The sequence below is a fragment of the Magallana gigas genome, chromosome 8, assembly GCF_963853765.1.
Source record: "Magallana gigas chromosome 8, xbMagGiga1.1, whole genome shotgun sequence".
In the NCBI taxonomy this organism is placed as follows: Eukaryota; Metazoa; Mollusca; class Bivalvia; order Ostreida; family Ostreidae; genus Magallana; species Magallana gigas.
This window is the reverse complement of record NC_088860.1, coordinates 29,561,177-29,705,355: the sequence shown is the minus strand read 5'-3', so window position 1 is coordinate 29,705,355 and position 144,179 is coordinate 29,561,177. Positions and strand designations below refer to the sequence as shown.

General features: G+C 33.7%; 9 protein-coding genes and 1 non-coding gene across 22 annotated transcripts in view; 4 read left to right on the top strand and 6 right to left on the bottom strand.

The window, feature by feature from the left end:
- LOC105336002 (Fanconi anemia group I protein) overlaps nt 1-11,154 on the bottom strand; it is a 20,119-nt gene extending 8,965 nt beyond the window's left edge. The window contains exons 1-20 of one of the 3 annotated variants that reach the window (XM_066068263.1): nt 11,084-11,154; nt 10,749-10,849; nt 10,079-10,154; nt 9,598-9,725; nt 8,150-8,235; nt 7,854-7,979; nt 7,436-7,601; nt 7,162-7,250; nt 5,482-5,614; nt 5,288-5,377; nt 5,013-5,149; nt 4,621-4,792; nt 4,377-4,464; nt 3,780-3,981; nt 3,564-3,678; nt 3,155-3,181; nt 1,778-1,900; nt 1,602-1,670; nt 1,406-1,507; nt 461-643 (exon numbers count right to left, since the gene is read on the bottom strand). In XM_066068263.1, coding sequence (XP_065924335.1) covers nt 461-643; nt 1,406-1,507; nt 1,602-1,670; nt 1,778-1,900; nt 3,155-3,181; nt 3,564-3,678; nt 3,780-3,981; nt 4,377-4,464; nt 4,621-4,792; nt 5,013-5,149; nt 5,288-5,377; nt 5,482-5,614; nt 7,162-7,250; nt 7,436-7,601; nt 7,854-7,979; nt 8,150-8,235; nt 9,598-9,725; nt 10,079-10,154; nt 10,749-10,829 — 2,193 coding nt within the window. In that variant the 5' untranslated portion in view covers nt 10,830-10,849; nt 11,084-11,154. The remainder of the gene's footprint in view (nt 1-460; nt 644-1,405; nt 1,508-1,601; nt 1,671-1,777; nt 1,901-3,154; nt 3,182-3,563; nt 3,679-3,779; nt 3,982-4,376; nt 4,465-4,620; nt 4,793-5,012; nt 5,150-5,287; nt 5,378-5,481; nt 5,615-7,161; nt 7,251-7,435; nt 7,602-7,853; nt 7,980-8,149; nt 8,236-9,597; nt 9,726-10,078; nt 10,155-10,748; nt 10,850-11,083) is intronic. The other 2 variants (XM_066068264.1, XM_011440161.4) reach the window with 2 other exon arrangements.
- Nucleotides 11,155-11,192: 38 nt separating this feature from the next.
- Nucleotides 11,193-21,374, top strand: LOC105336003 (lipid droplet-regulating VLDL assembly factor AUP1). The gene is made up of 12 exons (XM_034474566.2): nt 11,193-11,336; nt 11,770-11,904; nt 12,360-12,510; nt 14,834-14,945; nt 15,068-15,137; nt 15,673-15,706; nt 16,372-16,413; nt 16,551-16,624; nt 16,993-17,171; nt 17,878-18,012; nt 18,422-18,546; nt 19,794-21,374. Exons 1-12 carry the CDS (start codon nt 11,311-11,313, stop codon nt 19,926-19,928), a joined length of 1,218 nt encoding a protein of 405 aa, XP_034330457.2. The 5' UTR covers nt 11,193-11,310; the 3' UTR covers nt 19,929-21,374.
- Nucleotides 21,375-25,549: 4,175 nt separating this feature from the next.
- On the top strand, nt 25,550-43,026 carry LOC105337435 (uncharacterized). 2 transcript variants are annotated; one of them, XM_011442150.4, is made up of 19 exons: nt 25,550-25,669; nt 26,398-26,502; nt 26,765-26,863; nt 27,478-27,543; nt 27,652-27,857; nt 28,389-29,663; nt 29,826-29,919; nt 30,063-30,229; nt 30,334-30,502; nt 33,761-34,204; nt 34,451-34,671; nt 35,248-35,289; nt 35,392-35,462; nt 36,941-37,115; nt 37,741-37,970; nt 38,347-38,463; nt 38,774-38,919; nt 39,019-39,162; nt 42,265-43,026. In XM_011442150.4, exons 2-19 carry the CDS (start codon nt 26,415-26,417, stop codon nt 42,474-42,476), a joined length of 3,966 nt encoding a protein of 1,321 aa, XP_011440452.3. In that variant the 5' UTR covers nt 25,550-25,669; nt 26,398-26,414; the 3' UTR covers nt 42,477-43,026. The 2 variants fall into 2 exon arrangements, with proteins under 2 accessions (XP_011440452.3, XP_011440453.3); XM_011442151.4 differs by lacking the exon at nt 25,550-25,669 and adding an exon at nt 25,772-25,886.
- Nucleotides 43,027-46,047: 3,021 nt separating this feature from the next.
- On the bottom strand, nt 46,048-52,643 carry LOC105337434 (uncharacterized). The gene is made up of 7 exons (XM_034474568.2): nt 52,487-52,643; nt 49,742-49,885; nt 49,475-49,578; nt 48,611-48,722; nt 47,340-47,505; nt 46,873-47,070; nt 46,048-46,430 (listed from the first exon to the last, which is right to left on the bottom strand). The coding sequence occupies exons 1-7, from the start codon at nt 52,496-52,498 to the stop codon at nt 46,192-46,194; spliced, it is 975 nt and encodes a 324-aa protein (XP_034330459.2). The 5' UTR covers nt 52,499-52,643; the 3' UTR covers nt 46,048-46,191.
- LOC105337433 (calpain-5) lies at nt 52,641-61,139 on the top strand. The gene is made up of 13 exons (XM_034474567.2): nt 52,641-52,796; nt 54,907-55,085; nt 55,329-55,460; nt 55,632-55,840; nt 55,978-56,170; nt 56,616-56,812; nt 57,149-57,226; nt 57,395-57,575; nt 57,749-57,862; nt 58,498-58,700; nt 58,803-58,939; nt 59,090-59,226; nt 60,338-61,139. The coding sequence occupies exons 2-13, from the start codon at nt 54,915-54,917 to the stop codon at nt 60,515-60,517; spliced, it is 1,932 nt and encodes a 643-aa protein (XP_034330458.2). The 5' UTR covers nt 52,641-52,796; nt 54,907-54,914; the 3' UTR covers nt 60,518-61,139.
- A 1,078-nt stretch (nt 61,140-62,217) lies between these two features.
- Nucleotides 62,218-70,929, bottom strand: LOC105337432 (uncharacterized). The gene is made up of 10 exons (XM_034474569.2): nt 70,924-70,929; nt 69,829-70,039; nt 68,919-69,013; nt 66,567-66,639; nt 66,346-66,476; nt 66,002-66,065; nt 64,861-64,958; nt 63,133-63,237; nt 62,807-62,953; nt 62,218-62,396 (listed from the first exon to the last, which is right to left on the bottom strand). Exons 1-10 carry the CDS (start codon nt 70,927-70,929, stop codon nt 62,361-62,363), a joined length of 966 nt encoding a protein of 321 aa, XP_034330460.2. The 3' UTR covers nt 62,218-62,360.
- A 6,894-nt stretch (nt 70,930-77,823) lies between these two features.
- LOC105337429 (sperm microtubule associated protein 2-like) lies at nt 77,824-96,873 on the top strand. Of its 10 annotated transcripts, none has more exons than XM_011442140.4 (9): nt 77,853-77,971; nt 78,988-79,026; nt 81,136-81,166; nt 85,395-85,493; nt 86,287-86,415; nt 88,488-88,622; nt 89,929-89,970; nt 95,544-95,799; nt 95,977-96,873. In XM_011442140.4, exons 1-9 carry the CDS (start codon nt 77,947-77,949, stop codon nt 96,265-96,267), a joined length of 1,047 nt encoding a protein of 348 aa, XP_011440442.1. In that variant the 5' UTR covers nt 77,853-77,946; the 3' UTR covers nt 96,268-96,873. The 10 variants fall into 10 exon arrangements, with proteins under 10 accessions (XP_011440445.1, XP_019926654.1, XP_011440442.1 ...); XM_034474570.2 differs by having other exon boundaries at nt 77,854-77,971; nt 85,395-85,457; XM_011442143.4 differs by lacking the exon at nt 78,988-79,026 and having other exon boundaries at nt 77,824-77,971.
- An 804-nt stretch (nt 96,874-97,677) lies between these two features.
- Nucleotides 97,678-111,690, bottom strand: LOC105337428 (nucleolar protein 16). Its single transcript, XM_011442137.4, has 5 exons — nt 111,534-111,690; nt 109,280-109,388; nt 107,887-107,968; nt 102,116-102,222; nt 97,678-97,952 (listed from the first exon to the last, which is right to left on the bottom strand). Exons 1-5 carry the CDS (start codon nt 111,632-111,634, stop codon nt 97,821-97,823), a joined length of 531 nt encoding a protein of 176 aa, XP_011440439.3. The 5' UTR covers nt 111,635-111,690; the 3' UTR covers nt 97,678-97,820.
- Nucleotides 111,691-116,091: 4,401 nt separating this feature from the next.
- On the bottom strand, nt 116,092-119,605 carry LOC117690385 (uncharacterized). The gene is made up of 2 exons (XR_010708761.1): nt 119,386-119,605; nt 116,092-116,432 (listed from the first exon to the last, which is right to left on the bottom strand). It is a non-coding gene; the product is annotated as an uncharacterized protein (transcript).
- Nucleotides 119,606-123,706: 4,101 nt separating this feature from the next.
- Nucleotides 123,707-139,393, bottom strand: LOC105337815 (5'-nucleotidase domain-containing protein 3). Its single transcript, XM_034474574.2, has 16 exons — nt 139,178-139,393; nt 138,845-139,023; nt 138,177-138,251; nt 136,360-136,415; nt 136,173-136,263; nt 134,688-134,756; nt 133,245-133,301; nt 132,875-132,935; nt 130,160-130,262; nt 129,899-130,000; nt 129,243-129,327; nt 127,605-127,691; nt 127,360-127,413; nt 125,839-125,925; nt 125,020-125,084; nt 123,707-124,654 (listed from the first exon to the last, which is right to left on the bottom strand). Exons 1-16 carry the CDS (start codon nt 139,344-139,346, stop codon nt 124,459-124,461), a joined length of 1,536 nt encoding a protein of 511 aa, XP_034330465.2. The 5' UTR covers nt 139,347-139,393; the 3' UTR covers nt 123,707-124,458.
- Between the last annotated feature and the right edge of the window lie 4,786 nt (nt 139,394-144,179).

Genomic DNA, 144,179 nt, shown 5'->3' with positions numbered 1-144,179 from the left:
CCCTATCCCCAGGGATCATGATTGAGACAAACTTGAATCTACATTACCGGAGGAAGGTTCCACACAAGTCAACTTTTCTAGCCAAGATTTTTTCTATATATTCCTATTTAAAGAGAAGATTTTTTTCTATTTATTCCTTATGTCCCCACCTACCCCTCCCATTGTGGCCACACCCAATCCCTTCAGCTTCCACACAAATAACAGATTTTCTGGCCAAATTGTTTTTGAGAAGAACACTTTAAAAATACAAATTTTCAATAATTCTAAATAATCTCTCATTAAAGAGGGTGTGGCCCTTCATTTGAACTAACTTTAATCCCCTACACCCAATAATGCTTTGTGCCAAGTTTTATTGAAATCGGCCCAGTAGTTTTGGAGAAGAAGTTAAAAACATGAAAGGGTTACTATAACGACAACAGACAACTACAGGTGAGCTTAAAACAATGCACAGGAAACTGACCAGTTCAAAGTCTTCCATCTCGGACTTGATCATCCTGGTGACAAGGGAGTCCATCATCTCTTCCAGCTCCTGCTGAGTCTGGTTGGAGTCTTCCATCACCGTGTCATCGTGGTCCAGATTCTGTTGTCGACGGATGTCACTGACCTTTACCAAACAGAGCTGTATACAGCAGATCAGGTGGGCCTAAAACAGGACAGATCAACCAAGTCTTGCAGTACCCAGTACTGTGTGTGTAATGTAAACTTATGTTCAATTAAAAAAAACAACTGCTCTGAATATATTATTAATACATACACTAAAATTCACTTTTAGTAAAACAACAAATCTTTTAAAACATATGTCATTCAACTGGGTGTATACTACACAGAAGAAATAAATTTGTTTTAATGCAACACTGGTTCATACGTTTCTGTAGGATGGTCTCCCTGAGCAGTGTAAAACATGTCATCTGTTGTTATAACAATATCGTGTGTCACTCAACAGGGTTTCTGATAGATAAATCTGTTCTCCCTGAGTTGTATTATACACATCACCTATTATTATACTTTATATATAAATACTGATATCTGATTGGTTTAGACGCAGATAGTAATCCGTTCTATTACCCTCAGCGTTAGCAACACACTTGGCAACGGGTAACACAACGAATTGTTACATGCGCGTACGGTTCACCGTAGAATTCAGTTCATTTCTATATAAAAGCAGTAAAATTTTCATTAAAAATACGACATTCAGTATTATCTTACATGCGCGTAAATTATGTGCGTACAGTTCACCGTAGAATTCAGTTCATTTCTATATAGAGCAGTAAAATTTTCATTAAAAATAAGACATTTGACAATGGTTCTCTCAGGGTGTCAATTTCAACAGTTACCTTCCCAAACAGGCACTATATATATATTGTTATAGCTATATGTACATGTATGTCGATGCTGTATCACTCACCAGGGGTTCTGATAGATATATCTGGTCTCCCTGGGCTGTGATACACAGCTCTAACTTGACTGGGGGGTTCACATCCTCCGCAGGCTCATAGTACTTCTTTAGCTGATCAAATAGTAAATCACATACTGTTAAAACATGGATGTTTGAATTAGATGTATCTCTGAAATCAAGGGCATGAATTTCTTTCATACAGTACCTGACACAGTAGAATCTCAAGGACAGAGCCCATTATCTGTGTGTTCTTACATAAGGCTTCATAAATTCCCTACAGAAAAGAATGTGCAAGGGCTATATCTTTTTTGCGTACCAACCAATGTAAATGCAGATCAATTCAAATGTTCATTCATCTTCTGTTATTTCTCTTACATGTACCTGATAAAACATAAGTCTAACGTCAGCTTGCTGAGTCAAGACTCTTCGAAGGTTTCCCATAATTTCTAAACACAGAGCCTCATTGCTGGCAGGGTTGTAGCGGGCATGAACATCAACTTGAACCTATAGAGTAAAACTCTGACAACTTAATACATGCAAAAGTATACTTCTGATACATATGTACCTAAAGTTCAACCCTGCTTTGTAATAGAACTTTTAAGGCATTAAGCAAGTACCATGATATTAGAATTTTTTCGCGTTACGAAGTAAAGCGAAAAATAATTGTCCTGACGACATGTAAACAATTACGAAAGTGTGGGGTTACTAAGTTTACCTTGTTATGGAGTATTTAGCCAATGAAATTTCAGTATTGAGTGTACGTGTTCGAATTGATTCATGGGTTGTCAGTAAGGTTCACTTTCTAGCGCACGCCGTCCCGAGCAAGTCGTGTTTTTTGTTTTGTTTTTTTTTTAACTATATATATATATATATATATATATACATAGGTGTATTTTATATTTCCTATTTCTATAAATTATTCAAAGAGTGAGGTTCCGCCACTCGCATGTTTGCTGACTCCGCATTTGGCCGCGGATACACAGGTTTCCATAGTATTTTCAAAACATCTGGTTGTTTTTTATCTATGGTTTTTCCTGGGCGGCGGAGGAGGCTTAAATCATGTTATACCAAAGTGTTATGGATGCACATATTGTAATTTTTTGTTACTCAATATTAATGCCTTGTCCAATGGATTGTTTATGTGTTTGAAAAATAAACCTGGCGTCAGCCTGCTCGGTGCGCTGCAATGCAATTAAAGGGTGTTTTTATTATGTGTAGATATGAAATGAAGTGTGGACGAAACATTCCTCATCAAACCCTTTCACCATATTGCATAATGGCACTGGATTCACGTTTTGTACATTGTCTGCAGATTTCAATTATCATATACATGTACTTCATCATTTAACACATCAAATGTTTGAACAGAAAAAATAAACTGATACAAATTGTTCCTGTATTGTAGCATGCATAAATGAACAACAAAGCATGCGTCATTGAAACAAAATTAAGCAAAATTAATGTTTTCTATTAGTGAAAAGGAATGTAATTGTATCCTAAAACTCTGCAAGTACAGCTACAAAATACCTGGAATTAAATAAATGTATCAGATCATGCTTAAAATAATATTTGGGAGAAGATACTGTTCTTCTATAACTATTGTAAACAGATATGGAACTAGAAGACATGCATCTATCAAGTAGTAATTGGAAAAAAACGAAACTAAAATGCATTCTTCAACTATGTTGCTGTACATATATCAGTATCTACTTAAACTGTTGCTAAAATTCAAAATGGCATGAGCTGCATTTGACCAACCTCAGAGAGTTTTCTGATTTTCTCCATCTGATGGATCATGAATGACAGAAAAATGAGTGCAAAATCAAATACCTTCAGTGAAAACAAAATACCGTATATCCGGTAATTTTCGTGATGATCTAATTTTCGCTTTCTTCGCGACCTGTTTTAGATTGCAATTTATTGAATACGGAGAAATTATATCCTGTAACATTTTCTATAAGAAACTTTTTAAATTGCAAAAAATGACAGACGCAAATTAAAAATGTTTCAGATTTTCCCCATTTATTGCAAATTTTGTGACACATGAAAAGAAACGGACATACGGTACAAAATGAATTAATTATATTCTTTGAAATGGACATGAAAGTGTAATCGTAAAGGTATGTAAAATCTGGTACCCTAGCACAGGTAGAAGAAAAAGACTTACCTGGCTGGAGGAGAAAGGTTGGCTGGCTTGGCTTGAAGGCAGTCCACCAAGTATTCGGAAATTTTTCAAAATCATTAAAAACCCAAAGACTCCTATCTTTCTGGAATCCAACTGCCTGAGAATTATAAAAAAACAAGTTAAAGTAATTTTTCTTACATGAACCAAGATTGAATCATGTTTTTTAAAAATGGTTTATATTTAGAAATTGCATAATACCTTGAGAACATGGCTTTCCTGAGGACCAGAATGAGAGAGTCTCTCAGAGACATGCTGAGCTTCAGTAGGGGGTGAATGGCCCTCAGTAACCCCTCCGCCGCCGCGGGCGTGAGGAGAGCTAGGTAATCAAACATCTCCCGCACTTTGGTGGACGATTCAAGCAGTCTCTGAGGGGCTGCCATTACTGTGCTAGATAGGAGCTCTGTAAGAAAACATCTTTACAATAGAATCTAACTGACTGAATTACTTATCTGCTAGGACATGTAACTCTTCTCAATTAAAAAAAAATGGCTGTATATTAAGCCAATAAACTTGATGTCTATCCAATTACACAGAAGTATTCATGTACTGGAATATAACCTGTTTTTGCACCCATGTTTTTTCTGCCTTTCTACATTTGCTAACAGTTTCGCCCCTTATTGAATTCGCAAACACAGTTTATAACGGTTACTCTTTCTAATTAACATGGTTTTTTAAAAACTATTTTGAATTTGCTCAGTCTTTAAATAGCCTGCTGACTATGACAACTGACAAAGGGGCTAAAATAAAATGAGGGCAAATATTTTTCTGTATACACTATGTGTATATCAACAGTACCTAGATAATGACTGACTGGTGCAGTTGCTTTGGTTACAACTCTGTTGAAAATCTGCTCCAGAATTTCAGCTTTCACCATATCATGAGCCTATGTAATAGATATCATAGTCAAGGTCAGTACAGAGGCGTGGCTGGGACTTCATGCTCTCTTTGACTTATCTAAGAGCTCAAAGTTCAAATGAATGTATTATGCATTGACTGATGCTAAAACATAAGAACCACCAACACCCAAGAGCATCCTCACTTTGAATGTGTGGAGGAGGATCTTGCTCCCGAGCTGACAGGCTTCGTGGGAAGGACCGGTCTGAATGCTCCCCGTCTCTATTCGCCCAAAGGCTCCTTTAGGACCATAGGCGTCCATTAATCCAAACCCAAGCTGAACCAAGCCTTGTACCACATGGTCCCAACCATGTTTACTGAAACAATCAAACAGCCATGGTTTACAATATGACAAAACTATGATAGCGTTTTCTATCATTCTTCTGAATATTTGAAAATTAAAGTACATTGTACTGAAGAAGCTTATCTTTGTGAATCATCATTAGTAAAAAAGAGAAGGCATATGATTGAGATCATAATCATTATGGTGTGCATCGTTCTTAAATCTTGTTGATCTTAAGTATCTTAGGTATCTACCTGTTCTGTATTGTAGAGAGAACGTAGTCCTGTACATGACAGATATCAGGAACGACCTCCCGCACCCAGTTAGACTGTCTCTGTTTGTCACTGTCCTTGAAGCTTTTCATAATAGTTGCTTTCAACAAATCAAATATCTGGAGAAAAAAGCAAATCATATATGGAATAACAAAGTAACTTTACACACAGTTTGTTGAAGTTTATTTGTTGATATAAATAAGAGTTAAATTTGAAACATGATGGCCCAGAATTTTCCATGTTGACCAATCTCTTACCTGGCCTTCGAACCTGTGGATCCTGGAGAGTGAGAGGGACAGAGCCAGAACAAAGGGGGCCAGAACCTTGGAGGTGTCCAGCTGGTTACCCTAAATACACAATTAACTTTCTGAATGTTATATGTACATAGAGTGAAATTTTGGTAAATACATGTACATGCATATCGTGAGCAGCCGAGACCGTTGTTGCCAACCTTGAGAAACTTGATGAACTCTCTGCCTAGTTCCTGATCCATACTAATGGCAAAATTAATGTGTAGTATAATGGTGCCCTCGGTTTGTCTCAGGGTCTCAATGCTAGCATTATCTCCCTCCAGTAGGTCTTCACTAAAAATAATGCAGTGAAAAGTCTGATAATAACATTATTTTCCATTAGTTGTTAAACCTTGTTTATTTAAGATGGTCTGCTAAATAAAATAAACTAAACTGAATTTTTTTTGTGGTTATGTAATAAACCATATCAGGGGTGTGCAATTACCATCGCCCGACGCCCGGGGCTACCGATTTTAGAGGTCGGGCTAGCAAAAACATTAACTGTGGTAGCCCATTGGGCTAGTACATGTAAATCATAACCAGAGTTGGCAAAATATGCCGGTAAATTTGCAGTGTCCTAGTAGGAAAAGTGTATCGTCATTGTTATCACAGAGGCATAATATCTGCTCCTTTTAAGTCATGATAGCCTAAAAATTTCTTAAGCATTTTTTTCTCGTGCTACATTCTTCTGAGAAAAAACACTCTGCTGTAAGTTTCACACTTTGAAGTTTTACCGACAGTGTTGACCTGACCAGTGGCTAGACGAGATAGTCACGCCTCACTGCACATGGCTTCCGTAGTTACCTGTGCAGCTGTTTCAAGTGACATCACTGTAAAATGATTCCTTTTCCTTTAATATGTATTCATTGGCTTTTTTTAATATAATTTTTTTTTACAGAGAGAGAGTTAGAGAGAGAAAGAGAGAGAGAGAGAGAGAGAGATGCATTACAGAGATATTATAAATTTCTGCACTAACTATTCTCATGAACACATTTTAAAGTGACCTGCTTGGTGAATTAAAAAAAAATCATATTTTGCATATTATTATTTGTGCATTTTCCATTATTTTTAATTAAAATTTACCATTACGTAATTAATTGCATAGTTGTATTTTGTACCTGGAAATTAAACAGGATAAAATGTATGCACACATAGATAGTTGCAGTGATTTTATAGAGTCTGTTCACATTCACAATGTTATGTTTGGGTTTTATTATATAAACGGTACCCAAACCAATTTTGTAACTAAAATGTGAGAGATCAATGAAGTTGAATATTTTTGAACTAGTCTACCACAGAAAACATGCAAGTAATAAATATTTCGTATATTAATAATTATATACTAGTATCATACAGGAGAAAACATTATGTACATAAAATTTAGGGTTTTTTATAAAATGAAATGTCGACATGTCCGAAATAGTCTGGCTAGTAACTTTGAATCTTGGGCTAGTGACTTTGGTACTCCCACTAGCCCCTGGGCTAGTGGCCAAATTTTGTAATTGCACACCCCTGCATATGTGACAGGTGGTAAAAAGTCGTCTCAACCGGGACTAAAACCCAGGGCCTCTGGTGTACCATGCCAGCTCTCATCACTTATATATTGCGGCCAGATATATTGTCCGAAGGTCAGACACGTTAACCTGGTTTTCATAAGTTTTCATTGGTTTAATCTGGATGTTATCTGTTGTCAAACTGTCCTGTACATATGTAAAAATAAGTTTAAAAAATTAAAAATACACCATCTCCATCACCATCACCATCTCATCACCAATGTACCATCTCCTGCATAAGGGTCTATGACTTACAGAAAAATTAACATGTACCGGTATTAGTCATACCTGAATTCATTTGGATCATGGTCTTTATGTCTAGCATCTTGCTCTATGAAATATTTTGTGACACCATCGATCACCAGTTTTTTGTGACCCTGCAATTGATAGCAACATAAAAGTAAAGAACTCTTGACTCGCAGGTACCTGTATATACATGTATGTTCCTATGGTAAAACAGTTCCAGTATTGTATTTCTTCACAAAAAAGAGAAACATTCAGTCATCTGATTATTTACAAAATAAAAATACAATTGTTAAAACAACAAGTCACAATTCCTGACCTTTGTGGACAGAAGTAGGAGTTGATACACTAGGGAGGGCAGGTCTGTCAGTTCCAAATCTTTCATCATCCTTATGATCTTCTCCAGAACAAATCGAAGTTCTTCATTGGTTAGAGCAATGTCCTTAAACATCCCAGCTAAGTGCAAAACACTTTGGGAATTCCATCTACAAAACATAAAAAAATAACAAGATTAAGTTGTCTACATGTATTAGCAATGGGCTCTATATCTAAAATACTATAGCTCATTTAGGGTTACCATTTGCTCAAATTGGAAGGTATATTTTAAAACCAAGCTTGAAGAAATTCGAAAATATGGAATTTTTTTATTTCACCATTCAAGAGAGCAAATGAAGGAAACTTATCTTTATATATTCTCTTTAATTTTCAACTAATATTGAAATTAAATTTGTACATACTTGCAAGAGCAGAGGCTATTGATGACATGACTTTTGTACTTCTCTCCATTTAAACTACTCTCGCCATATGATACTGTTTCCTCCAAGGCTATGACCGACAGGATCTTGGGCAACAGAGCTAGACCCCTTGTAAAAATACAACAGTATACAACAAATAAATCAAATCAGAAGAGTTGGTAAAAAGAAGAAGTCTGGAAAAGGTTTTGAACACAAGACAGTAGTTCAACAGAATACAACACTTCTAATATCAATGTGCAAGAAAGAAGGAATAAAAAAATTCTTTGCGGAATAATTACTTTCCACACTGAATGGATCCACTTTTAACCATGTCTATAAACAAGGAACAGATTTCTGCCAGGGCACTGTTTTGAAGCAAGTCTGTCTGCAAAAGAAAGAAAGACATTTTTATCTAAAAGCTAAAATAAAGTTTGTGTGAAGATGATATTTCATGTACAGTCAATCCTCTGATCAGCTTTTCACAAAAATTACAAATATTGAATAAAATCTTAAAATATACGTGTGTAAAGTATATAAAGGATAATACTGTAAAAGTGATCTTAATTCTGATATCTTTTAAAAAGTTTTTCAAAATAAATTAAGGAGGCTAGATGGTCAAACAATTACCCATCAGAATTGAATTAAAGTTTCAAGCATGATATTTAGCACCATATAAACTATTACTTAAACAAGAGGCCCATGGGCCACATTGCTCACCTGAGAAACAATAGGTATGATAAAATCAACTTAATGGAGTCATAATACAAACTATCTGGACAATGTACAATAATACATAATACATACTTTGTATCTGCGCTACCTGAGGATGTTTTCAAACAAGTTTCAGCTTTCCTGGCTGATTAGTTTCTGAGAAGAAGATTTTTAAAGATTTACTCTATATATTCCTATGTAAAAGTTCGACCCCCCATTGTGGCCCCACCATACACCCGGGGGCCATGATTTTCACAACTTTGTATCTACACTACCTGAGAATGCTTTCACACAAGTTTCAACTTTCCTGGCTGATAAGTTTCTAAGAAGAAGATTTTTTAATTTTTTTTAAAGATTTACTCTATATATTCCTATGTAAAACTTCGATCACCCATTGTGGCCCAACCCTTCCCCCGGGGGCCATGATTTTCACAACTTTTAATCTACACTACCTGAGGATGCTTCCACACAATTTTCAGCTTTCCTGGTTTTATGGTTCATGAGAAGAAGATTTTTGAAAATTTCTCGAAAATTTTCATAAATTCATAATTATCTCCCTTTGCAAAAAGGGCGTGGTCCCTAATTTTCACAACTTTGAATCCCCTTAGGCTAAGGATGCTTTGTGATAAGTTTGGTTGAAATTTGCCCAGTGGTTCTTGAGAAGATGTTGAAAATATGAAAAGTTTACAGACAGACGGACAGACAGACAGACAGACAGACGGACAGACAGACGGACGACAGACAAAATGTGATCAGAATAGCTCACTTGAGCTTTCAGCTCAGGTGAGCTAAAAAGAAAAAAATCCAAATATTTCAGCTTTAAAATTTGTATACTTTCCTACATCGATATACAAAGCTCTTGGTCTGTATGAAATAAATACAGTTCTTAAATTGACCACGACCACCCAGTCCACTAAACAAGACTGTATCAATGCAATTCAAAGACTATATAATTATATCATTAGCAGTTTTGCTGCCTTAAAGAAATTGATAAGCCTCTTTAACAGTCTCCAACAAGTTGTATACTTTTCAATACCTCAAGAAGCAGCATCCCTGTGAGATTAGAAGCTAGTTTACTTGACAGCTCATTTTTTTCCAGGATCTCTATGCATCTCTTATACAGTGCAGTGCAGATCTTTCTCTTTTCTGAAGCACTTGCTGCAGCTGAAATAAGAAGAAAAACAAACATTTAAAATAATTTCTTTGTCCATGAAACCTCTGAACTTTTCATAACTGCAATACAAATGTTCTCACAATGCTTTGAGAAAACATTGCATGAAAATTGAAACCTTCGGTTCAGGTTAACTAAAGAAGAAAAAAAAGTTGTGTGGTGCTCAAAACAATTTATTACTAATTTAATGAACTTTTTAATGAGACTACTAGGAAAGCTAACGCTTTGGGATGCTGTCAAGAAAAATGTAAAGCTTGGTATAGCTTTAACTCCCTATCGTAAGCATTTATCATTTTCTAGCTCCAGCAACAATCCTTTTAATTTGCCATTTTGATAAATTACCAACCTTGCAATACGGTCCTTAAAGCAGTAACAGCATCTCCTTTTTCTTTGCATAATCTTTTCTGTGTAACATCAATAATCTGGAAAAATCATAACATGCTGAGTTTGTGTTTAGATCACAAAACTGAGATCTTTTTTAAATTTAATCAGGGACGTATATATACTTACAGGAATGGCAACTTCTACATTCGCCATGTTTACCTCCCAAAATATCACCCAATTAAGCCTTGAAAAGTTTTTAGAACTCTGTTCAATCCCAGTAAATTATATTGTTTTCAATTAGATAATTACCTCAATCAAGTTAATAGGGATTGCTTTTGGATGAATTTTTATTCATATTGTATATTGTAAAATAATTTCGATATAAAGAAAACATTGATTTTCACACAATCTCAGAAATGGGGCAAAAAAAACGGGTCTGTGGGTTTTGATTAAAATCTATGTCTATAATTATGATCAGATCATCTATCAAGGATACAAAGTACAAAAAACAGTTCTAGAATAATCTTGTGATGGTACCGGTAATTTAAAGGTTTTTTAAATTGACCTACGGAATCACAGACATGAGATCTCGCTGAGACTTGCAATAGTAGTCTATTCCATTAGTAATATAAGACATAGTCAGCTGATAGTATCATAATATACTAGTATATACTATATCATGTCAGACATACCTCTTCATCTTTTATGCTGGAAAGCAATTCAGCAACCTTGCTCACATTCCCATCCTCTGCCTCGTCAATCAGACTTTCCATTTTTACTTTGTATATTAAGACTAAAATAAATTATTTAAGCTTGTTCAACAATCCGGCATCGGGCTGGGCAATCTAATCATTTATCGTCATCATTATAAACAAAATAACATCATGCTACACTGTATTTTACAGAATGTTGTCTCAGATTTGAGATTGTATCCATACAAGACTAGGCTGTAAAATATATTTTTTTAAATCATAAAAGAATTCTTTTATTTTCATCTGAGTTAATTTGACACTGCAAGCAAAAATACCTTTTTAATATAATTATGAATATGTAACTGTCTTCATGTTCTTGTCAAAAAAGGCGCGCTTAAAACCGGATATTAAAAGCAGGACAGAAAAGTAGAAACCAATATTACGATTCGGAACTTCTCCCATCATGCACGTTAAAGAAAGATGTCTGCCCCCACGAAGATGTAGAGAAGTGTCACAGCATTCCTTGGTTTTATTGTTTTTCTGAATTTATTTATGAGTTGAAATGGAATCTTTATTCAACGTTAACAGGTACTGCAACTGAAAAGCTCTAGTTTAGACTGATACACATGTTTGTTCGCAAATTTTACAACACCAGAATATAGAACTGACAACAGTTAGCACACAGGAACCTAACTTTTTATCAATAAGTCGCTCAGCGAGCCAAGTATCGAAAATTTCTATCTCCTTTATTGATATACAATTTCTTTCTTTTTTTCTATATATAGAGGAGGTAGAACTTTTCAATGTTTGGCTTATTGAGAAACTTATTGATAAAAATTCAGATGCTTGTGGTTACCCAAAATTACCTTCTATAACGTTAAATATTTTTGGGGAAACTATAACTATATTATATACATGTATATTTAACTTTTATGAGCATTGCTGATTGTTATATATTCGAATAGAACACGGAGAAGTCTGTTTGGTTTCAATAAGTTTATTTTTTTTTTTTGGTCAACAGAATTCCTGACAGCAGAACAAAGTTGATGACAGCTTTGTATTTTCCATTTGGCTTAGCACTGGTCATCATTAGACTCTTCATTACACTCCACGCTCTACTGGTTACATGTTTATTGCCAAAATGTGCTGCAACAAGGTAAAGTAGAACTGAGATCGATGACCCAGTTGATGGGTCATCTCAGCAGAGATTTCACTCGGCTTGATATTTAGACTTAAGCTATCACCAAATCTCAGGACAGTAGTTTCAGATTTACGTCTGAAAATTATGCTTTGTTTTTGCAACTCAAACATACTTCTAATTGTTACTATTTAATGTCCATTCTAATGATTTACTTGTTTTAATATATGATTAGAAAACTGAAGCATGCAAGACACACACAAATATGGCAGTTTAGCCTCTGACAACAGACAACTGAAGTGTGAACAGAATTTTCACTAAAACATTAAAATACTCCTCTAATCCTTTTCTGCAGAGGAAAACATGCATACTCAGAAGTTAAAAGAATTGTTTATTTTATTACCAAGTGATAGTCTGATAGAATCTCACAGTGTAGATCAACACAGATGTGAGGTACATTTATTTTTTTTCAGCTTCATTTTAAAAACAATATTTGGAGTTATTGGAATCCAAGTTATCATTCAAGAAGATGGAAGAAAAGACAAAGATGCCAAAGTGATTGTGTCCAACCATGTGTCAAATTTAGATCACATGATCATTGATTTCATCATTGCAAACATTACAGTAAGTCTAGGTTTGATTTGTACATTTGTTTAATTTAAAATAACATTTATGTCAAAATTGAAATTATGATGGCTAGCCTTTGGATGAGAAACCCTCAAAACTGCAGTGAAGACTAAATTAACCCTTTAGTTTTTAAAATTACTGTAAGGTTATGAAATTTCAATATGATTGAGTTAAGTATAATACAGTAAAACACACTTATAAGGAAGTCCCAGGGACGGCCAATTTAACTTCGTTATAAGCGTAATTCGTTATATCCGTCAAGTTTACAACATGAAATAGACACTTGGGGAATGAAATTCACTTCGCTGTAAGCGTCAATTCATTATATGCGTGTTCGCTATAACTGTGTTTTACTGTATATACCTTACAGAAACGAATTCCATTGTACTGTATGAAAGATTGATGACCTTTTTGTAACCATTTGTGTCTCACCATGGTAAACTAGATGATCTTCATTAGATGACAGGAACTTCAGTGATGATTCCTTACTCAGTTGACCCAGTTTTTCATGGTGATGTGGGACTGTGGTCTGTGGGGGCTCCATCAGGGGTGGAGCCAGTGTAATGGTTCCCCCTGTGTGGAGCCACATTCAGATCTATGTTCCACATGAAAAACTGGAGGGATGATTACGCTTATAGTTTTCAATCTGAGTTGTTCCTTGTCCAGTATATTTAAGCATTAAATGCTTATTTTTGGATTTCATCAGTCCTAAAACACATCAAGGCGGCGCAGACAAATTGAATACCACGCGTTAGCACGGTTTAATTTGCTTGCACCGCCTTGGTGTGTTATAGGACAATGACATCCAAAAATAAGCATTCATTGCTTTTATTTATATTCATATTGATGTTAATTTGTATGAAGTATTTGTGTATCGTCGCTTTAAGCCTTTATATATATATGCTCAGGGTCAGAAACATGAAATTTATAAGAACAGCCATATTAAGTAAACATATTATTAACATTTGTAACATAAGGGGGAAAATACACTGAATTTTAATATAAAAATATGAATTAATGTTAAAAAACAAATGCTCTAAATCTGATGAGGGTTTCATTGTAGATCTACTAGAGTATGATATGGGCTTTTCAAGATAGTAAACATCTCAATACAACAGTGTTTTTAAATTATGCTTTGAATTATAGTGAAGTACAGTACATAGAAGCTTTAAATAGGTGATAACTCCAGAAAAGTTTCTACATATGTTTTGACTGATGATTGTCCAATCAGATCATAGAAGGCGGAGTTGAGACATTACCGCTAAGACTTGAATGAGAGAGCGAGAAAGAATAAATGTAACATTAATAATTATAATAGGTAATACAGATGATCATTATAATTACCTGTAGTTACATCTTGTATAAAGTGACAAATAAATTGAGGTATATGATACTATATCATATCTTATATTGATGTTACATGTACATTGAAGTGTTTGGAAATATCTTGGCAGTTGACAATGGTGTCTATACATGTACATGTATTTATGCATATTGTGATGAAGTAATGTCAAAACATCCAAGATTAATATTACTACCCGGTAGTATTATTTTTCAAAAACTACCCAGAGAAACTTTGAAGTACAATCTAGTATTAATATTTTAATCAAAGTATGCCAAATTTTCCCAGAATTAAACTTGGGTTGTAATTTTGCAAGTAGAAACCTTGGTACAGGATATGGCTTACTGTATATAAAAACTTTTTTAATTGTAACTCGTTGTGAATCACTATCTGTAAAAAAGTTCTTGCATTCTTATATGTTGTATACCTATTTAAAAAGTAGTTGGAGAATACAGAGTAATATCATGAAAACTTCAGTGATGATTCCTTTCTCAGTTGACCCAGTTTTTCATGGTGATGTGGGACTGTGGTCTGTGGAGGCTCCATCAGGGGTGGAGCCAGTGTAATGGTTCCCCCTGTGTGGAGCCACATTCAGATCTGTGTTCCACATGAAAAACTGGAGGGATGATTATGCTTATAGTTTTCAATCTGAGTTGTTTTCTGTGCTTATAAAAATTTTAGTATTTTAATGCATCATAAACTGAAATTTTAGATGAGTTCAAAGTTTTTATGAAAGAGGTACAATGTGCAATTAAAACACTGATATATATTACATGTAGTATTGCACGGCTGACAACATATTATACATTTGTTTCTTTAAATACTGAAAGTTTATTCTTACTGATATTTTAAACATACTACCGGTACTTGTATGAGGTAGTAAGTAAGGGATATATTAAAGGTCAAGTTTTTAAATGCTCTTGTAATTTTTTATGTTTTGTAGTATCACTAATGAATTTCTCATTTTTCTGCCCCTAGCCCGACATTGTAGGCCTCTCCTCTTTTATGCAATGGTTGACTGGCTTCAAAGACTTTGGTTCTTCCAAAGGTGCTGATGTGTTGGAGGATAATATCAGAAAATTTGTCGGAGGTAAAAACCAATCTGAAAACTTAACTATAGATTTAAATTCATGTATCAAAAATCTGAATGAGCTGAATCATAATTTGAGGGTTTTTTTCCCTGTTAATACTTTCATTGACATGTAATTTCAGAGTCAAAGTTTCCAGTGCTTCTCCACCCAGAAAAGGCGACAACTAATGGAGCAGGGCTTCTGAAGTTTATGTATGTACCAGTACATCTACGCCTATTTACTTTTTTCATCCAATTATCTGCCATTTTTTATTTATAAACTTGATTCCATACAGTTTATCTAAACAGCTTTGACATATGTTACACTCATCTTTTTCACTGTATAAATTAATTTAATAATTATGATTATCACTGAAGCATATTTCTGTTCTCTTTCATTTATGATTTAATGGTTTTTAGGTCACCTGAATCAAAGCTTTCCAATCACCTGTTGTCTGTTGTCCATCTGTCTGTAAACTATTCATATTTTTTAGTTTTTCTCTAGCACAACTGGGCAACATTTAACCAAACTTAGTATAAAGAATATGATGTCCCCAAAAAGTAGGCTTCTTTCTATGTATTCTTTAATGTATGGTCAAATCATCGAGAGTTTTACAATATTTTTAAAAGACTTCATACTAAAACAGTACGAAATAGAATGATACAAATACTTTTGTTCAGGTGAGCGATGTGGCCCATGGGCCTCTTTGTTTTATTCTGAATGATATTTTGATATATACTTTTTCAGGTCATTTCCTTTTAGTCTTGGAAAAGTTCAACCAGTAAGTGATTTTGACCTTGATCAATTTAGGACATTTTCATAAGATATTTTTTTAGAAATTCAGAATGAAGAACAATAGACATATACTGTGGAATTATTTTTATTTTTGGGGGTCAATGATCGTGGATAATTTTCCTGGTTCGTGAGAACATAATTTTATTGGTAGCAAGTTCTTTTTTTTTGTAAAACAATTGAATATGTATACGTTCATGGAGATGTAAATTTGTGTACAAGGGAAAACCACTAAAGCCATGAACATTGACCCCCCCCCCCCCCCCCCAGGAACAATGATGATTCCACAGTATTCTGTTACAACAGTAACATTAGCCAGTAGAAATCAGTTGATGATTAAACTCATGATACAATACACTGTCAGAGTGTCTGACAAGAATTTTTATTCAATCATTATATTGGGGAGATTTTTATATGGTGTGTAATGTGAGGTATTAGCACTTGGTCTTTGTTAGGATCAGTAAAGTTAACTAATGTAGGTCTCAGTATCAATATTTGTCTATTAAATTCTTTTTCCAAAACACTGAACAAATATTGATGACTGTTCAATAACCTTGCAGTGGTCTTACAGATTAGCAATGTTACAAAAATACAACGGTGAAGTCATTCCTGTAGAAATTCTACACTCTATGTACATGCTTTTCCTTTTTCCAGGTAGCATTACAAGCAACTCGGTGGCCGATGACAATGGCTGTGGTAAGTAGTTGAGCACATATATGAGCCAGTCAGTTATAACTGTCTTTAGATTTAAGACGTTTTTATGTTGCATTGGACACGTAAATTGAAATGGAGTATTCATATTTAATGGCTCTTTTGTTTCTATTTGGTTGCAGACCACTCTCACCAGCAATATCTATCAGGACTTCCTCTGGAGTCTATTTGTACCATACACAATTTACAAAGTCAAGTGAGTCACATTTTGTTGCCTTAAAAGATGGAAATATCAGTTATTAAGGCATGAATAAATAACAAGACCCAATATCTATGAACTGCAGTGCACGAATATCTGTTAAATTTCCAAGGTTAACAACTTGAATATGTTATGGATTTGATATTTGTGTTTTCCTTTGATCTCTAGTTCAATTTTTTTAGAGAGTATTCAATTAAAAAAATCTTCCTGGTAAAATATGATAATACAAGTATTCTATGTAAACCTCTATCTTATACTGTTAAATGTAAACTATGATAAATCAATCTGTGGTAGATGGATGCCGCTTGGAAATAAAGAAAACTATACATAAGATTAGACTGAATGAATTTTAATAACTTTTGCAGATTGCTACCAGAGGAAGAATGTAGAGAAGGAGAGAGTGTGGAGGAGTTTGCTGAGCGGGTCAGGAAGAACATAGCTGACTCTCTGGGTGTCCCCCTGACTGAGTTCACCTGGTCCGATAAGCAGGAGCTTGTAAAGAGACTGGAGGAGGAGGAGAAAGCTCGGAGACAGGAAGAGCAGAGTGAGTACTAGTAATGCCATGCATGTATCAGAGCTGGACCTGTTGATTAGTACAAATACATTGGGCAGGGCTAATATGGCCATACTGTGGAATCATTATATTTCGTGGGAGCTCAATTTAACATCCTCAACGAATTAATAAATTAGGGCTTTAAAGTCATATTCCTCTTGTATGTATATGACAATACACGAAATCACGTCTCCACGAACCTGTAAAATTGAAGCAGTCCACGAAAATTTGCCCCCACGAATTTTAATGATTCTACAGTATATTGAAATTGTATTTAATCTTACAAAATCCTCTTCTCTACTTTCACTACAGGGGGAGATAAACTGTATTCATGGTTATAATGTCCACAAAGCCCTCGACCAAAATTGTGACCACTGAGTTTACAATTTTTGGCTCTTGGAGCTAGGCCATGGATAGACCCCCCCTTTTTTTCATGGTTTGATGTTTGCAAACATCAAACAATAAAAGTGAGAGTAACTGTAGGAGTCTCAGATTAGGGTTAAGACTACAAAATGAAGCTTAAAATGCAAACAAGAGACCAGTCCATCTACAGTCTATGGTACTTGGGCGACTGCCAAGGCCTGTGGGCATCTTCTTTTTTCTTTAACCATTTTTGAAAATACATGTACACATGACAAGATATTTAAATATGAATTTAACAATATGTAAGATTTCTATTGTTTCTAATTGCTTTTAGGAAAAGCAATGCAAAAGTCAACAGGATCCCTTCCTTCAAACAGAAGTGTCTCTGACCCAGAGTTACAGAGGATGGTTCAACAGGTGCAGGACGTCCTACCGGACATACCTGCTCCTGCCATCCTGAAGGATCTAGGTAGGTCGGCTCTAGCCAAAAAAACTATGTATTACCGGTAGATAATAAATTTGCCTGTAATTGAGTATGATTAAAGAATGCATGTTTCATCCATATTTAAAAAGTAAATAAATATTGACCAGAAAAGAAATAATCCGGACCAACAGCATATTTACAAAGTTTGGATTTAATGATAAATTGAGATGTTCCTTTTTTTACACACAACATGACAGCCAAGTGAAATGAATTAAAATCTTTTAAAGAACAAAATGTAAATGTTTTGTTCCATACTAGCTATAGAATAGTAAATGTTATAAAGAAATGAAGTAAAGTTTCATCTTTATAAACAACACATAATTGCCATTTCTGCATGAATGCAAAGTATTTCACTGTGAAGTTGTGAACTATAACCTGTATTTTGATTTGACAGAGAAAACGCGAGAAGTGGACCAGACCATCACAAACATACTGGAGGGTAAAGTCTTATCTGAAACGACTGAACAATCCAAGAACAATTTGATGGACATCAGAAAGAAAATAAACTTAGATATAGCAGTAAGTACTATCTGCATCAATATTATGTCATGTGACATATATTCAGTCTGATTATTTTATGACATGAAATGAAAACCATCCTTGGCATCGTTGGTTTGTTTTTATGTTTGTCAATTTATCCAACTTAAAGTATCATTCTATCATTGGATATATTCTGTTACCCCATTCCATCATTCTGTCATCATTAACTTTCTGTTCATTATCTCGGCAACAGTTCCACACATTCAGGCCAATTTTTGATGTATGGATTTGTCATAGAAATATGCAGGTCAAGCTTGAATTTGGTCCAGGCCAGATGATATTTTGACAGAGTTATCCCCCTTGAACTTAGAAAAAAAAATTGAAATTTTCAGTTTCTGCACTGTAACTTGAGAGATATGTATAAATTTGAAATTGCATATCGAGTGTTTTACCAAACAAGATCAAATTTGGTCCTGGTTCAATGATTATTGAAAATGGCCCCATGAACTTAGAAAAAAAGATTATCTTTGCAAAGAAATGTAAAACTAAATACAACATTTGAAATTTTGGCCGCATACAGAGGAATTTGTGACATTATGACTTATCTAGTTCTATAAGTTTGCCCCTTTTGAATTTAAATTTTGGACATTTGAATATTAAGCAGATCGTTAGTCTCATCTAAAACCACTCAACAGAGTCTTACGAAAGTCAATAGATATTTAAGTCATATCTTGATGATTTGTTTACTGTGTATAAGGAAGCTCTGATCCAGCTTGTATTTTACCTTTGAAGTTTGTCCTCTCCTTTTCTTGTCACTCTAAATGTTGTAACCCATGCCATGGGTTTATTGAAATTGAAAGTAAGTTTTCAATTTATTTCTCAATAATTACTTATTGGATAAAATTCAATTATAGCTTACGAACATCAACTCACAGGTGATGAAATACTAAAGGTGTAAGCAATTACTATAGGGTAGGCATAATAAGTATAGATAGTTGATTTTAGAATACACTGATTTTGCCCAATGAAAGGAAAATAACGGAGGAACTGAGATGCATCTGATGAATTTGAAATATTTACTGAAACACTTCAGAATTGCTTTCGATAAAAACGCTGTGTATAAACTAAAATATTTAAACAGCAATGCTATCGATGTCATAAAAAAGAAATAAAAAATGAGTTTATTCTCTGTTTGATTTGATTTAGAAAAACTTTAGAAATGTTCCTTTGTGTTACATGTATCGGTACCATGGACATTGTTTAAATCTGGTGCAATTTCATTTCAGCCATCACAACAGAAGTATGGTGATACCACATTCCACAGAGTTGCTTCAAATCGTATGCTTTCTCTGGAAGAACGTAAACAAATAATGCTGGAAACTGCTAGGCAGCGATATAAGGAAAAGCATGGTCTTGTTTAGCAACGCGAGAGTAGATTAGATATTTAAAAAATTCACAAATCTCTGTTTCCTTTTTCTGAATCTTGTTTATTCTTGGATAAAATATCATGGTTGACATTCTTAACTGGATTAAAAACCTTATTTTCTCTCTCCGTCCACAAAAGGAATTTCTTTTTCAGATCTCTCATGTCAACCTATGGTTAAAGAGTTACTGTTTATTTCAGATACATGTATGTAGACTTAATTTCAAGATGTTGAAGATAAAGATGGTTAAGTTAATTGTGTTCACATAATGTCTAGGTCAAATATTATTTTTATACATGTAGTTACAAATGTTAACAAGTCAATGTAACAATTCTGTATTATTGACATGTAGGTTTCTTAACTAGCACACATAGTTATTTTATACATTTTCTTAATGTTATGGTTTCATTACAATGTAATGGGAGTTATCTTGCATAGGAAATATTAGGGGCTGCAATATTTACTGGCTAAATATAATCTTAATCTCTAGTCATTTTCTTAGGCTTTAAACAAAACAGGACAATTTCATCTAAATTTATTTACCTGTTATTCTATGAAAAGGATTCATATCTTGGGGCAAAATATTATTGTTATATCCAGGTGTAAATACTTTTTGTATAACAAATGGTTCCATTTTTATTTCATGCAGTTGCTATGGAAATATGTATTTGAATTTTATGAATAATTTTGTGTGTATTTCATGTTCCTTGAGATACCGGTATGTAATATTGTGAGTAAGTATGGTTGATGAGGATAGAACATACATACGTGTGCTAAAATGTATGTACATGCAATAGGGATGAATGATGTTGATGTAGTTAATGTATGAATGAGGTGCACTCTCTCTGTTTTAGCATGCAATATGGTGGGATTTATTTTTGTATGAACCTGCCATCAACTTCCTGTTTATCCGTAACAAATTTTCACATGAGAGCATATGTACCGGTACACATGTATTCACACCAGAGTGGGGGTATTACTTGTGAGAATTGGCCTACAGACTTTTTGTTTGGTGGTTTTTTGTTTGTTTGTTTTTTTTTTGGTGGTTTTTTTTTTTTTTTTTTTTGGGGGGGGGGGGTCCATAGAAATGCCAAAATACCAATAAGAATGTATAATTTTCGAATACTTGCTCAGTGTGTATGATTTTTGTTCATTAGTTTTAATTTTGTTTTTTCGATATAGGGGAATTATTTTGGAAATTAAAGTAAGTGTGTGATGTTATTTATTTACAGTGAAAAGGTGTTTCACAGACAGATTTTATATACGGTACATGTACCTGTTTGTAACGAACAGTTTTATATACATGTACCTGTTTGTAAAGATCCCAAATCAGTCACATTGTGAGTAATTAGCAATGCTGATTTTTAACATAGTTTGTACATGTATATGGGTCTTCCTGATTCATGTATTTTGATTGATACAATAAATATATCTTCTCTGGAACGGTGTTAACTTTGTTTTGATAGTATAATGTACATTTAGTTTACCTCATCTAACTAATCTTCCATTTAAAAAAAAAAAAAACACTTATTTACTTTATATTTATACCAAGTTTAATTTATTTTTTGCAAATAACTTATCAATACATTTGTTCTTAATGATGTGAAAAACAAGTAGAACAAAAGTTGAGTCTAAAGAAATCATCACAGAGAACTGTCTTGCTCAAATACCCCAGACATGAAACAAACTAGTTAGAACAATGAGGTCAGCAGATGATAACAGTAAGTGCTAATACAATATTTTTAGGCAGACGCAATCTTTTGGGGCATTCCAAATAAAAAAGTGTTGCCTGTTTCTCAGGAGTTAAAGTATCATTATGCAATGTTCAAAACATCAGCATATTAAGTATGGCATACTAGATTCACAAAAATGAGCTAAACACAGTTTCCAAGCGAATACTGTAGGTTTATCAGTTGTAAACTAAAATATGAGTATTGTTATTTAACATTTATTTACTTAAGCAATGAATGCTTATTTTGGGATGTCGTCGGTCCTATAACACCAGGCCGTGCAGACAGATTGAATACCGCGTGTTAGCGCCGTGTGATAATTTGTAAAAAATGTAAATTTATATAGACAGATAAGCACTCGTAACTATAGTTTACAACCATTAAATATGGTTTTACACATGGAATCGCTAACTATTTTTTACAGTTTGTAAACTTTAGTTTATGGTTGTAAATTAAGTCAACATTAACTATAGTTTATGAATCGTTTACTATAGTTAACAGTGGATAAAGGATCTATTGTGAATAACAATTGAATTGACATTCGAATTGAGTTCGAACATTATCATCATTCACCGTACATTTAACTGAACTCTTTTCCGTATTAACAGCTGCATCCTTTGTATTAAGGGACTTACCTGATGCCGGGGTGACAAGTGGACGGATTTCAAACTCTAACTGACCCACCCTCATTTTTTCTAATCTATAATCATTTTTGGCACAAAATGTCACCAATGCACCCATTCTTTGCAAAGAACCAGGATGCCCCTCAAAATTTATTCCTTTGAACAAAATGCCCCTCTTAATTAATTTATTCCTTTGAACAAAGCCTATCAAAAAATCTTAGATTTTATATGGGCAGCTAGGTTGGTCCTGAAGGATATTTAAGCCCAAAACCATGCAAACATACACCATTTTACTAAGAAAATGCTGTTTTCGCCAACTTTGAAGATTAATAATAAAATTGCAAGAGCAGTATGATAGGTTCAAAATCAAATTCGAAAAATTTAGAAATAGGTACGACAGAAAATATTTAAAAACTTATATTTTTAAAGGTGATATTTTTTTTTTGGGGGGGGGGGGTCCATCACTCCTATAGGTCAATTCAATTGTTATTCGCAAAAGATCTTTGAACCAATGGTTAAAGCTGTTAATCTTTATTTCACATCTTTAAACCAAAGTCAGTTTTCGGTTCGTAACTACTGTTATATATTCATTGAAAATGTGTACATTCAATTCAAATATTCAAACGCCCCAAATAAGTAGACCCACTGATGCAGGCACGTATAATGTAGCATCGTTTTCAAAAGTGTGTGATGTGGGCGCAAATAAACCCCGATTTTTATCAGAACCTCAATATATCCTAATTTGACAACAACCTAAAAAGAATGAACATAAACATGATTTGCGCATTCACCACCATCATGGTGAAACATGCAACACCACAATCCTAACCAATGGCATTGTCGTACTCATTTATTTATAGTCGGTTTTACAACTCTAAACATTCTTTGAAAATGAATGGAGTTTTCTACACGAGCCCCCCCCCCCCCCCCCAAAAAAAAAATTGTCAAAATAAAGTTAAATCATACTGAAAATGTATAAACTGCGAGTCTTACTTATCAACTTCTTGGAAACTCGTGGTATTTCTCTACAGTATACTAATTTCAATGAAGAAGTATGAAGAAAATCACTGGGTTCAAAGGTGTAACGTACATAGAAAGCCCAATTTAGTTACGCTTTCCTTGGGTTCTAATGTGACCAGGGACCCCATATAAGGAATCTCTAAATGTTTGGAGATTTAAGACCTGCAGAAATCCCATTTAAAAAAAAACTCTGCCTTGCAGAAATATAATTAAACACTTCTTTTTATTTTTATGTGGGTTCATTTCATAAAGGGTCGTACGTCCAGACTTAGCGCTGCGCCTGTGTAAATACGGGACTAGTTCGAATCTTTACGTCCGACTAAAGTTAGGCCAAAATTTTACGTCCACTCATAAGTAGGCGTAAGTAAGCATATATATTATGAAACGACGATTGTATTTTATCATTAATGAGATTAAAGTTACATGTATTGTCACATTCAGATACTGAGAAAGAACTATTTATACTTTTAATTCTGGAATTTGATTGCCACGGGAGTTTCTCCCGAATAAATGTGCAGGAGAGAGAGAGAGAGAAGATACCATAATCATAATTTATATAAAAAACGTGCCCTATAATTTTAATTTTATGTGTTGCATTTTATAAACTTACATTATATTTGTTCTAAACCATTTTTTTCTTTCTATAACATTTACCATGAACAAGTTTACATCACATTTAGTAATAACTTTACCTTTTAAACATCTATCATTAAAATTGCTTCCCGAGAAAATAGCTAATATTTTTTTGTAATTTATATATATGAACAGCATTTTTTTTATAACCTACGATGTATGTACCTGTAGATGCATTAATATTGAATGCAAATAATACTGAAAATCGAAGCCGATTAAACTCACTGATACTAATGCACAATCGTAAACTTAATTTGTGATTTTCTTTTTAAAGTGAAGATATGTTATTGATACATGATTTTTAAATACAAAAATGATGACACATTAGAGTTTAGACAAGTTTGTAATTCAAAGTGCTTTGATAAATATAAATTATTATTTCTAAATACTGGATACAGAACGTGTAACTTATCATAATACATGTACATGTATAAAAGTTATAAAATATCATATATTTTGGACTACCTAATAACTTAAAATGATATATTGATAATTCTATTGCGCACATTACACAAGTCATGTACTTCAACCAAAATAATGCCGAGTAAGCCCGCTTTCAATCAAACATTATTCATGTATTATACGGATAATTCATTGAAGATTTCCATGTGTTTATGACACTAAATAATACTCCTTGCGCTGGTATTCCAGAAAATCATATACACTTCCCCATTTTTCGGTTTCCGTTTAATGTTTTATCTATTTGTATAATTTAATTTTGATATTACTGGTATGTGTTTTTTTCGGTAAATTGTTGAAGGAAAAGGAATATTATTTAAAAAATTTAACCTTTGTGGGAAACAAGAGTTTATCAAATCTTAAATATTCTAAAGAAAAATTATTACAATTACTAGTTCCTCTATAATTGATCATATTTTCACATGTTAGATACACATATACATTACATAATAGAGCCCCTGGATTCTAGAGATTTTGTAGAGTAAAATTGTAGTTTTCATATTTACACTCTTGTAGTATTTCTTCTCGTGATTGTATATACTTAAAAGTAATAAAATTACTCATAATTTCAAAGTCTTGTAGTTCAAGTAGATTTAAGAAACCAATCAAAACCATATGCCTTGAAGAAATGTTTCCTTTTAATTTTTTTTTACATAAACAGTTTAAAAAATCTAGTTGAATGGGAAGATGTTAATGAAGTTAAAAAAAAGATAACGATGCCAGCTTGTATCATAATAAACATGGAAGAGTCGTTAAAAACCCAAGCTAGTACATGTATAACCAATTACACTTGTATGGTCACAATAGAACCTAAGGAGAGCGTGACTAAAATGGTCTTTCTATGTATACGTTAGACCATTAAACCTTAAAGTTTCTTCATACTACTCCATTAAAATTAGTCTAATGTAGAGAAACCCCATGAGTTTCCAAAAAGTTGACTTGCAGTTTATACATTTTCTTTGCCAGAATTAAGGAGTATAACGTATGCTATTATTTTGACAGTTTAAGGGGGTGCGCCCCCTCCCCCCTTTAATCCGCCACTGAATTATTTACGCAAAGATATGAAATAAGTGGTGACATCATATACAGGAATTTGACACAATCTGAGTAACCCTCCCCCCCCCCCCCCTCAAAAAAAGGGGGGGGGGGGTAAATTATTCACTATACTGTCTCTAGCACAACCGGGATGTAATCCGATCATATTTAGACTTTACAATTGTCACGTGTATTACTTCTTCCGGTGTTAAGTTTGGAAAATCGGCCTTCTAGGAAGGTAAACATTTTTTTCATTACAATAACTGAAACAATGTAACAACTTACAGTTTTAATATCGAAGCCTTCAAAGAACGAGCCTTTGAAATAACAAAGTATCACGATCAAGGCTGTTTTGGGAACCAAAGGAAGTAAAAAATGCTCGAAAGTCCGTTTGACAAGTCAGAAACACAGGCACTTGTTTCTGTGATAAAGTTACCCCATAACATACTGACAAGGTATCTTAACTTCGAATTTCGTGGAATTCTTCCTTCCATGCATTGCAGTCATTTTCGCTGTTCATGGAACAGCAGGGGACAAGTGTGCAGTACAATTCCATATATGATTTTGTTGGTAAATTATCGTAGAAGATAATTCTGGGTTTGAGCTCAAGTGAGCTTTTCTGATCACTTTATCACTTTCCTCCATCCATCCACTTGCCTGTCTGTCCGCCAATTTGAACGCCAAACTTTTATCATGGTTTAATTTAGTTAACATCTGTCCAAAAAATAAAGGCGAGATTTTAAAATCATTGAGATTAAGGGATGTTAATTCCTCGCGCTTAATTAGGAATTTACATTTCCCATATTTCTGCTTTTATAGTATTCATGTATTTTACTATTTGTTTGACTTATGCTAAGATTCGATACTTTTCTTTTTGTTGCATTACAAATAAAGATTGATGTCTTTTTGACTGTTTCTTGCTTTATATAATACATTAAAAAATCTGATGTACATGTATCTTTAAAGGAATCTGAAGACCCTACATGTGCATATGTGAGCCAAAGAGAAAGCTGAAGAGAAACTATTCAGCAATGGAGGATACAGAGACAGGGACCCTGGCTCCTTCTGTTGGTGAGTGTACTCAACTACTACCCTGAAAAACAAATTGAAATATTCTAGGCACATGAATTATTAACTAAATTTCTTTTTCTTAGATATGTCTGAGTGGATAAGATTTAGTTTGGATATACAGATATTAATCAATAGGGAACAAATGATTTTTAACATTATAGCATGTTTGATGGTAACCTTACAAATATAAAACCTGAAATTTGGATTTTGAGAGTGCCTATGTAATACATTAAATAATTGTCTGTTGATGTTATTGATACAGAAGAGGAAGAGGAGAGTGCCTCCGCTGCAGCAGGATCTGCCATGGAGGTGGCTCCCAGCTCTGTTATAACAGCCTCTTACTACTCCAAAGATGTTCCAGGTAAACACCAATTCAATCTTAAAATTGTAACATGCTTATTACAATGTACTTACTTATAACCATAACAGGGTTCTCTACACAGTTGTTAATTAGATCAGTTCATGGAATAAATGACATTTTTTTGAAATAAAAGAACAATGACAAAAACATAAATTGCTGATTAAACATGAAACATTATACAATTATTGCTGTTTTTTAGGTCAGTACAATGATTAAGCTACTAGAGAAGTACAAAATTCACCTCGCCTTTCGGCTCTGTGAATATTGTTCTTCTCGGGTAGCTTAATCATCATATTGATGCAAAACAGCAATATTTGTTTTATAATATGATTCAGCAATGAATTGATACAGACAAATTAAATTGAAAATTATCAAGCGAAGATTTTAGTTTGAAGCCATAGCGGGACAAAATGAGAAAAGTGATTTTTCATTGGACGGTCTATTTTGAATCCAATGTAGAGAAAATTAAATGTTATATTGACTACCTAGGTCAGTTGCAGGTGAATGTAACATTCTAAATTTTTTAGATTGTTGGATATCAACCAATCTGAGAGCTAAGAATTATTCAATCGTATGATAAAAATAAATGTTTCATGTGAGTTCATATTTTACAGATCCATTTGCTACACCAGGGCAGTGTGGATTATATAATCTTGGAAACACTTGTTTTATGAATGCAGGTACATAATTACTTATTTTAACTTTTGATATATTATTCAGTGGAATAATAATGATGAGTGCCATACATACATACATGTACAAGTGATCTCCTATATTTTGTGAGCTAGGTTTGCAGTGTCTGCTGTCCACCACCCCTCTCCTGAAGTTTTTCCTGGAGCAGTTTACTTTAGAGGACTTCCCCAAGGACTCGCTGACCACATACTTTTACCAACTGGTTCGTAAAATCTGGAGTGGACAGTTCTCTATTGTGTACCCCAGAGACTTCAAGAGTGCCCTAGGACTCTTTCATGTGCAATTTCAAGACTATCGACAAGTATGTTTATTTTACTGAGATTCTTGGATGGATTTGCATTTATTGCTGATCAATTTTCACTGAAAATTAATATGTGCAAAGCATGCACAGGGTCAAGTTTGCTGAAACAAAATAAGGGGGTTGTGTGTTTAAATTATTTGATTGAAGAGCCACAATATTGCTGTCTTTAATTTTTCACTCTCAGTTTATAGAAATATTGATAATAAAGGCAATGATGTGACAAGACTTGAAGTTTTGTCCAATTACATTGTGTCATTCTATTCTAAGGCAAAACAATCACAAATGTTTTATTAAAAATTAACCCTTAACATGCTTTATAATTGAACAGTCACACCTTTTTTAGAGGCCACTTGTGTGAGAATATCAAACTGTTCACTTAAGACAGGCTTCATATCAATGTACAATGTTGCTTATGGGGAGTGCCCACTGGTGCGACTGTATTAGTTTTATTTTTTTAAAAAGGGGGGAGGTATAGAACAACATTTTATGTTAAATAATATAAACTGCTGACCAGTAAACTTGTGATTTCAGCACGACTGTCAAGAGTTCTTGGTTCTGTTCCTGGATACATTGCACCAGCAACTGAAGTGTGAAGAGGAGGCTGTTCAGAACAACCTTCAGAGAGCATCAATAGCCGGGAACAAAGACCAGCTGAATAACTCCATTGATGCCAAAAGTTGCAATGAAGATGGAGACACAGTGACCTGCACTTTCCCAGAATCCCCCTCACTTCCTGTAAATGAGGACAGTGCTACTGTGAGTTATGTCATCCAGTCAGAACTACCCACTTTACTGAAGTCTGTTGTCAGAACAGACTCAAGTGGTGACTTGGAAAAGTCAGAGTCTGATGTGAATGAACTAGAGCCAATTTTAAACAATGTTTCAAATCTGAAGCAGAGAATTCCTAAGATTGAGGAATTTTATGCAAAAGACACGAAGACTTTAAACACCAATGTCTTGTTAGAGGACTTTGAGAAGGATGATTTGGCCACAGATTCAGAAAAGTTTCCTAAACAGGAGTTGAACATTTTTGCAGAGAATGATTTAGTCATGCATGTTCCTGTAGAACCGGTCGCAGTAGCTAATAATAAGGATGACACTGCAAGAAAGGGACCAAAAAATACAAACATTCAAGCGGAAAAGTTTAACAAGATGCAGAAAGCTTGTGAAATGGATGCAGAAGGAGATGGTATTGTAAAGAAAATGAAGTTTGAATGCACAGAGAAAAACTTTCAAGTTCAAGCTCAGAGCAAAATCAACAAGGACTATGAAATAAGTGATCAAAATCTGAAGCTGGCACGGTTTGGAATGGAGGGAGTAAATATCAGAAAAGATCTGGGTGCTGAAGGCAGTTTGGACAGTGATGTGTGTGACAGCATCATGAAGACCCACCTCCTGGAGGACAGGTGTTCTCCTTGTGCTGCCCCAGATGGAGACTCTGCGAGGACGACGGCCAAAACAAAGAAAAAGAACTGTGACAACTGTGTACAGAACACAGACAAGCAGGTGTCCAAAAATGTGAAGACAAAGAAATCTCAACTAGTGGAAAACAGCAGTAAGAAGTTTAGATGTGAGACAAAACATGAGGGTAGTCCAGCTAATTCCATTCTATCAACAGATAATGAGGATGATAGAGAGGATGGAGGACTGCAGAACAGTGAATCTACTGAGGTGGATGTGATGGAGCGTGAGGAGGAGGTTCAGGCGGATACAGAGGAGGAGGCGGCGGAGAAAGCCTGGGAGACCTACATCAGGGACAATCACAGCATTATCATCAGCACATTCCAGGGACAGTTCAAATCCACGGTACGTATTGGCAAAGAGTCTCCCTCAAGAAAATCTCTGCTTTAATTACCAGAGGGGAAGAACATATGTTGATAAACATAAATAAAAGTATCTTATATTGAATCAGACAAACTTTTTGAGACATTTGTGTCTGTGATTCATGTTATGACGTTTTCTTTGCAGGTGGTGTGTTCAGAGTGCAGCCATGTTTCTGTGACCTTTGAACCCTTTATGTACCTATCTGTGCCCTTGCCACATGCCACAGACAGACAAATAAGTACATAAATTATTATCTTAGTGTGTCCTCAGAAAGAATTGGACAAGTTCAAAGTTTTAGATATTAGAAAGATTCTTTTATGCTAAGTAAAAGAATTTTTTTTAGTACAATTTATCTAGTAAAAAATATTTTTATCTTTGAAGGTGTCCTCTTTGTTTCACTGGAAGGGACTTCTACCAGATACCTTTTAACTTTACAAAAATCAGATAAGATCAACAAAGTCAAAGAAGAGCTCAAGAACTTGATTGGTCGGCCTGTAGATGACATAATATTAGCTGAAGCACTTGATAGCCATATATCTAGGATTCTAGTAAGTGGCTGTCCTACATAAATAAGTACTGATGAAGTACTGATAGGGTTCGATACACTGCATTTTTTAGTAAAGTACCATAAGATATATTGTTTGTACTTCAGGAGGAGAACATAAGTATGCAGTACGTCAATGACAGCTGCAGGGTGGTGTATGCCTATGAGATGCCCCCCTGTCCTGCTCTTCTGGAAGAAGCAAAAATTCCACCCTTAGTCCTTGATTTCCCTACTGTAGAGGAACCAAACAAGTTCAGTGCTACACACACTAATTCAGGTAAATGTAATTGATTTTTAGCTCACCTGAGCTGAAAGCTCAAGTGAGCTATTCTGATCACATTTTGTCCGTCGTCCGTCTGTCCGTCCGTCCGTCTGTAAACTTTTTACATTTTGAACTTCTTCTCTAAAACCGCTTATCCAATTTCAACCAAATTTGGCACAAAGCATCCTTATGGGATGGCGAATATAAATTGCAGAAATAAAAGTCCGATCTGTATTCAAAGCAGAGAAAACCTTGAAACTGTAGAAATAGGGGGGTGCATTTTTAAAAATCTTCTTCTCAAGAACTACCGAGGCAAATTCAACGTAGTTTAGCATAAATTATCCTTATGGGAAGGAAAATATAAATTGCAAAAATTAAGGTCTAATTCAGTTTCAAATCTGAGTTATTACGAAAATAATGATAAAGGAAAGGCGTGTTCAGCTTCGGTTCGGTTCGGCATCCGGTAAAATGGGTAGGCAAGACTTGGCCTGGTCAAAACAAAAGATTGGCAGTTATTAATCTGCCAATCTCATTAAAATTTCAGGATATTTGATGGACCAGTTATATTTGTATTCGCTGTAAATATTGCCGCAAAATAATGCGTATTTGGAATTGACGATTGCCGATCTGCCCCGGCTTTTATTTTGCCACGGCCCGGGTTTGCATACCCATTTTACCAAGACTCGTATTCCATACTTCTAAAACGAGGTTCTTTGTTTAAAGCAGCCATGACATTATACGAAAAAGGGTCGATCTGACTATGATGAATTTGCTTGTTATGCAACAGTTCGTGTATGAAGGGAAATTTTTGAAACATGCAAAATATATTGGTGCCGATTTTGTGAAGTAAATTGAGGCTAAATATTTCAATGCGTTGACAGATTTCACACATGACGTTGGTGTTAGCTTGTTCTGATTTTTGTTTCGTTTTCATTATTTATGCTTTGTAATTTAACCTGGGAACTCTTGTATTTTGTGATTTTTACGTATCAATTCAAACAGAGACTTCGGTAAATCAAACAGTTAACTGTTTACCTGCGCAAATTAAGCAAAATCTGATGTATCAAAAAAGTACTGAAATACAATTCATTCTATCGGTAATTCGGCTTTATCTTTTGCGTAATGGTAGATTAATGCAATAGGTTTTGTTGAGATCGATGCTCCGCATTTTCTCGAGTTTATTCAGTTTAAATAGAGTTTGATATCGCTGAAGGAAATATGTAGGTATATATACATGTATATATATGATTCATTTCGAAAAAATAAATTGTGTTCTTTATTTGTTATAGTGCATGCATGTTTCTTGTGTTTAATTGTTTACAATTTCTATTTACTAACCATATTTGAGTGTTAAGCTTCGAATTATAAGCAAGATACAGAGATTTGCTTACAATTCTATGTTTGTACACAGATCTTAAAAACTAAAGATTGAAAAGGTATTAAATTTGTCAATATTTATTAATATATCAATATTTATTAAGAAGTCTGTTCTGCCAGAAACCAATTTTAACAACTTATTGTATTGTAAACTTAACCTTTTTTCGTCATTATTACTCCTACTGTACATGTGATCCTTGACTGTGTTTGTGTACATTTGTATAAACTGATTTTGAACCTTAAATACCAATGAACTGGTCTTGAGTGAATAAAAGAATTGAAAATCTTAGGCCATTCTTTTTTTCCATTTTAAATGCTGAATAGGAAATACCAAGTTAAAAATCTTAAGCTGAATGTAATAAAGTCATATCAACAAAATATGACTGAAACCTAGGGAAACTGTGAGCTCTGTATCTTGCTTATAATTCTACGATTGACGCTGAAATTTTGGTTGAACATTAGAAATTCTATATGAATTAGAGTATGTTAAATACTTGTACAAACAAAATAAAAGAATGATATTCTGTATATACCTACTCTCTGGGGTCCCCTCATTATACAATAAATAATGTGAAATCTACATCAATTTTGATAGTTTTTCAGACACGAGTAAATAAAAACGACTTCTTTAAAACAGTTTCCATAGTTCTGACACATTTCTGTTATGGGGATAAAATAATTATCGCTATTCCTAAGAAAATATCACAGCGGAAAATTATCCTGGTTTGTACGCGAGGTAAATAACAGTCATTTAATTATAATGGAGAAGACAAATTAAATTTTTGAATGTTTTAATTTGAGGAATTGAGCACATTGAGGTACAATTTTCTTCTTCACATCTGTACATGTAGGATTTTTAAAATAAAATACAATAACTATTATATATTTTTTTTAAATACAATAACAAGTAAGTAGTTGATGAAACAAATGTACCTATATGCTCTCATATATTTTGATCGCTTTACAAAGTGGGGGGGGGGGGGGGAGGGGCAGAACGAAAATATAGGGAATTGGAAGTTTTAAACAACTTAACAGTGTACCCCTACCAAATGTTTAGTTTTATATCTTGCGTGGGATTTTCTTATTCTGGTAAAAAATAGTATTTCATAAAGGTACAATGTCAAATATTACGTGTATGCAAAAATAAGTGTAAAATTCGAATACTTGACAATATTTATTTTTTGTTATTCTACCGAGGGACCATATGGCACAATATCTTTTGAACGCCAATTGTTGCTCAGGTGAGCGATGTGGCCCCATGGGCCTCTTGTTTGACAATGATACAGAAGTCTCACAAAAGGAGGGTTAGAAAAAAATTTCAATATGTATTGAATACCTATACAGAGGGTTCTACACCCAAAAGGTCTATATATTTCAGAGCACATTCTGATTAAGGATAGATTTCAGGAATGAAGAAGTGGCTCAATACTATTTTCCAACAAAAATGGCTAGATAGCTGTACAAATTGCAAGAAGCAAACCTCACAGATTTTAAAATCTTGCTTTTATTTTTCAGACAGATTTAAACTAAATGAAACTATAATGATAAACATTTGGCGTTTGAAAGTTATTACTCTCACAATTTGATGCAAACAGTTGAATCGCGAAAATAAGTACATTAAATAAGGAATCTACAGTATTGTCTCGAAAATATAGTACTAGATTCTAAACTTTAGAAATGCAAGACTTCTAAAACCCATTAGCATTTAGTACTTTGATTATCTTGCTGCCATAATTATTTTGGCCTCTGATGAATCATCAGGGTAAAATAGTGGCAAACTCCTTTATAATCAACAAATCCTGTATGTTATTTTTTGTTGATGTATTTTATCAATACATATAGATATGTCACCGATAAGAACTTCAATTAGTATTTTGTTTATATACATGATTACAGAGGAAGATATCTTCAGTAGCATGGGCACATTCACCAAGCGTGATGTTAGTGACATCAACAAATACATGCATTCAGGAGAAACCTCAGGAAAGGTGACCGATGTTCAGATGACAGAATTAGGCAATGATAAATGTTGGAATACTTCAGAAGAACCAACAATTAATGAAGCCAAAACAACAAGCAGCTGGTCAGATTCCAAGAAATCGGACAGTTGGGCAGGTAGCCATGCTGCTGGTCAGTGGTCCCAGGATGACTCGGACAAGCTGAGGGAGAGTCTCAATGAGGTGATGGTGGACGTGTCTGGGACCGGGAGGTGGAACCAAGATTTCGCCGCCGGTCATTCCCCGTCAGTGTCAAATTCTGATTGGTTGACTGGCAGTTCTGTAATAAATGAGACCAGTGACTCGGCCTCAGGCTGGGATCTCACACAGACTCTTCAAGTCGGTAAGGATTCAAAGTCCTACACTTTGTCACATCAAAGTCAGTTTTTTTATGTAAGCTTTAATAAGATTTCTTTATTTTACTACTCGGTCAATGACCCATATCTTGATTGATGATTGGTGTTAATGTTATTGCCTCAAAACTTGGAAGTCTCACCAGATAGTGGTTTCACTATGAAGTGAAATTGATTCTCACTATAACTTTATCCTTAACATTCTACAGTTGAATGTGTTGATTAAAATATTGCAGATGACACTTTGATGAAGAGTGACCCTTTACCAGACAGTGTGACCTGGAGTACCAACACTAACCAGTCCGGTTCTGGTTGGGACTCCGGTTCAGTGACAGCACCAGCTGCTGTGGTGACTGACAAGTGGAAGTCGTGTGCAATATGTTTAGAGGAGCTGGAAGACAGTGAGCTCTTGTGTCACACTGTTTGTGGGGGAACCTTCTGTCAATCTTGTCTAGAGGTAAATTTATCCTCTCATTCTTCTTATTTGTGATGTATATGTATTGCTGTTGATGATGATATTGTATGAGATAATCAATCAATTTAGAGAGACAATGTAGAATGTCAATTTTATACTGTACTTTTATTTTGTGAGTCACTGTATTAAAGTCAAGTCCTAGTAAATGATTCCAGAGTGTCTTTTTAGTGCTAGAACCATTATGACGTCATAATTTTTTTGACATTCTATATCGAATCATGGTTAAAGTAGTCCAGATACCTATATTCAATTTGATGTCATTTTAAAGACGAGTCAGGCACTTGTTTTATGCCTTTTTGGAGAGACTGTAGGCATTTTAGCTATAATTCATTATGGTAGTCAAAAATGGAGAAAACTCTGAGAAAATGATGGTTTAAAACATGATGTGTTTACCAAACGTTTAAGTCCAGATACACCCTATCAAACAAGGCTATTGTTATGAAGGATCAATGAGAGAATTCATATATTAAATTTCATAAACCTGTAGAAACCTTTCATTTACTAAATCCTGACCTTATGATTAATTTTAATCTAAATATAATTGAATTTTTTTGACAGATGTCTATAAAACACTATGGGGAGGACAGTTATGTTTGTCCGGTAAGTCGTGGAAATTACATGTACATATTTTAGCTGTAGAACTAGATTGATATACACTGTGTGTGTTTAGGGAAATAAAATGTGTTGTTGTTGCTTTATTAGGTGTGTTCCAGCTCAGCGACACTTACTGCAGATTTCTGTCCAATAGGTTCCTCCTCTACACAGAACTTACGGTCAGTGGCCTTTTCCCTGTCACTCCAGTCATTCTGTCATCAAACTGCATGTCCCTATTTTCGACAGATGTTGTCTAATGAAATGTGAAAATGGGTGGGGGGTATTTTTGTAGAATGAAAATTCAAATTTTTTGATGATCAAGTGTTTGCAAAGAAGTTATTTCTAAGGAGGTAACAAAATGAATGGTTCGTATGATATTGCTGTTTTGAAATTATTGAGACATTTAACTCCTCAAATCTATTCATGAAAATTCATTAAAGTATCAGGGATAAGTTTTACAAATGTGAGAAGCATCTAGTGGATAGCTCCCTTAGTTTAGTCTAAGTGAAAGACAAAAGTGAATATGTCCATAGATTTGTAGCTCTCTTCAAACACATTTGGGTGCCACTTCTTACTCTAATTTTTGAAATGTTTGATAATCAAATGTAAAGGTTGAATTAATTTTATGATGATGTGTCATATTTTTTTTCCATTTTAGAAACTTGATAATAAATATTTTCTAAATCTTCATGAATAACTTGCATATGATTGCACATTGACAATCAAAATACCTTAAGATGTCTTTTACAGCCTGAGACACAACATTCTTTACCAATATTAGAACAGCTGATGTTAGTTTGATTGAAATAAGTTATGTTCACTTGGTTCCAGATATTTCATTCTTATTTGAAAATTTGTAAAAAAAAAAAAAAAAAAAAAAAAATGTAAAAAAAAAAAAAAATAACTGATAAAGAAATCTCTAGAAATACTGAACCTATCTTTCTTCAAGCAGTCCCATGGTCAAGAAAAGTATTCTTACCAGGTTTTACATAAATTTAAGAATTGCCCATTGCTTAACTTTAACATCAAAACCTATTTTCCTGTTAAATCAGATTTTTAAGCTTCATGCAACACTAACACAATTTTTTTGTACCCAAGTAAAATATTTTTTAGCTCACTGAAAAACTATTTTCATGTTTCAACTTAACAATTAACCAAGACTTGCAAAACAGATAGAGAAAAAAAAATTAAATTGTATGCCAGTTTTCACAAAAAACATTGATGAAAACAGTGATGTGTCTCAATGATTTCAACCCACTTCTGTACCAACGTTTTAAATTGTTCCCATCGTGATATGTTTGGGGAATTTTTGTCATTATAAAATTTATAAAATAAATGTTGTCAATTCTATCATCTTGTTGTCAATATTGTTAAGGACTGTAATTTTGTAACATTATTATGTTGAGTCATTTCATTCTGTACATGTACCAATTCTGTATTAATCTAAAGCAAAAAATGACACCCTCTGACAGGTCAGTCTAAGGACTATTGTACTCAGGTGGCTGTTGAGGCCTGTAGGCCTCTTGTATTATTTGCAAGTAGCTTTCTTGTAAAATTGTATACAGATTCAGAGCATATTATACTTATTTCAAGTAAGATTTAAAACTATCTGCATTTTGGGGGCATGTAAGTTGTACAGATGTGTTGTGTTTTCCAGACTTTTAGTTGTACCTGTAGCTTTGAGAGATGAGAGTGGCTCTTCTAGTAAGTTGGTAGGACACCCTCGACTTGTTTACCTGCACAATACAATGAGTGGAAGCCAGCTTTATGAATGCGTTCTGAATTTGTTCCCTACATTGGCTCAGTGTACCATTGTCCTCACAGATGGACAGGCAAGTAACTCAGCTTGGAATATGTAATTATATACACTAAAAGAATTGAATATACACAAATGGAAGTCTGACCTAACTGATCACTAGCATAATTTTAAGTTTATTCCTACTATGACTCCTTGATGTCAGCTTGTGTGGGGTAAGGAGGTGGGAGATGGAATTTTTTAGGGAAAAAAGTTTAACTCTATGATGAAAATGGAGGGTATGATTTGTGCAATAAGTAATACAGCAATATGGTATGACGATGGTGTCTGACCATGACCTGTTTGGTCAGGAAGAGGCCACAAATGGGGTTTAAAGGATGGAAGTTGCCTAACAAATAAAAGTTTCAGAAATATATATAGTAACTAGGTTGAGATCTGAAGAACATGGGTATAAAATGTATGAAATGTAAAAGATGGAAGTTGCCTAACAAACAAAAGTTTTAAATTCATGTTGATAATAGAGGCAGTAATTTGCTAGCAAGCTTGTTTATGTAGACATTTTTTGTAATCCATTTAATAAACCTAAAGCTTGTTAGTCACTTTGATCAAGTTGAGACAATTTTGCCCAGCTGAGCAATGTGGCCAATGGGCATCATATGTGCTTTGTCCCGTAGTATGGTAACTGTGTTATCTGTATCCAGGGTCTGAGGTGTTCTAGATGTCAGTACTCAGAGCAGTGCCAGGGCTGCCCCATCTCACGGGACTCCAGTGTACACCTGCGTCCCGGGGACTGTCTGTCTGTGTGTCTGAGTTCACTGCCCCAGGCCTACAGGGCTGACCTGGAAGGTTTTGTGGACCATGAGACCATGGACAACTTAAGACCAGAAAAAACACTCACAATCTATGATTGTCTTCAAGCCTTCACTGAAAGGTAGTTAATATATTATCATTATTTATGATTTTTTTCTTAATTTTATTGTATATTAACCCTTTCATGGTAACCGTGTAACTGCTCTTTTGCAGTTCAGATTGATGAAGTATGACAAAATTTAGCTGGTAACTGACACAGGGTCTATTGTTTTATTGGCTAGATACATAGAACATGTTTGTCTATTGATAGTAAAACATTTGTATGAATTGAACAAATAAAAGCCAACAAGTGCTGTCATCCTTAGTCTGAGGATAATAAAAACAAAAGTGGCAAAAATAAAATTCTGTTTCTTAACACCCTGGTTTAATTTTACACGCTCGGAGATGAACCTTTTTCAGAGGTGTTTTTCAATATTTCATCTTATGACCAATTTCAGTGAAGACTTGGATGAACACAATCCCTGGTATTGCCCAAGATGTCAAAGAAACCAGTGTGCCAAGAAGACTATCACTGTGTGGCAATATCCAGACACACTTATCCTCCATCTTAAAAGGTCAGAGTTAAGTTTGGGTCTTGGGAATTTTAATGTCAGAACGTCATTGTATGTAAAACCTCACATTCTTTGGTAAACTGCTGCAAGAGTGACTTCAAATCAATAGTGGCTGTCTCCAATGCAAACATATAATGGGCATCGAAACTCTGATATATTTTCATTAAGAACTGTTTTTGGCATATCCATTACATGTCAGGTAAATTTAGCATAAATGCCAACCAAAGGGGACATAGATGAAACAAACTAGGCATACCCAAGTTTAAACCAAGCATTAAAGTTAGTAGTATCAAGTATGATTGTGTTTGTTCAGGTTTGTGTATCACGATTTGTCCAGTAACAAGGTGGATGCGGAGGTGGAGTACCCCCTCCAGGACCTGAATCTATCCCAGTACACCTCAGGGCCCGACTCAGGCAGTCTGACCTATGATCTGTACAGCATTGTATGCCATTTTGGTGGTAAGAATAAAATATACTCAGATAATACTATGTCAAATTTGTATTCAGAAATAACCAATATCTGTATCTGTTGTTCTAAAGTTTCTTTTTGTTTAATAGGAGCTAATGCAGGCCATTACACCACATTTGCCAAGCACCCATTGAATGGGCTGTGGTATTATTACAATGATGAATCAGTGTCGCAGCAGTCGCCCAAAAAAGACGACTATAAAAATGCGTATATTTTATTCTACAACAGACAAGGTATGTGGGACTTTAATTAATGGGATACAAGATAAATTTGATTGATAGTACAGATAAAACACGCTTATAACGAAGTCCCAGGGACGGCCAATTTAACTTCGTTATAAACGTAATTCGTTATATCTGTCAAGTTTACAACATGAAATAGAGACGGGGAATGAAATTCACTTCGCTGTAAGCGTCAATTCATTATAAGCGTGTTCGCTATAACCGTGTTTTACTGTAATTGTATTTTGAATTAAAGTTTAATTTTTTAACACAATCATATTGTCTAGGTAAAATTAAGATCTGTTAGTTACTATTACAGGTACATGTGTGTCTGCATTTTCTACATCTGTGAAATAACTATACTGTAAAGTCTTGTGTAAAGTAGGCACCTGCGTTTAATACGCATCCCTAAAGTTGGGTGTAAAATGCTTAAAAAACTGCTGTCCCTATATTTATTGGCATTAAAAAACGAAGAAATTTTCAATGGAAATTTTTCATCGATGTGCATTGATGTGTGTATTGATAATGTATTCAAAACTAAAAATTAATATGGCCATAAAAAATTAATCTCTTGGTTCTCAGGCCAGCATTTTCAAAAACAGATATGGTCAGGTGATGATAATTTTTTCTTTTTATTTCATAAAAAAAGGAAACGGTATTTGTCTTTTTATTTTAACAATGTGCAATTCTTATTCAAATCCAGAAAAAGTGATGTTTTAAAGCAAATAAATTGTTATTTTAAAATGAATGCATCAGATTAATTAGCTCAAAATATTAAAATGAAATAAATAATTGTAAACATGTTCTTCAAGAAACACCACAACAATGTGCAATTCTTATTCAAATCCAGAAAAAGTGATGTTTTAAAGCAAATAAATTGTTATTTTAAAATGAATGCATCAGATTAATTAGCTCAAAATATTAAAATGAAATAAATAATTGTCAACATGTTCTTCAAGAAACACCACAACAATGAGGCTTGGGAAAGCCATGTGTTTAAGCATAATGGGATATGTAGTATAGTACAAGCTGCAGGAACTCTCATCCTATATGCATTTGAGGTTTAACAACATTCTTCATATACCAAAACTCAAATCATTGCTGTTGCGATCATAACTTAAACACAACGTCTCGTAACTACATTAATTAAATCTGAATCTTTGCGATGTTTGCAATTATGTTCTTTATTAAGTCAGGCATTTTACTGACTTGAGTATTTTAAATGCGGACCTAAATTTGGAATTTTTATTTCTGAATAAGTAAGTGCACTATCAAAATTTTATTTTATTCATTTAATAATAAAAATTGGCAATGCGCAATGTTTAATCAGATGCACGTGGGCCTGAGAATCAAGGAATTAATTTTTGATGGCCTAACGTTTGCAAATCTAAACCAATTTTAAAAACAACAAAAGTTTGATTGGTGTTTAGTCCCATGCTTTGATTATTTAAAAAAAAAACATTCTGAAGAAAAGTTTGTCCATTTTTTTATCGTCATTTTCAAATCATACAAATGATTGGTCAAAGTCCACGTAAAACAATAATGGGACTCAAAGTAAATAAGTTTTAAATCAAATCATGATTATTGCTGATTTTCCTGTACTCAAATAAACTGTGAAGACCGACATAAGACAGATGCATGCTTCACAGGAAATTGTTAAACAAACATTGACCATTGGTGAAATTCATTTTTGAACAAATTCCATGTGAACTTCCTGTTAACTGTTGACTTCGCTTATTTTGTATATTCACATCAGAGCAGGGATATCACTGGGGTGTGTTCCCGTTTTGCACACATTTGATAATTATGTATACAACAATAGGTGTGAATTGTGTTGTGATAGCAATTATAGTCTGCTTTCGATCCTTGATTTACCTGGATTTTTACCCGTGTTTTATCGGCGCATGAAACAGGAATGATATAGATATTTGGTTGTGTTTTAGGTCTAATAACTATCACCATTTTTTTTAATTTGATAAAATAAAGATAATGATATTTTCCGCTCACTGATAAGAAAAATTAATAATGATTTGATGATTTGACTTTTACATTTTTGTCCATTTACCATAAATATAAAACTAAATGGATTGAGGAAAATTGCTGGTCCGGAACCAATTGGAAGCTGATTCAATGGGTAATTATATGATGAAGGGGAAAACTACATGTACAGTAATTTATGGGGTACCCCGTGTCTCTTTTAAAACTTACAATTAAGTTGCAGAATATGTAAAACGCATGTTTATAATTGGTTGTTTGGTATTAACAGAAAGAATATTATGAAAGGAAAGCGATCTTTATCACAAAATATTTTAATCTTTGAAGTAGCGACTTTGACAGTAGTTCTTATGACATCACCGCTTTTGTATATTGCAGGTCACTTTTTGTTTTTTCTCTCTAATTAGTAGCTAAATATATGAACATAAAAAATTCTGACAAAAATAATAATTTTAATTTTGATTCGATATACCTCAAACAGAAGAAGGTTGAAAATGCATGAATTAGGTCAACATTTGATAGGTTTAGTGAAAAAATCTTTACAGTTTTTTAAGCATACATTAGAAAATTACCTTTTTTTATCATTATTACTCCTACTGTACATGACTGATGTGATACTTCAAGGTTTTTTGTGTACATTTGTATATACTGATTTTGAACCGGTCTTGGGTGAATATAAAGAATTGAAAAATTTAGTAGATCTGTATGTTTATCTATTTTATTGTCAATTGTTGTCACAGGAACTGTGATATAGACTATAGCAATTAAGCAATTATCTCACCTGGTCAAATTCCCGTTTCGCACACATTTCTTCGATACCTAATTTTCAAATGTGTGCAAAACGGGAACAAACCATCACTGGTATTGGCTCACCAATATCTTGTTTTTATTGTGAATTACCATAATGTAATTGCAGAAATTGGAAAGGCAGAATATAATTTGATATCTTTTAGAGTATGAACTGCAAAAATTTTGAGCCACAGAAAATACCTGTAACATGTATACTGTATTTTCATGAACTTGCCTGTTGTGGATTCAACTGGCACACTCCTCTTTGCTCTTCATATTTTTTATTCCAAACAAATTTTACCAGCAGCAAATGTTCTTTTTGTATTACAGGTACAGATGTTAAATTTGATTTGCCCAAATTTCCGCTGGACTCACCAAACGTACTGAGAGAGTCCCTGAATAACCGGCCTCAGCTGGCAGCAGTACCTATTCCGCTGAACCCAGGCAGAGGTGTCAGTCTCGCCGAAGATCTCAGGACTCAAACCGACTATGATGAAGTCGACAGGAGCTGTTCTGATCAGAAAGAAGAAATGACACAATGAACATCATTTCAGTGACTTGCCACCTCCATCCTTATACTCAATGATCAATTCAATCATTGATCTCAGTGTTACCTGGTTATACCAAGTGAAGAACAAACACCTTTTGCTTTGTATGGCCAGTAGAGTACCATACACATAGTTTTTGGTCTGACTTGTCTATATGTCCTATTGAATTGTCACAAAGTTCCTAGCAAAGGTTTTAGGAATCTGGTTCTTATCAATGAACTTCCAGGGTTCTGTAGATCATAGATTTTAGTCTGATACTTTTCCAAAGTTTTGATCTCATTTAAGCACACCAGCTAGTACATTACTGGTAATTTGCAATATATAAATGTAAACAACATTGAATTCTATAAGTTGGAAATTGATTATGATTTTTTCAGTGCAAATTATTGTTATTGTACTTAGAATTTGAAATTACCCAGATAGCAAAGGGGGAGGAGGATACCTGGTATTATGAAATCTTGACTTCAGTAATGGTTCTGGAAACTAGTCAGTATCTGTTTTATTATACACACAAAAATGTTGCCTCATTAAGGCGAGTTGCATTAAAAGAAAAAAAAAGATGAAGAACAAGTTGGATCTGAGCTGCTTGTTGTTTTTTGAACAAGTCATAGTACCACTCATGAACAAGCAGATACCATCAGGAACAAACACTGGTGTCAGCTATGATATCATTCTCAAAACACACAATCATGTCCAGGGATATCATGGTATCTATATGATTCACCTTATTTTTATTTTTGTATTTATTTTTGATTATCAGTTTTCAAAAGCTGCATATGCGTGGATCTTGCATGTTCAATGAAGGACCATCAGTGAGGAATGGTCGGTTTTTGTATTGATACCTGGTTGTATTGTTTTATGATTAAATCATGTGATATGATTCCAAAATGTTTTATTTTGTTTTCAAATTGTCAGGAATATAAAGGTATACAGTAAATATTTTCAGCTGACGGCGACGAAGTTTGAGGAAGCTTGTGCTATAACCCTTAGTGTCAGCATCCATTACTTATTATACTTGGATGCTGAATCTGAGCCAAAGGTTTCAGATGCCTGAGGAGGTTAAAGCTGACATGAAGTCATAAAAACACATTATTTCCTATGTCGCTTATACTGCAAGATCTGATTGGTTAACAAGCTGGTTGTAAATATCTGTACCATCTGCTGAAGCTGGGTGTAAATAAAATGTACGGTAATGCCACCATGCAATTCTTGGTTACAAGTGCACCTACAGGTCTTTGTGCAAAATAATGTAACGTTTAATGCAGTAAATGAATCAATAATTTGTCAAAATCCCAAATTCTTAATATTCTTTTGGTATGAATAAATGATTTTCAGCACAATTTCAATTACCTGGTAACATTAATTGATTTTCAATTCGTAAAGCACTGGTAAAACAATATAATTCTTAAAATTTGTATACTGGTAACATAGAAATTAAATTCGTTATCCAGGTCCAATGAAGGGTATACTGGGATTTACCCCGGGTTCTCTTCCATACACCCTTCCCTGTATACCTTTGATTGGACCTGGATAATACACAAATATTGACTGGGGTTGAGGGCAACATTGATTATGGTATTTTTGCCACCGAGGGGCAAAATATTGCCCGACACAGGGCTATAGGTTTTGGATGTTGGAGGTTAAGGTTTTTGGAGCAGGTGCTCGTTGATGACCATATCTAAGTTTTTACTGCATGCATGGTCCTAACTTCCAAAAATATCCTGGATGTTGCATATTATGCTACATTTTATACAACTGACAGTCTTGAATGCTGAATCTGAGTCGGATGTTGAAGTAGGTTATTTTAAAGTTTTCGGAGGTGGTCTTTAATGGCCATTTCATAGTTATTATTGGTCTTATTTTCATCAAACTTGCATGGGTGGTGCATCTTATGATACTGATGAACTTGACAGGCTTGAATGGTGAATATGAGCCATAGGTTTCGGATGCTGGAGGAGGTTAAGATACTTAGAAAAGACTTATGATGAAAAATTTATTTTGTTTACTTGTGCATTTTAAATGAGTGGCCAAAATTTGAATGTTAGAATTCAAGTTACAATTGAGATACGGAGGTAACTCAATGTTATGTAAACAAAGCTTGTTGAGTCTTACTTTTTATTTGACAAATTGACTGGTGGCAAACAACATAAACTGTTTCAATGCGTTTATAAATATTATCAACAAAAGAAAGAATAATTTAATTAAAACTTATACCCATACCACATGTGTAAACAAAGCTTAATTGTTTGTGTGTAAACAATAGCAAGACAATTAAGCTAGCTTTGTTAACAAATCAAAGAATTTCAAACTCTGTATTTTGCTTGTAACTGGACATTTGGTTTTCAAATTTTGTGAAATCTTTATCAATACTCATATTAACCATTCTTAACAGTAAAAACAGAAAATAAAATTTTACAATTTGTAGCTCAAATGGTATCCAAGTCCCATGAAAGTTTTTGGAGCAGGTAAAAGGTTTCGAAAATCAAAGCTGTGACAAGTATTTAAAGCCAAAAAAATTATTTCATTTTCTAATTAAAAATACAAACAATTTAGTGCATTGGGGGGGGGGGGGGGGGCATAAATTGATCTTTTAAAGAAAGACAACAACACTTTCCATTTTTAAAGAAAATTTTATTTGAGTCAAGAGTCAACTTAATTCTTTAATAAATCCTTGATCTAAGCTTACCTAATGACGTATATGTAGCTTTTTGGGAGTTGATTTTAATCAACTCTCCTATGCACTTACTCGGGCAAACCGGGAGTGAAACAGTGTTTGGACCTAAGCACAAATCAACACCGCTGACAACATTCAGTTCTAATCAATAAATTCTATGTAAATGTGTTCTAAAGCATTATTTTTCAAGGAAACTTATTCATAGATACCTTGTAAATAGTTAGATTTTATTTGGTAAAAACAATTCAGATATTTTTTGTAGTCGTACATTTTACGTATTCCTACGCCAGAGTTCGATATAGTCTCATTCAACCAGGCGCTCGGCTGTCTCCGTAAATCTCTGACAAGCGGAGTCTTCTCTTGCTTGTCAGAGATTAACGGAGACAGCCGAGAGTCTGGTTGAACAAGACTAGAGTTCAATATTGCTTGGATCCATACAATTTCTCAGAACTATTTCAATTACTGATACTGATTTCGATTATTGATACATAGTTTCATGGAATTAGTTCTTTGAATATTACACAATATGATTCATATTTGGTTTTCACGAAATTCTTGTGGGAGAATTCATGTTATAAAAAAATTGCGTAAATCAAATACATTTAGGAAACTAAATTGCCATGCAAAATAACATATCCTTGATTTTAAAATAAATGATGATCCATAAAATCAACTCCTTTTACACTGGTGCTCTGATACATGTATAAATAGCATGCTAGCCATGCATGAGCATACATTTTGAATCTTCAAGTTAAGGATCAGCTATTAATTAGTTACTTTTACCAATCCCCCCTCCTTCCACTGAAGTCTTTGTGTAACAGCTTATAACTGAACAGTACACGTACGTAAGAGGGATGGTTTTGTTCAGTCTATAATTGCAACAAATTACCCTGCGACACTTTGTAGCTCTACAGAATATGTATGACAGATGAATCTGTTGAGTCTTTCAACTGCACAGTGAACACAAACACCTTTGTAAAATTCTACTCTGTGTCAAGTTACTACACTGACGGACAAATTGTCAAATAAAGAGGACTAGTATCCAGAGTAAGTGTAACTTTGTTTCGAAGCTGCGTAATAGTTGTCTGGAGCTTGGTTTAGACTAGACGGCGCCTGGCCATATTTTTGTGACGAGTAACCAGTTCTCATTGGTCTTGAACTTGGATGAGATTTCTGCTTTTGGTTTTGTTTCACAATAGATAGCTCTCCTTCCTGTGCAAGCTTTTTCAAAGTTGTAAAATGCATTTTCATCAACATTTGTAAATCTTCCAAAACTACAAATTCAAAAAAAAAGATCTTTTAAAGAACATTTACATTGTTACTGATAACTTTTTCAACAATCATAGTAAAGTTTTACTGGATATATTAATAGTTATTTTGAATTAATGAATTTAAATAATGGAAATTTGTAAGATGATTTTCTCAATTAAGCTTCTGAGTTTTTGATGATCAAGGTTAAATGCTGACCAAATTATAACTGGGGTCTTTCTCAGATCCTAAAGAGAGACAATACAAGTCACAAAAATAAATCATCTAGTACTCAATACTTTCAACAATTCATATACCAGTATAAATAAACTGCATCTAGATTCCCAGATTTACGTACACTATGAAAGTCTGTTACTGGTATTTGAACAGACATTAATGAGAGATCATGTTTGACACCTCCCATGTACTTGTACTTCCATCTTATTTAAAATAAACAGAAGTGCTTACCATATCCTGTGTAAGGCTTGTCATCAGAGGTGTTAAGGAAGACATTCTTCAGTGTTTGTATCATGGCCGCCGTTTCCAGCACTCGTTCTGCTGGAGGTAACGATGAGAAGTATTCCATGTCCAGCTCATATGGATTCTGTGGAGCAGGGTATGTGTTGAGCTTGACTAGTTCAGCAATGATGTCATACAAGGTCACATCTACAACAAGGAATTAATCAGTGTAGACATAACGGAACTCTGTAATTATACAACGATGTACGGTACACGCATTAGCAAAACAAATATGCCTAAAATTATATGGCAAAAATTGTCGGGGACAAGATTATTTATTACAAATCTTGTACAGGTATGAATTTTTTTTTTTTATAAACTTTAAGTATTTGTTTAAACTGATTGGTTTGTTTGCTAAAAACTTTTGCAGCAATGTTGTATGCAACTTTCATGCTGTGAATTGCAGCATGTCATACTTCTGTCTTTCCAAGAAGCAGTGGATTTTAGACGAAGAGGACTGTCTTTTTCTGTCTCTACCTCGCCCATCAGTTTGACCAGGCGTTGGTGATTGGAGCGAATCCATACATAAGGACAGCTGTACCTTGCATAGCCTGCTATCAAGAACAGTGTTGATGTCTCATCCTGACAAAAAAACATCAAAAACACCATCAAATGTTTACCCTGATTCATTTCTGGGATACTGAACTCCTTTAAAAAATTTTTGTCAAATATGAAATCACAAATGTTGTTTGCAAAATAATAAATGTTAGAAAAAAAATGTTGAAAATGTTTTCCTTTTAGTAAGAATGCGTAAAATCCAATTATCTGTAGTCAAAATGGAGATACATGCAGATGTTAAACTATATAGACATCTTCAACAAAGTGTGTAGCTTGAAATATACCAGAAATTGTGATTGAACAATACCCAAAGAAGTATATTAACTAACTCTTGACCATGGTCTCGCATTGAAAATATTTTTGATAAAAATGCTTTGATATAAATGCTTCAGGGCATTGGCAACATTCCTGGTTTTTGTACTACATTTCTTATAAATTCTTTGATGATTTGATACATGTCTAAATAGGTAACAACTAACACCAGACCCCCCTTTCCATCTTTTTTAGAAAAATAATTTCCAATTTTGCATGATTTCAGAGGGTCGATTGTCATGGTCATTTTTGGATGGTATCTGATATCCTGGTGAAAAGACCTCTGTATAAAGATATAATAGAACAATACATGTATTCAAATATTTCTAGTCTATGGCATAAAATACATTGATCATATTGTCCACTAAGCAAAGTAGTTAAATTATGCATTTCTACAGGCCTGTTCTACATTCTCATCACTGCCTGATCACTGTCAGTGTCATTACCATAAAATATTGAAGAAAAAGAATTGTCATGAAACCTTTCTCACATTGTTTTAAAGTTTACTCTTAAGTAATTTATTTTTCTCTTCTTTAAGGCTGGCATGAACCTTTCTGTCCATTAAAGAACAACATCACAATATCACTAATCTTAATTACACTGTTGTTTTCTTCTTACTTACCCTTTAATTCAAGAGATTTACAGGAGATTACTCCCATAGAAAAAAAAAAAATCTAGGATGGTAAATGTAATTCATTTAAAGAGAAAACGCAGGCACAGAATTTTATATCTGGATTACTTTGTTACCAATGCCCTTAATTAATTTTTCTCTGAAGTTAATAAAACATGAATTTCTGCTTCAGTTGAAAGCACATACTCCAGGCTGTGTCTCCGAGTCACTTGGTGAGGCAGGAGGTAAGCCCACTCCCTTAGGAACCGCTGCTGTAGTCAGATTCATCTGAGATCTCATGGATATTAACAAAGACCTCCTGCAGAAAAGTTTTAATAAAACTCTAAATTTAATTTAATGAAAATCCATATAGCAAGTTCAGAACTATCAAAGTTTAAATACTATTAAAATAATCAAAATTAAAGGACTATGTGCAGTATGGTCAAATATCTGCCCCCAATTTTAACCAATTTTTAAAAAGTGTCGTATAAAAATCAAATCTTTATCAATCATTTTACAGTGGATGCCTATCACTTTAATTTTGATTTTAGTCATCATTCGCTATTTATCTATAACGTCAACTAAATGACCTAATTCCTGCAAATTTGTAAACAAATGAAAGTATTTTCATTTTTGCTTTATATTTTGCATTCTGAAGTATAGAGCGCAGGTCTGCTCAAGTACGATTCTAACATATTTTTTTCTTCAGATAATTATACACTTTATACTAAAAAATGGTACTGAGCAAGCCTGCGCTCGATGTTTTCCAGTCGAAAAACCATCGAAAAACACCCATATTTCGCTACAAAACATCAGTTTATCAAAATTAGGCAATCTTCAAGACGTCATTTCTACATTATGACGTCACTGAAGTGATAACCTTTTGCACCCTTATTTTTAATATGATTCTAACTATCTTCCACCTTATTTTTAAAGCACTTTAAAAAACTTTAATTTTGGGGCCAAAAATGCATAAAACCGCACATAGTCCTTATCAGCCATAAGGTCAGATTATGGTTATTAAATGACATAGTAAATGACATGTAGTAGTCATTACAAAAAAAATCATACTTATCATATGGCAGATTGTTTGATGTTAGGCTGCCACTTCGATTGGGATCTTTAAATGTGGAAGCTGATTTTACATGCTCTAGAGTGTGAATGTACTGGGAGGACTATGTAGACACAAAAAAATGAAGATGAAAAGTATAATAATAAATACACACTGGTGGGATTCATTTAATATGATACGTGTACTTGGATAAAATGTCATAAAGTACAGTAACTGACCACAATAAACAGATTTAAGCCGGATTATGTATATGTCAATAAACTTACTTTGGGTTCATTTAAAACACTTATAACTAATTCTTCTCTTCCTCGCAGGTACATGGCAAAGTTCTTGAATCCTTTGATGGTGCCAAATTTCAGTAATTCTGTTAAAAAGACCTGCAACCGCTTCTTCAAAATACTTTCTTGCCTCTGATGATAAAACAATACAAAATACATAGTGTTGTTTGTTTATTGTTCTTGTTATACTACGAAACCTAATATCAAGTAGTTAACCTTATGATGGCAGCTATAGTCTGAGTACCATTTCTCGCCAGTACATTGTGACGTCATTTTATCAACACATAAAATTATAGATGAAAATTGACGTCACAATGTACTGGCAAGAAATGGTACTCGGCGAGAACTGGTCGCATGCCAGTATATATATACAAAAATAAATCGTATAATATACCAGATTAACAAAAATTCCAAAGATCTGCAACTTGCCACGATTGTAGGCACTAATCTCCCTGCCAGAAGTGGCTAAGATTAAAAAAACAAATATTTCTTGATTCAAAAACGTAATCTAAATGTGTTTTTGATATTAAATGGAGAATCAATTAATAAAAATTCTAATTCTAATTTGCTGAAAATTTTTGTTGGGGTAGGACCAATTTTTATGGGTCGGTTGGAGTACATCGAACAAATCCAATGCAACAGCTTTGAAAAGGATATCGGCGGTGGGTAATTATGGATGGAACTGAAAAAAACTTTCAAATATCAAAGGTTGAAAGAAAGTGAGGTTATCATTTTTGACAACACCTTAGACATGACATGCAGTATTAAAGACTTTCCAAGTGACACTCCAACATATGTTCGTGTGAGTTCTGAACTGGTGTAGTGGGATGGGAGAAATAATGAATGACCAGATCAGGATTCGAACCCGAACTCCCTGAATCTCTAGTTAGGTTCTCTACCAACTGGGCTCTGGTATTCGAACTGGTCTGACCCTTAAAGGTCGCTGTTATCAACCTGTCGGTTTACCTCAGGTAAGTTCAGGTGGGGGTAGAGCTTAATTGATAAAGGAAAGAAGCTCAGAGGAAAACATGCTCACTTGTATATACATGACTTTATACACATCCAGTGTTAAAATGTTCTCAACAGGGCATCCAATATGATCCAAGAAATCATTGTATCTATATATGTACTAAGAATAACACACACAAATTGTTGACCGTTAGATTTAATAAAAGCATGAATAACCATGTGCAACTGGGGCAAAATCTGTCTTTTGTCTAAACAAGTTTCTGACGGGATTGACAGAGTATTTATCGCGATGTTTGATGCAATATACGATCATCGAAACCTTCTCAAATACAAATGCAACATACATTTAAATAACTTCTCCGTTCAGGTGCTGATGTGCACAGTAATTTCACCAGATTACAGTACCAGAATTGTCTGGTATTTCTCATTGACAAAGAAATCCATATATGGTGGACACAAAATTTGTTGTTATTTAATTTTCTAATCTTAATTATTCACAAATGAACATCATAATTAATAGGACTTTTTCATAGATGATTTTGATAGAAGAGCTGGGTGATCAGCGCATTTGGTGTGGTACGTACATAAACTAAGCACATCGAGTACATTTTTAATTCATTCAGTAGAAATCTAATCTCTATCAACTTTAGTTTCTTTTGATTACAGTGCTTATAGACATGGCCTTTTTTCATCACAGTATGCATCAAAAGTTAATGCATGATTGTTGCAAACACTGGCCTGGTATAAACAGGACAAGAAAACGAATGTCAATCATTTTCTAACATCCAATCTGGGGTCCCAATTCAGTTGATTGACAGGGGTACACTGAACAGGTAAATTTGAAGGCAGTGCTTATATTCTCAGTCTTCAAATGATTTTCTCCCTTAAAGATCACCCCAGTCTCTTTCCCAGTAAACCTGCCAGTTCCAGGGGTTGGCAGGGCACCACATTTACCGGTACTGGTATATATAGAGAAATAATAATAGACTAGACCCAAATTCCAACCTGGGCCCTCTTTAAACTTGGGTGATCTTCTAGGGCGAAGATTACTGTAAACCAATTTTTATTCGCAGCGACTTTATTTCGCGATAAACTGGTTCGCGACGACTCATGTTCGCGACCAAGCCTTATCTAGACCTGAATTGTTATAAAAACTATACATAAAGGATTGGTTTGTGGCGAGAAATATTCGCAACGACAAGGCTCTCGCTAACCTCTTGAAAATTTCTCGCACGCGAATAAAAGTTGGTTTACAGTATTTTTAGGGGTGAGGAAGGGGGGAAATGTGAAGGTAAGACAAATTTGACAATCGTCACCAGATAGGCTAGTTGGTAGAGCACCTAAATAGAGATTCAGGTCGCATTAGCTCAAATCACGCCTTAGTCCATCAATATTTCCCCCATCCCATTACATTTGATGCCATGCCAACCCCTGGAGCTGACAGATTAATTCCTGCCAAAGGAAAAGCCTGGGGAGATATTTGAGAACAAAGATCATTTACAGGGGTAGGAATGTGACAGTCAGACCGGGTTGAATTCCAGCTCGAACCTCGGTCTGGTCCGTCATTATTTCTCTCATCCTGTTACACTGGTAATCAAAATATCAATGTTCAAAGATGAAGTACAGTGGTGGGAACAGAAATACGTTTTATACATGTCTTAACTTTCAGTCTGTGCTAGGAAATTTCGTCCTAATGCAATATTCAAAATATTTTGAATTCGCCGACTTAAATTATCTTTTTAATTAATGATGATGATATCTTACCGCAGCATCCATACTGAAGGCTAATGTTGTTGGTCGTCTTGTTAACTGGTTCCCTTTCAGGCCAGAACATTCACTCAGTCGATATTAAACCAACCCGAGGTTTACCGAATAACCCATAATAAAAAGAGTTATCTTCCTTGGGTAAACAGGCTCTAAGACGCAGTAGGCTATAGTAAGACGTATAAGACGCAGGTATTTCAAATATTTGCTTCCGTCAACATAGATTCGATAGAATGATATTTGCTTCCGTCAACAACTGATCGCGGCATTTGATTGAAACTGTTGTTATTGATTATTGACTGAGAGAAAGGTAAGTTATTTACTTCACACCAAATTAGCGTGATAAATGATTGTGCCATGTGTGTCATGAACAGATGGACACACCCTGTGACTTCATGTACAGAGAACGCAAAAAGTACCGGTACAGTCATACAGTACATGCACTGGCGTCGGAAGCAAATTGAAAGTGGGGGGGGGGGGGGGCTGGACTAATTCTCAGAAATATTGAGAGAAAAAAAATAATTCCCAAAATCATGGAAATCCTAATCCGGGGGGGGGGGGGGGGGGGGGGGGGGAGGTATACCTGTACTTCCAAAAACAATCTTTTACCAAATCATGAAATTCCTAATCCATTGGGCATGTTGGGGGGGGGGGGGGCTAGTTTACCTCTGACTCCAACTTTTCAATCTTTCAAGGTAAATTTAGGAACAATTATCTTTGCTGCGAGAAAAAGTGGGGGGGCTGAACCCTCTATGATGCTATGTACCTAATGGTTAAGTCTAACTTTGCAAAAAAAAGTGGGGGGGGGGCTAAGCCCCCCCGGTTCCGACGCCTTTGACATGTATTAGTATGTTTTACGGTGCGACCGTTGGTGCATGAGCACAGCATGTGCTCAAACAATGTATTATGATTAATCAATAAAAATATAATTAATAACGTTAATTAATTTGATTGCAAAATAAGATAAAACATATTTATTTTTCAGGAAGTTTACATTTAAATTCATATAAGATTTGTTATAAGTAGAACAATAGTTCAATCTGAGATACAATGTTTTTGAATAATAAAGATTTTATGTAAATGTTCATTGCAGTACTCTATCTCCTCTTTTAAAGTGATTGTAACGAACGCCAGCTCAACCCCTTTTTTTGCAGTAGACATTTTTTCTTAAACTTACATACAAAAATTGACTTATCAAAGAGCCCCCCCCCCCCCCAATGTTAATATTTTTTTTTTCAATTTGCACATAGAAAATCAACTTATCTGATGGATTTGCCCTCTCCACTTTTAAAAAAAATTAATTTTTTTTTTTAATTTACTCTTAAAAAAATTTGCTTATCATATTATAAAAAAGAAATGGAATTCCCCCCCCCCCCCTCACATTGGGATTGGGAGCATGTAATTAATGGAAGTGAAAATAAAGAAACCATTGAGCTGCTAAAGAGCTGAAGTATTAGAATTTTCTTTCATGAATTTGAGAATTATCATTTTTTTTTCTTTTTTACTTGTAAAGATTTTTTGGGTAGAGGCTGCCATCTACCCACCTAACCCGGTACCCCCTTTTAAAAAACGATGCTGTGTGTATGTTCCTGGAAATTAACGTTACCATAATTAGAGTGAATAAAATAAATGTTAGCATTCATCCAAATGAGTGCAAGTTACAACTGTTTCCTACAACTGAAGAAATGTCCTCATTCTTTAGCTTTGCAAGATTTTGAGAGGAATTTCATCAGATTTACAATAACTTAAGTTAGTGTTATTTCCCCTTATTGTGACGTCAAAGTTCACGTTGGTTAAGTGTCGTCTGACTTTGTAAATTAAAACTCCCCTGAGAAATAAAAGTACGCGAGGTATACTGTTTTATTTACTTAAAAAGCATGATGTTCTTAAAATTACACATTTATATGTACTTTGATTCTCGTGAGAACGTGAGGTTGGGAACCATTGGTACTATGAATTGTGGGTCAAAATTTAATGACGCCGAAAAAATTTATCGGATCAATGTGTAAACCTTTGTGACGTCACTCGATTATTTTTGATTGAGAGTGTACTTAGGTGAACTTTAGAAGTACCATTGACTGTATGTCGTATACATTGTTATTGTTTTTATTGTCTTGCTGATTCTCATGAGAGTGTGAAGTGGTGAAAATTGCCATGATTACAGGGAACTACTGGGACGATTAAAACAATGCATTACTGGTCCGTTTTACTAAGGCATGTATGCAGGCTTTACAATTATTATAGATTTATATATTATTAGTAAACAAGTTTTGTAAAGCTTTAAGTACTGGTATGTAAGAGATACTGAATCTAAAATGTCAAATCTTTGGGGACTATTATTTCAACATCAGATACTGCATTAAACTCTGTAAAATTTCTTCTCGGGTAATTTAGTATTCATGCTGCGTTGTGTGTTTCAGCAAAGAAAATGTCTTGCTTTGGCTCCACACACACCTACAAAGGGCAAGACTACACTAAACTGAAGAAAGAGGCTCAACAGAAAGGCACTCTTTTTATAGATCTGGAATTCCCCCCTGATGACCGATCACTTTTCTACTCTCAGGGCAAACTCGCAGATGTTGTATGGAAGAGACCTAAGGTAATGTGAGAAGATTTGGTTGTGTTGTTAGTTCATACTTGGAGCATCTCCTTAAGAGCTTTTACTAATTACCCGGAACATGGAAATTTTCCTATTGGTTAGTTATGGGAGAAGAAGTATATGTGTATATAAAACTTTATGTTGCATAGAATTATATTAACAATTAATAAAGATTAGAAAAATATATCCCATTGATGATTTGTCTACAATGTAACTAAGTCTCCTTTACTGATTTATTTAAAGCAAATATGTGAGAACCCCAAGTTTTTTGTTGAGGGAACTAGTTCTGGTGATGTCAAACAGGGACGACTGGGCAACTGTTGGTTTGTGGCCGCCTCTTCTTGTCTGGCCATTCACAAGGACATCTGGCATAAGGTGGGTCAAGGTCACTTGTAAACACACAGACTCAGAAAGCCATAAGAGACAATTTGGTCGTTTCCTTTAGCAAATATACTGATGTACATTACAGTAATTAGTGAATTTTACCTACTTATAAAAGATGTAAATATAAACAATAAAACGCTTTATATGACCGTATTATTTTAGGTTATCCCTGATGCCAAGGAACAAGAGTGGGATGAAAATAATCCCAACAACTACCAGGGGATCTTCCATTTTCATTTCTGGCGGTTTGGTGAATGGATTGATGTAGTGATAGATGACTTCCTACCCACACAAAACAATCAGCTCATCTATATACACTCTCAAACCAAAAACGAGTTCTGGAGTGCCCTGCTGGAAAAAGCTTATGCAAAGTTAGTACATGTACATATCCCTATAAATAAAACATGTATACATACAATGAATCTCTAATAAAGCTGTTCAATGGAATATTTATTGTTTATATAGAAGATAGTGTATTTTATAAGATATGCTGCATTGCTTTACTCAGACTGTTTGGTTGCTATGAGGCTCTGGATGGTGGGGAGTTGTCTGAGGCTCTGGAGGATTTCACTGGGGGAGTCTCAGTCACCGTCAACATGGTCAAACTAAACCTTGCTAATGACGCTCAGGAGCGGGCTGCACTATTCACCAGAATGCAAAAGGAGGCAGGAAGGAAAGCTCTCATGGCCGCCTCTATTCCTGTAAGTACATTGTATATCATCATGTCTATATTATTATACAAATGAGTTACATCTGTCCAACATTTGCTTTGATAAACTGTAAATTTTATTGATCAAATCTTTGTTCTGCAAATAGAAAACCATTGACTTATAAATTTCTTGAGATTCCAAAACAAGTTTGTGTTATCCATTGTGTCACCCCAATCAATCACACTCCTCCTGTGTTGGTGATGTTTATAATTACAGTACATAATTTTTTTAAAGTAAATATTTTGATTTCTCCGAATATTTTCATGGCTTCATAAGATTAAGTACATGTATATGAAACATGCACTGTATTGTATGGTTTATGCCAGCTCATTAGAGAATATATTCAATTATACCACTATAATTAGAACAACAGAAAATGAAGGTGAAGATCTTTCATTACTAATTACTAAAGATGCATTATTGAACAACTATATAGGCAGAGTCGTCTGAAGAAATGGAGGCGTCCACGGAGACGGGCCTAGTGAAAGGTCATGCATATGGTGTCACAGCCGTCAAAAATGTCGCTCTGGAAGGGTCCGGACTTTTCAGCTTCTTCAAGACTGAGAAAATTGCAATGGTTCGTCTTAGAAATCCCTGGGGACAAGGAGAATGGAATGGTCCATTTAGTGATGGGTGAGGATCATTTTACATCAATCTATGTATGATTTTATGATTAATAAGACTGTTGTTTTTAACTTCTATGTGATAAGCATTTAATGTTTAAGATGTTTTGTGTTGATTTAGTAAAACAGATATTTAAAGTTTATCCATTGATAATCATCATAACATTTATAATGAAGCATGAAGGAGATCAGCAAGCAAGAATTTTGAAAATTAAAGGTTGCGTCATGCAGAAATTAATTTATAGAACATCTGTACAGATTAAGTCAATTGCATGAACAATGTAACAAGAACCTAACGTATTGTACACTTTTAACAAATTGACAAAGTCTGTCAACTTACCTTCAGATCCCCTGAATGGCAGAAGATTTCAAAAGATGAAAGAGAAAAGATTGGTCTGACTTTTGAAGAGGATGGAGAATTTTGGTAGGTCTTTAGAATTCATAAACTATAAAACTGTAGTTAAACATGTTAACACACATCAAATCTTATATTTTGTTCATCATCAGCTAATGTTTTAGGAATGAAATTTGTCAGTTTAATAGTTATACTTGGAGTTTATAGGACTAATTATGCTCTCACAAATTTATGAAGGATGTTATTTGATGACTACTGCAAGCACTTCGTGGAGACTGCCATTTGTCGAGTGGTCAACACCTCCATGTTTTCTCTGAATAAGACTTGGCACGAGGGACTCTCTCATGGAGCCTGGAAATCCCCAGGGAGAGCTGGAGGGTGTATCAACCACAAAACGACCTTCGCCAGCAATCCACAGGTACATACATTAGGTCCTTCTATCTCAAACCCGGACCAGACTGACCTCTCCCAGCTAACCGCTACACTCTCTGGGGCAGACACTGTTAAAAATGTTCCCAGAATGCTTTACTGCACAGAATTTGAAAATGTGAAGTTCATACTTCTAAACTTGAATGTCAATCTTAATTTCAGTTCATATTTGACATCACAGAAAGTGAAGATGACCCAATGTTTCACTTGCTTCAAAAGAGCACTCGGTCAGCTGCGGGAAAAGAGAATGATACCATTGGATTCTCCATATTCAAAGTTTGTTTACCCTTTGGATAGCAATCTTTTTACAAATTTATGATGTGATATACATACATTCTGGTATAATGTACATGTTCCTGTAAATCATGACCCCCTGGGGCCAGCTGGGGTTCAGCAAGAGTCGAAGTTCAGAATTATAGTTTACTTTAAGGTGGTATGGGACACCTGTCGATATTAATGTGGATAAAAGTTTATTATATAAAATACTTTCACCAGTTTAAGAAATTTTTAATTTTACAATATTTGACCAAAAAATTTGTTTTAAACATTTCTGGAAAGGTAAAAATCTAAGCTTCTAAGATTCTAACTCATGACTATAAATACAAACTTAATGCTCCGACCCAGAATGGCTCTAAAAAAGGGCCCATTCTCTATAGCTTAAGTGCACTTGTTCTTTAAATTCTTCTACAAGATGGGCTATTCTATTCAGTCACTTCTTGTTCACTTCTTGTTGTCTTTTTGTTTCAAATCCCATCATCAATTTCTTTTGACTCTCAAATAATTTTTTTTGTAAATGTAATGAGAAGTTTTGACTGCTGAACATTGAGTATACATGTTTTAGAGTGATGTGAATACTTACTTTTATGAAACACAAAACAAAATTTAACAAATAAAGTATTCAATTCTTTAAGGTGGAGAAAAACAGAAGATGTCGGATTCATGACCATACCAAGCAGATGTTCGTAGAGTCCAGTACCTTTAAGAACAGTAGATCCATATTTCTACAGCCTGCACTGAAGGCAGGGAGATATGTGGCCATTGTGTGCACATTTGAACCAAATATTCAGGGAGAGTTTCTCTTCAGAATGTACTCTAGTTCTGCTAATAACTTTAAGTAAGTAATAGGTGCACCAATACAACTATGGTATTATATATTGACACTTTTGCATTCTATATTAAATTCATAATGGTATATGTATTATTCTTTTGATTTTAGGGAGTTAACTGTGGACAAGCCAGGGTTGGGGTGCCTGAATTTATGCTGCTGTTGTTGCTTTGGAGCAGGAGTGAGGCTGGTGACCCAAATCCAGATCCTGAAGGCGGAGGGGCTGGAGAGACAAGACGTTGGTTCTGGTAAATGTCTGAAAGTTCTGTTTGTCACAGTTCTCAGCAATCAATCAACTGAATTAAATGTCAGGCTAACAGTGATCTGACTTTTGGATGTTAAAATTTAAAGATGAAGAAGAGAACTAGAGGTTAAATGATAAATTTATGATTCTCCAGGTGCTGATCCATACTGTATTGTTTCTTGTGAGAGAGAGAAAGTCAGAACCAAGACTGTGGAGGATACAATAAACCCAGAGTGGAATGAATCAGTTATATTCTACAGAAGGAATATGAGGAAACCATTGAAAATTCAGGTAGCTTCATGCATGAACTAGTCTTGATGACTTTTGTTTATTGTTGATCTTTTATTAGGTCACAGGAGTGACTCTTTCATTTCATAACACCCTCACACAAACAAGCACACAGGCATACACAAACACACATTCACACATCCACACACACCTCTGCCGCATCTCTTGAATACAGTATTAATGTAAAGACCCGTATTGTTTTTATCCATGCATCATGAAGAATTTAGTTAGATAAAACATAAGACAACACTGCACAACAGATTCCTCCATTCAACATAGAAAACCTATGACCCGCCTCGCATGCATACCTAGCTTATCTTCCAAGATTTTGTTCTTCTATACATATTATCAATTGAAATGAACTGTAAGGTGAACTAAGGTGAAGCTTTTCAAAAAGCTGTATCTCAAGATTTGTTTACCTTCATCACCTATGATTTACTCCATCAACTCTCTCAGTCACTCAAGTCACGAGCAGTAATGTCTAAACTTCTCTAACTATGATTGGATTGAACAAGGGTTAGTCCAAAAAATTTGTTGAAACTTGTCAGGAGTCACTGCCTTTTAATTAATAGCTTCAGTCTATATAGTTCACTATATTTAAATTTGCTGTTGACGAAGTATTCATGTCCTACTGGTACTTGCACATAAAGTTCCCAATTCCCCCTGCCTTCCTACATATATAGCAGTGGCGTCGGAGCCAAATTGAAAGTGGGGGGGGGGGGGGGCTAGACTAATCCTCAGATATCTTGACAAGAAAAAAACCAAAAAAACACCTAATTCCCAAAATCAGGAAAATCCTAATCCCCTAGCCCCCGGTTCCAACGCCTATGTATAGTAACTGTTATACATTTTAAAAGCAAAACTTTTTAGATTACCAGACCTGACAATTTTATTGATTCTTAATCACATTTCCAATATTGTTTTTGAGCAAATGGTTTTCTTATCTCTGTTATTTTGCTTATCTCAGATGACCCTTGGCCTCTTGTTATATTTCTTTTACTCTAATTTGACAATTAAATCCTTCTTTTTTTACTACTTATAAGCATGTACCAGTATAAAATATGTAAAGACAAACCTACAACAGAAAGCTAACATTACCAGAATTGTCGCCTAGATTTGGAACAGTAATGTCATTCGAGACTCCTACCTGGGGAAGCATGTGTTTACCAGCACTGCCGACTTCATGGACAACATACAGACAGTGGAACTGGTGGGGAGGGGCAAGAACGGAGAGAAGAAGCCCGGTAAGCTGTACATCAAGGTCACCCAGAGCAGGAACCTGTTGGCCGTGTGAAGGGGGGGGACCTCTCATTGGACACCCCAGCAGTGGCAACGCGAGCCTCATGTTACCCAGTGCTTTGTGACACAGAATCTCAACTTGCTCAGACATGAATACTGTAATGTTTAGAATCAAACCTATTGGTACTGTATGCTTAATGTTCGTTTGGAATTTTCTAGGAAAAGCTTGTTGAGGTTTTGAAAACCTTATTATGGTGCTCTTACCAATGTGCGTCATTTTTACAGGTAATTTTATTCATCTTGCAGAAAATAATGCTGGTACAATGTATTATTATAAATGTTTGCCTTTATATCACTGTATGATACTGTGACGTTTTATACACAACTATAATACTCATACATGTTATTACTATGGGCTTCAAAGAAGAGTTAGCTTGTGTTCACATTGAGGTATAATTCTTTGGATAATGTATTATTTTCAATCAATTCTTCTCAGTTTTATAGTTACGTGATATTACTTTTGTTTTTATTCAGTACAAATGATGTAAAAGTAGATAGCTGTATAGGGATACATAATGTAAAATTAATTTTTTTCCAGCAGGGTAGCTATCTCACTAAACAGTGTCAACACTATTTTTAGTCCTGTGTCCATGACATTATGTTCAACTAAGTTTTGATGTCTTCTATTAGGTTTGACTTTAAATTTACTTGAATCACGGTTTTCTATCAAGCCTTATTTCTAAGAAAGAATTATACTTGTTGAAAAAAATTTTGGTTGTACACATGAATTTGGTTGTAAAGTAATTATTTTGCAATTTTAAAGTATTTTTCATGCTTATTTATTGGTTGATTATGTATGAGATTTATGAAATAGTACTGTATGCCAATCCTTATAGGCATAAGAAACCACCTAGTCGACACAGACTAGAGATCTTAACTGACCTTTGGTCTTGAGATATGAACCATATTTTATCTTAAATTTTGTTTATTATTTCAGTAGTATTTTTTCTTTGAATCCAAATCCTTGGTCTTTTATGTCTGGATTGACTTACACTGTTCCTACTGTAACCATATGTTTACATGTGTAGTAAGTACTGGTAAGTTATGAACCTTGACCCTGTTTGTTTATAGGCTCTTTGATTGTTGAGAAGTAAGCTCTGTGCAATAATATATGTAGAAACTTTGTATTGTAGCCTTTTATCCTTTAGCCTACCTGGCTGGCCACTGATATGTTCATTTCCTGTCACGGCCAATGTATACCTGTATCTACTGGGCATTACCATGGTACTTGTAGTGTAGACTCAGTCAAGTGTGGGGTAGCTGTTTTTGTGGTGGTTTTTTTCTTTGTTTTTACATTTTACTGTATAACCTGCCATTTTATAATTTTATAGTTTTGTTTACTGCTTTTGTTTAGATTTTATTTAAAAATAAAAATAGTTTTATTGATACACCAAACTTTTCTTTTTGAGAGGGTTTGCTTGTATTTTAAGTTTTGCTTGTAATTCAAATATACTTTTATACATATTCCCAGTTTGTTCCTCTAATATATCTCACTGTTGAACAAAAGATAAAATCAACAACATTAAAGTTTAAACAAATGGTTCTTTTTAAATTTCAAAAAAGTAACTGAAAGGTAAAATATCTTTTGATTTACAAAAGTTTCATCTTGATGACAATGACAATTTTGGACAAACAAACAACACATATCATGGGTATATTAATATACATGTAGTTCATCTTGTTTCTGATTGATTAATGGGGGTTAATTCATAGAGTCTACAGTCTTAATGATAAAACCAAGGTGTGTGAGTTGTGGTATAGAGTTCTAATACATGTAGTCTACAACTGCAGCAGTCGGGCTTTATGGACTAAAACTTAGATATCTACATTTCTTTTCATCAGTCCTCTGTGGTTTTTCGTCTTTTGCCATTGAACTAGATGGAAAATAAATTGAAAACATTTTCAGGATATGATTGCCTGCTGGCCATTAGAGATATATTAAACCATCACGGTGCTAGGTTTTGAGTAAATTATTTTACTTTTTCTACCTTTTTAGTTGCAATCATGTGTAAAAGCTACTTATAATTATAATTGAATAAAAGGACACCAAAATTACCGAATTAATTGTAATTACGAAATGTGTATGAAATTTCTAATGATCGTGTCGTTTGATTTCGATTTTTTTAAAATTGTTACTAGTAATGTGACTTTTAAAGGTCATCACAATTAAAAGGTCAAGGTCACTAAGAACCTTTGACATTTGAAGCATATTCATATTCAGCCCTATTCATGGGGGTATCAGATTATAGTTCCCTGTTTTATATACTGAGCTGAGCAGACTCACGTGCGTCTGACATTTGGTGATCAGGTCGTCCACATACTGCACAGCCTCTCTCTGCTTGGTCACGTCTTGTCTCTTGGATGGACTCATTTGACTAATAGACTTTTTAATTACCTCCAGAGACTTTTTCCTAGCCTCAAATGATATTTCCTTGAAAAGATAGGGTGGGCAACAATGTTAAATTATGACCAAAAGTTAAACTCCATTTTGATTATTGATAACATCTCTACATACGATTTATGTATATATTGATACAGTGGCGTATATTGCAAATATTGCTTGATCTTTTCAAGAAAAAATGCTTTATTATCTTGTCAAGTTTCTCTTACCCATTTAGTGTCATCCTCGGTTGGTTCAGAGGAGAGGAATTCATCTTTGACACCCTTGGCCTCCAGCTTATACCTTTCCAAATCTTTTGCTATATCATCTACACTCTGTAACATTTGTAAGCAACTTTGTCATGCTGTAAATTTTGAATTTACCGGGTGGCAGTGTATACAAACAAGAGGCCAGCAGGCCTAGACAGTCACCTGAGTCCCATATCCCTCAGATTGACATGTCGGAGAGTCTCATATGTTTCCTTATAAAGCTTCATTTTGAAGTCTAAACCATAATCTGAGACTCCTCTGACTGTTACCCCGCTTTTATTGTTTGATGTTTGAAAAAAAAAATCATTCATAAACAAGAGATGTTTGTGAAACACTTATGCCCCCACTCTTGGAAACATCCACGAAGAAAATGAACGTAAACTGCAAATATTGGGAATTTTTCTAAGTCCAAGGGGCATAACTCTGTCGAAAATTGCTCTATCATACCCAAAATCAAACTTGACCTAGAAAATGTTTAGATAAACCTGTATACCAAATTTCATATCAATATGTGCACCCTCTGCGAAGAAAATTAGCGGAAACAGCAAATAACTGGAATTTTTCTACGTCCAAGAGCCGTAACTCTGTCGAAAATTGCTCGATTGTACCCAGTATCAAACTTTACCTAGATATTATCATGATAAACTCGTATATCAAATTTCATTTCAATATGTTCATCCCCTGTTAAGAAAATGAGCGGAAACTGCAAATAATTGGAATTTTTCTACGTCCAAGGGCCATAACTCTGTCGAATATTGCTCGATCGTACCCAATATCAAACTTTACCTAGATATTATCATGATAAACCTGTATACCAAATTGCATTTCAATAAGTTCATCCTCTGCGAAGAAAATGAACGAAAACTGTTGGTGGACCGACCGACAGCAGCAAAGCAATATGCCCGCTCTTCTTCGAAGAGGGGCATAAAAAGGGGGGTTGGGGGTTCAAAAGTCGGAGGAATCTCGGATTATCCATACCCCAGCTCCAGGGGCTAAAATTGTTGGGCAGTGAATTTCACAATTTAACATTGGGACATTATCAACATAAGAACACTGCACATCTTTATCTCCCATATATTATTCTATAATCGATACATTTCCTCTATTCGGCCACATTGGCCCTGCCCTAAGGCATGAGCCCCTGACCTAGGGGCCATGAATTTTACAATTTAGGTAGAGGTAGATGGACATCATAACCATGCAATAAGTTTTTCACAAACATATATGGGAATAGAGAAAATATGGCCATCTTCGTAACTGTAATTTTACGGATCGAATGGCAATTGCCGTGTTCGATTAAAAATGCGCGTAAAGTAATGTATGCCTTTATACAGGACGTACCCTCTGTGTAAATATACTAGTAGTCGTCTACGTAGCTTGTCTATATCAACATGATTCTTTGTGCGTAACATACAGATATTTAAAGTCATGGGGAAAATGCCGTTTTTCTGCAACAATACTATACAACGAGACCGGTTGTTTGGCAATTTCAAGAGAGTCAACTTTTGTTTGAACTTAATTGCAAAACGATTTTGAATTTTGACAGTTCGGTCAGCCCTCGTTTTCAATATAGCTAAAAATTATAGTTCAGTTAACATGTATACACATTTCAAAAATAAGCATTTTTAAATTAGAAAATGCTGGCTAATAAACAACAGGGCTTTCACAGTGTTTAAAGTACTCACTGACCTGTTTCCTTGCCAACAACATCTGCTTGATTTCACAGCCATAACATGTTGGCTTTTTCTCTGGTCGTACACGTTGAAGACATACAATGCATCGCCAGTCTGTAAGAATCATAAATTACATTACCAACCAAAAAGATACGCCACTTTCGGATGATATGTTATGGGTGCATTCACTTGTTGGTGATTTATATATAGGACAAACAACATTATAAATGGAAATACAAATATTAATATTAGCAAGTGACGCCCAGAGAATAGATTTTTCTTTAGTACACCCGATTGTTGGTAAATTACGGGTCCTCAACACCTTAAGAAAATTGTCTTAGATCATGAACTTGTATATTCTTTAAGGTGGTATGTAATATTTCTCGCTATTAATTATGGAATAAAGAATCATTCTATGGTGATAATTCCGGTCGGGGTGTGGTCAAATCCAATAAAGCACGAAGGGCTTTATAATTTTGACCACGCTCCGACCAAAATCATCACCTCATAATATTGAAAGAAAGATTCCTTATTACTTATATTTATATTATTTCCAATTTGTACACTTTAAAACAACATTTTAAAACCACTATTTACTTCGCCGCGCAGCCAATACAGTTCTTCGGTTATGCTATATAAGACACGTCCATTTTGTGTTACTCATGTTTTATGAAGTTATTGATCTAAAGGGTTTTAAATGATTCGTAATGTTATCAAAGACAGTTGAAAATGTAAATATTGTGGATTAAAAGTACATAATTTCATTGGTCTAGAATTTTCAAGTTAAATTTGGAATATTTTTGGACAGGTTAAAATTTTATAATCCCATGCGTGTTGTATGTTAGCGCAACAGTGTGTTGTGCAAAGTTGCGTTAGCGCGACGGCGTGTTGTGTGTTAGCGCAACAGCGTGTTGTGCAAAGTTGCGTTAACGCGACGGCGTGTTGTCAAAGTTGCGTTAGCGCGACGGCGTGTTGTGTGTTAGCGCGATGTTCGTTTATCTGAACGCGATGTCGCGCTAACGCAAATGGCCCTATCCGGACACCCTACCTACCACATTTGAAACCACTTCTGTGAGTCTCGACACTTACACTTCGTATAGTTATAAAAGTATAAATCACGGTGCGCTTAGGACCCTCAAAAGCATCTATGGACTCACCTTTTTTCCAAGAATCATCTTTCAAAGGCTCTGAGAAAGGTCTGATTAGATCCCCGCTACCAAACTAAACAAATTATATATTATCATGTCATATTTAAGAGAGCATTAAGGAGGCTGGATGGTCAACAACACTTACAGTCAGATCTATCTTAGAATTTCAATTATGAAGTTTTGGCCGAAAACTTTTTTTTTTTTTTGTAAAGAGAAACATATATAAGTTCAACTTTAAAATTTCAATTTTTCCTATGTCTGAATACAAAGCACGCCTTATAAAGGATGTTCATGTAGTCTAAAACAAAAACTTTAGCATCATAAAGAAGTGATGGGAATTGAACACAGTTTACATGGAGGTCCTTCAAGTCATTCCTATGCAGGTTCTTTTGGCGCTCCTTCTCCCGTCTCTTGGCCACACAGATCAGACACAGACCCCCACTGGTTCCTACATCAGACATCTTACACCCGGCACAGAACTTGGCTGATACAGGAGAGAAAGAGAAACTAGTACTATAGTATTAAATGTAGATACTAGTATCACACCAGTCCATTTTGTAACACATGTACCTACTTCTGCTCTCTTTCTTCTCCACTTTTTTATTTTCCAATCTCTTCTCCGGCTTCTGTTTTATTGAATAACTTCTCTGAAACAGTATTTTAAAAATTACTTTATTCAGCACATCAGTTTTCAGATTATCTTACACAGTTACAGCCTAAAGAATAAAATACAATGAGTCTTTTTAGCTACAATGTGTCTTTCAATGTAAAGTGTAAAAAAAAGTATTCGCGTGTGAGAATTTTTTCGCGAGGGGTACGAAAGCTTCCTCGTCGCGAATTAATATTTCTCATCGCGAACCAGTCATTGCTTTCTACGGTATATTACATTGTTATACTTTCATGTTAAATACTGAAATCTGATTGGTTAAGACGCAGTTAATAATATTTACTATTACCCTCAGCGTTAGCAACGCACTTGGCAACGGGTAACATTAAAAAATGTTACATGCGCGAAAATTATGCGCGTACGGTTCGCTGTAGAATTCACGTTATTTCTATATAAAAGCAGTAAAATTTTCTTAAAAATTAAGACATTCAGTATAACAAAATAAATAGTGCCTGTTTGGGAGGATAACAGTTGAAATTGACACCCCTCGAAAACCATTGTCAACCTCCGCTTCGCGTCGGTTGACAATGGTTTTCGTATGAACTTCAACAGAACAATCTGTCTTTCAAAAAATTATCGTAAGTTGTTATGTTCCTTTTTTAGAGACTTCCCTCATACTCCTACATGAAGGCTCGTTTTATGCATAATACAAAACGACGTTACGAGGTGTTCTATACTTGTAAATTACTTATAAAATAAAAATAAGATCTTTAAATTAATTTCAGCATGTCACCATATCTGTTGAGGCTCCATTTAAAGTTGCTGTTAAAATGACAAAATGACCCTGCAGGCTCCTTAAAGATTAATTATGATGTCTTTTTGAGGTCTTATACAGCTAACTCACAAACTGACAAAACATGGTATTTTAAAAAGTGACTTTAACATATTACTTTCAAAGTGTTTGTATGTCTTAAAAGACTCTCCACAAATGACGTGTCTCTCCGATGCCCTCCACAGTTTACTTAAAATACGGACAATATAGCCCCTTACACCCTACTGCAGATAAGTACATATCATTTAAAAGTAAAAACACGCCCCTCAATCATCCTTCATACTCGACTGTTATTTATTTACGATGTGACACTACTGTACAGGTCCTCTCCACACTACACACGAATGGACAGCATGTCTATTTATATAGTCTATGCTATGTACAAATCGCGTAGTTTTAAAATTACATCAATCATTTTACGTATCTTTACAGATTTCTTCTATGTTCAGTTCTAACATTTTATAGGTTCTCTTCCGATTTAAAATATCTTCAACACTCTTTCTGAGTCTACCACAGATGACTATATCGTATATCAGGTTTTTTCGCGTCATGTTTTTTCCGCGAATCATAACCTAGAACGGTATATAAAATTAACGCGAATCAAATTTTCACTATTCCAAAGTCGTAGTGAAAATATAATTCACGATTGTTTGATTGGTTACTATATTGTAGGGACAACTTGTCTTTTTGAGTGTTGTTTTCTAAAATGACTTCATAACTGATCTATTACGGATAACATGTAGTAACTACAAAATAATCACAAAGCGACATTGCATGTCTTTATCAAAGCTTTCTCCAGATTACTTCAGAAATGACATCTTTTTTAATGTCTCCTTACTTACTTACAAACTTACAAAATGCCTTTTTTGAGGTCCTGTACAAAATAATTACTAAGTACTAGTGCCGTCGTGTTTATTAATGCCTCCTGTCACAATAAAATGCTTTCTTTGGTGATCAATGCGGGATTTGAAGGTGGCGACGTTGTAGAAAAAAAAATACATAACCTGCATGAGCGGGTTTTATAATTTTTTTTCTCTAATGATTGTTACCTTCAAAACCCGCATGAATCATCAAAGAAAGCATTTCTTTGGTTATTTATACATCTTTCTTTTAACAAAATTACATAGTGGTTGTAAAACGTAATTGAAATTCAGTAAATTACTGTTAATATCATTATGTACATCATTAGCTAGCTAAAAGAAAATCGTTTCAGGACTTTTGGAATTTGATTCTGATATTATCATGATTATTTCGTGCTGTCCGTGATTTTTCTTAGGCCACTGTAGGTTTCGACCAATCGATAAACGGGGTGTGTATATTTCAGTCCTGTCAGTTTCAGTTGCTGTAGGTTTCAACCAATCGATAAACAGAGCGTGTAGATTTCAGTCAAGTCAGTTTCTATAGAGCTATGAATAAACTGTAAGTTTCTGTAAGAAATAGAGGGCGTTATACTCGGTAGCTGTTAACTTCCTCTACACATTACTTACGAAATGACAGCATGTCTTTTTGAGGCTCTCGACGCACTGAATACAGTAGTCGTGGTTTGATGCGCTGTATCCCCCACATCTGATGCAAAGCTGAGCTACATTTAAACAAGTCTTCATTTTACTTCCTTAATTGCAGTCTTAGCAAAACAAAATAACAAAACAAACAAATACAATGACATTGCTGTAACTTTTAAATTGATTATTAATGATTATTAATTATTCATTGACATAATATGAATAAATCATTTCATATCCCATATTTTGTTATTAGACGGACGACATTATACATGTAGCCTTCCTTTGTTTTGTACATTCTTTCGATTGTCTGGGGTTATTTATGGGGTATCCATATGCATTATGGCGTGACTTTTACGACACTGCGTGCACAGTAAATCTGTAAAAAGGTTCATGCAACAACTACTGCCTCACAGGTTGCCGGGATCGAAAGAGTCACCGAACAATTTACACTCCTTTAAGTGGAAAAAAATAAACTAAGTTAAAGTTTATTGTCTTGGGACAAATATTGAAATAGTTATATGTACTGAAAATAAAAGTTTGAATTTTATCTAAAATCAGATTAACATCTGATGGTTTTTCCCCAATCTTATCCAAATAACTATAAACAAAGAAAAACAAAAATTCCCGTCCATTGTCAAAATAATTGAATTCCTTTCAATATATTTTTGTGGCTCTCTGTAATTTTTTCAACTTTAATTCATTGATATCATTTTGGCCTACAAGATATATTTTACCGCACAAAAAGCTGAAGAGAAAATATAACCTTCTATATATAAATACTTTATTTGTATAAAGTATCATTATCAGGTTTTTTCCAATGTTAATTTCGATTTGACAGAATGTTTGAATATCATATGACAGCCATCCGACAGAACCAAATTGTAACACTTACCCAAAATGCCGCCGGTTTTGCAGGCGCGGGGGGTGTAAGTGATGGTGAAACTCCGGACAGTATCCGGACTTTTTGTCTCCATCATCATGGCGGCGGTCGTAGAACGGTCTGTCCGCGGCTGGAGGTAGCCACGGAGTGATCGCCTAGTTATGGTGTTTGTGCAGTTTGAATGGTTACTAAAGACCCGGGGGATCTCCGATTGATCGCTTATCTGTCAAAGAAGATAACGAGGGGTGCTCTTGTATAAACCAGTATTTTTGAGGACTGTTCACTGGGCAATGGAGTAGATCTCCCGGCTTCATCACTCAGAACTCGGCAACATCATCTGGAATGACCAGCAAAAAGAACGATCAGAATATTGGCATGCTAGAGTTTTATAATGAATCCCTGTGCAGACTCCCACCCCTTTTGGTCCCTTACAACTATGTGAATCTTTGCTGATTGATATCTTGGATTTGTTGAATTGTCTTGTAAAGCTCAATCTGTCAGCGGCTTGTGTTACAGGTTAGGGCGATGACAGCTCCAGTGCTGAGCGAACACACGCGATAACGCTGAGATGTCTACAGATCGGGGAGACCTTCAAAGACATTTAAATTCCTTTTGCACAGTTCTACATGTACTATTGTCTTTTGATTAATCTTAACGCACAAACAAACACTATGCTGTTTACAAAGGTTTTTTTAGGGGAAATATTTCTTTCAAGGAGTGCGAGGCTTTGTTTCTTGTCATTTACATGCTTGCTAGTACATAGAGATGGCTGAAATCCTGGAATTATGAAAACTTGCTTTTTATGTCGAATTATTATTTTATTTGAGATTCTGATATTTGGGCTTTTCACGAAGAAAAAACGTTGAATGATATACCTGTATGTTTCTAGTTTAAAAACAAAATATAATTATTTCCTTCTGAGCGAACACAACTCCTAGAGAGGTTGCCATTTAACCAAAGTTCAAAATAATATTTTATAGGTATTAGGTAAATTTAACCCTTCCTTGTCCTTTCCAATTCAAAAATATACGACTTGGTGGTGGGTAAAACAAAGGTTTGGCGAACGTTTTAAAGGTCTGTGTAAAAAGAATTGACGTTAAACCATACATCCATTCCTAAGAGATCGACAAGACTCAGCGACAAGACAATACACCTCGTCGGCAGTGCTGACAACGTAGAGATCATAATTCAACTGTTTGTGTCATTGCTTAAAACAAACAACTTGAAAATCATCTCCAAACGTCTGTATTATCAAACAATGGACAGATCAATAATCGATAAATTGGCCCCACTGAAGGGCGCGATATGGCGGGGAAAGCACAATTGTACCCAAATTAATAATCATAATTATTAACATGTATAAATATTTACATTTTTTAGTGTCTTTGACTGTGATTGCACTATGAATTGAATTTGTAACGTTAAGTCCAAAACATTTCATCATTGACTATTTTTTTATCACCTTATAATACAAAAAAAAAACGATTCCATTGAAGCAGCACCAACATTTATGGCGAGGGACACAGTACAACAAGGTGTTTATAGCGAGGTCAATAAGTTATTATTAACAAAATAATCTACATATAATTTATATAAAGCTTATGTCATGGAGATTGTAGTTGCCTCGTTACTCGGCTCACCATAAAGGGTTTTCATGGCAGTTCTTTGACTCATGTTCCACCTGTTAGGGCACACACTGAGATAAAATATTTTATTTTCTTAGATTTACAAAGCCTGGACGAATTATATAAACGAATTATGTGTAACTCATCGTTACTTCTTCATGTAACATTAGCCAAGAGACCGTGTTTGTTGCACATTTTATAAATGAATTTGCATTCTAGCAATACCCGGGCTCTGGTTGTAATTTTTTTCATAATCGAATTTCCATGATTTATTATACGAAAGCCCATTGAGCTCATTTTCGAAGGAAAAATATATTTTGATTAAGTTTTATTGCGTCCACGTGTATTAAACTTAATGTGTCATAATTGTTCCATATGGTAATGTTCGACAGGAAATGCAGCATTTCAAATTTAATCTAACGTCTTCCGTATTTCATACCCACGGACATCTCGAATTTATATCCCAAAGCTGTCGAACTCGAGATATCCAAGTTTAACGGTTTCATGTCTGATATCTGAGAGATTTTCAATGATCACCTTTCGTTGCCGATTTAAAAACTTTGATCTATGTATTCGTAACGAAAATGAATCCCATTGATTTTTAAAATATTTTCAATCTTTTATAGCATTGAATCATGATTTTTTGAAGTATACAGTCTCATAACTGCAGCGGTGTGTGCATTCAAATTGAGTAACGCGCGTTAGCGCGTTGTGGAAATTTGAATGCATATGTCGCTGCAGCTATGAGACTGTGTACTTAAAAAAATCATGATTTACTGCTTAAAATATGGTTTTTAACTTCTTGTCTTGTCAGCAAATGTGAACTTTGATTTTCGCTTGTGACGTTGCAGTTTACAGCGTTCAACGATTGTGACGTCATAATAAAACTCGTCATTTTAACCTTTGAGTAGCCTGTGTGTATTACAGTGTTATAACTGCCGTAGCTTTCAACACCTTTACAAGCAAAAAATATGTGGAATGTAAATATTCCAAATTCGGCTTGCGGCATCTGTAGGGGTATGGATGACGTAAACTGGGACAAATAACTTATCCCTCTCCCCATACTTTTTAGTTTTCAGTAACTAATATTTGTTTTCATTGGGAAAAACACATAAGCCTTCAAATGGCGGCAACTTCAGAAAAGTTGTGTGACTCAAACTATCATGCATCACATTCGTGTTAACCAGTTTCCTGAGTTAGCATACAAAGTACTAGGATATCCAATGGAAAGTATTAACAGAACTATAATAGATACATGGATATGGAATAGGACATTTCTGCCAATAATAAATATATTGATAATGACATTATAATAGTGACGAGTATCTAAAACATTTTAACTTATCGTTATACAATATAAGATACATGTATATAATAAATGTTATATTATATAACATATCACACCAGTTTGTTACTAACTGAATATATACATTGATTACGTAACACATATAAAAAACATCTGCGGGAAAGTTTGGTTTGCCTTAATTAATGTGAATGCTTTGAATACGAATATTGTAAAAGCTAAAACAAATCGAGAGTTATCATCAAAATTTTCAGTTCCTAGCTCTATAAAGGTCAGTCCATTGCAATCGGCAGGTGGAAGTGAGGTGGAAGGGTGGAAAAACGACTCTAACGTCAGAAAACTCTACGGCCGACATCTGGAGAGCTGGTCCTCAGGTGTGGGTGTGTGTGTGTGTGTGGGGGGGGGGGGGGGGGTCAGCATCCTACACATGTATATCTGAGCTAGACTAAATATCCAGTTTTAGGCTCTAGGCTACCTATGGACCCTCTAGTGCTTGTAAACACTCCAGTACTTGTCCCCTGATCTCCAGACGGTACTACATCTTCATCAAAGTGCCTCTTGACTTCTACGTTAAACTGAATATATCGTTATATCAATATTAGCATATCATGTAAGTGAATAATATTTAAACCAAATACTTTATACATCGTTATAGTGAATCTTTCTTCACAATACTATAAAAAATACTCATACTTTAATGAGAACAAAATTCAATCATAAAGATAATTTCTTGACATATTTGATTTATGATTTTGCATTTAAAATGAAGTGTAGGGGTGCCTAGTATTGCTAAATAAACAATATTTAGACTTACATGTCATCTTTATGTCAACTCTTCTAGAATCTTTTTTACAAAATTGATCATACGTTATTATGAACAAACAACTTAAAATTCACGATAATATTTTTTTCTGCCAATCAATGGCACAACTCACAAAAAATAAAAGAGGATCTAAACAAAACCATGGGATACTTTTATGCTTGAGTTTGAAAAAAGCTGAATTTTGTATATTATTTTTTTTTATTTCCATTTCATGAGATAATAAGACACACCACTGGAGTAACTGTAGTAACGCGAATTGTAATAAATACAAAATGTAATAAATTCCCGTTATTACATTTTTCAATATTACATTTGCGTTGATCTCGACGCAAAATGTAATAACACAAAATACAATAATATAAAATCCTGGACCATTCGAGTATTTGTAACCGGACGGTCATTATTTGATTATTTGTCCAATTAAATGTAAAGTCAGATTTTGAACGAATTAAATGATTTATGTACCGAAGGTCGTGCACACGATTTTTTCTTTAGCTTACCCGCTAAATCTATTTTCTCCAGAGAAAAGCTTAGGCCACCGACAACATCCCTCTACCTTGTCCTATCTTGAGCTGGCTTTTCTAGTTGATACCACTTGTATCTCTCCTCTCTATCTCTGTGAGAAGGTGCTTTTTCATCGGTATAACCCACGTGTGATCCACATCGATTCCCTCTATCATCATCGAGGGAGTTTGTGGACCGTGGTTTGCGACGAGGGGTGTTCTCTGGTCTTCTATTTGGTCTGTTCCCCTGTGGGTTTCAGTGGAGTGCCTGCCGGGTGATGGAAGTTTTCGGTTTCCTTCATGTGTGGTCAATCCATCTCCATCTTCTTATATTAGGTGTTGATATGTTTTCTTCTAGTCTTCTTTCCGTATCTTCTCAGTCCGTCTAAACTTAGGAATTGGCGTCAAACGACTGTTGGTACTGTCAAGGTTGTCAAATGCTTTCTCGAATTTAACGTAGACAACATAGAGTGGAGACTTCAATTCTTTTGACTGCTCCATATTGATATTAAAAGTTTTCTTTTTAAAATACATCAGATTGTCAAGATACATATGTACACGTTTTTGTGTTTTCGTTAATTAGCAACAACAGACATAAGTTACATTGCATCATTTTTTTCTTGCTTTTTTTTAAAATGTAGAACATTAAATATCCTCATTAATATTTTGTGGAGTTTCAGTTGTCCTGGCGATACGAAAGACATTGTCTTCTTTATGTCCGATCATGATTTGCCTCTACTTTTTATCTTAACAGGTCTAATAGATTGAGTTGATTTTAATTTGCGTATAAGCACTGTGTTTTATTTAAGGTTTGATCATGCCAGTCCACAACATCATGCTTTCATGCAAACCAACCTTTTTATCTCGTTTTTTTTTTTAATTCGCGACCACATCTCTGTATAATGCCTAGAACTTTTTACTTTTTGTAAGTTCGTACACACTTGTTTATTTACCTGCGTACATGTATGTACTATACTGCACATACTTGATACACATACATACACTAATAAGCTTTAAATAATACATGTAAAGGAATATTGAACTTTATTCTAACTATTTGTATTAAATATCAAAAACAAAATTTGTTCACCCTATAATTGTACATTACAGTATAGTACAAAAAATCAACTAAGAGTTAGCTTTCTTGGTTGAAGTGTAACGTTCAATAATTTTTATCAGTGAAACAGTTCGTACTGATTGTGTGAATAATCCATGAATATTTTCTCCATACTGTTATTTCAGGTATGCGAATAAAGATCATTTCCGTCGTCGTTATAACAGACAATACCGTCGGGTGCCAGGGCGTCAAAAATCTTTTTTACCAATTGACCCCAGGTGGATTTTTTTGTTTGCTTTTTGGATAATTGAACTTTAAAGTGACAATAATATCAAGATCAGATCAACATTGAGATTAGTTGTAAATGAATCCATGACACTTCTTAGTGTAATTTAAAAATAAATAAATGAAAGTTGTGAAATTTATTAAAATGCAAATGACTCGAACACAAGTTAAGCAACTTACCAAATTTCTCTAATTACATGTTACAACTTTCGGTTTAATCTGTATGGAATCGATTTCAGTATTGCATAATAAGTATATATAGATAGGTAATTCTATGTTTATTCAAAAAGTACAACTTTGGGCAATATAGCTCATCAGTATAAAATAATTATCAACAAGATTCCGACCCTAAACATCTCCGATCCTCAGCAATGTTCGATAACTCTAGAACCGTTTTAACAAGAGCTTGGACTTTCTGTGGGCTGTTACTATCTAGTTTGCTTATCAAAACAAGCTGTCAAAGATTGGCCTGCTTTCTTCTCATTCGCTAATAGGAGCTCGTCAATATGGTAGAGTTTCGTTAATATTCATAGACTGTCAAAACCGGAAAGTTGTTCGCCAATATCTGCTCTTCTGTGTAAAATTGACGTTGTTTCAGCGAAACATACATCTCTGGGTGAAGTCGGGCGGGCGAGTGTCATTGCATTCAGTATATTCATAATCATGAGTAGACCTCGCCTTCATCAAATCGGAGTTTGTCACGCTCTGCCCAAAGTCCAAGCTCTTGTTAAAACGGTTCTGAATTATCCGGAATATTTTTTATTCGTACCATAAATCTGTCTTTTATGTAGACAAATATAATGAGTTGTGAAGTGTTAATTTTACATGCAAGGAATCAACAAACTGCTTAGCTCAGTAGCTGATTGGTTTCACGTATAACAACTGAAAAGTGGGGTTTTTTTTTAAGTTTTTGAAAAAAAGTCCTCTGTTGAAAGAAATAGAAGGAGTATTATTGTTTATTTCTTAATGAATATTTGTAAAATGTCAAACTATAAATAATACTGTGATATTTGACTCATTATGATCGTTGCTGTTGTATAATTTGAATGATTGGTCAATAAAAGACAACAAAAAAAGATTGGTTTCACGTAGAACTACTATACACTGTGAAAGGGGTTCGACCCACCGATGCACCGGTACAGCCGATTTTTTTTAATTATCTGATCTTAACTTTTTTATTTATTCCAATAAATCCATAGTGGGCGAAATTGCAATAACTTCGTAAAATGCATTAATATCATCAGTAATTAAATTTCTTTTTATTTCTATTCATTTACAAAGTTTGAAGGATGATTTACATTTTTATGATGAAAAAGATACTTTGAGGCAGAGGAAGAGACCTTAAGTCTAAGACGGGGGTGGGGGAGGGCAAACCCCTGGTCAAGTGTTCCAAAGTTCACAGTTTTTAGCATGTATATTATATTGAACTTAACACACACTAAGATCAATGTATACAAGTGTACTGGAGGTCATGTAGATAATTACATACATAAATAGCCATTACTACCAGGTAATCGACCGTGCACTTTCGAACAAATCCTTTTTTAACTGAAACAAAGGAAAATGTGTTATTTAATGATGGTATTCTATTGATTCATCACCTCAACAAAAGTTGATGACATTCAACAATATTGGAGTAAAATCTAAAAGGTTTGTAAACATTTTGTGCATGGTTTTATTTGTTGCACACAACGACAGGATTTCAGGAATCCTGTACTGATCCACATTGGCAATATTCTTGGAGAGTAACAGCTGGAGGTTTTGGCAATTTATTCAAAGATTCCGTTGCATGGTGTAATTATTACTCCAGTAATAATTTTATAGCATAGTGATGTAAATATCTACAGGGGAATATAACTTTCGCCAAAATACGAAGAACTAAATTACAGAAGTGACGATCAGTGTAATTCTTAACAGGATACATTTCCAAGGATACAGGGTTTGTTAAAACAGTTCCTCTTTAAAAAAAAAAATCCACAGAATTTTTTTTTTACTCGCACTGCTTGAATTTTGCAGATGCTAAATTTGCTAAAAAAATTGTATTGTTGGGTACTTTTATTACGGTCTACAAAAATTCCTCCGAAACACTGTTTGACGTACATATGTAGTGGTTGTAGGTTTAGTATAACGATGGAAAAATGAACTTAAAAATAAAAAAAAAAAGTCCAAAATATATGCCGTTTTCCTGGCTTTTTTTTTAACGATTTTGATTATTAATATTTTACTTATTAGCAAAATATCAAACTCGTTAAAAGGCCAGGAGAACGTCAGATATTTCGTACTATTCAATCTCTGTAATTAAATATGAATATTTCTTTTTGACATAACATTTTTAAAAAATGAACATGCGACAATGTCCTGAGTGTGGGAAAAATCAACACAGCTTGTACGTGAACAGGGCATTGTTACGTCATGTGACGATGTCAAAGGTCGTTGCTACGCGCTGTTTCAATGGGAGAGTGGCTCACTTTCCCTCTATAGTTCTAAAGCCATGTGTTAAGACTAAAATTCGTATTTAAAGATAGGAAGAAAAAATGGCAGCCGATGTTGGTGTCAGAGGTATGTTAAACTGAGTGAATAAGCTTCGGATATGTATTGGAAAGTTTTAATAGAAGATTTATTTCACATTTGTTGTAATCATATGATATGCAGTTGCATGTCATCTTATGTAATATAGATCTACATGTATATAAACTTTGACCACAGTTAGAGAATAATAATTCGAATGAATACTTTTGATTCTTGATGAATGGGTGTCGATATAATATCTTAATTGATTTCGAAAAAAAAAAATAATAAAGAAATATAAATGGACGCGTACATATTGAATTCAAACTGAACGAAAACAGCTAGACGTCTAGAATAAACGGATTAAGAAAGTTTAAATGCATTGTTGGATTGTGTAGGTCTGCTTCATTGATCCCCAATGAACTTAATAATGTATACAGGTAAAACTACTACAGTAATAACGCTACAAAATCAATAATGCACATAATCCTGCATTTCGGGTTTACAAGTTGGCTGTCGGAAATTAGGCACATACCCTAGTGGCTTTATTTGAACGTCTCATAAAATTTTCAAAACTTTTAAACAAAGGAGGGGAAAAAGTCAAAGAAAATTTTCAAAACAACTAAGAATGCATTTATTGATATGAATCAAATTATTCAGAGTATTTAAAATCAATGTAAGCAGATTGTTGACTAAACATGTTTTTAAAAATGTGAGATCTTTTATCTATAAAGACTATAAGGCCCAGCCTCTGATAGGGAGCATTTCTATGATATTTTCATTTTATGACCTCTAATTTTTGTTCGATTTTCTATGGTGGAATACTAACTATTACAGTAAAAGTGATAAATCATAAAATAGCAATATTTTAGTTTGCGTAAGCAGAGAAATAACACATATTAATACACAGTCATATCAATATATATATAGCCTTATTATATTTGTAATCAATAGGATACTGATTACTGCCCTGTAATATAATGGTAACAGTGGTAATACATGATGTTCAAGTAGAAGTGTTCAAATTTATAATAAATTATATATTTTTGTATTACGCGCAATTTTAGGTAAACCTCTATATTCACTTGACAAGGAAGACGAAGAAGGTTTGTACGAGTGCAACTTCTTTGAAATGTTTGGTTTTAAATTCCGGAACCTTGCCCTCTTTGATTAATCTTGTATAAATGTTGTAATGGGACTTTCATTGCTTGAATCCTTTTCTTTTCATCATTTTTTCACCAACTTTCCTATTTATCCATAATGTCCACCTGGAAATCCTGATATCTGTTATCAATATCAACAAGTATTGACATCTGTGATTTCTGTGTGTGTGTACTGATTGAAATTAATATTTTTTCGTTAAGAAAATTGCATGGTTAAATGTACCTGCTTGTGGGCTCCTCTCTGTCCCAGGGTTCCAGCTTCCATCAATTTTTTTTTTTTTTTTTAGCTTTTTGCTTTGTCTGAAAATATGGATGGTCATGTTGAAAAACTTAACTTTTGCTCCATTGAGTACATGTACTGCATAAATTTTTTCCTGGGTTAATTTTTTTTCAATCTGGTTTGCTGGGAGGGGGTTGGCATATTAATTAAAAACATTTGCATGTAAATTGAACTTTAAAAGGGGGGGGGGGTCCAGTCTCCATTGTAAGAAATTTGCCTGGCATTCTTCCAATTGGGTGGAATGAGGAAACATTGTCTCTGTGGGTGCTCCCTTTTCATGACTTTATCCCTCATCATTGACACTTCCCTTGAACCAACATCAATGCCACAAAAGATTTAAATATAACATGTTCAAATTGTTTAATGATCATTGCTAAATAATTTTATTTTGAAATTCTTTGTTAATATGTATGTGTATATTCATGAAAAAAATATTAATAATGGATTGCAAAAATAAAGCAGTTAAGAGAGAAAATGACATTCACAGTGATGAGTGGACATACAGTAGTTATGTGGTCAAGGCTAAGAGAGGCAGGATAATTTACACCACATACTACATGTACACTGCTGTATATTAGCAATCCTTATTATTTTACAGGTACATAGCATTGTTTCCAAATGGGGGGGGGGGGGGGGGCAAATATTACCCCAATATTACCCCCACAAAATATTGAGCCCCCCAGTTTTGAAACCAGAATTAATTTATCATTGCCAGTCTCAGAAGTAATCAGTGTTCGACATTCTGCTGTCAAACATATGTATTTTTTTTCCTGCAAAGAAAACAGAGTGACATAAAAGTGGAGGGTTTGTTAAATTTTCTTTTCTTTTTTAAATGACTTTAAGTTTACACAAATCTTATATGTAAATATAAATATTAGAAATGGTCTATTTTAAAAAAAAAAAGGTGCATATAAAGAAAATAATCAGTTTCTTGTTTACTTTCTGGTATTGAGAAAAAGAAATGCTTTTACCCACTTCCAACTTCAAGTGCCTATGCTTTAAAAAAGGGTTGTATATAGACTAGGAGAAAGAAATAAGATCAGTAAGACTTTAAAGATTGTTTACAGGAAGGGATGAATTTAAAAAATAAATGAATTAATTGTTCTCCACAAGTGTTTCTCTTTTGTGTCTCTCTTCAATTGTGTTCAGTCAGTCATGTAATAGAAACAGCACTGGTTGTGCGTGATTTGTGTTGCACATTTTTTGTTACTAATACCACCGCACTATCAATCACTATTCAAACAGCCCCCAGTTTAATATGGTCTATGAAACACACATTTACCACTCAGCAAATTGCTTATCTTGGACTTGTCAGTCTAACACCCTATACAAAATCGCTCCTAGGGTCTATTGTTCACTTATGGCTAGCATCCAAAGTATTTCCATACATTAGTCTTGGTAGACCTTACTTGCAGCTAAATGTTGAGAGCTTGAAAAGTAGAAGTGTTTGGACTATAGGCGATGGGATGCTGACTCAGTGGCACAATGTGGTCCCCGTCCGGTCGGGGCTCGACCCCCCTATTCATAGTGACGGGTTTTTTATTGGATTTGGGGGGTTGGACAGAGGTGGGGGCATCACTAGGTGCATTTATTGATAACAAAGAAAATCCTGTGCATGTAGTTACAATATAACAGAGAAATTAACATACAATTTGTGGCCCAGCCATTTTTTTTCCATATACATCTATCATAAATCATTGTGCTTGACATTACCTTGGATGGAATAAAATGAAGTTTAATGAAAAATTATTTTTTTTAATTTTTTTTAATAGGTGAATTCGAACGGATAAGGCAATCTGGCAGGTAAGACACAAATTGATTCTTTTGGCATTGGTTTTATGATTTGCTACTTTCCTAGTCAAAGAATATTTATTTTTCAAAAGGTAGTAAATTTGTTTGCTGCAGAGACCCAGACTTATCTTTTATTAATAGCTGATTTTGATTCATAATTTCTATATATTATAAATGACTGTATATAAGTTTAAAGTAGAGTTACTACAATAGTTTTAAGAACTAATAGAATCAAAAGCAGCTGGCTTAGGAATTCTAAATTGTCTTCTTCAAAACCTTTCCCTTTTCTTTATGTTTATTTTGTTTACTTTTAAGGCTATTTTTAAGTTGGTTACCCTCCCCCTTTAAATTTGTGTCCACATCTGTGATTTTTAACAACACAAGTAGTCAAGTACTCAAGTGTCATTTCAAATATTATTATTTTGTGAAGAATTTCTTTTTCTTTTGCTGTTGATTTAAATCATCAAATGATTTCTTTGATTGTTCATGTGGGATATGAAGGTAATTAAGCATTTAAAGAAGTTTATACCCATTATAAATGAAGTTTGGGAGAGGTATATTGGAATCATTACTGTTAAGCAAAAAAATTTGGCGCACATATATTTTAGCACAAATGCAAGTGCAATTCATTTGCAGAATTAAATTTTGGCGCATGCACCTTTTATTTTTAAAAAGGTTAAATAAAATGTTCTTGTTTGATCAACGGTAACATCCAAATTTAATTCCGTGTTCACTCAAACATGTGAACACAACAACTTTGATTTCTAACGTCTCGCGTATATAGGAAACTCTTGTTTAATAGTAAAATCTAATGTACTTCAATGAACATTTAAATTTGTGGATCAACTTAAAAACGAAATCCACGAAAACTGGTATTCAACGAATATTGATGAATCCACAATAGCTAGTTTGACAGTAATGTCAATCTGTCTTTCCCTCTGACCTCAGATGAGGGTCCAGAGACAATCAGGCCAGGTCACAGATACATGTATTGACCAGATAAAGGTTGAAAGAGGCCCGGCAGTTGGTTTGAGTACTTCTTGGACAGTTGTAGTTTGTGAAATGATTACTTATAACTTTCATAGATAGCCTAAGTGAACCTCCAAAGAAAGCCTTTTACTAGTTATACTAATTTACTTCTCTCTTTGAACCTAATATAGATTTTTCATCTTACATGAGTAAAAGTGCATTAAAATACTGTATTGATGATCAAAATTTTATCAGTTTGAGCAGTTACATATTTGTTTTCACTTTTTCCTGAAATAAGGGAGGTTTATTTGTTGCTGATGACTCCAGCTGTATAAGTAGTTCATACATGCATTGTCACAAAAATTAATTTCTTATTGAAATAACAGGGTTGGATCAGGGTCAGTCATTTGTTATCTCAGATGTAAGATTTAATGAACAAATTGGTTACCATTTTTTTTCTTCAGAAAACGAGAGAAAATGTTACAAAATATATAATAAAGTTAAGAAAAGTAGTGATAATTCTGATATATTAAATGTTGGTTGTATTCACAATAAGATTAGGACAAGATTGATTTGTGATGCTTTTACAACCAGAGAAATGTTGCCCTCCAGTTTGTATCCCTCAGTACCCTGTTCAATGCACTGTGCATGTCATGCTCTAAAGTACTGTAGGTTGTATTGGAGCTAACAAGAGCATGACATGTAAGTATGTCTTTTTCCAGTCAGTGCGACAAGTTCTTGCATTCATACATTTCATGTGTTAAATTCCTTTTGTTCAAGGCTTTACAATCAGTCAACTAATTCAAAAGCATGTCTTAAAAATTATCCAATATATTTAATCGCAGAATGTCAACTGGTTTAAATTGCATCTAATGTCTAATCAAACCTAGCATGGGATCATTGTACAGATTAATCAATTGCACAAATTCAATAAAATAAATGGGGTCTTGTTCTTGTGGGTAAATGCTTTTGCCTATAATAATACTGATATATTTATACTGCATCTCATATTGACTTTAATAATATAGTTCAAACTTTTTCAAGGAGGGAAACCTTTTTCGTAATAAGAGGGACTCGGTATTTCTAGAGAAAAACAATATGAGCTTCTTTGTGAGAGAGAGAGAGAGAGAGAGAGAAAGGAGAGAGAGAGAGAGAGAGAGAGAGAGAGAGAGAGAGAGAGAGAGAGAGAGAGAGAGAGAGAGAGAGAGAGAGAGAGTTGTTTCCTGTTCTTGTAAATTATCATTTACAATTAATTCATTATAATTGGAAGATGGTATCTAATTAGAAAAACTTTAAGTAACTAGAAAACTTTTTAATTAAAATATTGATTATATTTTTAAAAGCCTTTTGGCATTCATTCATCATTAAAATACCTCCTGTGGCACATAAGTTTATCAATGGACTTGAATTAAGTCCTGTCAGCTATACAGAATTAAGAGGTAGAATACTTAATATAGAATACCCATATGAAGACAGTCAAATAAGTTACAGTGTTATTAGCATGGGCACTATGGAGGGGTATATGATGCCAGAGTTTGTACAATCTGATAGTTTATATCAACAGGACTTAATCATTGGGTGAGTTGATTTCTTTTCAACAAAAAAAAATTTATGGTATTTATTATACTCCACATAATAAAACAATTTGATGAATTTTTTAACAAGCCCAAAAATATGTTTTAATCATAAATATCTGTGTTTGTGTGGGTGGGTAGGTGGGGGTTGCTTCAAATTTCCTAAGGATCGGGTGGGGGAATAACTAAATGCATTAATTTTGTGAAGAAATGACTAAGGATTGAAATTTGAATTATAGTGCATCTATTATTATGTATCTGTGTACACAAAATGTTCAAGATTTCTGACACCATTTATGGGATTAATGGGATTACAGACACCAAAATCATTTAAATGGAAACCTTAAATGTGTTTATATATTCAAATTTTTTTGATTTTTATCACAACATATAGTGAAACTACAGGTTTTTTAACAAAAATTTCCTCTCGAGACCACAGTAATTGTCATTCATTTTAGATATGTGACTTTAAAATGCTTTACTTCTGTTTGCTTTCAAATATTATTTGGAAGAAGATTGATTCTTCATTGTTTGGATCAGAACTAAAATTCTTAAAAGACAATCAACTTTGAATTCCCGATCATTAGTGATTACAGGACTAGATGCTGTGATTCATTCAGATTACATGTATTTGTATCCACATGAGCATATTGTACGAAAAACTCCTACAGTTTTCGAGACAGGAAGTTGTAGTTTTGCAGATCAATTGTACATATATCAGAGATGTGCATAGAGCTCATTTCAAAATGCTGTCAATTTTCCCACTTGGTGACAATCTTGTTTTCGTCAAAAGCTCACTATAAATCCAGGCGTCAATCGCTTCGCTGGCATCAAAGTAATGCCACCAAAACTCCCATGCCTACGACCCCATCAGAGCTAGCTGGTTCACTTTTTCAGCATCAAAGAAATGCCACTATCTTAAGGTTGAATGAGACATCTTTCGATATTAATGTGGATTAAAGTACATTATAATTGAATATTTTCACCAGTTTAGATTTTTCAAATTTCACAATATTTAACCAAAAAATAGCTTTTAAAAATATTTTGAGAGGTAAAAATTGTGAAACCCCAAATTCCTCTCTCTCTCTCTTGACATATATTTGAATAAAGTCATTCCAAGCAAAAGAATAATTTCAAATTTTAGTATATACGGTATAAGGGAAAAAATAGTTTTTTTGATCTGCAGTACACTATGGGTTTAATGCAAATGCACTGATTCAAGCGTATGCGCTGTTGTGGCGGCGGCATGTCTTTGATGCTGGCGAAGCGACCGGCTGACTGAGTCTAGCGAGCTGCTGACATAAACTTTGACTCTCATCAAGTGGGAAAATTGACAGTAAATTTTGAAACGAGTTCTATTACTTGGATTTTGATTTTTGATAATTTATGAAAAAACCCAGCTGTCAAACTTTTTTTGGCAAAATACTGCATATTGAGTTGCACCCAATTACTCTGGATAGGTAGTGCTTATCAATTCAGGGTTGAGAAATGGATTATAGATACTTTTCACACAAAAGAAAACCCAGTTTGCTGTCACATTTACAGGTTGTTTTCTCTTGTTTTACATTGTCCAGTTATTTTGTATATGACTCCATAAAGCTGATTTTATTATGGCTATTGTTGCTCAGGTGAGTGATGTGGTCCACACAGAACCCTACACATTAAATACCATTGTATTTTTTTTATTATCTTTACAGGGAAAGATTAATGGAACTCTCTCGACCAAAGGATATTAAAATTGGATACTTTACCAATGTTGGGCAAGTATTATGGAATTCCACTTCAAACATATTATGGTATTCATATTTTTTATTAGTAAACTTTTTCAATGAACTAAACTAAATTATTTGCTAAATTAAGACATAGCTGCATAATTAATTATGACCACTCTATTAAAGAAACGTAGATTCTCTTGTGGTTCAGGTAAGGTATGTGATGAGGGGCTTTGATCTCACAAATTTTACATGGTTATTAAACTACAAAACCAGGCAAAATGAATTACTTAAGTCAGTTGGTCCTTGATGTAAATTTTGACATCTTATCTGAAAAAAAGTGGTATATAGTTTAACTGCAGGAAACGGAACCTGATTACCACTATAGATATATGGCATGATAAATTAGAACATTAATTGTTAATTCAAGATATTCCCTTTTATAAAAAACCAATGTTACAGTACCATATACCATAAATATATGAAAAAGTCAATTTGAAAGAACTAACTTTGGTTTTCAAGCAGTTGAGGGCGTGCATGGTCAAACAAGATTTAAAATTCATGCATTTTTAATTAGGGTTGGCATTTCAACACTGATAATTTATTGTAAAATGTTGAGTTCCATCTGGAGTTTAAGAGTTATTCATGAAAGGTTTGTCAGAAAATGCCTGCTGGATCAAATTTAGGCAATTACCAGAGTCCTTAGAGAAGGGTTTGGACAAAGTATACTCCATTTGATTTTATACCATATGAACTTTTATCTGATCCTTTGAATTGCCTTTTGCAATGAAATATGTTCTAGTCAATAAACAAGATAATGATCATATTGCAAAAAAAAAAAAATTATCATGTCTACAAATTTCATTTCTTATATTAGTCCCAATGTTATGTGGGGAACCCAAGAGATGCTTTGGCCTCTTAACCCTAATATCCAAAAGGCAAGCGAGAGGGTAGAACAGCTTGCCACACCTAAAAAGGATTTCTCCACTGTGGACTCAAAGGGAAGGTATGTAATGATTTTATTATTGATAACTAATTTAATTTTTTACATCCTACATATCTGTATTTTGACATGTTTCTAGTACATGTACTTTGGTTTTCTCTTTGATATATAGAATTAAATTCTGCAGAGAATTTTATAAATCTTTTTAATATGTAAATAGGAGAAATTGTGTATAGAAGTACATTACATAACCATGAAATTTTGATTCCATAACTGTTATTCTATACAAATAAATCACAAGTGGAAAAGTTACCAAGCTATCTAATTGTAAAAAAGGAAACATATACTTGAAATATTTTAGCTTACTGGTGATCACATATTTCAAGATCATGATAGGAAATATATATTCAATTATATTGAATTATAGTCATATACATCTCCATCTCTCTCTCTCTCTCTCTCTCTCTCTCTCATTTAATACTAAATCAATTAGATCAAGTAGTCATTAAACGTACGAGGCAACTCTTACACAATGTGTAGGTGTGCATACAAGAAAATGTCAATTCAAGTATTTTCTGAGAATTTTAGATTGAAGCCATTGTATAATGTATTCTAGCTTGCTAATTATGTCCTCCTTCGAAGAAGGGAGGGCATATTGCTTTGCTGCTGTCCATTTGTCTGTTGGTCGGTACAACAATTGTTTCCGATCATTTTCTTCGCCGAGGTTGCATGTATTGAAATGAAATTTGGTATACACATTAATCATAGGTAAAGTTCGATTTGGGGTATGATCGAGCAATTTTGAACAGAGTTATGCCCCTTTGACTTAGAAAAATTTCAATATTATTTGCAGTTTCTGTTCATTTTCTTCGTGGATGTTTCCAAGGGAGGGGGGCATAATTAAGTGTTTCACAAACATCTCTTGTTTTTTCTTTCGTTTAAACTACTTGAACAAAGTAAAGTTATATATATTTATATGTATCTTGTATTATTACATGTATTAACTTTGTTTTTTAAACAATACTTAAACAATACATTTATAAAGACATGATATTAATGATCTAGAAATAAAACTGAAGAAAAGAATTTAAAATTACCAAATATACTATTGTAAGTTAAACTCATAAAACTATTTTAGTGCTGATTAAAAAATCAGATTTTGTATTATATTTTTTATGCTTTCTACAGATTCTATAATCAACCACAGTGTGCTACAAATTAAGCTAATCATAATATACATGATCTTTCCTCTCGCTTGATTGAACTTCTGTACAGTAACAATTTAGAAATCTGACAAATGACCTATGCATTGATAAAGTAAAGTATTTAAACTAATGCGACATAGTAAATGACCATAACATAAAGATTTTAATAAGTAAAATCCTGCATGCATGTTTAATCCTAATACCCTGATCCACTCGGAGTAAAATGACTCCAACTGCTGTTAGCAACAATGTAACCCGGTGCCCTTTCTACTAGTCATGAAAAAAATATGAAGAAGTATGGAGTTCAATAAAACAACTTTTAGCTAAAGGAGAGGAGCAATATGAGTTCTCCAGATGAGGAGGAGGAGGAATTTCGGTGTCTTTATGAGAAATATAAAGATTTGATTGATAATCCTAGTTCAGGTGTTACAAGGTCTTACAAACTTAAAAAAGACTACAAGTTTGTGTATGGAAGGAACTCTCAAATGTTTTCAAAAGGATTATATTATCTTCGAAAGTAGGTAAAAAAAAGTTGCTCTAAATTTTGTTTACAAGGATCCATTCACCAATATGGGGAATCTTCCACATACTTGACTAATAAAAAATTAATCTTTTCTGCAATGCTCTCAAACTTAAATTCATGCCCCTATGAAAATCCAAAGAAAATATTCAATTGTTTTAAATAAATCATAATTTCACAGTTACATGTAGGTGACTACATGTAGGTATTGGGTCTAATATATGTTGCTAGATATTGTTTATCTAAGGTGAGCAATGGCTTTTAATCTCGTGAAGAAACTTATTGAAACTCTTCTTTACTGTTTCTTTTTACTTACCGGTATATTTGAAGATGTTTTATTTACATCGTTGAATACAATTAGAATTATTCATTAATTTGATTATTCTTGCATTGCTTGCTTTCTTTTTCAGGCCGTTATTTTTATACAGCTGTGGGAGGCCTTCACAGATATGGGATGCACCACCTAGGACCCAGCAAGAAGCATCTCAGAGAGTGCAGCTCCTAGCTAATCCCAAAGCTTTCCATTCTGGCTATAAGGAAGATAGGTGTGTTACTCTTTTATTTCTCTGGAATATGTCATCTTTCTAGATGCAAAATCTAGAAAGAATATGTAATGGTAGCTAAAGAGGGCTTGATGGTTGTGGCCATTTTTAGACTGTATTAATCTCCTTTGGAAGAAGAGCTTTATAATGGTAAATACCCAAATATAAAAGATAAGATAATTTGGATTTTTTCTATACTAAATACAGTCAAACTTTGTTACCTTGAACCAGATGGGACTGTTTAAAAACTTCGAATAATCCAAGTATTCAAAATATCAAGGATAAAATACTTCAAAAAAGGGGTTGGGAATTATAAATCACTTTGACATATCCACCGTATTCAAGATATCATTTGAGATATCAAAGTTCAACTGTAGTAGCTAAACAAATAAAATCTTAAAAGTTAAAGGCAGATCTAATGGTTAATTTGTTGACCATCCAGCCTCCTTAATGATATGACCTTCAATTGATGATCAATAAATGATTATTTTATCGCCTCCCTAGAATTTAACACTTACAGAGGCGCAACTGATGAATGCGGAATACATTCTATACATCCCTGGTCAGTCTATAAATGTCATCCTTTCGTTATTTCAATATTCCCACAACTATTGTATTTTAAGCCTGAAATGGATACTAATTGTTAAACCAAACAGGTCAATCAGAAATAACTACTGCAATAGTAATGGTTTGCAATTTGCGTAACACATAAGCATCTCATGTTATAAAACAATATATATAAGACCAAAAGAAGAGGTATACCTCACAAACACTTTCACTATATGCATTTTGGGGTACCGGTAAATTAATTAACTTCCTTTAAAAACAAGTGTTTACCAATAAGTTGTCCATGTTCTTGTGTGCCCTGAAATAAAAAGAATTATATAGTATAATATTAATAAGTACAATGTCCTATTCAGTCTATCTGTTCTGTGGTCATGAATATCTTTATATAGTAAAGGTTGGTAAATTTTTCCAAAAAATTGTCATAAAGATCGCATAGAAAAAAAAAGTAGACAAAGAAATTAAAACTTATGAAGCCGAGACTTTTGCAGCTCTTGGAACATTCAATGTTAACACCAATTCATAATAGTCCCTCAAATAATGGAAAATATAAGCATTAACACAGTAACAAATATATATATACCGGTAGGTAAAAAAAAGATAAAGACTTTCCCTTGGATTCATTTTAAAAATACTTCTTCCACAAAACAACTGAATTGATTAACATACGCTTCATTTCACATTGATGTACAATAATCCTTCAAATGTACAGAAAAATTGAAATATCATAATTTTCTCCTAACAGGATTGTCTTTGGACCAGATGAAATTCTGAAACTGTTCCCAAAGTTTGTATTTTTATAAGAAATAATTCTACTTATGTATCACTAATGCTTTTTACCTTTTAACATGCAGTTTCCCTGATATTGGATTATTTAATTCTTTATTTCTTTTTATATTATTTCTGATTTTCAACTTATATTTTGTTTTATTTGTACTCCATCTGTCTGTCATTTCATAATAAATGTCTGTCCAATATCACTTGCCCCCCAATAAATTTTTTTTTCTTTTTTTCGCGGTTACCTTGAGCTAATCACCTAGGAAAACAATGCGGAAGTCACAGAAAAAAACATCTCTGTGTAAAATCCTTATCCTCATCCTTCCCCTTTTTCCAGTCTGGTCCACACATGTACCTCACCATGCAGTTTCCAGTAAGAAAGTGTGACAATCGACTTAAAATCTACCTATATTTGTTTCATTTCAAAATGCAGCCCTTTACAAATTCCTTTCATCTTTATGTCCTATACTACTCCCCTTTGAGATGCATGCGTTGTCACCATTTCATTGATATCTTTTTTCGATTTAGGATAATTAAACTGTCAAAAACTGAAGTTTATTTTCACTTGGAAGACAGATATGTTAATAATTGATTGTAATTGAAACCTGATATATTGAATTAAAAAGAAAAAGCTCATGAACAAATGTCATGTACTAGTCATCAGTCAGGATTATAGCTCATCTGTACTAAAGTGCATGATTATAGTCCATAGTATAAAAAGTGGCATTAACTGGTAAGGTTGATGATTATATAACATGTTTTACATTTCTTGTACATGTATCATGGCAAGGAATTTTTTAGTTGTATGATATATGTAAAATAAGGTAAATTGATTTCTATCCAGATCTTTGGAAAAGTCAAGTCAGAAAATTATGGCAGTGTGAATTGCATTCACATGCATATCTTTATTTGCATGAAATTTATTTGATTAAGTTTGTTTGTTTGAAATCGAGTTGAACATAAGGCTGTCCAAAGCTTATTATCCCCTCGTGCAACTTGTTGCGAGGGGGATATAGCATCGCTGCTGTGCGTGTGTGTGTATGTATGTGTGTGTGTGTGTGTGCATGTCTCCATTGTCAGCTCTTTAGCAAAATTCCAAGAAAACCCTCCAATGAATATTCATCAAACTTTGTACACTTCTTTGGCATGGTGAAAGGACAAACCCTATTGATTTCCAAGTCAATTGATTCAATATTTTTTTAATTATTGTAAAAAAGCGAAGTTAAAACATGAATTTTATGTACGACTTGACAATAGGCATTTCTGGTAATTTTATGTTCAACTTTAAGTAAATCGCTACCGTATGCAGTTCAAATCAACAACTTGATATTTTTAGGATTTTAATTTAGTAAAGGTAAAAAAAACCCAAACGTTTTGTAACATTGGAGGGTTAGAATATTGCCCGTAGGTAAAAGTTGAAGCGGGCAAGAAATTCAAGTCATCCGATTGACATCGAAACAAGCAGTCGACTTTCAGACAAATTATCCCGTATTACTTACAATAGAACTAGTCCAAAATTCAGAAGAGACTTTGATAGATATCGCACATTCATCACACGAAGATTGTTTCATATGTGACAAACCACAAGCAACAGAATTGTCCATCAGAGCAAACTACAGATCGCTAGATCTTCAGCTACGTTTCTGTATACAGACCGTTTATGTATGCTTATATAAAAATGAATGTCACTTAGTGAATCAAAATTATTTAACTTTAAAGCATATGTGTACATGTGTTGAGTTTCTGCTAGGAATAGGAAAACTATGCAACCACGTACAGTACATGTAACCCCCCTTTCCCCCAATTTATACACCACAAAGCTTGGGGATTAGGATAAAATAGATATAAAGTCAAAGTAGTTTTTAGAAATACTTGTATCATATTTATTTTGATCTGATAAATTTTAATCTGAAAAATTTACATGTATTTTCCTAAATAATGCATTTTCCCCTACAACAAGTCATGTTGCGAGGGGATGCTCCACTTTGCGGTGCCCTTGTTCTTTGTTTTTAATGTCACCTTCAAGATACAAAACCTAGCTACAAGGGATGGAAATGAAATGGATTTAAACTAACAATATTTTCAAACAATTTAAAGATATTTAACTGCATTTTCTGCAGAAAAAATCCAGTAATTGAACCGGTGAAAATGGAGGGCAAGTCGATGCCCAAAGGGTACTTCTTTTGTACTAAAAAGTTTTCTTACAGTTTTTAAGAAAGAAAATTTTTGTTTTGCAGATCAAGGGTCTATATCAGAGATGTGCAAATTAATTCGAAGTATTAGTAATTCATTGAAACAAAGTGTAAAATAACAGATCAACAATTTTAAGAGTATGATCTGGAGATAGTGCACATTCTAAATAATTAATTAACGTAAATGATAAAACAATGATATATACAAACTATTAACTACATGTATTATACAAATAGTGCCTGTTTGGAAGGGTAACAGTTGAAATTGACACCCCGAGGAAACCATTGTCAACTGAAGCGAAGCGGAGGTTGACAATGATTTTCGAGGGGTGTCAGTTTCAACTGTTATCCTCCCAAACAGGCAATATTTATTTTATTATACTGAATTTCTTAATTTTAGAGAATTTTTTACTGCCTTTATATAGAAATAATGTGAATTCTACGGCAAACCGTACACGCATAGTTTACACGCATGTAACAATTCATTGTGTTACCCGTTGCTAAGTGTGTTGCTAATGCTGAGGGTAATAGAACAGATTATTAACTGCGTCTAAACCAATCAGATTTCAGTATTTACATGAAAGTATAATTAATACATGTAATAGTATAGTGCTTAATGGCTGTGAGGATTTTACATCCTATTTGTTTTTGCTCAGCAGACAGATTGGATACTTCTGTACCTCTAATGGCGGGTCCTGGTTGTTCAATTCTTAGTATTCTGGATTATCTTCAATATCAACAGTGTGGCTTCAATGTGTCCAGGAAACTTGAAAATTTGATTATTGACCAACATATTTTTTTAAAATTGACTTCGAGTTCATATGTTTAATAAGGTATAAAGTTTGGATAGGTTTTCATAAAAATTCACCATGTAAGTTTACTTGAAAAATGCATAAAATTGCAAAATGGATAAAAACAAACTATAATCTTTATCAACCTCAAACCATTCAGTTATTCATATAAATTCATAATAAGAAATAAGGCATCTAACATGATAAAAAGATGCAAACTTAAAAGCAACTAATAAACTGAATGAAGTATCCAAGACTTGTCTCTTAAAGGAGCATGGTCACGATATTTTTTGTCAAATTCTACTTTCCATTTTTAATTTTTACAATTATAATTAACACAAGGTTTTTCTACTGGTTAGCCAAAATATTACGGTCAGATACAAAGCTTGCATTTCTTGGTATTTAAACTATGCTCTTGCCATATTTTTGTTTACATAAGTTGTACATACTAATATCTTGCCTCCTGCTAAATTGTAAGAAGATCATTGGCATACAGCAGTCACATGGAGACCATGTATATTCCATAAATAGTCAGTACTACCGGTAAAAATTAATCCTTTTGAGCATTAATTATGACGTCATTATGATGTCAGGTTTTGTACTCAAATTGAAACTTGTAATATTATTGTAAAAGCTTGATTTCATTATTTTATTGACTTTTTATCATTAAAACAAAGGCATTTGGTAAGATATACGGTAATCGTTACATGGGTTGTAGTTGACCTTATAGCGAGCGCAGCTCGCCGGTGCGCAGCGCCGGCGCGAAGCGCGCTCTACCGGCAAGGCGTGTGTGAATAGAAAATTCGGACTAGTTGCACATTCATTCAACAGATTTTTTTGGCGTCAATAAATCGGACCAGTAATGCATCGTTTTAATCGTCCCAGTAGTTCCCTGTAATCATGGCAATTTTTATCACTTCACACTCTCACGAGAATCAGCAAGACAAAAGACAGTAAAAACAATAACGATGTAAGCGACATACAGTCAATGTTACCTCTAAAGTTCACCTCAGTACACTTTCAATCAAAAATAATCGTGTGACGTCACAAACGTTTACACATTGATCCGATATATTTTTTCGGAGTCAGTAAATTTTGACCCACAATTCATAGTACCAATGGTTTCCAACCTCACGTTCCAACATCACGTTCTCCCGAGAATCAAAGTAAAACCTTTGAAAAGCTTATAAGATGTGTAATTTTAAGAATATCATGCTTTTTAAGTAAATAAAACAGTATACTTCGCATACTTTTATTTCTCAGGGGAGTTTTAAAGAGTAAGACGACACTTAACCAACGTCAGCTTTGACGTCACAATAAGCACTGATAAGGGGAAATTACTCTAATTGAAGTTATTGTAAATCTGCTGAAATGACCAAAATCCTCTTAAAATCTTGCAAAGGCTAAGATAAAGAACAGCTGACGAATAAGGACATTCCTTCAGATACAGGAAACCGTTGTAAATTGCACTAATTTGGATGAATGCTCACAAATATTGTATTCACTATAATTACGGTAATTTGCTGAAACGTAACATTATACGTAGCAGCGCCTTTTTTTTAAAGGGGGTGGGTGGGTGGATGGCAGCCTCATCCAAAAAATCTTTGCAAGCAAAAAGAAAAATAAATCATGAAAATTCTAATCCTTCAGCTCTTTAGCAGTTCAATGGTTTCTTTATTTTCACTTCCATTTATTACATGCAGGGGGGGGGGGGGAACAACACCATGTTCTTTTAACATGATAAGCAAATACTTTTAAGCGTAAATTAAAAATAAAATTAAACATTATTTTTTTTTAAGTGGAGGGGCAAATCCATGGTAAGTCGATTTTCTATGTATAAATTGACAAAAATGATGTGGAGAGCTCTATGATGAGTCAAGTTTTATATGTAAGTTTAAGAAAAAATGTCTACGGCAAAAAAAAAGGGGGAAATCAATCAATCAATCATAATCACAATCACTTTAAAAGAGGAGATGCAGTGCAATGAATATTTTTATATTAAAATCTTTATTATTTAACAACATTGTATCTGAGATTAAACTATTGTTCTACATATAAATTAATAAATTATAACAAATCTTATAAACTATGAATCATGAAAATTTACTGAAAAATAGGTATGTTTTATTTTTTGGCATTCAAATTTAACGTTGTTAATTTTATTTTATTAATTTATTATAATTCATTGTTTGATCACATGCTGTGCTCGCCCCAACGGTCGCACCGTAAAACATATTATGGTTTATACATGGTCAGTAAATTCAATATGGGACAAGAATGTATTCAATAAGCAACCTACATGTAGATGTGGACAATAACATAGAGGTGCTTGGAATTATGAGCTCTGTATCTCGCTGATAACTTGACAACTGGCATTAGAATTTTGGCTGACCATTGAAAATACTTGAGTTAAGCATTGTAAATTTTAAAATTGAGGAGAAAAAATCATGACCATACATGTCCCTTTATAATGCTAACAACATATGTCTTAGTAATGTTTTAAAAGTGTCTTTAATCTTTAACCCATTATTGACATTGTCCTTTTATATCTTAATTCAGTACCAGTATTTATTTAATTGCATTTTGGGTACACATTGCAGGAGCCAATTTTTCTATAGCTGTGGTAGGAACAGTCCAATCTGGACAGTCACACAGGGGGCAAAGTCGGCTGGAGAGAGACCTCGGACAAACCAGTTAGCCACCCACAGGAATCCTGTAAGAGAGTTCCAGCCAGCTAGACAAATAGAAACCATCATTCCTGGGCCAGCTCTCAGTGCGTCTGCCTCAGAACGACTACAGACACTTGCCACACCTAAAAATCGCTCAGAAGGCCCTTTTAGAGACCCAAAATGGCCTGTATGACTTTTTACAAATCCAAATTAAGTAAAAAAGTTACCCTGTATTTAAACCCCAAGCCATCAAAGTACAAGTGTTAATTGGAAATGATTGAGACTTTTACCATAAAAACCACAGATCTTAAATCATTTCCACCGAACTATGTTTGTACATAATGAAATGTTATCTATCGCACAGGTGACTCCAGCAGCTAAGAATGCCAGTGCCAAGGCCAGGAGTCAAGAGCTTGCAAGACCTAAAGGAACAACTGATGGATACATGCTTCCGAAAGATGAGATGTGGCCAATTTCCAAAGCAGCGAAGCGAGCCACAGCATCAGGTCGTGTAGGCGAATTATCCAAACCAGTTGTTCGAGCATCAATGGATCATGTGCAATTTAATCCTGATGCATTTGTAGTAAAAGAAACTGCCCTAAAAGGGGTTATTCCAAAAAGAGTCTTCGACTTGGCTAATCCATCATCAAGATAAATTATTATGTTATTTATTAAGCTATATGTGATTACCAAACAGTATTATTAAATTGTGTTTTGTTTTTTCTTTGTTGGATATGGGATTTTCCAAACATTTATACAAAATATTGCTCAATACCCAAATATCATGTAACTAAATTAAAAAATCATTTTGGTAAGTTGTAAAAATACTGTCAAATACAGGTAATGAGTGTAATTTATTATGATTTATAGAGAGAGAGACAAACAAGGATTAATTTCTGTTCTTGATAATTTGATATACATCTCAACTTACTAAACAATACATAGTTAATCACCAACCATATTATTGTATTTGAGAGTATTTTTATGATTTATTAAAACAGATTTACTGTTTTTATATAAGAAAGTTGATCTTTTGATTAGAGTTTTAGTGTATGTGTATACTGTGTTCAGTGTTTTACTATTGTGCATGTTTATCTTCTAATTTTTCACGGTTGCTCTTTGGTCTCGTTTTTGACTCAGTGATTTGGTACCTCACTCTCATTAAAAAAAATAAACTGTAAGATCAGATATCTTTTCTACTGTAGCCACTAATATAGCCATCACTCTCAGCAACAACAAAAAATTGCCTACAGTCAGTGTTGTGATCAATTATGAATTCTTTTGATGATTTAATCAGTGTGTTTACTTATGTTGTAAATTAAAAAGTGAAAAAACATCAAAGATTAAGCTTGTTTTTTATGCCTCGCCATGAAATGGCAGGTTATTCTTTTAGCAAATAAGATGGAAGTCAAGTAATGTATAGTTTGTCCATATATTGATTCAAACAAATTTGCGATGAAAATTGGGTACTTAATTATGCAGATTATTCCGTTGAGCCTAAGAGGCAAGTCGATATGTTATCTTTCAAACACTAGGAAAGTCTTAGGATCTTTGCTTTGCAAAATACTGTGTATTCATTTGCATGAACGGCGCTACGCCATTGGCTGCAAATGTGCACATGTATACATTCCATGGAAATATCTATATGATAAATATCTCTAAAACTAACATATACATGTACTTGCTAAAAATGAAGAAACAAGATACTGGTATATAAATCACAGAGGAATTCATCATATTGGGGCTTCACCTTCGCCCAGCTGGGATTATATACCGTTATATAAGGTTGCTTCCTATTTGATATTTTTATGATGCATGTCTAAATCTCTGCAGGGTTTGAACCTAGAACTCTTGCACACACTTGAGCACTCTTAAAGGAATACCAATACATGTATCTGACTCCTCCTCAAAAGTTTCATCAGTAAAGATATTTAGAGGTCTGGATTGAAGCATAATTACACTATTGTCCTCCTGTACAAAAATTGGTTTGTGGCATATTCTCTCTCACCCACCAGAGAGGTGCCTAATGTTAATGCAAAATTGTTCAAATACAAAAAGGCAAATATTTGTTTAAATTAGTTTTATTTACTTTTTTTATCTCTGCTGAAAATAACAAAGACAAAGAAATGTTTGCATTATTAACAAAAAAATTAAATGAATGACAATATGTTTTTTACAAAATGAATCACATTTTTGCCCGATCCATACTTAACACGATATGGAGGTTTTGCTGGCTATATACGCATTGTATTGTTCAGGAATATTCATAAAAGTCTTTATTTTCTTTTTTATCTGTTTTGGAGTGTCCTGGAAATGATTTCTTTTATCTCTTGCCATGGCCTACAAGACAATTACAAATATCGATATACATGTAATGGTATACAATTAAAAAGCACATGAATGATCAGTCACCCACTTATAGTACAGAGCAGTGCAGGATCCACAGACCAGCATTTCAATAGTTACAATACTGTCCTTTGGAGCAATACATTGGTTACATTTGAAAACAACTTGTAAAAGGCCTTGCCCATTGTGTTTTTCTTTGGACACCCCTCCAGCACCTATATATAAGCCTTTTACTTCCTCCCTGAACATTTTAATTCAGTTCAGAGGTAACCATGCAGTGTCATTTCATTCTGTTTTGTTTAGTCTTTTGTTAAATAGTTACTCATTTTTCGTTAATGTATTAGAGCAAATGAAATACTAGAATGCAGTGGAATACTTATTTCCCTTACATACTGGTGTGTAACAATAGGTGTAAGAATATATGTCCATATCAGAGGTGGATCCAGCAATTTGGAAAAGGGGGGTTCCATTTGATGAAAACCAATATGTGCAAAATTCATCATTTGTCAATAAACAAGGACTTATTGAACGTTTTCCGTGCGTATACAACTGTATTTAATAAACATTTATCTCATCTTTATCTATTTCACATCTATTTCAACAGCAGAGTGCACTGCGTTATTGAGCTTTTTGCCGTTTTGGTTTAGGTTAAGGAAGATTTGCATAATATCTAGCCTCAAGAAACCCAAGTCTCCAGCAATGAGAAAATGCGTCTATGCTTGATAGAAAAGAAACACTACGAAACAGAAAATAACTCAAGACTAATTACGACAAACTATCATAAAAATGGATATTTTGGTAATTTTTTCAAGGTCTTGGATGTTTTTAAATTCTGAACTATTTTTTAGGTCTTTCCACCTTTCAGGTGAAAGACCTTTTGTATTTCTTATGTTTTTTATTATTTTTTTTCTTCTCTTTTTTTCCAGGGACAGCTTTTATATTTCAAGAGATATTGAAACAATTTTTTCTTTATGTAATTGACCATTAAAAGTTATGGTACCAAACGACCCTTTGCTCGATAACTCCCAGAACTTACAAAGTTATAGCCCTTGTGCACAAAAAGCTTGTTATCACTACTCCTCTGAAACCATAAGAGATAGAAACTTGGAACTTTTACCAATGTCTTCAGTACACTTAGATGGTTCTTCAATCTATTCATACCGAAAGGATCTGAGACCCCCTTCAAGTAGTTATTGCCCCTGAAAGTATTAACATATCTTTAAAATCACTTCCAACTTTTTTATTATTTGTCATAGAAACTTCGGACCACTTGGGATAGAAGCGTCTATCTTGGCCGAACAAAATGACATAAAGGTCAAAGGTCAAGGTCATCTGAAAATCTGTTAATTAATGAGTTTTTAGATCTCTTTTGTTTAGGGTGGTAGAGAAAAACTTTTTCATGGATGTAATAGGACATCTTAAGACATTTTAAAATATATCCCCTTGGCTCCTTCTTTTAAATAGTTACAGAGTTATTGCCCCTTTTGACTGAAAAGCTTGCTATCGCTTCTCCAGAGATAGAGACTTGGAACTTTTACCAATGTCTTCAGTACACTTAGAGGGTTCTTCAGTCTATTCATACCGAGAGGATCTGAGCCCCCCTAATAGTAGTTATTGTCCCTGAAAGTATTTACATTTCTATAAAACCACTTCCAACTTTTTTATTACTTATCATAGAGACTTCGGACCACATGGGATGGAAGCGTCTATCTTGGCCGAACAAAATGACATAAAAGTCAAAGGTCAAGGTCATTTGGAAATTTCTTTATTAATGAGTTTTTGTATCTTTTTTGTTTAGGATGGTAGAGAAAAACTTTTTTATGGATGTAGTAGGACATCTTAAGACAATTCAAAATATAACCCTTTGACCCTTACCATTTAACAATTATAGAGTTATTGCCCCTATTGAACAAAATGTTTGCTATCGCTACTCCCCATTAACCGTTAGAGATAGAGACTTGAAACTTTTACTAATGTATTCAGTATACTTAGACGCTCCTTCAATCTATTCATACCGAAAGGGTCCAAAGTCCCTTTCTAGCAGTTATTGCCCCTAAAAGTTTCGAACATTCATTAAAAACACAAATAACTTTTGAATCAATAATCATAAATACATCGAACCACTTGGTATTGAAGCGTCTACCTTGTCAGATGAAAATGACATAAAGGTCAAAGGTCAAGGTCAAGCAATACAAATTTGCAAACTTAATCGTTTGACACTTTTATATGAAGTAACGCAGAAAGAATACTTCATTGTATTGAAACAATCTTATTTTAAACATAAAACAATGAGGTGGAAAGACCTCTAATTGTTCGAGAACAATTAGTCTACTAGTTTATTTTGATTTCTATCGATTGCCCCCTTAAATAAAGGTCTAAATGATAGGATATGACAAAAGAATGGCAATAATTTATCTGCTGAATAGATGGTACATGTGCAATGGTAAAAGCAGTTAAAATTGTCATCCCAGGGAACTTCATGTGATCTCTGTAATGGGTGCGCTACATCATCCGGCACTAGTACAGATGCGATCATATTTAGAAAAGTTTTGAAAAGTTGGGCATTTTCATAATGGTTTACATATAAACCCTTTGCAAGGTATTTTTGTAACAGAATTTCCGATTCTTGGAAACAAAACAAAAAAGGCTTTCTTTTTGTTTCATGTGGGTATGAAGGTAGCTAGCATTCCAGAAAAATAGCATAACCCGCATAAGCGGGTCATGTACATGTAATTTTCTTCGTATTTTTCATATGAAACGAAGTAAAATTCATCTATTATAATTACTTTAGTTAATGAAATAAACAATACATTTGAAAGCGGCTTTTTAAAGTAAAACGAATGCATGTACACTCGTATTTGAACGTCGTTTCGTTTTACTCGATGGCTCGTCAGCTAGTTCAAAACTGTATGAACTATAATCAATTTTTTTTTAAAGAAATAGAGTAGAAATTGCATTGTAGATGTTATTATAAATCTGTGTTTTTAGCGATACTGCTTAACTTTATGTATTCTTTCTTTAATTTTCCACATGTTCACTCAGTGTAGTAAACACCAGATGCTGAAGGGGAGTACAATGTACTTAATTTCGATAAATTAAATAAGCAATTTTAAAAGCATTTATTTGAGATAATTACAGTATTTCTATTATAAATGGAAAAAATTGCCTTTAAATAAGCATTAAACGTTTTCCAAAAAATTCATATGTCCCAGAGAAAGGGGGGGTTCCAACCCCCGGACCCCCCCCTCTGGATCCGCTAATACATATCAACATATACAGGTGACTCTCGATGGCTCAAAGTCCATGGGACCAAGGAAAAATTCCAGGGATCAAGAGTTTGAGTTTTCAAGAGTTTAGAATATTCCAGGTTGTTATGATCAAGCCATTTATTTTAGGGATAACCTTAATATGCATGTGATTTAACAACGATTCGTTTCTTTTTTTCAGTTCAAAAACAGAATGATTTAAAAACTAAATAGAGACAAATATTGAATGAAGTCGTGATATTTATTTATTTTATGCATCTTATTATGATTGCTCAGTACGACTGCGATATGACTTGTCGTAAAATATTTAATTGTCAGAGTATACAGGTCCTTCACCATGCATGTAAGAACTTGTTCAGCAATAGTTTTAATGAAAATGATGCTGATATGCATAATTTCTGCAGTTTTACAGTTCCATAAGCTTTAATTTGACTTTGAAGTTATACCGCAAGTTACAAAATTAAAATCTTTTCTTTACTTGCTTGAGTGAAACATCAAGAATTCAGTTTGAGCAAAACCGTTGAACAAACAAGGACATATTTTATTAAACCTTTTTAAAATAAAAGGTGCATGCGCTAAAATTTAATGGTACCAATGTATTCGCATTTGTGTTTGCGCTAAAATACTAATGCGCCAAATTGTCTTGTTTTACAGTATCACACTTCTTTTCTTAAGTTCACTGACTTTATTTTTGTTTAAACTCATGATATGACATCAAAATAATTTTTGAAAATAGTAAGCATAAAATGTACCTCTAGCTACTCATTCAAATACATACTTTTGTTGTTCATGAAAATCAACGTAGGAATTTTCCAAAATGTAAAAGAAGAATTCCTGAAGTATATAGCTGTAATGGTAACATTACTGACTTCCTAAAGACTTGCTACTGACCTTGTAATCTTCTCTGTATTTTTCCAGCATGTAGATACAGTACTTGACTTCCTCTGATGACAGCTTCAGGGTTTTCTCTTGAGGAATACTAGCTTCCATCTCGAGATCTACAGAATGAAATGAAATGTTAACAATTTTCCATATAATTGAGAACATCTACCTACATGTATCCAAGTAAATGAAAATCTAAATTATGGTTTTATGAGCCAAGTAAACCCCAAAGCTGGTTGCCATTTTGTAATCAAAACAACATTCTTAGTCTTCACCAATATAATATCTTGTTCGCCTGACATCCAGTGAAAAAAGATACAAGTGGGCGAGCAATTAAATAATAAAATTATTATTTCTTGTAGGCAAAATTTTTAGGCAGTACATGAATGAATTTGTGCGATAGTTATATTTTGTTATACTCGTTTCTGATTTATAAATTAAAACTATTTAAAATGCGAAAAATAGCGTGGATATAGAACAGAAAAAAGCGCAGAATTTTCTGGATGCGGGAAATTAATAAAAATAATAATATTTGTATATTTTTATTTAAAATCGAGCCCGCAGTGTACGACAAACAATAAATTACATGTATATTGGTGTGGCCTAATAATCAGTTTCACAAATTTATAATTTCTAATTGTCTCCCTTTCAAAATGACTTGCCCTTCAAAGTTATTTAACCAATGATGCTTAAAATTGTGCTTAATTTAATTGAAATTGGCCAAGTGGTTATTAAGAAAAAACTAAAAATGTGAAGTTTACAAATGGATGGAGAGACAGCTATCAGAACAAGAGGCCCAGGGACCATATCGCTCATCTGAGCAACAATTCCCAACACAAGCTTTAGACTATCTTTAGAGTATGTAATTCAAAATATTGATAGTTATATCAACCATGTAAGGGTGATAAAGTACTATTATTTACATGAACATGTGACCAACTCCAAAACCTTTACCTCCACCAGCATCTGAAACTTATGGCTCAGATTCAGCATCCAAATTGTAAAGTGCATGAGTATCATCATCCATCCACATTTGGTAAAGATTTAACCAATAATAACAAAAATTTGTCTATCAAAAGGCACCTGCTCCAAAATCTTAAACCAGCTTAAAAAACTTTAACCTCATCAAGCATTTGAAACCTATGGCTCAGATTCCACAATCATGCCTGTCAAGTGTATAAGTATAAAAAGACACACCATCCCTGCAAGTATGGTAAAGTCTGGACAAGAAGTATTTGAGATATGGGGATCAAAACCTTTAACCTCCTTTAGCATCCAAAACCTATAACTAAGATACAGCATCCAAGGCAGTGAAATACATAAGTATCATAAGACACACACTCCATGCAAGTTTGGTGAAGTTAGGACCAGTAGTGACTGAGATATTGTCATTAATAAAGTGAACCTTCTCCAAAAACTTAAATCAGCTAAAACAAGAGAAAAGCTGTCAATGTGATAGCAAACCAGGTTTTCTTTTGTGTGAACAGTATTTAACTATTCATAATCCATTTGTCAACCCTGAATTGATAAACACAACCCATCCAGAGAAATGGGATACCCTATATGCAATATTCTGCGTGAAAATGACTAAATTCAACAGCTGGTACTTTTTTCAAATAGGGGTACCCTGTATGCAAATTCTGCTTGCGGTATATTACAGACTTCGAGCCCGATGTTTAAAACTATTTAAACTCTTTATAACAAAATAATGACAATCGAAATGAACAATAATAACTGATGTAATTTAACTTTATTAATTGTAATTTTGTATTATAATGTAAAATGTTAAATGTCATGTATTTTATGTCGGTACAACGTTATCATATAATTATTATGAGATGAAATGCGCCAAGTTTGTTGACGCTTATGACGCTTATCTCAGCATCAACATAACAAGTTAGGGCATAAAAAGACGGTGTTTGGAAAGCAAAGGTCAGTTGACGGTGAAGAGCAACTCGCTTGACAGGGGTATGTATTGACATTACCAAGTCTTTTAGCTATTACGGTAAAGTAATATAACTTTTGTATTAGGGCGTCCTGGATTGGTTCGTCGCTATACTTATAGGAGATAATAACGTTGTACCAACCGTACTGTATAATAGTAATAATTATACGTTTTTTTATATGGAACCATTCGTTTGTTGCAATAAATGGTAAAACCTTTATATGGAGTACTTATATTAGTTTCGGCAAGTTGAATATAATAAGTGAATCAACAATTTCTATAAACTGTGACCAAAGTTAATTCTTTTTGAACCTTGACGCAAGATAATAATTAAACAGCGACCCATAATTAAGTTTAAGCATTTACCCGTACCCTCGGTTCGTTACAATATTTTTTTTTTTTAAATTATCAAAAATCAAAATCCAAGTAATATGCACAGTTCTGATATATGTACAATTGATCTGCAAAACAACAACTTACTATCTTGAAAACTGTAGGAGGAGTTATCTGTACAATAAGGGTACCCTTTTGGCAGCCGCCCGCCCACCCACCCGCCATTTTCACCATTCCAATAACCAGATTTTTCCTTTGGAAAACCCGGTTAAAGACCTTAACCTCCCTAGCATTTGAAATTCATGGTCCAGATTCAGCATCCAAGTCTCCAAGTCGGTCCACATGCATCACCCATGCAAGTTTGATAGAGATAAGACAAATAATAACTTAGATACACGACATGCACCAAAAACTTTAACCATGTTAACCAGGTCCAGACGCTGAATCCGAGGGTAAAGCATATGCTCCCCCCATCTCAGTCTCAGTGAGCTTAAAATACTGGTAGTTCAAGTAATCCATGTAGTTCAAGTTATTCCAGTAGTTCAAAGGATACAAGAAATTCAAATAATCACAGTAGATCAAATTATTCTAGTTGTTCAAGTGATTCCAGTAGTTCAAGTGAAACCATTGGTCATATAATACTAGTACAGTGGCCTCCGGGTATAACCAGATGCTGGGGACATAGTTTTGTTTCTTGTTACAACCGATACTCGTTATATCCGAGGTTGGCATTTCCCATGGTGACATGTGATCGTTGTTCTTTACATTTAAAATAACGTTTATAAACACGTAATAATACGTATAATTTATTCAAACTTTGTTGAAAAGTAACATACTTACAGCGTATTCATGTAAATGACCGTGAAATAATTACGTGTACAATCTTAAACATGTGTTACTTTCACTTCACGAGAGACAAAAACTGTGTAAATGTTGGTTGCTTTTTTTTAAAATATAAATTCTTTGGTAATTTTCAATAATGTCAATCAGTTTTAATTTTGTAAAACACTAAATGTGGAATCTTCGATGTCTGTTTTCTGCATGAAGACGGTTTGAAAATCGTTACCGCATTTAATGCATTTTTTGTAGAAAATTCTCGAGTTTTTGCCGACACACCGATATCATCACCACCTTTTTTGGTGTCTGTCTCTTCATCATCTTTAATTTCACTCCAAATTTTACTAACTTAGTACGTATCTCTGTCGAAATTTAATACCATAACCACTGAATCAACACTTTCATAATATGGGAAGGCCTAATGTCGGTATCGCTATTTTTAGAGTCACACGCTTTTCTCAACATGTCCGTTAACTCTTCCAAACTTTCTAAATCTTGTTTTTTTAAATTGTACTAAATGTACTTGAAGCTTTAAATTTTTCATTCATTGTTAACTATTTCTATATTAAAATAAGTCCTATTGTTTCTAGCAAAATTACTTTCCTTTGCCGGTAGTACCTTGTTATATCAGATAGCGTTTACAACTAACGGGCACAAATTATATCTAAATAAGTCCTATTGTTTCTAGCGAAATTGTTTTCCTTTTCTTTTACTTCGAAGCCATGACCGTGAACATTGCATTAAAAATAACTCATCATTATTTCTGAATACTTTTAATCTATATTCCTGCATATACATACCCGTGAAAATTACATGGCCATTAGTCACCTGGAACCAGCGTGTGTAATCAAGCCTGGAGCGAGTACCTCGTTATATCTGATAGCGCATAAAACTAACTGGCAGAAATTTTTAACTCGTTATATATGGAGTCTCGTTATAAATGATCTCGTTGTATCCGGTATTTTTAAAAGGAAATAATAAAGAAATAATTTAGAACCACTCAATCATTTCGTTGTAATCGGTACCTCTTTATATCTGAGCTCGTTATACCCGGAGGCCACTGTAGTTCAAATGATTCCAGTAGTTCAAATGAAACCATTGGTCATATAATACTAGTACCGTATTTTTCGGGGCATATGCCGATGTGGGGCAGAGAAGTTGTAGTGTTAAAAACACAGTTAATGCATTGAAGTGCAACGGTGTACACTACGTGTCTCCAGGCTGTGTTTGAGTCACAGGTTTCACACCTTTGTATATACACACCACTCCAGAATACCGTTATTTCATCCAACAGAAAATTAATTGTAAACACACAAAGCATTTGATTTATTCTACACCCTAGACCAGTAATTCCCACAAACGCAGACATGAAGAATTCACAAAAATTCCGTCATATTACATTCTGCCCGGTTTCGTTTTCTTTTTTACTACGCAATAATTGTTTCCAGGGTTCATACACGAACGTGGGAAAAAATTCTTCTGATTGGGGTTGTAAAGAAATACCTCGTACAGTACTGTACATTTTATTACTCACGATGTCCTTATAAAAATTATCAAACGGGACAACTATCGAACAATAGTTCAAACGGAAGAAAAACCAACCCTCATAATAAACTGATACAACAGTACAATGGATAAAAACAGTGGATTTTATATTTTATTGTTAAATTTTTTCAACTTTGAGTCTACGATTAGCCGATCCCGGGGGATAGGCCGGGGCTCGCTCATCAGAGAAAAAAAATACTGGCCTATGCCCCGAAAAATACGGTAGTTAAAATGATTCCAGTAGTTCAAGTGATCCCAGCAGTTCAAATGAGTTATGAGTTGAGAACATAGTTTTTTGGTTTTTTTAGATAATCTTTTATTAACAGCTTATAAAGAATAGGTAGAGGGCAGACTATAATAGTTATCAAAACACAATTCACACCTGTTGTTCTCTACCTAATTATCAAATGTTTGCAATAAGGGAACACACCCTGTGGACATGTTAGACATCAAAAACTTAAAACCCATTTGAAGCCATGCATTTTAGCTCTATGTATTTTAGGCTGCATGACTTGATAGTTTATATAACACTGATTTTGTTTTTAAATTAAACAGTGATGTTTTAATCTAACTCAATGATAATTGACACACTAATTTTTCTAATAAGAAGGGCAATAAGTATTTTTTAAGAAAAAAGAGATCAAGCAAATCATCAAATACATGTACTTAATTAAATTTGGGAAACTTATTATTAAATATTGAATCACTGAAAAAGTTCATTCTGAAAAAGTATGATAGCTATAATAATAGTTCAATGCTTTTTAACTTCTCATCCTACATGTAACTTGATCTTGTACCATTGATAGTGTGGGGAACAATGGGTAGTGGACAGCTTCATATTTATATGTACATCAGTGTGTAATTGAAAGTAATTGAAAAGTAATTGGAATTACATGCCTTTTTTGAAAGTAATTAATTAAATTACCATTACATGTAATTGAAAATTTGGCCAATTACACATTACTTTCAATTACATCAAAATTTGTAATTAATTACACTCAATTACCATTACAAATTACCATTACCCCATCCCTGATGCCAATAGAGGACTTTATTATCATTGGACCTTTTGGTTTATTCTATATTTTAGCATAAATTTAACAATGTGATATCTCTATACCTTCAATAACATGCTCTTTTGGTTGTCTTTTTCTAGTTTTCTCCTCTTCGTCAGTTTTACTGTCTTCCGAGATGAATATGTCCTAAATATAAATGAAAAAAAACAAACTGTGGTCACATTCCTCATTAGAACAAGTTAAATTGTTATCTAAGCAGCTCCTTAAAATGTAATTAATAAAATACTGTCTACAGGGTTTTTTTTCGCCCTGTGTTATTTTCACTCCTCTACATTTGCAAACGGTTTCGCCCAGTCTTGAATTCGCCTAGTTGCAGTTGTGTTTACAGAGATATTATTTGTAACATAGAATTCCCCTAGTCTTAAATTCGCCCACTTGACAACGAGGGCAAAAGGGGAAAAAATAAAACGGAGGTGAATATTTCCCTGTATACAGTATATGTATGTCAAAATGCTTACCTCATTAAACTATCCAAGACCATAAACATATATAACCATTTTGACAAAGGACTACAAACAACAGTATTATTTTGCCCCCCAAAACCCCAGTCCTGATATAAACTACTTTGTTGCAATAGTACGATTAATAATTCTACTACAGTTACTGCTGAGATCAAAGACGTGCCTCGGTTATTATTCTCCAATATAACATGAATGTCATCAGTCTTCATATAAGTCTCGCACTGCATGATCATAAAAGTGAAACTTCAGAATATAAAAGGATTTTAGAACTATATTAATTTCTTATCTTGAAGGGGCATCGTCACGATTTTGGTATTCTATTTTTCTGTTTTTATTACTTTATATAGGTCTAAAACTGGAATTATTACTTCAACATTCAAAATGTAAACAAAAGCTTTGTTTACATAGCAAAGAATTGTAAGCTCTGGAACTTGCTTTTAACTCAACAAATGACACTAAAATTTTGGTTGCCAACTAAAAATGCTTTACTGAAGCATTGTAAAAATTAAAATCCGTAAAATAATTTTCGCCCAATATCGTGACCATGCACATTTGATAGTTCAAGTCAAAAGATGTCGAATGTTTATTTCCACTGGGTCTTTTTACATAAAATAAATATTAACATTTAGTATTAATAACCATATTAACTTACTCTTAAAATTTTAAGGAATATGATTCAAAGATATTTTATAAATATGTCAGGTGTATTAAATATTTATGTAGTCATAACCGATTTTAGTTGTATTTCATTCTGTTTTGTTGGCTTCGTTTCGTTTCATTGGTTTCTTTTCAAACTTTTGGTTTCATTTTGTTAGGTCTCGTTCAGATTTGTTTTGATTTCGTCTGCACTTTACAGGTACCCACAGGTACAAAAAATACATTTCATGTCTATGCCATGAAAAAGATCAAACTAAAAAGGTATCTCAAAGCCCATATTGTTTTTACCAGTCAATATAGAATCTAAAAATGTTCGTACCTTTGTTTTTGGAATCTTGAAGGTTTGGTTTGGGTCAGCAGAAATCCCCATTTCCTCCAAATTTTTTTTCACAGATTTTTTCGGATCCCATGCTTCTTTTATCTGCGTGCTTATAATTGAATTATAAAAGTAATAATTATGGAAAGAATTAACTACAATCATAGGAATCAGTAATTTTTTCAATTTGTTGTAAATAAATGAGAAACAGGCAAAATCCTACCAGTGAGCTTCGCTAGTGAAGTGACAGGATGGCAACAAGTTTTCTACATTTTCTATAATTTGCTAATTGCTATCCAACTGACATTAGATTAAGCACCTGATGTCAACTCCCTCATTTTTTTTTTTTATCAATTCCTGGTATTTATTTCTCTACATTTATCCTTCAAAGTCATTTTACCTCCATTTCTGCACATCTCGATCTTAAACAGCAGCCATTGACAATTTTGTGTGATGTCACCCTCAGAGCGGAAAATACACGTACATGTATATCATTCATAAAATTCATTGATACTTTCATCTTAAATGATCAAACCAACAGTAAGGTAATTCTCCAGTATACTTTATACTGTGGGAAATCCAGCATCCTTGTTTAAAAAGAAAGGGAGGTATTTTAATCCAATGCTTGCTTTTGCAGGGAATATAAACAAATATGGAAATCATTTTGATCGGATGTTTTAAGACATTTAAAATGTTGCACAACTTTGGAATGTCTTTTTGGTATGTGGAATATCCCTATCTTATCACGTAATAACATATCATGTTAAAGAGCAAGAAAAAACCAATGTTGATAAGTCCATGCAATGAGTGTGACATCACACAAAATTGTCAATGGTCACTGTTTTAGATCGAGATACAGAAATGGAATTAAAATGAATTTGAATGATAATTGTACAGAAATAAATACCAGGAATAGATGAAATAACATCACGGAGTTGATATCTGGTGCTTAATGTCGGTTGGATAAGCGAATTAAAGAAAATCTAGAAAACTTGTTGCCATCCTGTCGCTTTGCTCGCTGATAGGATTTTGCCCGTTTCTCATTTATCTACAACAGGTTGATAAAATTGTAAAAATTTAAAAAAAAAAAATTTTACAATGCTTTAGGAATGAAATTCTAATGATCCAATGATTTGAGATTTGGGAGTCAGTTGTAATGGCATGTGACCAGTTCTCGTTGAATACCATTTCTCGCGGGTGCATTGTTACGTCATTTTTCATATATAATTCTATGTGTTAAAAAAATGACGTAACAATGCATTTGCGAGAAATGGTACTCTGTGAGAACTGGTCGCACGCCAGTAGGGTTATAACCAAGATACAGGGCTTACAATTCTTTGTCAAGTAAACAAGACTCGTGCCTTGTTTTTGTTTGCATAGGTTCAATACAAAAGTAAAAAACCTTTTTTCAAGCTGATTTGTCAATCTTCTTATTCATTTTAAGCATAAAGAAACACATTCTAACATTTAACACATATATTTTATGTCTGAAACTGAATTTTTCACTCCAACATTCAAAATGTAAACAAAAACTTTGTTTGCATGGAAATTTAAGAATTGTAAGCCGTGTAACTAACTTTTCTTATAACTCGGCGAATGACAATCAAATTTTGGATGCCTATTAAAAATGCCTTACTGGAGAATTGAAAACATTAAAATTGGGAAAACAATTTTTGACCAAAATCATGACAATGCCCCTTTAAAGAAAATGAAGAAAACAAGAACGGGGTGGGACAGACATTATACGAATCAGGTCCAGCACAATCTCTTTTTTAGCTATATACATGTAGCTTGAAAAAGCTATATAGCCTTTATATGCAGTTTTTCACAAAAATGTTAATTATCAGATATCTACAAAAAATCGCACTATAATTACCCCTCATATTTATACCATGGATCATTCAAAGAGTATCACTGCACTAAAGTGCATTTTGTTTACATGCTGAAAAAAAAACACATTTCAGAAAAATGTATGACAAAATATAGCTAAATCAAGCCATTCTGAATAGCTTAATAAAGCTATAGTATAGCCTTTTCAAGCTATACAGCTAGATCAAGAGATTGTGCTGGACCTTATAATAATGCAAATTACCTATATTCCGACCTACGCATGGAACATTTTTGTATTCTTATAGAACGGAGGTTCGAATTATGCAGAGGAATCTCGGGTTAAACAGTCAAAAAAAGAATTGTACTGCTGTTTTATTGTGAAACAGTCTGATATACTGTTATTCTGCTAAGATAATTCTTTACTAACCATCCAATAGTAGGCAACTTCTTCGCCTTCTTCCACTCCTTCCTGCGATTTTTGTCATAATTGTATTTAGACCCTTTTCTCTTTTTTCTTACCCGACCCATTCCAAAACGTGCGATACCAAAATAAAGTAAAAAAACTTCCGAATGTCTGGATAGTTGAATTTGGTGGTTGACACCCCTGGAGTTCCGATTGTTTTGATGCGACTTCGATTCGCACCAAGACGTTTTCGCACCTGAACATTTCGTGCCGATTGTTTCATAAGATTTTTTAATTGCACGAACATTGCTAGAAGTAAAATAAACAAACGTAAGACACAGGTGAAATATTAAAATTACAAACCCCCTGTTACCACGTTAAAATCTATAAATATTGTTCTGATAAATATTTTTAAGTTAATTTTATTTAGCTCACCTGAGCCGAAGGCTCAAGGGTATCAGGAGAAAACGTACCCAGGAGAAAACGTACCTAATCTCTAGGGTACGTTTTCTCCAAGAGAAAACGTACCCTATGAAAATCATAATTATACTACTTAATAGTTTTTAATACTATTTTCATAATAAATATACAGAAATGTAAGAGTTTTATAGATATATGAATTTAATACTTTATCATTTTAAAGGGGTTGAACATATTAAATAATTTTCAAATGCTACTTTTATGCCGCATATTTCAATGCATAGATGCATAGAAATATATTCATTTTATGAATAATATCTTTATAATAATTGTAGCAACTTTTATTTTAACTAGTACGAAATAATTACCTGTCATAAAGTGTTATCAGTCTACTTCTTCTAATTATCCATTTATCGGTAACCTTACCAATTTGAGTTTCTCTATGCGAGATCCCCTGATTTTAATTATAGTGAAAATCAATTAAATACCTGAGCAGTTAATTTATTATTATGTAATATTATGTATTGCCTCCCCGTACAGGAGGTAGAAATATTCACTCTCCACACATTATACATGTCAGTGGCGTCGGAAGCAAATTGACTGTTCAATGTTACATTTTGTAGTAGTTTCCATATATATGAATCAAACAAATATTTAAGACTTCAGTAGACTTGGTTTTATTAAGCAACTTTGTTCTATAGATAAATTTCAAAAAAATGTTAAAAATAACGCGATATCGACTTCTTGACATACTCATCATTTAGTTCTCCAAATGAGATTGCAATAAAAACTTATTATTTAACGGTTTCGTTTCGCGTATTAATTGTCGACTAATTAAACTGCTCAGGCCATGTTCGTGTATGTGTATGTTACAAATTATTGTCTTAATAATTTAAGTACGTGACTATGCATTTAAAAACAGCAACAACAAATAATACAAATGTTCATGGTATATTTTATTTTGTTTCATTTAAGAATATCTATGAAAACCATTATTTATTATTTTCATAGGGTACGTTTTCTACTGGAGAAAACGTACCTTATAAATTGGGTACGTTTTCTCCTGGGTACGTTTTCTCCAGCATTCGGCTCAAGTGAGCTTTTCTGATCAAAATTTTCCGTTGTATGTCGTTGTCGTCCTCAATGTTGTCGTAGAATCTTCCCCTGAACCACTGGACCTTGGGGGGGGGGGAGGGAGGGCTTTCAAGTTTGTTCAAATGAAAGACCAGGTCCCCTTTAAAGAAGAGATAATTTAGAATTAATGAAAATTTGATGGTATTTTTTCAAAAATCTTCAGAGCACGCCGCGTGGACGCGCGGTAAAAACTCCTAGCATGTCATGAGCGCTCGGCGGATACTCAGCGAGAGATAAGTCAACAGTGGTCAATCGCCACGCGGGCATGTTAAGGCTTCCCGATGCGATATGTAGAAAGTCACTTGTCTGTACTTCATACGATATGACGTCATAATTAACTTTGACGTCACGATCTGCATTCCTGTCGATAGTTCTCAGGGAATGTATCTTAACGTTAAAAGTGAATGATATCAAACCAGTATAATACCGCATGTTACCTTTATATAGATGTTGCAGTTAATACTAGACGTACAGAATTCATTCATATTAAAAACCAGTATCAAATAATCGGCAGTTTTAAAGCTTCGTTTTAAGTTAAAGACTATTTATAAACTAGTGGTTTGGAGACTCTCCCTGCTACGTGTAAACAACTGAATGAAGAAATTTTAATGCATGTAAAACCAGCTTGGCGCAGGTGAAAGATCAACACAATTTTAGAATATTTTACGTAAAATTGGTAGAGAATATAAGTACCAATGTGAATCGTGCTGCGGAAACCTACGGATTTACCCCATTTTTTTGTAAATCGCTTTTGATTAGTAAAAATGTGCATTATTTTGATGATTTTGTGGAATGTTTCAACAATATCTTCTATAAACGAAATATCTATTTCTTTCCCAAGCAAGAACTTCAAAGTTTATGACTTAACAAAGGATTTTTCTTAAAAATATGTATGATTTAATGTCATTAATCACCTGCGCCGATGCGTTTTAACTAGATCATTTGCAATATTAGGATTCGCCTGTCACGTGATTACGAAGTACATATGACGTCACAAAAATGCATCAAATATAATGTTTAACATCGATGTCAATAAATGTAACATAGATTTAAAGAAATACTCCCGGTAAAATTATTTTTGCCATGATTCAAATAATTATCGTTTTCCAGCCGTATTTTAGCATCGGGACGCCTTAACAATGCTGCGCAAGTAAAACTCTGTGGAAACGCAGTTACGCGCTGTGTGAGCCCCGTAAGAACGACTCGGTCGCCGTTAGGATGCTGTGACATCTCCAATTGTAAAATTTTCAAATAAAATTGTACATTTTTTCTTAATTTTCCTTGCAATCCTACGGCGATTCCATGATTTTTACAACGCTGTGAACACGCCGTGGGAACGCAACTTGGTGTGACAGGGCCTTTACAATGCCTTTTGAAAAATTACGCGCACTTGAAAAAGTGCGTTTATTTTGGGACCAGGTTAACATGGTTAATGCGCTTTGAAACAAAATATTTTTTGTCAAAGTGCGTTGATATCGTCGATATTAACGCACTTTAAAAAAAAATGTTCTGGCTTTGGTCGAATTAATTGATACCTTTATATATGACAATATATTTTATCCTTATTAAGGTCAATGGGAGATATTTAAAAAAGAACCTAAATGCATTCTCAACTAATTTGATGAACTGTCTCTAAATAAGATTTTTATCCTTTTCACATAAGCTTATGAAGTTTGACAATTTACACATAAAAACAACTCAGGAGATTTTAATTATCCAAGTATGACATAATTAACTGCATTGCTTAGCCTTGTCTTTTTTTTATGTATGCAGCAAAATTTCTTATCTGATACATTGGGCTATGCCAGAAAATGAGTTATACATATAATATTGATGCTGGAGATCAATGTATAACATTTTTTAACTGACTTCAATTTCATGTGCTTATAAACAAACATCACGTGGAAAAAGGATACGTTAGTAATGTTTATCAAAGACAATATGACCTTTTAAAAAACATCAGTGCGAAAAAAACACTCTTTATGCTTATTTTAAAGTTTATAATAATTTAATGTTTGGCAATGTAACTTTTACTTACAGATTCTCTAACATATCATTGGAGAAATTAGAGTTTGGCCCGCTCGTTTTTTTATTATCACTGCATGTTTTAAATTTACAACAGTTTTTCTTTTTTCGTTCTTATACGTTTATACTCCAAGTTGTTTAATATCAAATGTTTTGGAAGAAAGAATGAGGGGTAGAGGACCTTCTTCCTGTAATCAATTAAATGTTGTAATGGTAATTGACCGATATCGTTTGCTAATCCGAACCTCCATCCCCTTTCTCAAAGGCGGTAAATTAGATTCACTATAGTGTTACCAAATCATTATACTATCAACAAATTAGAAATTTAATTCCAGATTTTGTGATTTATTCATATTTTTTTTTTCGAAGTGCGTTAAGTGTCTCGATAGGAAAAAATGTTGATGCAAAGGGCGTTGATTTGGTCCCAAATTTAACGCACTATGAATTTTTTTTTCAAAGTGCGTAATTTTTTCAAAGTGCGTTGCCACAATGCAGTCCGTAATTTTTTTTTAGGTCTTTGTAGGTTTCGACCAATCGATAAACGGGGCGTGTAGATTTCAGTCTGGCTGTTTCTATAGAGCTATGAATTAACTAAAAGTTTCCGTAATAAAGAAAGGGAATCATACTCGGTGTAGATGTAAATATATTTATATAATATTGTATTAATTCAATATAAATGTATCATATGATAAAGGTACAGCATTGTTTTATGTAATATAAAGAATAGTGTTTCATATAATACAATATAATACGATACACCATTGTATCAAATCATGATACAATACCATAAATTCAAAACAATATTATATGATTAAATATCATATATAATACATGGAAGAGCTTTAAATTAAGAGAAGATAAAACTGTCAAATTTCACAAATGGCTGACAACAAACTTTGGTTTTTTTTTTTTTTTTTTTTTTTTTTTTTTTTAGAAAAGCTCAAGTGATTTTCAGCTCAGATGAGCTAGGCAAATTAGATTTAAGAAACAGTAAGTATACAAGTATTTTCAAAAAAAAGATTTTATTGATACATTTATAAAACATAACAAGATTTCATTTATTCTTGTCCTAAATTTGAATGTTCTCGCCACTTTCAGCCTCCATTTTACGTTTTTTAGCCATAAAGTACACATTGGCAAGTCTCTTTTGCATATCAATTTCTTCCTCTATTTTTGATTGAGGGAACAGTTTTCCTTCATGATAAAGGTTTCCCAAACATAATGCCGTGATGATGAATGCCCCAGAAGCTGCTCTTAATCCCATCATTCTATTTATCATAACATTGTCCTTTCTTCTTGTAGCTTTCAGTCCTTGAAAGAAGGCATAAAAACAAACACCAAAACCTGAAAAACAAATTCAATACATGTATTCATGTTTAAAGGGTAAAAAAGATCATTGACAAATTAAATTTTAATATACCGGTATATTGATGTTTGACTATGCTTTTAAATATTACAATGTATATTCAATCAGTGCTTACTATCTATTCAAGATACAGTTAAACTTTGATATCTCATACACTGATATATAGTATACAATGGATATGCAGAAGTGATTTTTAAGTATCAAACACTTAATATGTTCTAGTTCAAGATAATGAAGTTTGACTGTATACTGTATAAATGGGTTATTTTCACCCATTGTAGTTTTCACCCTTTTACACTTGCAAATCCCGTTTGAATTTGCCCAGACACAGTTGTGTTTAAAGAGACATGGTTTGAGACACTGGAATTTGCCCAGTCTTAAATTTGCCCACTAACAATGAGGGTGAAAGGGGCGGATAAAAACCCCGAGGGCGAATATTTCCCTGTTAAAGTATTACTACAGTCAGGTATTATTTACACAATTGCATTGAAAAATATAGTTCCATTCATGATCAGCAAACACAACATTACAACAAATATTTAGAATAATGATGTATAAGTAATAGAAAAAGGGTAACATAAAATTATTTTTAAAAATCACCTTTCCCCAAGAAAAGTAAATGAGATTCATTTAAACAATAAAATGCTTTCTTTGGTGATTCATTCGGGATAAGGTAGTGACATTGCAGAAAAAATACATAAACCGCGTTATCGGTTTATGTAAATTTTTTCTGCAATGATCACTACCTTCATAACCCGAATGAATCATCAAAGAAAGCATTTTATTGTTTATATTAACATCTCTCTTTAAGCTAATTGATAAATTGATTAGGAAAAGTAAGTAAAATTCACTAAATTACTGTTGATGTACGTAATTAAGTTAGCTAAAAGAAACAGCCAAATCGTCTCCTGTGAGACTTTGAGTCTGACATCGTCATGATTATTTCGCGCAGTCCGTGATTTTTCCTAGGTTGCTATAGGTTTGGACAAATCGATAAACAGGGCGTGTCGATATCTGTCCTGTCATTTTCTTGTCAGTTTCAGTCGCTGTAGATTTCGACCAATCGATAAATGGGGCGGGTAGAATTCAGTCTGGCTGTTTCTATAGAGCTATGAATTAACTATAAGTTTCCGTAAGAAATAGAGGGACTAATACTTGGGAGATGTAAATATTTAAACAATAAAATGCTTTCTTTGGTGATTCATTCGGGATATGAAGGTAGCGACATTGCAGAAAAAATACATACATTGATCGCTACCTTCATAACCCGAATGAATCATCAAAGAAAGCATTTAATTGTTTATATTAACATCTCTCTTTTAGCTAATTGATAAATTGATTATGTAAAGTAAGTAAAATTCACTAAATTTCAGTAGATTTCAGTCTGGCTGTTTTTATAGAGCTATGAATTAACTATAGGTTTCCGTAAGAAATAGAGGGAATAATACTTTGTACATGTAAATATATTCCTATTTTTATATTTGCAAATAATATACGTTTCCTTATATGAACCTACAGAGTAGCGAAAACGTTCAAATCCATATGAACTTTTTCATGACGGCACAATGTTAATCGTACACGCATATCACTTGGATTATTGTAAACACAAAAATCTCGGTAATTTTAACAATTCTGAACAATTTGACAATCTCAAATGTAAAATCTTCTTCGAGCTTCACATGATTTGATCACGTGACCAACCAAGTTCATATCCCGATGAACTTTTTAAATTGCTGTTTATCTCTCAAATGTTAGCTGCCTCCTCAGTCTTTTTCATTAAAAATAAGTTTCTTAACAAGTTAAGTGATTTTAATTATTTTTTTTAAAAAAGAGATTGGCTTAGCAAAGTGAAAATTCAAGTAATTTAAAAGTCGAATATCTTTGAATGGGGTAAACCCTATCTGTTCTTGTATACTCTGATATTTGGCCATGTTTTCGGTATAGATTTACAGGGTGAATTAATGTTACAATTAACATATCATCTAAGTGACATTGAGAGCTAGAATATAAACTTATTAAATATGAACGTGCAAGTAAATGGGTATAACTTTATTTGGGAAGAATGTTGGCAAGAATGTGTTCTTGTATTAAGATATAAATTATCATCATCATCATATGTTGGGTGCATAAGACTGCATGGCATTTTTAGAATACCTTTATCTGTAATTATTAAACAATCATATTACTGTGAGAATTGCTACATGCAGTCATTTGGAGTATTCCAAATCACTATTAACAACTTGCTTTAAATACATGTAAAACCGTTGTCCCTCTTGCATTGGAAACATGATGCCATTTTTTTTTCTCAAGAGTAATAGCAAATGTGAAAATATAATTAAAGAATGTTGAATATCTTAATTTTAAATCAAATCCAATTACTCCCCCTGCCCCCTTCTAACTCATCGACCAAATTCACTGCCTAAACACCTTCCCACGCCCCTGGTACTTGGATGTAGGAAAAATTACCTTTATATAGCCAGCCTACATGTTACAGTTTTAATAATATTCAAACATGGATGGATTATTAAACAGAGCAGAGTGCTGATGTTATTTACACAAATGTGTATCAACTGAGATTCAGATCTTTCATCACACAACATAGTCCGAAATATCTGACGTTTTTCTGGCTTTTTTAACAATTTTGATATTTACTTGCCAGGAAAGTAAATATCAAAATCGTTAAAAAAGCCAGAAAAACGTCAGATATTTCGGACTACACACAACAATGCAACATACAATTCAACATTCCATATTCAACAATTCCATAAATCAGGAATTTTTTTTTCAGTCTGACCAACTGTAATACAGCCGAATTACACTACATTATTTAACATGCTGAATCTAGAGATTGTGTCAGACCTATATTATAATCTAAGCACATGATAGTCATTAAAACATACATGTGTATCGTGTGTATATGCCTAATATTACCTGCCAAAACGAAAGGATTTTTCTTCGTGTATGTAATGAATTTTTTAAAGAATGACTCTTTCTTCGTATCAGCAACACTTGTAAAGCCTTCTATATCAGGTCTATCTGTTGGTGGGCCCAAAAACACCACATGTTGTTTGCTAGAGGAAAGGTATGCATATTTTTTCTCCTGAGACTCCTCATCCGACATTGTAAAGGAAATTCGAACGTTTATATAAAATATTGGGCAGGTGTAAAAGTAGTCTGTGGTTTATGCATGTTGCCGAACCGCACCATGTTATACTTCTTAAGACTTGAGAATAAATAACATATTGAATATAATAAGTTTTAAGTTTTGACAATGCTTAAAATACTTCTGCTGTTTTATCAAGATATAATTATATGACCGAACAAAAATACTTTATAAAATCTACGCCGTTTTTATATAAAAAGGAGGCATGGTTTTTCGACACCAAGACTTTTCGACTCCGTATTATAATACCGTCTTCCTATAATTTATCAGGCGCAAAAAAGTGTTATGCCTATGCAATGTTTTATTTATATAACAATAATTTATTTGACACTCAATTTGTTATATGCATGATTTGGTAAGCTATAAAGATATGTTCCTCACAATTCAGTTATAAAAGCTTGTCAGGCACGTAGCATCGGGGGGGGGAGGGGGGGGGGGGCAGGAGCCCCCCCCCCTTTTTCTCGCAACAATAATTTACATATAAAAAAACTGAATTATAGGCCTAATGGTGTTGGCCCCCCACTTTTTTGGGAGTATGTAAAAAATTGATATGAAAATAAGGAAATGAGGAGTGAAATTGAAGTAACATTCTATGCCCCCCCCCCCCCCCCCCCCCCCCCGGGATTAGGATTTTGAAGATTTTGGAAACTTAAAATTCCTTTTTTTTTTTTTTTGCTTGTCAAGATTTTTTTGGATGAGTCTGCCCCCCCCTTTCAAAAACGATGCTACGTGCCTGCTTGCTCTGCACGAAAAAGCTGCTGGGGTAATGCGATATTAATACTAAAACGAGTTTCAATTCAAAAAAATGTGGGGCGGGGCGGGGCGGGGGGGGGGGGGGGGTATATCATAGGATATAATAATTTTTAGAAATGGACTTCAGTTCACAATCTAAATGAAAGAAATTTACACGTTAACGAAAATACGAATTCTTTTAATGCTGCTTTTTATAATTACTGGCTAAAACTTAGATAAATCAGGGACATAAATAACACCTGGTTAACTAATTTAAAAATGTGATTTGAAACGTAGGTGAACACAATGAGAACTCGTGTTTTGCGCTTGTATTATCGTGCTTTGCTTTTGTACTTTCAACAGTGTTCAATGAAATATGAAGAAAAACAGATAGAAATCTCAGATTTTTTTCCGTGTCTGAAGAATGAATAATACTTACAGCTAGCGCAGCTAGGGACAAAATATTTGTAAGTAGGGGGTATGGGGGCGGCAGTACCAAAGAAGCTGAGCATTTGTTAATCACAGCGGCAGTAATTTTATCGAATGCAATATATAGGATATGAAATCATAAAAATTGTTAACGATAGTTTAGCGTCCGTAAACTTTAGTTAACAGTCGATAAACATAGTTTATCACCTGTGAAACTTTATTTAATTAACGCCGTTAATCTATATATCACATCTGTGAACCATAGTTAACGCGATCATTTATGTTTCAGTGTAAAACTTAAATTAACACTGAAAACAACCATTTGCGATTGAAAAAATAATTTATGTGATAAATATAGTTTACTAAAAAAGACGAAAAAGACTTGGGACTTCCATCGTCAATATTGCGCTTTCATTCTATAAACACGACAGGTATTGGTTTCCGAATTGAGCTGCATATCGTTTTTGCCTAAATCTTGGATCATTCACTGTTCTTAAAGAATAAGTTTATTTTGATTTTTATTATTGATTTATTAAAATGGAATCTAGACCCATAATGGGTCAAATTTGTGATTTTCACCAAAAACGTTTACTTTATTAATTATTGTCAAAAAAGTTCAATTTATTCCCACGTACTCTAATGTGTCAACGTAGCTCACTGTGATAGGCAGAGGCTCGTAGTCCATACTTCTCCATGGAGAGGGTTTGCGAATCGTATAGACGGTGTTTCACTTTTAATTCATTTGCCTTTAAGTAAAACGTGTTTTGCTTTTTTATTGATTGTGAATAAATTATAAAAAACAAAACAATTTATATAATGACAACTGTTCATGTTCTGTACATACAATGTCGGATAAAAAATAGCGCTAGCACAGATATGAAATCATGCTGTACATGCTTAGGAAGCATCAAATAAAACAAAGGAGATAAGTGCCAAGTACATGTATTATTGTATATTTTTTATTATTTGTCAGAGAATGCAGTTCCATATTATACATGTACATGTACTGATGCAGAGTTTCAAATGTAAAGATTTTTTATATGTTCATATGCCATTTCAAAATCCTTGGTACGAGGGGATTTGTCAGGCCTTGTACGCTCTTGTCCTTTATGTGCATTACATTCAAATTCCCATTTATTTCAGGGTTTATCAATTAATTACATGCGCAGGTCCAAAAAAAAAAAAATCCGGAGGCGGGGGTGGGGTGTGTCCAAGGGCCTTGGTTTTGGTAATTTTACATATAAATTTAGCCTTTTCAATAGCTATGCATGGTTCACCATATTTATTAAACAATAAAACGTTTTCTTTGGTGATTCATTCGGGATTTATGAAGATAGCCACATGGCAGAAAAAATACATAACCCGCTAACGCGTATTTTTTTTCTTGCAATGATCACTACCTTCATAACCCGCATGATTCATCATGTTAAAAATCAAAGACAAGGCGCTTGCACTCATTATCAATGAAAATCAAACCAGCTAGTATATTATTTGAGTATGCATATTTTGATCCCGAGCATAATTTGACTTCAGCATAAAAAATGTGTTTTAAAATTTCTAACCTTTTTATTATTCATTTGGAATAGATAACACTGAAAATTCATCATTATAATTTTTTTTTTTTTTTTTTTTTTTACAAAATCTTAAGCCTTGTTTCCTAACCCATCACCCCCTGTTTTGCTGTTTCCTTCAGAATAATTTCTTCTATATATAGGTAATCCTATAATTCACAACTTTCCCCCCTAAAAAAATAATAAAAAAACGCCTCACTGTGAACCACAGGGGTAATACATGTGTAGCAATACTAAAAAGAATAAACTTAGAATTTGTGATTATCTATTTTTACAAATAATACCTTTTTGATTCCCCAGAAGAACCATACCCCTTTCTGACCTACTGAGGTCATGATTTGAAGAAATTTGAATCTATAATACACATGTATATCAATAGCTAATGTAAAAGTTTGCTTATTATGGACTATTTGGTTCTGGAGAAGAAGTTTTTTAAATTTCCTCATCATACATTCACTCTTTATTAATTATCTCCCCTTTGATGGGGAACTGGTCCTTCATTTTAACAAACTTGAAAGCCCTTCCTCCAAGGATGCTTTGTACCAAGTTTGCTTGAAATTGTCTTAGTAATTTCCTAATCATCTCCTCTTTCAAGTAGGACTGGCCCTTCATTTAAACAAACTTGAAGGCTCTTTCCACAAAGATTATTTTTGCCAAGTTTGGTTGAAATTGGCCCAGTGGTTCTGGAGAAGAAAATAAAAATGTGAAAAATTTACGACAATATGATCAGAAAAGCTCATTTGAGCCTTTAGCTAAAGTGAGCAAAAAATTTAAATTTCCATTGTGACCCCACCCTACCCCTGACAACATGATTTGAACAACTTCAAATCAATACCCTATCTGAGGATGCTTCTATACAAGTTTCAGCTTTTCTGGCCAAATGGTTTTGAGAAGATGTTTAAAAAATACCAACAAATTACAAATTTTCAATAATTCTTAACTATCTCCCATTGAAAGAGGGCATGGCCCTTTATTTCACAAAACTTGAATCCTCTTTACCCGATAATGCTTTGTGCCAAGTTTGGTTGAAAATGGCTCAGTGGTTCTTGAGAAGAAGTTGAAAATGTAAAATGTTTACAAACAGATAGACTGAAGGATGCCAGACAAAAAGGGATCAGAAAAGCTCACGAGCTAAAAAAAATACAACTTTTACATTACTGGAATCATCAAAGATACTGCATGCATTCAGTCGTGTTAAATATACATATATTTCACTAATCACAAAATCATTGTAAATTCTAATAAATTAATTAAATAAATTGTATACAGTGTAATAATTAGGACTGCAGCAAAATCTTTTATTAATTTGTTATAACAGATAATAATTCATAGATTTAATTTGTTTCTTTTACATAATTTTATCTAATAAATTGATCAAACAACAACTTTAAAAGCAAAGACAAAGATAAGCACATCTTATGAACAAAAATTGTATTAAAAACATCAACAAAACTGTAATGTGACAAAAGATACTGATCTTTTAAACTGAAGATAGATTTATTAAAGCTTCATCATGTAATAATCAAAACCATGATTCTTTTTGTTATCAATTTCATAAATAAATTATTTTATCTGGTATATATTAAGGTCAGATGACATATTCTTTGAGCATCTTTTTTGTATTTCCTCAAAATAAAGAGTTCCAATAATTTTTTTTATTTAAAATCATTGTTAAAATGATTAGAATTTTATTTTTTTGCATTTATGGGCCTAGATGGCCGAGTGGCTACAGCGGTGGCTGCTCACTGCTAGGAATGTAGGTTCCATAGGTCCTGGGTTCAAACCCTTGCCCTGGCCGAGGTGGAGCTCAAAATGACAAAATGAATTTCCCAGTGATGTATATATAAGTATATAAATTTTTATATCAGCAATTCAAGTGTACTGGTAGTTACAAGAAGATTATATAGGAAATTGCATTCTCTAGTATTTTGTAGAAATGCCTGGTAAGGTATCCCAATTTTGTGCAAGAAAGCTTGTCAAAGTAGTAGTAAATCAATGACAAATTTCCTGGAAAAAGTTATATAAAATTGAGGAACATGTCGTCTGACCTTAATAATGCACTAATATAAGTGATAAATAAAGTTTTTATACATAAATACAAATCTTATGTCAAACATGAGGTTCATGTGGAAGTTCCATCCTACGTGGATAAAATGTATGCTCTATGGGATAATTCAAGAGATTTCTAACATTAGACATGTACAAATCAGCAAAGCGGGCCAATCTCCGACTAAAGTAGGTTGGATTATGATAAGTCCTGAATATGCTTCCAAATTGGGCATTGAAAAGAGACTTTGTGTAATTTCTACAATACAAACAAGAAAGGACATCAGTAATCGATATTGTTATTTGTATGCATTTCAGTTAAATACTTTTTTGTTAATTATCTGAACAGCCCACAACTTCTCCTACCTATCCCCAATTGTCCCCTTCTCTGATCAAAAGGCATTATGGAATAAATAAACCTGAAACTTCTTTAAAATAGGTTGCTTTTTACAAAATTCCTTAAATAACGACTTCCATTTTCTGCAAATAAATTTTTATTCTTGATTCTAACAGCCCACCCTCTCTCTCTCTAGCTCTCAGAGACCCTTTGGCTGAAGGTAAAAATGAACAAGAGGCCAACAGGCCTTGACGGTAATTGTTGATGAAGATATTCAGATCACTGACCTGATTTCCTTCCTTTCATCGAGCCAGGACTGCCTTATTTCAGTTGTATCCTGTGTTGTGTCCATCTGTAAATGATGGTTGCTTATATTTCCTTTCACACATTTCAAAGAAATATTTAGACTCATCTAAGCTACCAAATGAGCATATCACATTAAAGTTTCCTATTTGTTTCAAAAATACCTTTCAGTGAACTAAAAATCTTTCCATCACCCATGCTTATCTAAAATGTTGTTTGAATAAAATTTAAAATTTATGCATTTGTGATGAATTATCAAGAAGACATTGGTGGTTTCTTTTCTGCACATATCAGTTTAATAAATAAAAAATCTTTTAATACTTTTACTGCTTAAAAAAGGAATTTATTTCTTTTGTGCAATTAGAGGGCAATGAAGAAGAAAATCTAAGGGATTTTCAGCAGAGTGGGTGCTTGGAAGAGCTTGCCAAAATTCCCTATACCTGCAACACAAATTTTGGCAAGCACTCACAAGCTCCCACTCTGCTGAACTTGCCTCTAGATGATTGCTAGAAGACTTTCAAGCATTGCTCAATGCCTTAAAACAGACAGCAAGCACCCAATATCTACTCATATGCATTTGTAAATCTTTAAAAAATCAGATTGTCTTTATGATGTCGTATCTATAGTGACATCATTTGGATAATTTGCCTATTTTCTACACTATTTAAACTCTCTTTAACCTTATTCACAAATCTCTCTTTAGAAATTTGATTTTAGGGCCAAAATTGCATGATTACTATAGTATTTAATACACATGCAACTTCTCTCACATGAATCTCAGAGTTGTAAATATTTATGTATACCTGGGCATTTTCGATTAGGTTCTGCAAAATATTTAACCATTTAACTGCTTGCTGGTATTCCAAACAATTGGACCTTATGATTTCCCTCTAGAAAAGAAAGAAAACAATTTACATGTATATGAAAAAGCAAATCAAGTGGTCCAAAATAAAATCAAAAATAATTTTTTGTTATTTACACATTAACTGAACTAACACTATAAATTAATGAAGTTTAGTTCAACTATGGCTATCAAAATGGCCAATCTTTCAGTAGTTGATGCAAGTAGTTGTTGAAAATTATGTACAAAGAGATATGTTTTCATATAAGAGGAGCACATTGTGTGAAATTTTAATAAATACATCTAAATGTAAAATTTTCCACATCTGTGGTTTCACTGTAATCAGCTGCCTTGAATACATATGATAAGTTGAACACCAAAACACTGTACAGGAGCCTTAAAAAAATGTAATTTGGGTAAAAAACTGTACACTGCCTAACAAGAGGCCCAGGGGCAACATTGCTCACTTGAGCAGCAACAGCCATAACTCTGATCAAGTCAGCATTACGGTATCAAAATAACTTGACAACAAAGTATGGATCTTGTGCAAAAGTTTAAAAAGAATTGCCAATCTTTATCCACATATTTTTTATGGTAATACCAAACCCATTTTGTTGTTTTGGTATTAGTGAGAAGATTGTTTCTATTCCTATTTAAAAATCCCCCCTTTGTGACCCTCTTTTTTTCAGAGAATCAGGGTTTGATCAAACTTTAATCTGCACAACCTGTGCTTTCACACAATTTTCTGCTTTTTGAACTGAATGATTTTCCTGAAGATTTTTAAAGATTTTTCTCTATATCTTCCTGTGTAAAAATTTGACACCACCATTGTGGCCCACACTACCCCCAAGGATCATGATTTGAACAAACTTGAATCTCAACTACATAAGGATGCTTCCACACAAGTAATAGCTTCTTGTTAATTGTTTTTTAGAAAAAAAATTTTAAGGGTTATTTTCTAAAATTTGAACCCCCCTTCATTAAGGCTGACTGGTTTTTGAAAAGATTTGAAAAATACCCCAAAAGTTTCAAGAAATCTTAATTATCTCCCCTTTCATGGGGACTTCGCCCTTTATTTGAACAAACTTGAGAGCCCTTCCCCCAAGGATCCTTTGGGCCAAATTTGGCTCAATTTGTCCCAGCCGATCTGGAGAAGATGATAAAATGTTGAAAGTATATGACAACAACACCAATGTCAATGACGATGACAAACAAGGACATAATTTGATCAGAAAAGCTTACTTGAGCCGTTGGCTCAGGTGAGCTAAAAATGATAATAAAAGGACATTAAAACCAGTTTATTCATCTAACCTTTTAGCTATGTGTACTACGGTCAAGGTAAAGGACTTCCAGCTTGTCATATTAACTCTACTGCAATTTAACCTTATCAGGTTTCAAATAATTAAGAATATAGATTCTAAAATATCTGAGTAAAATGTGACTTAATCAGTCTGATGCAGAAACAAATACACAAAGCACATACTTCTAACTCTGGTATGATTGCTCCAGTTCTCCATCCATGCTTCAAAGAAGGATCCTGTCAACAGAATTACAATTCTTACCATAGTCTTTTTGTTTAATTCTTTAATAGATTTGCAAAAAAAGATTGTTATTGATATATTTTATGCACATATTGATGAAGCAGATTCTACAATATGAAATATTTTATTTAGCCAAAAAAGCAGTACACTACGATCAAATTCAAATTTTAAATGAAAGGAAACTTACTGCCAAATCACTGTAAACATGGTCTCCAAAATAAAGTACATTGAATCCATACCACCCAGTCATGTCCTGTAGCATGTAGTAATTTCCCTACAAAAGTATTCATTTCAATAATTTTCTTGTTAAAGTTTCTTTTTGCATGCCAATTTTTACTTTATCCAATCGATCAGAAAAAATAATAGTGTGTCTCAATAATTTCCTAAAAGCCTTCATAAAATCAATAGAAACTAAAATTGATACTACATGTACATGTATTAATTTGAAATAGAAGTATCTTTTCAAAACAATTATTTCTCTTTAAACCTATGCACAGATAATGTTACACACATTATAGAATCAACTACAGAAAGCCTAATGACCATGGGACTCTTGTTGTTTCATATAAAAGTAAACAAATTAAGTTTTTGTTAATTTATTTAAATTAGTAATATGATGATGATGATGTTATGTTGATGATTATGTGAATGAATTTGATTTTAATAAAAGAGAGAAAAAAATTAGTAATATAAATACAGAATATTTTAAGAATTTCACTTAGCCATAGAACTAAGACTTGAATGAAATAATGATTTTTGATGACCAGGGGGCAGTTACCAAATTGGTGAGGATCTAACCTCTTTAGACCAGAAACTGCTTAAAGACACACAAGAGGGTGGACCATAAAATTTAACCGTTAATCTTTATGAAATTTGCAGAGGCACATCTTCTGATCATGTTCAGCATATGTACAAAGAACTATGTGCGGAATAAAGTGCTTTTATGCCCCAAAATTCAAAGTTATGAAAAAAGCTTTTAAACTAGAAATTTGATAAAAGATAAGTTAATATACATCTAATTCAGATTTATAAAGATAAATTGTCTAATCGAAGTCATAATAGAAATATGTTAGATTAATAATAGCTAATTTCACAAAAAAAGTATGTATTTTAACAAAAAATTGAGGGATTGCCTATCAGTTTTTGGAAAAAGAAACATCAAGTGCATGCTTGCTCCAACACTATTTTTTAATATGATATGCAAAATAATATGACCAATTATATATGTATGTGGTTTTAGAGCAGCATTGCTCTCTTCACCTACTCTTGAATATGAAGAAAAACTGATGAAATTTTCATGCTTTTGAGAAAATACGGGAAATGGCCCATTTATGTGACTTCATAGAAGCACAACGTATGATCAATGCTTTAAAACTTGTAGATTTCTGTAACTAGCATATTCAGTTTATGTTTTATCAAAATATCTTTATAATATGATGGGTTTTTTTCTTCAAATTTATAAAGCATGGGGGCAGAAATTAGGCCTTCAGACTATTCAATGCAGTTGCTAAAAAAGCTTATTGGAGGAACAAAATTGTGTCTAGACAAATGAACAGATGGATAGGGTAATTCCTGTATACCCCTCTAAACTATGTTTGCTAGGTATAATGATCAATATTAGCAAGTTTTATAAAACAAGTTGAAAACATTCAAAAGGTAATGGCTGGATGATCATGAAGAGCCATAGATAAAAATAAAATAGTTCACTACCAGGTGACCTGGAAAGGCAGACTATTATTTTTTACTACAGTATGTTTTCCAAACATATACACTCGAAAAAATCTTTAATTTCAATGACACAATCACTGATAACCGATTTGTTTACCTGTTGGTAAATTTTTCCTTTGCTTAACTTCAGCACCCTGTCGTATGATTCACTATTGGTTTGTGGATCATAGATTCTAAATGGTCTGTAAACAAAAGTAGATTTTGAAAAATTATCCATATTAAATTGTAAATGATTAAGTGAAAATAGGGTAAATGATTAAGTGAAAATAGGGTATTTAAAGTTAGACTAAAAATCAGGGGCGTAGTGTTTTGTCGTACCGTCTGTACAGTAAAACACCGTTATAACAAAGCGCCAGGGACGGGCGAATTTGCTTCCTTTTACTTATCAGACAGATATCAACTAAATAAAATTATATAGACAATCTAATTAAAATTGGATGTTATATCCGTTCACTTACTTGCTACACTAAATATTACTTGTGTAGTTAGTAAGCGAGCGGATCCAACATCTAATTTTAATCAGATTGCTATATAGATATTAATGTTTTTTATATTCTCAAAATTTGATGCAAAACAGTTGAGTCGTGGAATTAAGAACTTGTGTAAAATAAGGATTCTACACTGCCTTTCATCTATATTAATAGCTTTGATAAGTTTATCACAAATTTTTGTCTCTTTTCCACATTTCAGCACACCCATTTTAAACTTATCAATATTTTAAAAATATTAAGTCTAAAGATGCATGATGAATACCTTTTTGATTCATTGAAAAACTTGGGTTTTCTAGCTTTTGTTATGATGACTTCAAAAAGATCTCTCCAGTGATTCCCTATCAAGAACTTCATTCCAGCATCTCTGTTAGAGAAAAGCCTTATGTGTATTCAAAATATAAAATACAAGTATGTTTGCGATGTTGTGAAATTTACATGAATGAGTTATCAATTGACACTCTATGGTTGTACTAGAACTTGCTTTCATATTTGTTTGCATGCATGTGTATGTAGTTAAACTTACACAAAAGGGAAGCCACTGTTTGTGATCAAAAAAAGTTGTTTTCCCTGGCTCACCAGTGATTCTAATAAATCACTTGTACCAGAATCTTTGTCTAAATACGTTTCTGTAATTTAAAAAAAACCCTGTAATCAGTTAACATGCAGATTGTATCATATCTTACTAGATCATATAAAACAATACCATATATGATACAAGATCATAATTATGATACAATATCATATCAAATAATAATATATCTTGTTATACTTTCATGTTAAATACTGAAATCTGATTGGTCAAGACGCAGTTCATAACCCTTTCTATTACCCTCAGCGTTAGCAACACACTTAGCAACGGGTATCATTAAAAATTGTTATACTTTCATGTTAAATACTGAAATCTGATTGGTTAATACGCAGTTTATAATATTTACTATTACCCTCAGCGTTAGCAACGCACTTGGCAACGGGTAACATTAAAAAATGTTACATGCGCGAAAATTATGCGCGTACGGTTCGCTGTAGAATTCACGTTATTCCTATATAAAAGCAGTAAAATTTTCTTAAAAATTTTAAAAAAGACATTCAGTATAACAAAATAAATAGTGCCTGTTTGGGAGGATAACAGTTGAAATTGACACCCCTCGAAAACCATTGTCAACCTCCGCTTCGCGTCGGTTGACAATGGTTTTCTCGGGGTGTCAATTTCAACTGTTACCCTCCCAAACAGGCACTATTTATATAATATCAAATGATATGATGCCATATCATGATACAGTATAATTGTATATCAAATAATATATATGATACAATGTTGTATAACACAATATCATATGATATCTTACAATATTTTACCTTATGACACGATATCATATTATGATGCAATATTGTATATTATACAGCACTAAAATATCATATTAAAGGCACTTGGGCACAATTTTGGTCAAATTCTATTTTCCTGTTTTTATTATTTACAATGCTTTAAAAATGCATTTCTAACGACAAAATTAAATTTGAGAGTCAGTTGTAGAGTTATAAGCAAGATTCAGGGCTCAAAAAGTTCTTGTCATGTAAACAAGGCTCATGCCCTGTTTTTGATTACATTGGTTCAATATACCAGTAAAAAATCTTTTTCAAGCTGATTTTTCAATCTCCTTATACACTTTAAGCATAAAAAAAGTTCCTAATATTTAACAAATTCATTTTAAGTTGAAAACTTGAATTTTCACTTCAACATTCAAAATGTGAACAAACAAGGCTTTGTTTACATTTCAAAGAATTCAAAACCCTGTAACTCACTTATAACTCGACGAGTGACACTAAAATTTTGGTTGCCTATTAAAAATGCCTTATTGAAGCATTGCAAATATCAAAATTGGAAAAATAATTTTTGACCAAAATTGTGACCATGCCCCTTTAAATGAAACAAGAATAGAATTCCTGGGTCCCCCGCCAGTCAAGCAGTATAATAGTATCGACCAAGGCTGATTTAGGAACTTGACCAAGGTATTAGTGGTATAAACATTTGGTATAAATTTCATGTAAATCCGTCAAAATTTGTAGGCATGAGAGCGCTTACAAGGTCAATTTTTGGATAAAACGGAGTCTTTATTGTGGTCAAAGTCCCATAACTCCAACAAAAAGTATCAACTAATGCTGATTTTTGAACTTGACCAAAGTAATAGTGGTATAAACATTTGGTATAAATTTCATGTAAATCTGTCAAAATTTGTAGGCATGAGAGCGCTTACAAGGTCAATTTTTGGATAAAACGGAGTCTTTATTGTGGTCAAAGTCCCATAACTCCAACAAAAAGTATCAACCAATGCTGATTTTCGAACTTGACCAAGGTAATAGTGGTATAAACATTTGGTACAAATTTAATGAAAATCCGTCAAAATTTGTAGGCATGAGAGCGCTTACAAAAAAGTGTGACGGACGGACGCCAGAACGGACGCCCGGCATTTCTATGTCCCCGCTCCGCGTTGCGGCGGGGGACAAAAATATATATAATGATTTAATATTATAGGAATAGGAATCATATATCATATTTCAACAATCACATCTATCAAGCATGTTCAGGAGAGGTAGGACAAGGTTTTCTTTGCATCCTTGGTAATGAGATTGGGCTCTGCATCTGAAGCAACCCTTATATTTCAAATCCAAAATTACATGAATCATGGAAGTTGGTCAGGACAGCAACTTTTCTCCATCATTCAAACCTGCATAAAATTGCTCAAAACAATTATACCTGCCCCAGCATCAGGATAATTGAGATCTCGATCTGTATCTGAAGATTTTCAAAACATTTTTTCTATTTATTTCTGTGTAAAATTTCACACCCCATCCCTTCCCATCTTATCCCTGGGAATCATGATTTGAACAAAAGGCCCAGAGGCCACAATGCTAACCTGAGCAACAATACCCATAACTGATCAGGAAAGCATTACGCAGTTTTAAGAATATCAAATAAAATAAATCTGGCTATAATAAAATAAAAATAAAATTCAGCTGGCCATATGCTTTTAGAGGAGAAGATTCAATGAGTTTTCAAAATTGTAAACATTCTACCCTCATTTGTGGCCCCAACCCATCCCTGGGGATCATGTTTGGTGAGAGAAAGTTTGTTTTGTAGTTTGCACAATATATATAACTATTGTATATCTTATAGTCTAGCTGTAATAATAACACAGAAATAAAGCATTATTTAAAAAAACAATTGCTTGATTTTTTTTACCTAAATCAGCCAATATCTGACTATGAAGTAGACCAGAAGTGTGAACGCCTTGCACTGCAGACTGAAAAGAAACAAAAGTAGAAGAATCTACAAACAAGAACATTAAGCATTTATCAACATGAATTTAAACTTAATCTTGGTGTGTTGATCGATCCTCCTTAATATTTGACTAATGATAATCTTACTTAAAATTTTGCAGAATTCCCGGATAATACTGAAAAGTGACCTACTTTAAGTACAATAAAGTTTATAAAGTCAAACAAAAATATTATAAAGATACAAGCAGCTATGATCATACAAATAATTTTTTTTCTGAGAAGAGAAACTTCTAATAGTTTACATGTACTTTTAAATTCCTAAAAAAACTTACACGAACATCATGAAACACATATTCTGGATCATATGGTATTCCATTTTCCATGAAGAACTGCAAAACAATTTTAATAAAATATGAAACACTAACTTTAAAAAAAAATTACAACATATAAAATTTGAATATGTACAGTTTTCAGTTTCTTTATGATAACACTAGTACTACAAATCAAGTTTGTAATGTATGGTTCAATACAATTCATCAATGATGCAAATGATGTACTGTTGGGGCGCAAGCAGGGTCTGCATCATTATACGAAGTGAAAACAAGAGGCCAATGGGCCCCATCGCTCATCTGATCAACAATAGCCATTTTTCTCCAGATATTCTCATATTAAACACTGAGCTCCTTTTAAAACAGGTTGATTTCATAGTAATATCACATATTGAACATTGCAGTTCTCAAGAAGATCTTAAAACAGTTGTTCATAAATTGACTGTAATTTACATTTTTTCCTATGTAAAAACTGGACCTCCCCCTCCCTCCCCCCCCCCCCCCTCCCCCCATGTGATCCCACCCTACCACTGAAGATCACAATTTTGAAAAACTTGAATCTACACAATCTGAGGAAACTTTCACCAAAATTACAGCTTTTCTAGCCGATTATTGTTATGCTCATCACTGCATAGCCTCTATATAAGGCCATTACACTATTCATGTTTCACCACATTCGGGTATTTCAGTCACCCAAACATGTTACATTAGAAGAATAGATTTGAAGAAAATATGACGACCACTGCACTAGTAAGAAATATTCAATGAAAGACAAAATAAAAAACAGAAAGAAATCCAGTGATTCATGTTTCAAAAATCCTCAATCATTTCAGAACGCTTTTCTGTGTAGTACTGTGATATCATTGAACATGCGCAAACCACACACCATAGTGGATTGTGCAATGACAGCAGGGACTTCAGAAAATGGAGTATTTTTGTAGAAACTAATAAAAACAATATTACATTGTTACTTTCTTGGATATAATATCTCTTATCTACTGTGTTTGGTGTGATGGGACTGATGTCTACAATATGATGCTGACGTTATGCAGATGCACTGTATGAACGACACATGTTTGATGTGCATGCTAAGTAAGGCAACACAACGTATCTCTATACATGGTAAAATGAATAACTTGAAAATTCTTCTAAAGAATATACATGTACAATCTTTTATTTTTCATTCATTTGATCATAATTTTCTTCATTTATTTTTGAAAAACATTTGCAGTTCATGCATTTTTAAGTCCATGCAACCTGAATGCCTCAATCGGAAAGCAACCCGCAATAATAACTTTCTCGGCCTGTAGACAGACAGACAGACAGACAGATGGGTAACAGACAATTTGATATCTACTGTACACAGGGTTATAAAAATTAAGCCTTAGATTCAGGTGTGCTGAAAACAATGTCTACCCTTTGTAAAGGAGAAATATAAATACTTACATCAGTCAAATTGCACAAGAGGGTCATTTCTGGAGGAGCAAATAAGTCAACCAACTGGTACATGGGACCCTGTTATAGAATAAAGTATATAAGTTACAAACTAAATATTTACTTATAAACTTGAGTTGTCCTAAAAAAGTAAAATATTTTCCTGAAAAACAATAAAAGTACTGTGACATTTTATTTTGACAAGTTTTAGCCTATTTTCAAATTAACACTGTAGTACATGTACAGCATTTTTTTCTGTAAATCTCATTAGCTAAAACAATGATCTCACTTTATCACTTTATAGATAGTTCATAACAATTTCATATTTGTATTCACTAAGTATGATTCACTCTATTTCTTATGGAAATTGATTGTATTTCAAAGCTCTATAGAACCCGACAGGACTGAAATCTCTGCAATCCAGTTCTAACAGTTTAACCAAGTCTTCAGCAACCTATGAAAAATCACAGACTGCACGAAATAATCATGATGTTCCCATAAAAAACGACTTGGCTTTAATCTAATGTACTGATGTACATTACCGGTAACAATAATTTAGTTACTTTTTAAGATCAATTCAATAATTTGTTAAAAGAGAGATGTAAATATAAACAATAAAATGATTTCTTTGATGATTCATGGGGGTAATGAAGGTAGCGGTCATTGCAGAAAAAATTAGCTTACGCAAATGCAGGTAATGAAATTTTGCAATGTCGCTGTAACCTTCATATCCCACATTTATCTCCAAAGAAAGCATTTTATTGTTTAAATATTGACTGAACAACCATCAAAATGAACTTGTATTAAAACCACCTTAGCAATAACTACCATGCCTTATGGTTTACCTTGAAAACAAGAATTGTTTTTTATTCAACTAGCAGCTCCAAATTGCTTTATAGAGAGATGAAGTGGGTTTTGAAGACAGCTGTTCATTGTAATGCAGAATGTTTTGTTAGTAATTGTTTATATGTTTAACAATCACAGGCTACTACGGTAATCCGAATGATATGCAGACAACAAACTTTTTGTTGGATGTTAAATGCACTTCACTTATATATGAAATATCATTTTTAATTATTTTTTTTTTTAATTATAAGGGTAATTAATTATAATTATTAATATTATGCTTAAATTATTTTATGTAAGAACATGCAATGCAAATGTGTAAGGGAGGTCCTTGGAACATCCACATTGAGATATACATATGAAGCAATACACAATGATTGGGCTGAAACTTAGACGCGAAATTGGCATGATTTTAAAACTTTCTCTATCTGAAGTAATATACTCATGATCAGTGAATGCATGTGTTTCTGATAATATACTGATGGAATTCATTGTATATTGGAAATGTAAAATTAAAGATATTTCTTGTAGTCAGTATATTCACTCATCCACTGGGTATTATAAAAGAAAATCCATGCATTTTCAGACTCATTAACTCAATAAGCAAGTCAATATTTGAGCTATAAGCAACTTTATAAGAAATCACTTAACTGTTCCATAAAATGTGTTCATGTCCTCAAGAGAAACATGGATTCCACCATACAAGGTTTTTACAGCCTCATCACTGAGGGCCTTGGTACCTCTACAATAAAAAGAATTAAACTTTAAAAAAAAATTGTGAACAATAAAAATCAGCAAAAACTTCAATTATTGATTCATGTATTAGTTACTACTATACCTGTAAACAGTACCCAGCTGTATATTATGGAAGGAATCCAGTTTAAGCAAAAGGCCCTGTAAATATGAAAAAATATAAATATGACAAACAATAGTTATATAGTTTGATATTGATTATCTTATTTAAAAAGAAATGTTTTGTAAGTACATTCAAACTTCGTTATCTCGAACTAGATGGGACTGTTTAAAAACTTCGAGATATCAAAGTATTCGAGATATCGAGAGTAGAATACTTAAAAATAAGTAGTTGGGACTTACAGATCACTTCGACATATCCATTGTATTCGAGATATCAGTGTTCGAGACACCGAAGTTTAACTGTAGATTGAAGAAATAGAAACTTTGGGAATATAAAGAGTCTTTTGAGATTTAGAAGGATTCCATAGAGATTTAATTTCATTGTTTCTAAAAATTATCACATTCAAAAAAGGGTTATATAAACATTTTGCGGAGAATGAAATTTTTGATGTGATCATGCAGCGAAATTAACAAAATTTATTCCCCAACAAATTTGTGATCCGTACATCCCGAGTTGGAATTTCCCAGGGGCTTTTGTTGTGCCTTAATTTCTGAATTAATTTTTTTAATATATTCATTTTTTATTCCCAAACTGCAAAATTTTTGCTTATTTGACGTTTGTAAAGCTTATTTGTCATTATATCTTTTATAATCAAATAATTTACTGTTATTTTAAGTGACTTTTTCCAGGTGTGTTATTCAACCTTAAAATCAAAGTCTAATAACTCAAATTTGTTGGCCATCAACAAACTCAGCATCACACACTGTACAAATTAAGTTTTCTTCGGTATAATAAAACACCTATGCACTGACCTGTAAGAGAAAAACAAGTTAAAGTCAGACGCGACCTTTCTTCCATTTTTTCTATTTTTTCCTATCACCACAATGTGAAGATTTCCATTAAGTAATTCCATAATTATTTTTTTATGTTAAATGATATACTTCTTTTATTTAGATATAAAGTGTTCAATTGAAAATATATAATACAACTTTATTTATAAGCATTCAAATGCATTTTGAAGTGATCAGAATAGATGTGTATCAGTTCATCAAACTGATGCACCTTTCATGACCGCTCAATATTCTTTTCATACTGACTGGCTAGGAATAATATTTTACAAGAGAGTATTCCCTCTATTTCAATATAACCTCTGATTTGTTGATTTTTAAATAGTACGTGACAAATTAATTATATTAGCCTCCTTGGAACAAAAATATTGCCCTCTGCTTTGCCTCGGGCAATATTTCGTCCTGCAGGGGCTAATATAGTCAATGCTGCCCTGAACCCTAGTCAATATTTGTATAATATATTAACTTATACAATCTATATTATTATACTTTCATGTTAAGTACTGAAATCTGATTGGTTTAGACGCAGTTGGTAATCCGTTCTATTACCCTCAGCGTTAGCAACACACTTGGCAACGGGTAACACAACGAATTGTTACATGCGCGTAAATTATGCGCGTACGGTTCCCGTAGAATTCACTTCATTTCTATATAAAAGCAGTAAAATTTTCTTAAAAAATAAGACATTCAGTATAATAAAATAAATATTGCCTGTTTGGGAGGGTAACTGTTGAAATTGACATCCCTCGAAAACCATTGTTTTCTCGGGGTGTCAATTTCAACAGTTACCCTCCCAAACAGGCACTATTTATATATTACCGGTACTTTTCAAAGATGACCAGTGTACATTTTTCAAATTGAGTCACTAAAATTTTCAACTGATACATATTTTTCTATTTAAAACCAATATGATGCAGTGTGCAAGTATTAAGTGCCAGCGCAACTGCTTACCTTTCTAACATCATAATGGCAACCTCTTACTGCAAAGTCAGGACAGTATTCTATGTTAATAAGTTCCGATGGATACTAAAAGAAAAGCATATATTATTAGTTAGTATATACAGTGCTAACTTAAAAACAACAACTTATCAAGTATAACTAATTATTCAATTACATTACTGCTTTTATTTAACAAAGAAAGGACTGTGCTCATAAATAAGGAATAAGGAATCATTTTTTAAGTATTATGAGGTGATAATTTTAGTCGGGGTGTGATTATCCAATAAAGCCCAAAGGACTTTATGATAGATTTGATCACGCCTCGATCGAAATTATCACCTCATAATATTCAAAGAATGATTCCTTATTACTTATATTTATATAATTTTGTGCCATTGTACGATGAAATATTTAAATATATAAGCAAACCCCGCTGGCGCCTCAATTTGGCGCCATTTGAAGTTATGGGTTTTATAGTACAAAATCGATACGTAGTGTTATCACAGGCAAAGACACTGGAAAATGTAAATATATGTATATAAAGGTTCTAGGCCTATCTGAGCCTTTTAAAAACTGTGTATACATAGCATTTATAATTATTACTGGGCCTTGCTGCTTCCTTTGAAATATATGGCAGCTAGGGCACAAAATTCATCTGTTCATCATAATAATTAACTTACCCCATATTTCTGAATTAAAGCCTCTTGTCCAAGCTTAAAAATCAGATAATGCAATTCAGGTTTGTAACAAGCCAGTGTATAGTCATAGTCAAATCCATAAATGTCTATTTCACTGAGAGAAGTTTCATTGTTTGCAAAAATTGCATTAGGATTGATCTGCACAGGATCCTTGAAATTTTCTGGAGTAAAAAAAATAAATGTATTTTACATTCTAAATATTTATACAAATGAAATCCATAGGCCTAAGCACGCACCTCAGAAACATGCATCCTCATGTTCCACGAGATAGAATCATGAAGTTGCATGACATTGAATGCATGTCAAATAAAATACCTTGTAGTTTCTTCTTTTGTCGGTTATAAATTTCACTCCAATTGATGGATCCGGTGCCGTTGACATTGCTAGAGATCATACAACGAACAATGCTATTCTCTTTTAAATACTTGTAAAAAATGCGTTTCCTAATACAATAACGCTGAAAACATATTCGACCCGTCTGCATTTTGTAAACACTTATTTAGGTTACTGTCAGTTCGCCCTATAGCTAAACCGACCCGTGTACTTGCGCCCAAACATTTTAATCAATTTGTTATCACGATCCCATTACTGTTGTGTAGCCGAGTCAAATTATTACTTACGAGGTTGATATTGTGGAGTTTTGAGGATTAATGAGGGATGGTATATATTTGGGGGAGGGGGGGGGGGGGGGGGCTGGAAAAAGTTCAAAATTCTGATGGTTTGAAATAGATATTATAATTTTTTTCTTTGATTCTGTTTTGCTTTTGAGAAAGTTCTTTTTTTTTATAAACGTTTAAGTGATTTGTTTCTTTATTTATGCATGCTGATCAGGCACGTAGCATCGTTTTTGAAAGTGGGGGGGGGGGCCAGACCCATCCAAAAATTCTTGACAAGAAAAAAAAGAAAGAAAAGGAAAATTAAAGTTTTCAAAATCTTCAAAATCCTAATCCGTGGGGGGGGGGGGGGGGGGGGGGAGAGGTTACTTCAATTTGACTCCTCATTTCCTTATTTTCATATCAATTTTTTTACTTACTTCCAAAAAAGTGGGGGGGGGGGGGCCAACCCCATTTAAATTCATTTTTTTATATGTAAATTTTAAAAAATTTGTTGCTGCGAGAAAAAGTGGGGGGGGGGGGGGGTAGGCCCCCCCTGCCCCCCCCCCCTGATGCTACGTGCCTGTTGATTAATTTTTTTCTTCATTTGAAATAATTAACATAATGATATCATATCTTCAAAAATGGGTTTATATGGATTGTTTACATTCATTCCCTGTAGACTAACTCTGTCCAACAATTCAAGGCCTTTAAAATACACGAGCTCATTTGCATGGTGTAGTACCTAAACGGCTGCTATCAGTAAAAAACAGCGTTCGGTGTTTCTATTCGAAAATTGAACGGTTGCTAGTTGAAAAAAGCATGCACGAAACGCATGGATCAAGCCACAAAATTGACGAAAAATGTACCCAAACCACGTAAGTGTTTGAATAATCCGTGTGCACGGAACATTTAAGGTATTATTATAATATTTTATAAATGTAGTTTGGAAAATAGTCCTATGAATAACCAGAAATAGAGAAATTTCCTAGGTCGGTGACGAACTAAAAGGCTGTTACAACCAAGTTTTAAGCTGATATTTTCATCTACAAATCATAGTTTGTTTGTTCTATATTATGAAAAAAGCATTTATCTATTCTGATTCATTAAGTAATACAAAATAAACAAGAAAGTATATTTTGATCGAAATAATTTGACAACAAATGATTTTTAAAGTAACGGTTGCTATTTGAAATACTGATATGTTCGCACCGGCTATAAACTGAATACGATGCACCGGCTACTATATGAAACTTAAATTTTTTTTCCAGCTAGAAAAAGAAAATCAAACTTATGGCTGCACAAGCCTAAAAAATCTAAAACACATCACACAGAATGTGAGACATCAAGTGCTTCAACGATTTCAACTCCACCAAATCGCGTTCAACCATGCAGCGCTAATCTACGAAACGCACCCTTAAAAGCCATGATTCCACAGTAACCAATGACATATTAAGTCTGTCCAAAGTTACTGTTTCTTTCACCTTTGAGCCATATTTTTTTTTTTTTACAAAATACACATAAAGAGAATAAGAAAATTTAAAATCAATTAAAAGAAAAATATTGAATATTTGTTTATGGAGGGTATCCCTTTTTTACCGGGAGATTTTCACAGGAATAAAAACAGATTTCTAATGGAGATTTGTAATTGGAAAATCTGATATCTTTTTCCCATTCGGAAGAGTCTCAGAACACCTTAACATGATTTTCTATTGATATCATATGGGTACAGAGTTCAAAATTCACTATATATACCGGTATACATCTCAAAAAATGCAAGTTAGAATTTCCAAATTGCAAAGTTAAAATTTTTGTTACTCGCAAAAATTTATGATGTACTACTGTATACAGGGAAATATTCGCCCGTTTTATTTTCGTCCCTTTCGCCTCTTTTGTCAGCGGGCAAGTACTGCGCAAACATTAACTAACCTCATGCGGAACGATATTATTTTCATGAAATGTAAAAAATTGATAAAGGATGAAATGTGTCCATTTATAGGTAGGTCATACAGGTAAACAGTCTCAACTTCTCGGGCACTTCTAGCTCACATCACGACGGATAGTAAAACATAATGTATTTAAATAAAATTCTATAAAAATACAAAAATAAGGGGGGGGGGGTGTCATGAACGACTATGTAATACATTCCACAGGTGCATGAGGACGGGACCCCCCCCCCCCCCCCACCCACAACAACATTCACCCCACATTCCCCAGTTATTTTTTCATCATTTATTTTTTTTAATTAGATGTTGATGTATTGTGTGCTACACTAAAAATTCAAAATTAACGCGAAACAAGCTATATATATATAAATATACCAGTGGTATTTATTTTTTTATACATAGCTTATTTCGCATTAATTGTGATTTTTTTTTCTAGTGCAGCATACAACAACTTATAATTAAAAAAATAATTGATGAAAAAAAAGCTCGGGAATTTGGAGGGGGGAATATGGGGGGGGGGGGGGGGGGGTCCCGTCCCCAAGCACCTGTGATACATTTGAGTTGGTTTCGAGCTCTGTTCACTGATGTTGGAAAGGTCGGAGAGTTGCGAAAGTCGTATTTTTAAACGGTTACTATAGAATAACTTATTTCAACTGTATGATTCAACGATATACATGGATGTTATTTCATAGAGGTTAGAAAGTGCACATTTCCAATAGAAACCGGTGCCGTTGTCTAATAGTAGCCGTAACATACGGCTTATCGAGTAAAATCGTCATAGTTTTTATACAAACATAGAAAATGGATAATTCTTGCAATCATACTATTCTGTGTACAAATATTAAGAAATCAGTCGCTTCAATTTTTAAAAAAAAACTTTGATTTTGGCGCAATCATGTCCAAAAACTTAATTCGACTGCACATGTGCCCAAATCAACGACAGTTATTCACGAAGTTTTAAGTCAATTCTTCATCTTGTATGTAGGTAGCTGGATATTTTAGTGTTGAAATGTGTGTTACGTTCCGTAAGGGTTGTCAAGTTTGCAGGTTAATTAAAATCTTTGAGAAAATGAGCATTTTGTTCAATCTGAAAAGAAAAATACTCACTGTGTCGGACATCTTTTTCAGCTAGTAACCGTATAATTTTCGAATAGAAACAGCGAACGTCGTTTTTTTACGGATAGCAACCGTTTAGGTACTACACCGTGATTTGGGTACATTTTTCTCTTCAGCTGGTCATTGAATGTCATCTTATGAAAGTTTATCTATATGTGACAGGAGAAAAATGTACTCGCTGCGCTTTTATTTAACTGTTTACAAGACGCAAAAGTCAAATTGGCCTTCCCCATTATAAACTGATGCTGGTATTTCTCATCTGAACCACGTAAGTCACGTGACATACAATTCGGTAAGCGTGTTCGATGAGATTGTTCATTAACCTTCACTTATGCGAACACATCTTTTGTAAGTTGTATTTTTCAACAAGAGCTTAAATTTTTGATCGTTAAATTTTCCCTCAAATGGGGAGATTTTGGTGATAAACAATGTCACGTGTTACGTAAACTAGCATTGTCTGATCTGCTTAGTTCCTCATACATAATTGTATATCTACATCCACCAAGTATTATTCCCTCTATTTCTTACGGAAAATTATAGTTAATTCATAGCTCTATAGAAACAGCCAGACTGAAATCTACACGCCCCGTTTATCGAATGGTCGAAATATACGGCAGCTGAAACTGACAAGAAAGTGACAGGTTTGAATTTGACACGCCGTGTTTATCGATTGGTGGAGACCTACAACTATACCTAAGAAAAATCACGGACTGCACGAACTAACCATTATGATGTCAGACTCAAAGTCTCACTGGAGACGATTTGGCTGTTTCTTTTAGCTAACGTACTTATGTACATTAACAGTAATTTAGCGAATTTTACTTACTTTTTACGCGCAATTTATTAATTAGTTAAAATAAATATGTTAATATAAACAATAAAATGCTCACTTTCGTGATTCATGTGGGTTATGAAGGTAGCGATCATTGCAGAAAAAATTTACATAACCCGCTAATGCGGGTTATGTATTTTTTTTGCAATGTCGCCACCTTCATATCCCAAATGAAACACCAAAGTGAGCATTTTATTGTTTAAATATCCTCTTCTGTAATGTATATAGGCCCGCCCATTCTTTTCATTTTTATTCATAGAAAGGGCTAGGTCACTAACCTGTTACTGGGTCTACAATTTTATTTGTTATACTTTCATGTTAGATACTGAAATCTGATTGGTTAAGACGCAGTTCATAATCCGTTCTTATACCCTCAGCGTTAGCAACGCACTTAGCAACGGGTAACAATATATAAACAGGCACTTTTTATTTTGTTATACTGAATGTCTTAATTTTTAAGAAAATTTTACTGCTTTTATATAAGAATAACGTTCTATTACCCTCAGCGTTAGCAACGCACTTAGCAACGGGTAACGTATATTACAAATTTTTACATGCGCGAAAATTATGCGCGTTCGGTTTGCTGTAGAATTCACGTTATTCCTAAATAAAAGCAGTAAAATTTTCTTAAAAATTAAGACATTCAGTATAACAAAACAAATAGTGCCTCTTCGCATCGGTTGACAATGGTTTTTTCGGGGTGTCAATTCATCTGTTACCCTCCCAAACAGGCACTATTTATATAGTATCCTTTCCTAAAATCATTTGTTGGTTTAAGTTTTTAGTCCGAGTTTATATATATAATACTTTATTTTTTACACGTGTAAAGC

Excerpts from the sequence above, each read along its gene's own strand:
- LOC105337429 (XM_011442138.4), top strand. The coding sequence starts at position 80,830 with ATGCTGACTCAGTGGCACAATGTGGTCCCCGTCCGGTCGGGGCTCGAC. Across the intron at positions 81,167-85,394 it reads CGGATAAGGCAATCTGGCAG|GGAAAGATTAATGGAACTCT; the intron begins GTAAGACACAAA and ends TTATCTTTACAG. Across the intron at positions 86,416-88,487 it reads ACTGTGGACTCAAAGGGAAG|GCCGTTATTTTTATACAGCT; the intron begins GTATGTAATGAT and ends TTTCTTTTTCAG.
- LOC105337434 (XM_034474568.2), bottom strand. Across the intron at positions 49,579-49,741 it reads GTGTTTTAAATGAACCCAAA|TCCTCCCAGTACATTCACAC; the intron begins GTAAGTTTATTG and ends GTGTCTACATAG. Across the intron at positions 47,506-48,610 it reads ACTCGGAGACACAGCCTGGA|GATGAGACATCAACACTGTT; the intron begins GTATGTGCTTTC and ends TTTTTTTGTCAG.
- LOC105337428 (XM_011442137.4), bottom strand. The coding sequence starts at position 111,634 with ATGGGTCGGGTAAGAAAAAAGAGAAAAGGGTCTAAATACAATTATGAC. Across the intron at positions 109,389-111,533 it reads AAGTTGCCTACTATTGGATG|CACGCAGATAAAAGAAGCAT; the intron begins GTTAGTAAAGAA and ends TTCAATTATAAG. Across the intron at positions 107,969-109,279 it reads TCAAGATTCCAAAAACAAAG|GACATATTCATCTCGGAAGA; the intron begins GTACGAACATTT and ends ATTTATATTTAG.
- LOC105337433 (XM_034474567.2), top strand. The coding sequence starts at position 54,915 with ATGTCTTGCTTTGGCTCCACACACACCTACAAAGGGCAAGACTACACT. Across the intron at positions 57,227-57,394 it reads GAAGAGGATGGAGAATTTTG|GATGTTATTTGATGACTACT; the intron begins GTAGGTCTTTAG and ends AAATTTATGAAG. Across the intron at positions 58,940-59,089 it reads GAGACAAGACGTTGGTTCTG|GTGCTGATCCATACTGTATT; the intron begins GTAAATGTCTGA and ends ATGATTCTCCAG.
- LOC105337432 (XM_034474569.2), bottom strand. Across the intron at positions 66,477-66,566 it reads GGAGAAGAAAGAGAGCAGAA|CCAAGTTCTGTGCCGGGTGT; the intron begins GTAGGTACATGT and ends CTCCTGTATCAG. Across the intron at positions 64,959-66,001 it reads AGATGATTCTTGGAAAAAAG|ACTGGCGATGCATTGTATGT; the intron begins GTGAGTCCATAG and ends TGATTCTTACAG.
- LOC105336003 (XM_034474566.2), top strand. The coding sequence starts at position 11,311 with ATGGAATCTTTATTCAACGTTAACAG. Across the intron at positions 11,337-11,769 it reads TCTTTATTCAACGTTAACAG|AATTCCTGACAGCAGAACAA; the intron begins GTACTGCAACTG and ends TTTGGTCAACAG. Across the intron at positions 15,138-15,672 it reads GCAGGGCTTCTGAAGTTTAT|GTCATTTCCTTTTAGTCTTG; the intron begins GTATGTACCAGT and ends ATACTTTTTCAG.
- LOC105337815 (XM_034474574.2), bottom strand. The coding sequence starts at position 139,346 with ATGCAGACGGGTCGAATATGTTTTCAGCGTTATTGTATTAGGAAACGC. Across the intron at positions 133,302-134,687 it reads TCTTGTGCAATTTGACTGAT|TTCTTCATGGAAAATGGAAT; the intron begins GTAAGTATTTAT and ends ATTGTTTTGCAG. Across the intron at positions 125,926-127,359 it reads CAATCATACCAGAGTTAGAA|AGGGAAATCATAAGGTCCAA; the intron begins GTATGTGCTTTG and ends TTTCTTTTCTAG.
- LOC105337435 (XM_011442150.4), top strand. The coding sequence starts at position 26,415 with ATGTGCATATGTGAGCCAAAGAGAAAGCTGAAGAGAAACTATTCAGCA. Across the intron at positions 26,864-27,477 it reads CTACTCCAAAGATGTTCCAG|ATCCATTTGCTACACCAGGG; the intron begins GTAAACACCAAT and ends CATATTTTACAG. Across the intron at positions 30,503-33,760 it reads TGCTACACACACTAATTCAG|AGGAAGATATCTTCAGTAGC; the intron begins GTAAATGTAATT and ends ACATGATTACAG.